At 40.7% G+C, this 139,770-nt stretch overlaps 13 protein-coding genes across 25 annotated transcripts; 7 read left to right on the top strand and 6 right to left on the bottom strand.

Annotated features, from left to right (window-relative positions):
* The first annotated feature begins 32,170 nt into the window (after positions 1–32,170).
* LOC133491949 (actin-binding protein WASF3-like) lies at positions 32,171–36,460 on the top strand. The gene is made up of 8 exons (XM_061803716.1): positions 32,171–32,303; positions 32,897–33,031; positions 33,135–33,288; positions 34,075–34,192; positions 34,736–34,920; positions 35,627–35,830; positions 35,934–36,223; positions 36,303–36,460. Exons 1-8 carry the CDS (start codon positions 32,171–32,173, stop codon positions 36,458–36,460), a joined length of 1,377 nt encoding a protein of 458 aa, XP_061659700.1.
* A 1,501-nt stretch (positions 36,461–37,961) lies between these two features.
* Positions 37,962–45,148, top strand: LOC133492139 (V-type proton ATPase catalytic subunit A-like). Its single transcript, XM_061804132.1, has 15 exons — positions 37,962–38,155; positions 38,631–38,728; positions 39,251–39,379; positions 39,539–39,753; positions 41,099–41,236; positions 41,336–41,487; positions 41,578–41,740; positions 41,824–41,932; positions 42,960–43,082; positions 43,163–43,277; positions 43,358–43,421; positions 43,492–43,695; positions 43,804–43,898; positions 43,976–44,147; positions 44,579–45,148. Exons 2-15 carry the CDS (start codon positions 38,647–38,649, stop codon positions 44,669–44,671), a joined length of 1,854 nt encoding a protein of 617 aa, XP_061660116.1. The 5' UTR covers positions 37,962–38,155; positions 38,631–38,646; the 3' UTR covers positions 44,672–45,148.
* Positions 45,149–47,758: 2,610 nt separating this feature from the next.
* On the top strand, positions 47,759–52,716 carry zdhhc23a (zinc finger DHHC-type palmitoyltransferase 23a). The gene is made up of 5 exons (XM_061803131.1): positions 47,759–47,895; positions 48,435–48,581; positions 48,866–49,459; positions 49,882–50,049; positions 52,346–52,716. The coding sequence occupies exons 2-5, from the start codon at positions 48,463–48,465 to the stop codon at positions 52,617–52,619; spliced, it is 1,155 nt and encodes a 384-aa protein (XP_061659115.1). The 5' UTR covers positions 47,759–47,895; positions 48,435–48,462; the 3' UTR covers positions 52,620–52,716.
* Positions 52,670–57,390, top strand: LOC133491681 (lipocalin-like). The gene is made up of 7 exons (XM_061803132.1): positions 52,670–52,780; positions 55,606–55,810; positions 55,910–56,049; positions 56,134–56,207; positions 56,926–57,039; positions 57,115–57,216; positions 57,287–57,390. Exons 1-7 carry the CDS (start codon positions 52,746–52,748, stop codon positions 57,304–57,306), a joined length of 690 nt encoding a protein of 229 aa, XP_061659116.1. The 5' UTR covers positions 52,670–52,745; the 3' UTR covers positions 57,307–57,390.
* Positions 57,277–70,143, bottom strand: LOC133491679 (zinc finger Y-chromosomal protein). Of its 8 annotated transcripts, none has more exons than XR_009792463.1 (8): positions 69,595–70,143; positions 66,339–66,435; positions 65,775–66,089; positions 64,288–64,437; positions 64,061–64,183; positions 62,585–62,728; positions 59,398–60,848; positions 57,277–57,338 (listed from the first exon to the last, which is right to left on the bottom strand). XR_009792463.1 is itself a non-coding variant. In XM_061803127.1 (8 exons), the coding sequence occupies exons 3-8, from the start codon at positions 66,087–66,089 to the stop codon at positions 59,530–59,532; spliced, it is 1,977 nt and encodes a 658-aa protein (XP_061659111.1). In that variant the 5' UTR covers positions 66,339–66,435; positions 69,595–70,143; the 3' UTR covers positions 57,409–59,529. The 8 variants fall into 8 exon arrangements, 7 of the variants coding, with proteins under 7 accessions (XP_061659111.1, XP_061659110.1, XP_061659112.1 ...); XM_061803127.1 differs by lacking the exon at positions 57,277–57,338 and having other exon boundaries at positions 57,409–60,848; positions 65,775–65,921; positions 65,996–66,089; XM_061803126.1 differs by lacking the exon at positions 57,277–57,338 and having other exon boundaries at positions 57,409–60,848; positions 65,775–65,921; positions 65,996–66,089; positions 69,641–70,143.
* A 1,926-nt stretch (positions 70,144–72,069) lies between these two features.
* Positions 72,070–73,199, bottom strand: sat1a.1 (spermidine/spermine N1-acetyltransferase 1a, duplicate 1). The gene is made up of 6 exons (XM_061803177.1): positions 72,972–73,199; positions 72,844–72,895; positions 72,688–72,771; positions 72,501–72,602; positions 72,345–72,385; positions 72,070–72,252 (listed from the first exon to the last, which is right to left on the bottom strand). Exons 1-6 carry the CDS (start codon positions 73,035–73,037, stop codon positions 72,085–72,087), a joined length of 513 nt encoding a protein of 170 aa, XP_061659161.1. The 5' UTR covers positions 73,038–73,199; the 3' UTR covers positions 72,070–72,084.
* A 1,082-nt stretch (positions 73,200–74,281) lies between these two features.
* On the bottom strand, positions 74,282–78,168 carry prdx4 (peroxiredoxin 4). The gene is made up of 7 exons (XM_061803631.1): positions 77,899–78,168; positions 76,335–76,452; positions 76,117–76,233; positions 75,092–75,214; positions 74,874–75,004; positions 74,706–74,740; positions 74,282–74,372 (listed from the first exon to the last, which is right to left on the bottom strand). The coding sequence occupies exons 1-7, from the start codon at positions 78,098–78,100 to the stop codon at positions 74,322–74,324; spliced, it is 777 nt and encodes a 258-aa protein (XP_061659615.1). The 5' UTR covers positions 78,101–78,168; the 3' UTR covers positions 74,282–74,321.
* A 511-nt stretch (positions 78,169–78,679) lies between these two features.
* Positions 78,680–86,107, bottom strand: LOC133491907 (pyruvate dehydrogenase E1 component subunit alpha, mitochondrial-like). 4 transcript variants are annotated; one of them, XR_009792513.1, is made up of 12 exons: positions 86,014–86,107; positions 85,709–85,780; positions 84,499–84,672; positions 84,273–84,399; positions 84,024–84,115; positions 82,237–82,329; positions 82,001–82,156; positions 81,303–81,374; positions 81,118–81,185; positions 80,155–80,263; positions 79,804–80,019; positions 78,680–78,834 (listed from the first exon to the last, which is right to left on the bottom strand). XR_009792513.1 is itself a non-coding variant. In XM_061803628.1 (11 exons), exons 1-11 carry the CDS (start codon positions 86,065–86,067, stop codon positions 79,855–79,857), a joined length of 1,182 nt encoding a protein of 393 aa, XP_061659612.1. In that variant the 5' UTR covers positions 86,068–86,107; the 3' UTR covers positions 79,581–79,854. The 4 variants fall into 4 exon arrangements, 3 of the variants coding, with proteins under 3 accessions (XP_061659612.1, XP_061659613.1, XP_061659614.1); XM_061803628.1 differs by lacking the exon at positions 78,680–78,834 and having other exon boundaries at positions 79,581–80,019; XM_061803629.1 differs by lacking the exon at positions 78,680–78,834 and having other exon boundaries at positions 79,581–80,016.
* Positions 86,108–86,698: 591 nt separating this feature from the next.
* Positions 86,699–91,586, bottom strand: LOC133492201 (pyruvate dehydrogenase E1 component subunit alpha, mitochondrial-like). The gene is made up of 11 exons (XM_061804258.1): positions 91,430–91,586; positions 90,029–90,097; positions 89,769–89,942; positions 89,563–89,689; positions 89,385–89,476; positions 89,117–89,209; positions 88,866–89,021; positions 88,353–88,424; positions 88,178–88,245; positions 87,164–87,272; positions 86,699–87,086 (listed from the first exon to the last, which is right to left on the bottom strand). The coding sequence occupies exons 1-11, from the start codon at positions 91,475–91,477 to the stop codon at positions 86,922–86,924; spliced, it is 1,173 nt and encodes a 390-aa protein (XP_061660242.1). The 5' UTR covers positions 91,478–91,586; the 3' UTR covers positions 86,699–86,921.
* A 719-nt stretch (positions 91,587–92,305) lies between these two features.
* map7d2a (MAP7 domain containing 2a) lies at positions 92,306–104,901 on the top strand. Its single transcript, XM_061804345.1, has 17 exons — positions 92,306–92,787; positions 94,838–94,927; positions 95,012–95,107; positions 95,192–95,269; positions 95,923–96,086; positions 96,241–96,337; positions 97,740–97,829; positions 98,674–98,780; positions 98,873–98,994; positions 99,107–99,366; positions 99,433–99,580; positions 99,658–99,814; positions 100,627–100,731; positions 100,804–100,854; positions 101,065–101,095; positions 102,465–103,023; positions 103,549–104,901. The coding sequence occupies exons 1-17, from the start codon at positions 92,751–92,753 to the stop codon at positions 103,805–103,807; spliced, it is 2,451 nt and encodes an 816-aa protein (XP_061660329.1). The 5' UTR covers positions 92,306–92,750; the 3' UTR covers positions 103,808–104,901.
* A 2,680-nt stretch (positions 104,902–107,581) lies between these two features.
* si:ch211-114c12.2 (uncharacterized protein LOC336578 homolog) lies at positions 107,582–117,091 on the top strand. 3 transcript variants are annotated; one of them, XM_061803825.1, is made up of 10 exons: positions 107,582–107,720; positions 108,528–108,582; positions 108,700–109,389; positions 109,703–110,362; positions 112,136–112,248; positions 112,873–112,975; positions 113,057–113,108; positions 114,133–114,201; positions 114,304–114,450; positions 116,691–117,091. In XM_061803825.1, exons 2-9 carry the CDS (start codon positions 108,542–108,544, stop codon positions 114,439–114,441), a joined length of 1,866 nt encoding a protein of 621 aa, XP_061659809.1. In that variant the 5' UTR covers positions 107,582–107,720; positions 108,528–108,541; the 3' UTR covers positions 114,442–114,450; positions 116,691–117,091. The 3 variants fall into 3 exon arrangements, with proteins under 3 accessions (XP_061659809.1, XP_061659807.1, XP_061659808.1); XM_061803823.1 differs by having other exon boundaries at positions 114,283–114,450; XM_061803824.1 differs by lacking the exon at positions 107,582–107,720 and adding an exon at positions 107,730–107,821 and having other exon boundaries at positions 114,283–114,450.
* A 5,442-nt stretch (positions 117,092–122,533) lies between these two features.
* Positions 122,534–131,103, bottom strand: lipia (lipase, member Ia). The gene is made up of 11 exons (XM_061803448.1): positions 130,984–131,103; positions 130,348–130,433; positions 127,697–128,067; positions 127,491–127,599; positions 126,958–127,059; positions 126,779–126,872; positions 126,541–126,704; positions 124,200–124,289; positions 123,639–123,747; positions 123,060–123,233; positions 122,534–122,967 (listed from the first exon to the last, which is right to left on the bottom strand). The coding sequence occupies exons 2-11, from the start codon at positions 130,421–130,423 to the stop codon at positions 122,883–122,885; spliced, it is 1,374 nt and encodes a 457-aa protein (XP_061659432.1). The 5' UTR covers positions 130,424–130,433; positions 130,984–131,103; the 3' UTR covers positions 122,534–122,882.
* A 1,800-nt stretch (positions 131,104–132,903) lies between these two features.
* On the top strand, positions 132,904–138,878 carry LOC133491890 (choline-phosphate cytidylyltransferase B-like). The gene is made up of 8 exons (XM_061803598.1): positions 132,904–133,059; positions 135,851–135,950; positions 136,637–136,753; positions 136,873–137,024; positions 137,099–137,177; positions 138,121–138,263; positions 138,346–138,534; positions 138,657–138,878. The coding sequence occupies exons 1-8, from the start codon at positions 132,982–132,984 to the stop codon at positions 138,855–138,857; spliced, it is 1,059 nt and encodes a 352-aa protein (XP_061659582.1). The 5' UTR covers positions 132,904–132,981; the 3' UTR covers positions 138,858–138,878.
* The last annotated feature ends 892 nt before the right edge of the window (positions 138,879–139,770 follow it).

Here is a 139,770-nt window from a genome sequence, read left to right as displayed (position 1 = left end):
TTCAAATCCCAAACATATTTGCCTAGTCCATCGAACTAATCGTAGGCAGCAATGGCATGCGGGGACGTTGATAACTGCTGAGAAACTAACAAGAATCAGATTTACGTATTTTTCCCATACAGTTTGCCATATTCGCCATTAAATTAGTAGCATGGCATGAAATACAGGATTTCTTTCTGACCTGATGTTTTCAGCTTTTAGATGGGTCGGTCGTCTTTAAGCCCATTTCAACTGGAAGTCCAGTTTGGAGAAATTTCCAAGTCAAATATATTTTCCATGTCTGACTTTTATTTGGAGCCAAATTTGAGAATGAATGCACTGCAGCAGGAATACCCTTGACTATGGAATTGCAGCTAGCTACGTTTCTGAAGAACAGCAGCAATGTGAGCCTGTGAGCTCTTCTGGAGCATATTGTTGACTCTGGGTGACCACCCAGAACTGGTCGTTAGCAGGGCACATAGAAACAAACAACCATTCGCACTCACATTCACACCAACGGGCAATTTAGAGTCTTCAATTAACCTACAGTACCATAGGTACTTTTGGGTTGTGGGAGGAAACCGGAATACCTGGAGCAAACCAGCCCAGCCACAGGGAGAGCATGCAATCTCCACACGGGCCAGGTCAGATTTGAACCTGGGGCCTCAGAATTGTGGAGCAGATGTGGTAACATCTAAAATAACTAAGTGCCCATATGTAGGAGCAAGGAAAACGTACAGTTCCGTTTGACCTGTTTGGTGTCTATATAAATATACACTGTATTAAATGTACATTTATGTAATTTGTTTAGAATAATTCCATACTGTACTGGGTGTTTTTAAACCAGGAAAAATGTGCTTCAAAATAATGGGCAAACACTTCAATGAATGACCCTCCCTCCAGTTCGTCTGTTAAATTGAGGTTCCACTGTACTTGGTTGTTTGATTTCACACTTGACAGTCGGCAAGCACTCTAAAGTCCAATCAATGAGTCCATGGCCAGAATTGTCCTTCCTTTGTCTGCCTACTTGCAATTGAATGGACGTGTTTGTGTGTGCTTTAACATGTCTTTTATTTGATTGAAGCTAAAAAAGTTAAGTAAGGCACGTTTACTCTCAAATTCCTCTGAAAGTGGCCTGACTGCTTTGATGGGTTTTAAAAACTACTGGCTTTCTACTGGCTCCAGCCTGGACCTTTGGTACCCTCATTCTCGCCTTCCACTGCCTAAAGCCTGGACCTCTGCTAGCATTAGCCTGATCTCCCACCTGCAACTGCTTGGACCTCTGCTATCGTCAGCCGAGTTTTCCATTCACTAAAACCTAGACCAGTCAGCGTAGCCCGGCTTTCCATTGGGTACAGCGTGGATTTCTGCTCGCCTCAGATTGGCCTTGCACTGTTACATATCCAGCACAATACAACGTGTTCAAGTGACAGGAACCAACTCTTCCTTTTTGGTCATTACCCAAGGAGTGGACCAATTTCCTTTTATTATATACGCAACCTCTGTAACAATTTGTCAAATGCACGACATTGTTATCAATGCTGTTAAAACTCACTTATTTTGGCCCGAGCAGCAACCGGTGCTATTATAATTAATATTGAAATAGCCAAACAAAGAGCTATAGAGATGGTATTAAATTACAAGTACTTGATTTTTTCTTCTTCAATCATCAGCTTTCATTGAAAGTCCTTATAGAAAAATACGGTTAAGTGATTTTTTTGTTTTGTTTGTTTGTTTGTAATTTTTTTAGAAATAGAACCCGCTTCTCTCTACGGAACAGAGAGAAATTAGTGACAGTGACCTTCTTGACCATTTTTTACTATGTGGACACACTTTTTGTGAGTGTTTCATTCAATAATCTTGAGCCCTTTGTTTTGTTGCATTGTTGTAGCATTGCTTTACATTCAACACTGAGAGTTGTCACTAAGATGTGGCATTTGCTATGACTTGTGTTTTTGTACCACACACATTTGATCTGGTACTCGGGTAAGGACAGATTTAGGAAAAACAGCTTTCAGCTTTGCTACCTCTGCGGCATGGAATAGCTCGGTAACTAAATTGAACATTTCTGAATACTTTTCTGTTCTATCCTGAGTGACTACCAGCTTGAGACCACTGAACAGTTTCTTTGTGTTAAATTTTAAATTGTTGTTTATTGTCATCTTGACACAGTACAATATAGCTGGTTGGCCAAAGTGCAGCAGCACATAAGTTTCAAGAAGCAACGTATTCAATGTTACATTATGTTTTTAATTGCTATGCATAATGGGATTTAAGTTAAACATTTGAGGTTTTTGCAGATGCTTCTCCTATCTATTTCTATTTACTGTTACCGACCGATGAGTCCAATTAAAGTACAGTTACTTAAGTTTAGGAGTTTCCACATTATTAAGCAAGTAACAGTTTTCATACATAACAGCAAATACAAAGGATTTTGCCACTAGTGAAAAGTGTACATTTTGGGAAAAACATTGCATTGTAAAATAATTTGTCTGTATTCATAAATTATACACTTTCGTTCACATAAATGTGTTTTTAAGTTTTTCTTGGGCAAATGCATTGTATAAAGACAGCATCTTGGAAAAAAAAAGGGGGAGTGAAACAGAATTGAAAACTTGTCACGGTTTCAGTCTTGTTTCATGTTTCCTGAGTTCCATGTTTGCCATGTCTCGTGTGTGTATTTTGTCTCCTCTTGAGTATTATGGCTGCACAATACTGTACATTGTTTGACCATCGTCATTGCGTTGTATCTGTGCGCAATTATCACCTTTCGGGGTCCTCTCCAAGGTTGGTGTACTGTAATATACAGTGGTTCAACTGCATACTTATCTCCTTGAATGATAACGATTAAACAGGTCCCAAAAATCAATGCACAGCTGTTGCATTTTTCTATTTTGCTTTCGAGCGAAACTACTACAGGCAAGATCACCGCACGTGCACTAAGTATGTATTCAGTGACGGTTGTTCCTTCATTCTGTTGTATTACAATACATTATTGTAAAAATGGATTTGTATGCTGAAATTTTGAGGGAAATAGCCAGTCAGCAACATGTAATATGATAAAATAAGAATAATAATAAACTAGGCAGCTTGGTGGAGCAGCTGGAAAGTGTTGGCCTCACAGTTCGGAGGTCCCGCCTGTGTGGAGTTTGCATGTTCTCCCCGTGGCTGCGTGGGTTTTCTCCGGGAACTCCTGTTTCCTCACACATTCCAAAAAAAAAAAAAAAGAAATATTAATTGGATACTCCAAATCGCCCCTAGGTGTGTTTGTGAGTGTGACTGTTGTCTTTCTCTATGTGCCCTGCGATTGGCTGGCAACCAGTTCAGGGTGTGCCCCGCCTCCTGCCCGTTGACAGCTGGGATAGGCTCCAGCGCTCGTGTGATCCTTGTGAGGATAAGCATCTAAGAAAATGAATGGATAGATAGTCCACTATGAAATTATTCAATCTTGGACTGATGAACATAGTTCAACATTTGAATTTTGAATGGTGAACTAAACTGTGAACTAGTTTGCATAGAAAATGAACTTTTCCCAACACTGATCATGTATTATTTTACATCGCAGTATATATTGGAGGTTCAAAAAAAATTATAATAATGGCAATTTAATTTTTTCCCAACATTGCGTAGCCCTGTGGAGTATGACTAAAATGTCGATCTACGTGGATGGCAGAGTATGCTCCATCTCGCAACTATGGGAGATGATTATGGCATCCTAAATTCGATACAGGCACAAAACTATCCATGGATTTGCAAGTTCAATTGATGACCCATGTTACGCATAAAGATGTTGGGTGAAGCAGAGTTTCTTCTATGTAAAAAATATTTCTATGAAACGCAAACCATTTTCAACTCTGTTAGAGTACGTTTGGAAAAAAAAATGTCATTGCGGTAGTTTCTTTCCATAAAATCTGGATTATTACAGCTAATATAATACGTGCTCTTGATTAGTGTTTCTCATAGTTTATCAATATTTAACTTAAAAGGCGCAGTGGACTTTAATAATCATGGTGATAGTCGTGTCAGAGGAAGAAAAGTACACTTTGTGGTCTTCCAAGGGCCAAATAGTGTTGCTGAGCTGAGTAATGAAGGTACAAAAGCACGGTTAAATCTTACCAACACTGTCCTGCCTGGTTTCCATTTTGTGAAATAATATTTCCAATCTGATAGTACATTACACTGTAAAATGAGTTGTTGTAAATTAATTACTTATATGAAACACTGTCAATTGTTCAAAAAAGGCTTGCCCGTTTAAAGTTCTTTTAAATAAATTTCTCAGGAGCGAGTTGTCGTGGAGCCTGGTACGTCTATGACAAGAATAAATGGGAGATAAATGCAAACCTGAGAGTCTAGCCCTCCTAATGAGCCCATTTACATATAAATGTGACCATGTTATGGGAACTAAGAGGCTCAAGCAGTCCATGACGTATTTTGACATTATCGCCCAAAAATACAATTAACTTCTTGTAACGTGCTATGTATTTGTTTCTCCAAAGCTACTTCCTCACTGGGATCAATGAAAAGTAAGTCAAGATTTGATGAATGCATTGCAGTCAAAATATTAAATGTTAAAAAATAAATAAAGAAAAGCCCACAGAACCATTCGAGGTGTAAATATCTTTGGATTATTTCAAATTCTCTTTTGATGTAAATCCATTTGTTCTGCCATAGATATGTCTCCAACTTTCCCTTTGACTCCATTCATATAAAAGCCTTGAAATGCTTTTCAAAGGGGTTGGTTACCCTGCGAAGGTCACCGGGCGATTACGTATGGCTGACTCACATTTTTCCAAATCATCAGACTTTTGGCCGAAAAATAACAGGTCAAACCAATGAATTTAATGAACTCTCCCGAACACAATGAAGGCTTCTTGCCATTTGAACCCCGGCAAAGGGATATGGGCAGGTCAGCAAGGCCTTTCAAGGGGTCTGTACACAAATGTGACAGAGTGGAGGCGCTTGAGTGTCCACGTTGACAAGTTGTTCAAAGTGCTGGGGATGGCAGTGATAGTGCCTTCATCCACACTGGCCCTTTTGTGTCCTTTGCTGCACCGTGAACAGTCCCCCAAGTACAAAAGCCCCAGGCGGCAAAGCGCCTTTTTGCGATGTTCTGTTTGCCTTATTTCTCTCCGCCGAATGTCATGCTGCAGGCCAACATGCAGGAGACTTTATTGTGGCCGAAACAAAAAGGAATTATGGCGCAGAACAACTTTTGATGGCGACTCGCCGCTCCTCCCTCCTTTTCACTTGACTTTCCTGATCCTCCCCTCCATCCCTCCCCTCATTCACTTTTTACTTTCCTTCATTGTCACTTTTCTCTCTCTTGCCATTTTTGGCACTCTGATGTTTCCACTGAACATTCTTCCACATGACAAAAGATCACAGGAACACAGGATGGGAGGACGTTTCATCTCGGGCTAAATTCCCACTAGTGTGCGCTCCCTCGTTGCAGCTGCAAGACCGTTTTGTGAGAACAAACATCTTTAAGCATACGGTAGTTGTGTGTTCACTTAATTGAGTCAATTGGAGGCTCATGGGAAACCACAGAGGGGGGTAAGAGTCGGGGAGGAGGGAGGTCAGAGAGCAGGGAGAGCACAGCAAAAACACTACAAGAAAAAAAGTCATGCAAACACTATTTAAAAATTGTCAGCGCTACATATTATTGGGCTTGACCTCAATGGAGTTTTCAACACAACAAAAGACAGTTAGGATTAAAAAACGGGGACTCCTAAAGGAAACCCCAACAACCAAAAATCGGACACATTTTAAGTTTATGGTTTTCTCATTAATGACCTCCTGCGGTTTGCACTATTTCCTCCCCATTCGTCTCACATTAGTTTCTTTTCAGAGGTCTTTTCAGTTCGGTTTCTTTTTTTTTTCAGGGTGAAACTATTTGACCGCCACCACAAACGTTGACTTCTGAAATGTAGACAAAAGTTTTTTTTTCTAACATTCTGAAAGTTTTAAAGACAGCCCGAACTGACTAAGAATAAGAAATGTCTTGATTCTTGTCGAACTGTTTCTTTGAACATAAAAAGAAAAACAAGACTACGAAAAAAATCCTATGCAAAAAAAAGTATTTGGTATAAGTAGTGCCCCCACTATTTTTTTTTTTTTTACCAAAATAGAAGACCTTAATTAATGTCGTTGCCGATTAAATATATCTGTCCTTCTATTTACTATTTTTACTATGTAAAAAATATATAAAAAGGTTACCTGTCTTTCCCTCTCCCTCTCGCTCTTCCTCTCTCTAGAGTTATGACAAAATGTACGCAAATTCAAACTATATTTCGGGGAACATGTGTGAGAGTCGGTGTGATGACGGGTCACCGCCCATCTCGCCGGGTCCCCCCTGTGCAGTATTCTGTGGATGCAATGTATTGGGGAAGCAACATGCGGCCGGGCGCTGCTGGGAGGTACTGTAGTTACTTTTTCACCATGACCATAGAAACTTATATACTGGCTCTCAGCTGGTCAACGTCTGGGACCAGGCAGTGTACGGCCTGAACTGGTCACCAGCCAATCGCAGGGCACATGTAAACAATATGCACACACATTCACACTAACAGGAAATTTAGAGTCTTCAATGAATGCATGTTCTTGGCATGTGGGAGGAAACCTGAGTACCGAGATAAAACTCATGCAGGCACGGGAAGAACATGCAAATGACACACAGGCGAGCTTGGATTTCCACCAGGGTCCTCAGAACTGCAGAGCAGACGTGGCAACTATTTGCCAACTGTGCCACCTAAAATTAAACTGATATCGAAAATTGAAATATCTGGCCAGGGGAGGGGATACATCAATTTACATGGGCCTTTACTTATGAGTTTAATTGATTTCATGACTACACGTAAAAAACATTCATCTCAAATCATCTTTGCATAATGGCATGAATGGAAATCCTATTAATCCGTTTCAGTCCCACATATCGCTTTGGGCAGTGTAACGAACAGAGAGACACACATACACAGAGAATTTTCACATGGAGCAATGGACCTTTCTGGCCTGTCAACCACTCATACAATAATAGTCAGTCAGATAGCCGCATTGTCTTAACCCCTGGCTTGACACGCCCCTCTCGCCATATTGTCCCACAAGCAATGCTGGTTGTCAGTAGCGTGGGCTTGGAAAAGTCAATGTCACGAAGAAAATGGTCCTCAGATGCACTTGGGGAACGCACAATTCTGATGAAAGATATCCTGCTCGGTTACAACGAGCCCCGTTGATTCATTTTCCAAAGCCTGAAACACAGTTGACGAAGTGTCTATGATGGATGAAGGCTTGCAGAAGAGCGAACGTACAACTAAATGTGGACAATAGCAACAAACACTAGGCTGTATGCTTGAAGGTAAGCGAGGGAGAAGTATCTTCTCTGAGTTTGATTGAATTATTATCAGTGCTTTATACATTGGAGGAGAACAACATTCACTTTGTTAGTGTATCACTGACCCGCTGAATGAAGCGTGTCATGTTTTATGCTGAAGAGTCGGGGTAGGGATGCGTAAATGTGCGATGTCATGCAAGAGAAATGTCTATTTGCTTGTTCGATTACGAGCCAAGTCAAATGAATACACCCACTGACTTATAAAGACTACAATGATATTACTCGTGATCTTTCTAAGTAAAAAGTACTCACCTTGCTTTACATGCGCAGTACAATTCCACAATTTTATGCTGTTGGATTTCAATATAGAAGTTTGTGAGGCGTCAAACTTTTTTGCATCGATCACCAACGTTTCGCCCTAACGCTGACATTGCGTCCTGCTCCGTCCAAAATATTAATTCCGTGTACATAATCTTGCGTGAAATAGTTGAGACCTCTCTGTAGAACTCTCTTGGACAAGTCTGACACATTTGGCAAAAAAAATACCCCAATATTATCTGGAATAGGCGATAAAGAATCGACTTCAAACATGTTCTGTTCAATCCCCATTCAGAAAGCTTGTGGGACATGGTTCAGGGGGCGGAGCTTAAAATCAGCACCGGAAAGGTCCACAGTAATAGGATAAAGAATACATACCAGTGCATCTTTTTATGGTCTTTCTAGATGTGCTGCATCACCATTTTTGTTCAAATATTTTTTTTCACATCCATTGCCGCACCATATACTCAGTGATTGACATCTTAAAATGACATTTTTCTTTCTTGGTCAATCAATTTGCCCCCCCCCCCCCCCAAACCCCCACCCCCCACCACCACACACACACACACACACAGAGTATGACTACCAGCATGAGTGCCACTCGGTGCAGTCACACACGTCACTTTCCACCACTGGTGACTCCACTGACTTGATTTTTTCTCCACAGCAACTCGGGACATGTTTGAGACTTTATGGTTAAGACTTGAGAATTCTTTGTGAGTTGAACATCCTGTTTGCAACTTTACGCCCCCGTGTGCTATTTGTTAGTTCATTTTGAATTTCGCATTGTGTTTGCACTCAGGTCACCGGTTGTGTAGTGCTACTGATGCCCGACTTTGGTTTGGGCAACATATCATTGATTCCAACTCAGTGATGGTCTTGATATGTTCACGATACCGTCTGCCTTTTGCCCTTTGTTAGCTGGAGTCGGCTCCAGCACTCCCGTGATCCCTGTGAGGATCAGCACCTTGGAAAACGGATGGACGAATTTGCATTTAGCTAGCAGACATTCAAACTAATCTCGTGGTTTTAAATACACCCCATACTGTTTGTTATCTTGCTTCCTATCTAGACTCGTAACTGTAAAAACCTGTAATTCGGATCACTCATAAGTGCAAAGAAAGGAAATTAAGGCTTTTATAATGGTCTATGACAGGGGTGGGCAAACTATGGCCCACGGGCCACATCTGGCCCGTTGGTCTTTTTAATCCGGCCCGCCGAAGATTTGTACAGAAGTAAGGTTTGATGTGAATGATTGCATTTATTTCATGTGACATGTAATGACAGGCATTTCAACACCAGGTGGCGCATTAGGCACAGTGTCTTGATTTTACGGAGCCCGAGCCATTTCCAGTTATCGCTCTTCTTCTACTGGTCAGATCAGAACTCATCTACAGCAATGTCAAAGAAAAGAAAAGTCGACAGTGAGTGCCGGGTGTTTAACAAAGAATGGACGCCTAAGTACTTTTTCACTGAAGTCCGGTCCAAGGCTGTATGTCTTATTTGCCAAGAAACCGTTGCAGTTTTAAAAGAGTGCAACATCACCCGTCACTTTACCACCAAGCATGGTAATTACGCCAGCAACTTTTCAACACAAGAACGTACGGCTACCGCTGACAGGTTGGTAGCTAGCTTGCAGGCTCAGCAAAACACATTTATTCGAGCAACTTCCATCCAAGAAGCAAGCACGAACACAAGTTATTTACTGGCATTCAAGCTAGCAAAAGCCAGCAAACCTTTCTCCGAAGGGGAGTTTCTTAAAGAGTGCATGGTAGAGACAGCAAGTATTTTATGTCCTGAGAGCAAGAACAAATTCAAAAAAATGATCTTATCACGCAGGTCAGTGACTCGCCGTACTGAAGTAATTGACAAACATTTAGCTAGCAAGCTAAACAAAAATGCGGAGTCATTTACATTATATTCTTTGGCACTGGGCGAAAGCCATGATATAAAGGACACCGCTCAGCTTTTAATTTTTGTCAGAGGCATTAATGAGAATTTTGAGATAACGGAGGAGTTTCTGGATATGGAATCCCTGAAAGGAAAAACACGTGGAGAGGATTTATTCAACAGCTTGTCAGCGATCATACAGAAGCACAAGTTACCGTGGAGTACGCTCGCCAACGTTACCACAGATGGATCACCAGATCTGACAGGAAAAAACGTTGGGATGCTCAAGAGAATTCAGGACAGGGTGAAAGAGGACAACCCTGAGCAGGAGGTAATTTTCCTCCACTGCATAATTCACCAAGAAGCACTGTGTAAATCCGTTTTGCAGCTTGACCACGTAGTGAAGCCGGTTGTGAAACTTGTTAACTTTATTCGAGCAAGGGGGACTTCACCATCGTCAGTTTATTCATTTTCTTTCTTGATCACACAGACTTACTTTACCATTCTAATGTCCGCTGGTTAAGTATGTCAACGTGCGTGGGAGCTCAAACGGGATATTATTTCATTTTTGGAGCTACTTGAGAATACTGACAATTTTCCTGAGCTGAATGACACAGATTGGCTTTGTGATTTAGCTTTTACTGTAGACATACTGACACACATGAACGAGCTGAATGTGAAGCTACAAGGGAAACACCAGTTTGTTCATGAAATGCAAGCAAACGTCAGAGCCTACAAAACCAAGCTGGTTTTATTTTCGAAGCAAATGTCACACAAGTCATTTGTTCATTTCTCGTGAAAAGAGGCCCCGCGACATGTGAAAAAATATGGGAAAACACTGGATGACCTGCATGAGGAATTCTGCCGTCGGTTTTGTGATTTTGGAAAAATTGGCAGGGCACTCCAGCTGGTGTCATGTCCCTTCTCACACGACCCGGAAACGGCGCCACATGAGTTGCAGTTGGAACCGATTGATCTCCAATGTGACATGGTGTTAAAGGACAAGTTCAACTCCCTGAAACTGGATGAGTTTTATGCTTCATTAAGTGCAGCCAAATTTCCAAACATCCAGAAGATGGCACAGAGGATGCTGATGTCATTTGGCTCTACATATGTGTGTGAACAGACTTTTAGTGTGATGAACATCGACAAAGCACCCCACAGATACCAGATCTTCAGTTCTGAGAATTGCCACAACAGAAATACCACCAGACTTCGATGCACTGGCTAAAATGGGGGAGTGTTGTTACACTGTTCTCATTAAAAGGTATGTTAAAACTTCAATGCTTTTTTTTCTGTTTATGTTTGATATGTACTGTTAACAAATGTAGTTTTTTTATACGTATTGTATCTTGTGCTGACCCGCCGCGTCTGTCAAATTTTAAAAGTCAATGTGGCCCCCAAGCCAAAAAGTTTGCCCACCCCTGGTCTATGAGATGTTCTCGTTAACACTGTATCAGAACTACAGTGGTTTAAAATGTTCTTACAACTTCCAAACTTGAGATGGGAATGGCCCAGTATTGTACAGTTACGGTGCAACCTCAACATATCGTGTTTACATTAGATGTTAGGGGTAATAACTGGGCATTGTAAAAGGTATGAGGTCAGAGTTCACCATTGATCCTCTCACCCCTGGCAGGTGCAGCTCACAGGAGTGAGGGGAAGCGGCCCCCTCATCTCTCCCACCTCTTCACGCTGCTCAGAGAGAGAAAGGGAGGAGTGTAAATGAGAGCACTCCAGAAAGCCATCACCTGCTCCCTCCACCCGAAAATCCCCACCGACTCGGCCAGACAGAGATATCCTAGCACCCCGGCCCCAAATTTCAGCAACTCCCGATTAATGAGTGGGACGAAGTGGAGAAAGAGACAGGCAGACGGACAGAAAGAAGGAGGGGGAGGGAGGGAGGGAGGGAGGGAGGGAGGGAGGGTGCGAAGGAAGGGTAGTTGAAATTTTTGTTAACCATTCGCATCCATGCCATGATTTTTTTGTTTTGTTGTTTTGAGTACATGGGCAGCAAAATGTACATTTGTCATGCCTACAGAGGTAAGTGAATTGGGCTGGAAGGAGCATTGAGTTTGTGCGCACAGAGGAGCCCAAGGGTGAGGTTGTGTATTGCTGGGTGCCCCTCCCAGCTTCTCCCAGATTCCTCCTCTATTGTGACTTTGAGTGAATGTATCCTCTCGCTAAGGGCACTGGAATGTGTCTCCTCAACTCATGTGATGGATGGGGCCTTGTTTTGCACTCCTCCGCCCCTCCCTCTGAATCCCTCTCTCTCCCCGAGCCTTTGACTCTTTCATCGCATCCTTTTATTCAGCGCCAATAAAAGTCAGCGATTCTTCATCGGCCGTTGTGCGGATCTGAGGGCGGCTGTTATTTTTCATCGGGAGTGTGTCACACATCACCATTCAGGCCCTCGGTCACACAAATTCACACACTGGCGCAGGGGCTGAAGCAGGTGGAGATACACCATCAATGAATTATTCAAACGAGACACCCTTAGAGTATTTTAAATTTCATTTAAATACTGGCTTAATGAGGTTTATGGTGATTTTTGCGCGATGACAGGGAACTACCAATATTTGATAGCGAAATAGTGGGGGGCATCAATAAAATGGAAGAAAAAAAACTGAAAAAAAGGCAGATTACATTTAAAAAAAATAAATGTATACAACATTAGAAATTATAGATAAACAATCCATCATAGCAATTTTCATTTCAAATGTTTGCAGTACAGTGAGTGTGTATCTGAAATGTTTCACACTTCATTTTCAAGGAGAACAAATACATTTTCCATCACGGTGGAAAGTAACAGAAAACTATTTAAAAAGCATTATTCACCATGTTATATAAGAAGCTCCAAACAGGAGTCAAATGAATCACCAGCTTCTGTGCTCAGCAATAATAACCCTAACCTCCCAGTGCTCATATTCACACGCAAATAAAACAGTTTACAGATGAAACACACACTTACATGGGCACATGCACACACATACACGGGCAGTATTTTTGCTAAGAGTTGAAAAATGCCAAATAAATATGCAAAATGTGTGATTATGACGAGTGGATAAAACCAATACTAATATTGACTTTTGCAGTATGACTGGTCTCTACAGAAAATAAAAATATTATGATCTGCATTTGAAGAGACTCAAGAACATTGATTTTATTTCTGGCTGTTGCGTGGTTCTTATGGGGCACTCCCGCGACCCTTGTGAGGATGAGTAGGGTTCCAGGGTGCTGGAGCCTATCTCAGCTAACTCTGGCCAAAAGGCAGACTACACCGTGAACTGGTCACCAGTCAGTCGTAGCGAACATATATTGTAGACACCGTCATTGAGTGGAAAGTGAACCCACGCTGCCTTGACCAAAGTCAGGGGAGTGTACCGCTACACTAAAAGCAACTCCCATCATCATTATCATCATTATAAAGAAACATAATAATTACTTTAGTGATTACTTTCCGCGGCACGGTGGTGCAGCTGGAGAACATCGGCCTCACAGTTCTGAGGACCAGGGTTCAATCCTGGCACCAGCTGTGTGGCGTTTCCATGTACACCCGTACCTGCGTGTTTTTTCTCCGGGCAGTCCGGTTTCCTCCCACATACCAAAAATGTGCAACATAAATTGAAGACTCTGAATTAGCCCTAGGTGTGATTGTAAGTATGAATTGTTGTTTGTCTCGATGTGCCCTGCGATTGGCTGGCAACCAGTTCAGGGTGTACCCTGCCTCCTCCCTGATGACCACTGGGATTGGCTTCAGCACTCCCGCGACCCTTGTGAGGATAAGCGGCTAAGGAAATGGCTGGATGGATATTGAACAGGATCAGAGAACATTAAGGGCACGTTTTTCTCTATAATAATAATAATAGTAGTAATAATAGTTTTTAAAAAGGTTAAACTAAACAATGAGATATCTACATTGTTCAAATTGCTTATATTTCAGATTTGTCTTTAGAGTCACATCCTTTTACCATAAAAGCAGAAGGTGGTCCATGTTGCTCAGACCTAACCAGTGCAAAAATGTGAATATTTCACAAACACTAATAAAAGTTGAAAACTCGTGTTATGTGAGGACGTAAGTATCTTAAAGAACATGCCTGATCTTAAGAGCATTTCTGGAGTCTACAATGCGATAGTCAAAATTAGCTTTGCCTTAAATGATACTGGAGGTTCAGAGGAGGATTGGTTACATGTTTTTAAATCTGTTGCATGTTTGTGTATGAGACAAAAATTGTAAATGTTTGAACCACTCTTCATGTAATAATCTGAAGCCCGGGAAAATGGCAAAAACATTAAAACAGAAGAGAAAAAGGGCAGTAATGAATTTAGAGGGAAATGGACATTAATGGTAATCACATTACTCATGTTCCATGTAACAAATTATTGGAAATTTGACAAGCACACCAAATTATCTCCTCATGCTGGCCAGGAGTGTGCTGAAGTCCTCTCTACCTGCTGAGGAAAGACAATTTCTGCTCATTTCACTATTTTTAACAATAGAACCAAGCCATTAAGACAAATTAATGTCATTATCAAGTCTCTATGAATATGACAAATACCAGCGTTTCGAGCAGCTTTAGAGCCTATTGACAATAATGAAATTCCCTGTACAGGTACTGAAAAGAAACACTCCAAGTAATTATTTTCTAGTAGCTTGTTTGTCTGCCATCCGTTCATTTGCTTTCATCTCAATTATCTGACTCTGCGAGCATGTGGAGGCGCATAGTGCTCTGCGGCCCACGGAGCGAGGGCCCTAATTGGGCAATTACCGTTCTGTTTCTGGGCTTTTAGCACCGGTGGAGAGTGGAGGGAGACTGCGGTGTGGAAAACCATGAGGACCTTGCATGCACAAAACCATACAAAAACAAAACCACCACAGCCCTATATGGTGGCGCTTGGGAGCAGCTTCTGACCGCCTCTAAAAATGGGGGGAGAGAAGCTACGGGACAAAACAAACTCTTCGCATTAAATGAGGAACAGTGAATTAGGTGTGTTGATGCAAACATGCCATTACGCATCTGCCTGTTCATCTCTCTGTGCATTCCATCAGCTTTACACAATAGTTCAGAGTACTGCCAGCTATAAATAACCAATGTTACTAAATATTGTTCAGTTTTAGGGGGTTTGGATGGTATGAGGTTTTGGTTTGTGGAGGGAAACTCGAAACCAGACCGAGAAACCTCCACGTGTTAGCAGTGATTCTGACTGTTAACAGCCATACTCAACTTCTGGGAGAGCGGAACCAAATAAAAAAGGCAAGAAATGAAATAAAGAAACTACTGTACAATGGCTTTCATAATAGCACAGGTCAAATCCCAACTTTTCAATTTTCAGTGCCTCAATGCAAGTGGATTCGAGAAACTAGTACAGAAAATAAATGTGGTCAAAATTTGACGTACTCTTCCATGCTTGCCATGCTTCAATCAGAACAAATAAACAAACAAACAAATAAATAAATAAATAGATAGATAAACAAATAAATAAATAAATGAAATAAAGAGTTATGATTCACTTGCTTGTATGTCATGAGAATATCTATGTTTCCGTAATCGTCTGCCTTTAGATTGGTGTTTTTTATTAATGAGCACTTTTAAATGTATATACAAGTATGCATTACACATAATCTAAATCCCCATGAATAAAACACATTTGATAAAATAAAATAATAATTTAATAACATTTACTTCCGTTATTTACAGCTGCAGCCATTTTGATTTACTGCACATGTGATTATATGCACAGTTATACAGTCAGCTATTGTAGTCCTGGTCAAACGGACAACGGGACTGTATATCCCCCTCCGCGCTAACCTCTGCAGAATGAGGTGTTTGATCACTGTGCCCAAAGCACTTCCCTGTTGTTCAGGGCAGACTGTGACAGCAGCAGATGAATTGAATAAACAAGTGCATAATTCAGTCGACATATTGTGGTAGATGATTGACAAGAGCTAGCCAGCTACAGTTAACTAGCAGCTAACTCACAAGTCAGCCAGTTTAGATTTACAGCACTGAGAGTGACGTGAAGGAGACAACAAGGGATCTTGGTTAAAGTAAGCCATTTGAAATTGAAAGGAAGTGGTTCTCAAAATGCTGCAGCTAAAATGCGCCAGTGTACAGGGATTGTGTGACAAAATCTGTGACCTTCAAAAATAATCTGTCACAAGGACCTAATCAGGGGCATATCCATAGTTTTGAAATAATCAGATTGTATTTTTCATTTGTCGGACGATTACGCGTCTATTTCAAAATAGCACAAGGAATAATGATTCAATTCTGATTTTCTGGTCATTCATGACTGTAATGTGAATACCAAAAGTGATTTGGCAAGCTAGTATATACTATACAAATGTATTTCCCCACCACTGTTTTCAAAAACAGGAGCAGATTCTCATTTTTAAAACAGGAACATGAAAGTTGGGATCCACTTTGCAACCTCCCCCTTCCCAGGCACCCTCTCACTAATTTTGATATTATCTCGGCGCTATGCAGTCTCCCCCACACTTTAACATTCTGTCACGCGCTCCCCGGATCATGTAGCCGCTGTTAATTAAACCCTCTTTGGGATCATTTCCTTACACAAGTGGCCTCAGTGCAGCACCCATTAGGCAGAAAGCTCTGTTATCTGAATTTCCAAATGTAGCTCAACATTTATTAAAGTGAAATTCATCCAGTAATTGCCCGCCTCGGTATGCCCCATGTCTCCCTCTTACTTCCAGGGCCACCTGCTCGGCGTCACTGACTATTTACCGGCATGACGCAGGGTAATTAGACCTCCGACCCAGTCCAATAAGAGCCAGGTAATTGCTTGAATAAAAAAAATTAACGGCAGCAACATGAGGATCATTATGCAAAAATACCCTGTAATGAAGCATTAGCCTTGATTCTATGCAGATTAAAATGAGCTACAGATAAAATAAAAATATATATATATCAGTGATTTGAACAGGTGTTTTATTGCACATCAATGAGAACAACTTGTTGATAAGTAGAGAAAAATACATATATATGTATAAATTTAAGTTTGTCAGTCATTAACAAAATTAAACGTGATTTTGTTAAAATGACAAACATTTTTCTAAGGGTTTTTCTTTTTTTGTTATTGACACTCCTCATAACTCACGCCATGGGCGGTCAGTGTTTCTTACTACGCTGTCCACAAATTCATGAATTAATACTTAGCTGTATTGACATGCTTGTGGAAAAAGTGAGCTATCTTGCACAATAAGAAATAGCAAATTCCTGTTCATGTTTAGATTTTGTATCACGCTCCTTGGTTCCATGAAACCTCTTTAGAACATATTAGCTCGCTAAAGGTACCAGTGGGTGTTTTTAAATTATGGCAATTTAGTTTTGTATGAGAGTACAATCTTCATCAAAAATGCAGGAAGTTGTAGCGCAAGAGTGTTTTCCATCTTTATAGCGACACCCCCTGGGCAAGAAAAGCAACTGCAGCGCCACAGTGAAATTCAACAGTTACTGTCGCACCTGTAGTAGACTTGAGGAAGTTCAAACAAATAAATAATAGGAATGATAAATCTCCTCCTTCCACTGAAATAGTGGCTCTAATTCAATGTGTGTTTTAGGTTTTGCTGTAACGCCAAATACACATGAACATAGATTGAGTATTTGAAATATGACGACACAACCCAATGAACGTGAGCTCATTAAAGAGTGTCCATTCACATTCTGCAGTGTTCATTTCATAAACTACTTTTTCTTTGGTTTTCATGTCATGTCATTATCCAAGTCGCTTATTCTCACTACGTTCTCATGATACAACAAAATAAGTTGGTTATACAGTCTACACACCCTTGTTCAAATGTCAGATTTTTGTGACATCAAAAAAAAAAAAAAAAAAGAGAGACTAAGACAAATCCATTTTCCATCCCGCTCATTATCACAAGGGTTGCGGGCATGCTGGATCCTAACCTAGCTGACTCTCATTTTCCCCCAAAAATTGATGAGCAGTGTTTTATTTACCGCAAACCTTTCTGTTGTTCAACTTTAGCTTCATTGGTCCGGAGCAAAATCTCCTAAACACATGATGTAGGAAACTGTGTTCTTGTTTGATGAACCAAAGGTTGAATTGTTTGGCCAGCACTACAAAAGGTATTAACTTTTTTTTTTTTAAGAAAAACATGCATATATACATACATACATACATTTTTTTAGCTGCTGATCCTCACAAGGGTCACTGGAGTGGTGGAGCCTATCCCAGCTTTCAACGTGCTGGAGGCAGGGTACACCCTGAACTGGTTGGCACCCAATCGCAGGGCACATGGAGATAGGCAACAGTCAAACTCACAATCACACCTTCGGGCAATTTTGAGTATCCAATTAATGTTGCACGTTTTAGGGATGTAGGAGGAACCCGGAGTGCCCGCAGAAAACACACACAGGGATGGGGAGAACATGCAGACTCCGCACAGGTGGGGACAGGATTGAACCGTGGAGAACTGTGAGGCCAACACTACACAGATGCACCACCGTGCCGCCCTGGTTGTTAATCAGCAAGGTATCCATTTTGCACATTGAAAAATTGACTTGATTGTATCATCAGATTGTCATTGCTCAATTCTTTTAATTCACTTCAAGTATTAGTTAAAAAAAAAACATGAAACGAAAGTCGATGAGGCGAGAGATTAAGTAAATGGGAGATAAATACAGAGTTTTTTTTCCTTTAATGTGTGTAACTGTTCAGGGAAAACCCATTCCAACATTCATTTTGTTTGGTTAAAAGGGCTGAATAGCAAGCTGGGCTGTGGCCTCAGTCATTCCAGACAAGCCCGGTCGATATTTACAGCATCACGGAGGATCTGACCCACCTCTCACTCCATTCATTCACTGTTACTAAATTACCCCCCGCCCCAAAACAAGGAACTGGTTGCTATGAAAAGACGGAAGGTTTTGTGGCTTGACTCAACTTTTTGGGGGGTTTGTGTGGGATGCCACAAGGAAGCAGCCTCCAATTAGCAAATGAGGAACATGGCCTTTATTGAATGCCCTTTTGGGAATCTTTTTCGTTCTGATCAGTCAAGCGAGCGATCGCCCACCTGCTACTTCTAAATTACGCTCTTTTTCAAATGTCTCTGAAAAAGCGTTTAAATGGGTTTTCAAACACGCACGACGATGTAAAGCACAGAGACGTTTTGGGGCTGATGGACTGTCACATTCCCACATTATGAAGTCCCCGCTCGCTAACACACAACAAAATCTCTCAACAAGGTCCGATGACAAAAACAAAGGCAAGTTGCAAAGAGTACCATTTCAAATGGCACGTCATAGCTATAGATTGGAGATTAAAAAAAAAAAAAAATGAAAGTCAAGCAAAGCTAGTCTAGTAATCAACAGATTTCAAGATGAATTTATCCAATGACATCGTGACAACGAGTGAGTGACCTGCGAGAGGAGCAGATGAGAGTGTGTAGTCTCAAATGGTTGTTTAAAGCACTCCACTGACACTTAAGTTAAAGCCTTGGGAGGAAAACAAAGATTTGAGCCTCTTTGTGTTGCATGGTATTAAACATATTTATCTTTTGCTGATCACCTGAGTGTGAAATCTTTGGAAGCACTCGTTCTAAAGGCCAACGAGTCTAGAGCTTTTAGCCTCATTTCCTTTTAAAACTGCTTACGGGAAAAAAGCATTTTGAAATTGAAGCAATTACGTATTTGCCTCAAAAAGAGCACGGAAAACAAGGTTCAGCTGTTTTTTTTTTTTTTTTTTTCAAACATACACTATTTTAAGACATCTAAAATGAGGTAACAATAGGCTCTTCATCCAAGCCTCTAAAGGAGATTTGGCTTTGATGACAGGCCGAGTCACACAATTCTATCCGACCCCCGTCGTACTGAGTGAAGGCCTACAAAGGGCCGTTCCTGAAAAGACATGCAGTTGTGGGAAATAATAGAAAAGCAAATGTTGAGAAATGAGAGCTTAGAAGGCTAACACATTTCATAGAATGTGTACGCAAAGTATTAAGTGCCATTCCCGGGAGAACGCAGGAAAACAAAAGGCAACCAGAGGAGGCTACGGAGTGAGGTCAAATTGTGTCAGGCTGAGTTACGTACAGATGAGTGCACCGTGGATGACCTGTGCAGCAAGTTTGGGCCCGCAATGGTGTGTTGAAAAAAGCCCGATTGCATTCGAGTTCCTTGATGTCATTCTATCTCCACTGGGCCATGTGCCGATAGTTGACAGCGTCCTGCTTTGACGACATTATTTTTCCTCAAAGCTGCCAATCAGTCAAAGCGTCCCTAAAATGTCAAAGTCTGTGAAAGGGCACATGTGTGATCCGGTAACAAATTAGGCTATTCATAAATTCGGAACAATGACGAGAATTTTAGCGGTCAGGTTGTCTCTGTTTAAGAGATCGTTTTTTTGTGCAAAAATTCACCGGGAACGTTGGTTGTAACAATAGATGGATTCACTTCATTCACAAATAAAAAAAAATTATAAAACAGGATACAATGAAATATGTTTGTAGCAAAATATGCTTATAACAGTTTTTACACAGATTCATCATCATTAAACATTTGGGGGGTGGGATTATGTCAACATACAGTATATTTTTAATATAGTATATTGAGTCAATAATACAATGAGCTGGACAAACTAAGCCCCCAAAAATAATATATGAAGACATTGTCAATTTATATAAAATGCACACTTTTGCCAGGTCCACTTGCACAATGAAACAAGATCCATATCTGCTTGGTTTTAAGTCTGCTCGTTATTACTATTATAGTCTAATTTTTGAGAACACTAGTAAAGGATTTTATTGTGTAGCTTTAGCTATCATAATACACAATCTAAATATGTATTGTATCTGTTTTACAAAGCCACAATTTTGGGCAATCATTTATTCTAAACGCCCCCAATGTGCATTTTGTGCGTAATTTAATTTAACACATTGCATGCATCGCCTTTACACAACAATACCAGATATAAGACATAATAATAAAATAGCTGGTACCTCGACTTGAAGGGGTTGCATAAAATTATTTTAATAGCTTGGTAGCCCCCTTGTGGCGTGCACGTGTTACTACATTACTACTGATCCAACTGGTGCTTACTGTGAATGGCATCAAGACAAAATCAATCGATGGCCTAATAGCTCCCATGTATCGGAATAATTTCAGTCTCTGAAAAAATAGGAATGCATTACGACGCTTTGTTTTCATCTATTGGTACAAATTCCCCCAAAGTGCTGCGATATATATCGCTTTATAGGACTCTGAGAAGAATTTTACTTTAAGTGTGTGTTTCTTTCGGGTTGTCGTATTCGGGGTCGCCACGGCACGTATATATATATATATATATATATATATGTGTGTGTGTGTGTTTGGCACAATTTTTACGCCGGAAGCCCTTCCTGACGCAACCCTTCTCAGTGGGATACGAACCCACAACCCCTGGTTTACCAATCCAGTGATCTAACCAATGAGCTACGGGGCCTCAGAAGAGATCACTGCTAATTTGTAATTTCATGGTAAGGGCTAATATAAGTAAAAATAAAAATGAAAAATGCATGCCTATGATACCCCAATCAGAATTACCCATTCATCATAAAAATGTACAAGAATATGAAAAAAAAGTCAGAGGTCTTATACAAGAGGGTATTAAAAAGTTTTGAGCCTATGTCAATTTTTCCATTCACTTTGTACAATGCTTCCCATCTAATGCGCATGAATGTGTGAACTGTTGAATGCTAATACTAATGTATGCAAGGTAATTTTGCTGGCTGTAATTGTTTAATCACGACAAATCACTGAAGTTGTCAAAACGGACAAAACTGAGTACAAAGCGGTGATAACCCCTGCTAAAAAATTTCTATAGGACATTTCTAAAGAATTTCTAAAGAACTATAGAACTTTAGGACCCAAGTCCTATAGAATTTCTATAGATATTCTATTGTTCTGTAGACATTCTACAGAAAATCTAGTTCTATAAAACAAATTGTTCTGTACAAATGCTATAGAATTCTATAGATTTCTATAGAATTTCTGGAGAATTTTTTTTCTCTACTCCTTTTTTCTAGTCCTGGAGCACAAAATAGGTTGAAAACCAATTGACTGGTGTTTATTTATGAGGAGTCGCTCTACAACTGTTGACAATTTCAAGTATTTTTCATTATTATTTTTACACTTTGGGTCTAAAATGGAAAAGACTGCAGCGTTAACAACTGGCCAGAAGATTGTCATTGATACCCTCCAGAGAATTTGACTATTATGCATTTTAACCGCATAACGTAATGAAGTTCTGTAGAAAATCTATATTTTTGGGGCGCGGGGGAGGGTGTGTGAGATGTGGAGGTCTCAGATCACTAATAGATTCAAGTGAGCTGACCAGAGGTCATCTGAAGCTGCAAACTAATTTTTTCTTCTTTATATCTCTATTAGCAGTGGAATAATTGAACTCGCGTGCCTCGTGAGAGTCACACTGACGGCGTTGCGGCCGTTTGTTTTTGGGGGGGCTCCACTTCTTTTACGAAAAGATATTGTCCTTTTTTTTTTTTTTCCAGGCAACCAACGCACACGATGAGATTCCTGGGCGCACACAGTCACACAGCTTTTAGACACTCATTAGCCCCTGCCAATACAATAAGTGTCACCTTCCATTACATGGTGCTGGCAAAGAAATCAGGATTGGAAAGCCACCAAATCTCCACACAAGGGGCGCCACAGTTTAATGGCCGGTATTGTCTTTCGGCCACAATATTGGATTGTTTTGGTTTGCTCCTTTACAGTACTTTTGCTTGAAATGGAAACACGTACGTACAACTAAATGTGTCAAAAATGAGGAGCGTGAAAGTTTTGTCTCCTACAGAAGCAAAAACGTTGACTATCTTATGAAGTGACACATTCCTTCATGTTAACGTTGGGAATTCTTTGGGAGCAGGCAGCTGTTTAAGGAGCCGCCACACCCCGCCCTATTCAAGCCCGTTGTCTCGCATATGGACAGCACATGCAGACTTGTTAAAAATCTTAATTAAGACTCCTAATTCTCCATGCTGTCGTCTGAGCAGAGCTGTGGCCTCACGTGAAATGCTGTCTTTGTCATTCTGCTGTTATGTTTTGTTTTGTTTTGTTTTTCTGATGGCTTAGCTATAACTTAGCAGGAGAGATTGTCTGAAAAAAGTCAAACCCAATGCCGTTAAAAGTAAAAAAAAATTTAAAAAGAATTAGCGAGATCACATTGAAAGTTTCAACACTTTTATTGCGTTTACATTTTAACACAAATTAACCAAAACTCACTATTCCTCTCTTAAATAAGACATGTTTACAATTATTCTCAACGTGGGGTAGAAATTTTGTTTATTTCTCCACCAAACGTGGTCATAATTTCAAGCATTTGAAGTGTTTCATCTGAAATATAAGCAATTTTTGGTTCCTCAACTCGAAATGAAATTCAAATCTTGAACAATTTCCAATGGTTGGCAGAACCCTATGTGCAACAAAACTATGTTTTTTTTCACTGACGTAACATTTTTTTGCTGAATTACCCACACACCACTGCGTGCAGCCATTTAACCTCCCTACCGAACGCGTACCAGTGTGGAAGTCTCCGGAATACTCTCGGTTACTGTTTGTGTCTTTGTGTTTCACGGGCGTCTCGGGACTCAAGTACACAAGAGAGGACTTGCTAACCATCAGAGAGCCTTCTTCTGACTTATCTTCTGACTTTTTTTTTTTTTTTTTTCAACAACTCTCGCCAATTCACTGAAGCTTTTCCCAGAGTTACTAGCCAGCGCGCTCTTCAAAGGCTCGCGATCCAGTACACAAGTCCGGCTGCGTAAGCGGGGACATCGTCTTACGCTTTCGACAAAAGAATTTGGACGTTCTGGGGCTCTGTGCTTCACGGAGACTTTGCTTTGCGGGCAATTGCCCAACGCTGCTATCCCGCTTCCCAGTCTCAACCTCCATTGTGCTGATGTGTCGCCGAGCTAAGCTAACAAGTTTAATCGATAATCTTTTCACAAGGCCAGCATTACAATCAATATCATTTTTTTGTTAGTCACTTGAAAGATTTGAGAATTTTGCGAAATACTGGATTTGTTTATTCTTTTGTCTTTCTCCCATTTAAACAAATAATAAACATTTCACTTTGCTTGTGGTGAACTAATGTACAAGTTTTACTTTGTGAAAAAAAATGGAATAAATGGAGTTTGCCTTGATATTAAAATAATAATATTCCACCCCCTTTCGTTTTGTGTGTTAGCATACCGGTAAGTGCTCCTCCTTCGTGATTTCTGTCACGTAGAGGAAAAGATCAAGGGCACAATACTGCGGCCTTTGTGACGCAGTCCTAGTCCCGTGATGTGTGTATGCCAGGTAGCCTAATAGTCATTCTGGGCTTGATGTGCTGTCGGTCGAGTCTTCAATAAATGCAGTTCGAAACATGATGTCGTCCACCTAGCTTATGTATGAGTAACGGAGCTCAGGGATCGAAAATGACCGTAGTTCAAGGCAGCCCAACGGGTGAGGTCACGTGAAAACAACCCATGGTGTCAATGACATTTTCTTATACTATGCATCAAGTCATATTAGTTAAAAACCCACATATTTTTTTTCTGTATTTCACAAAGACATATTCAATTACCGGCCTTGCAGACAGAAGTCCGCCCAACAATATCAGCCCTCAAATCCCCTATTAATCATTTCACTGAGAAGCTGCACTGCATCCCACTCCATAAAGAAAATAATAATAATAACATAAAGTGACAAGTGTTTGTCACTCTTGAGGTGATTTCTGGATGTAGCCCTGCTCCCTGTGAGGAGTGGCAAAGGGCATCTGGTCCTCTGCTCGCAACAGTGCACACCCCCAAGACAACTTGGGTTGAAAATGAGCGTGACGCGTGTTAAACAGGCGAAGCCCCCGCGACACTGAGATTTGACAAGATGATGGGTGTCGCCAATTAATATTGTCCCGGCAGAAGTTAAACGTCACTGTTGAGTCCACCGTCCAAATGTGCCTTTGGAGGTTTCCATCAAGGTGCGTGAACGAAAAGCTAGACATGAAAAGTGTTTTTTTTTTTTTTTTTTTACAAAACATGCATATTTTAGTCAGTCTGATGTTGAAAAAGAGGTTAAGTATTTGTTTAAAATTGATCAGCATCAGAAGAGAGAATGAATTCCCTCCACTGTGACTTAGCACTAAGTTGACCTCAGTCCTTCCTTCCTGACAAAAAGTGCCAATGACTGCGAGTTGGGCATCATGGCGAACATGCCAAGAAGGTGCCCCGCACTCCCCCTCTCCCACTTCATAACCATTTGGACCACAGGGAATGGGTTAATCACATTAGAGGCCCAGAAGAGAGATGGGAAGTAGACAGTACCGTGACAGCCGGGGTAGCACTGGCACGACTAATCCCGTTAGAGCGAGGAAAAAGGGGGACGCCATCGCGCCCACAAGGCTGAGAAAGAGAAAAACATTTTCCCAGGAATGAGTTCACCTGTATGGTAACTGGGAGAAGTTGGCCTGTTGATGCCTATTAGTTGAAACAATCACACTTGGCACATCCAAATGTTTTTTTTCTCTGCTTCATGCTGGGCACCGCTCTATCGTCTGCGCCTTGAAGAAAAACAAAACAAAACAAAACAAAACAAAAAAACAAAACAATTAGTGGCAGACAGCGGCAATGCGTGAGATCCTCTTTCATGGCACGGTAAAAGCAGCCCCTTTCAACTCTGTGCCATCAGCACCCCAAACAGTGAGGAGATGGGGAGGGGGCGCTGTAAGAAGGATAGGGCTTACTTCATCTGCCATTGTAAGTGCACCCGAGTTCAACCTTAATGTAAACCTTTGCAGGCGGGATATGAATAGGATGCTCTCTATAAAAATATATCCTGCTGGGTAATCCGGCAGATGGCCAGAGCGGCGGACACTACAAGCGCGGTTGGCCACTGCAGGGGTAACGGGGAATGTCCGATCAGCCGCCACTTTTCAGCCTGGGAGATACGGAATCAAGATTCCTAACTCCCTTTTGGCAAGGCGGGGAACCCGAGCCGTCACTTTGGATCCATCAAGTTTCTTCTTAATCTCGCTCCCCATTTTTTTCTCTCTCCCCATTTTTTTTTTTTTTTTTTTGCGTCGGCCCCCTTTGTTGTGAGGATTAAGCCAAGTGGTAAAACAGTGATTTAATGATCTTTCCATGGCTATGTGCGCCACTTAAACCATGAGACAAACAAGCCGAGGCATTCTTAGAGTCACCCCCACTTCGGGCGGCTCAGGAACTGTGAAGGCTTTTCATGCGGTATTAAGCTGCGCCTGCTTATTTTGCCCGCTGTTGTGTGATGTGTGCTGCGGCACTATGGGAAAATTCAAGGTTTTGTCTTTTGTTGAGGCCCATTGTAAACACGAGAAAAAGACAACAGTAGCTTAATTACATTATGATTGTGCCACAATGATGCGGTACAATTTAGTACGGATTTTAAATACAGTACTTGGAAGAGAAGTTTCAAACTGGCACTTTTCCTATGGAGCTCACAAAGGAACTCATTGACTAAGTAACACCAAATTATATCATAATTTGCTCTTCCTCTTTGTCAGTGGTTAACTTGAAGCCAATAATAACATAAAGTTGAAAGTCTTCAAAATGGTCTGGAGTGTGGAGTACCACATATACTGCCCAGCTACAACGTTGTGCACTTGCAATCCAAAACCCGAAATCAAATTCTGCCTCTACCGAGGTATTCAAACTCGTCTGTCAGAGCCCATGCTCATTGCCGTACATAGTGGTGTAAAACTGCACCAGTGAGAGCTGAATCTAACACTGTTTTTTTTTTTTGGATACATCATGTAACTACAGGCGGCACGAAAAAGCTGAAAAGCTTTGGCCTCACAATTCTGAGGTCCTGGGTTAAATCCTAGACCCGCCTGTGTGGTCTTTGCATCTTCTCCCCGTGCGTGCATGGGTTTTCTCTGGGCACTCTAAAATGCCCATAGGCGTTATTGTGAGTGCAGCTGTTTGTCTTGGTGTGCCCTGCGATTGGCTGGCAACCAGTTCAGGGTGTACCCCGCCTCCTGCCCGTTGAAAGCTGGGATAGGCTCCAGCACTCCCCGTGACACTTGTGAGGATAAGCACCTGAGAAAATGGATGGATGGATCATATAAATACAAGAAAGGAACAGCGCTCAATAGGTGCAGTACATTTCTACACCACTGTAAACTACATTTCAGCACAATAAATAAATACTTCTCTGACAGGGCAATCAAAACTAAGGTAACTTTTGTAACAGTGAATATATGACACATTTCCTGTCTTGATCATTCCTGGATATTGTTGGTCATAATGTTGCAGCTGGTCTCTGTATACTCTTTGTGAAGTTCATTTCGATTTTACCTCCAGTTTCTTAGCACGTGGATGTGATTTCAATGAAGCCTCATCTCCTTACAGGTCTCCCTGCTCACGTCTGGCCATCATAACCCAATAAGTCATTTTAGAATTTCTAAGAATCTCCTCATGTGCTCATAGTAGGATTTGTTCCAATACAATGAAATTAAATATTACCTTTAAACACCAATCACAAGAAATATTTGACAAGTCCTGAAATGCATTCAGGAAAAAGCCAATCTGCTCGTTTGCGTGTACTACCATAAATAGCCATCAGGTGGCACTAGCAGGTGTCACCGCTCATGAAGAAATTGAAACCAATGCTGTAAATTACAACTGTAGTTCTCGAACTTTTTACATCAACTATCACCCACAAAAAACATTTTGGGCTACAAGTATCACGAAAATATTTGACATTTATCCTTAGTAGGCCTATTTGGTCATAAAAAAAATTGGATGGAATTTTGTTTTTTCAGTATATTCAATATTATTTTAAACCACTGAAACATTATGCATAGTTTTAAGATTAGCACTGCACTTTAATATAGGAAAATAAAGAAAGTGCACTTAAATAATGATTCAATTAAAATGTATTACTCATAAATTAAATCAGCTTTGCTCATAGAGCACTGAAAAAGTATCTGAAAGTGTTGTAGATAAATAAAAAGGAAACAGGAATCTGAGGAAAATAAAAAGTGAACCTAAATAAATATAAAAATATAAATACAAAAAAGATAAAAGATTAAATGCTAATTTAATGTTCTTAAAAGTTAAATACGACTGAACTGTATTGTTTTTTTTTTTTTCATTGAATTAATCCACTGCATCATTTTGCGTAGTTTGAACATTTAAGTCAGTAACTGTTTTGCAATACCACAGAGAGAAAACGCGTGCCGGTTGTGGTAAAACACGTTGACAATTACTGCTCTAAAGTTTTTAAACCAAGCCATTATTTGGGGGACTAAAAGGGGAGGAAAATAGAGAAACATCTTTAAAACAAATCCAATGGAAGATGGAAAAGCAAAGTCACTAACTGATGATGGCAGAACTTTAGAAATGCAATCGATGGCACATCAATCAATGTGAGCAAGACAAAACACAAAAGCTGTACACGTGCTATTTGATCTTTGAGTGCAATAGGCGATAAGGATGATAACGGGCAGTACAGTACATGCTATATTGGGGTTAATACCGCTTATCTGAAGATTAATGCACCAGCAAATACACAGAAAACCACTAAGTGACATGCGCTCTTTCCGTGTCATGACACCAACAATAACAACAATGCCCAAGAAAATGAAAAAGTGGCCTTACAACTGTTTCAAATGCACTGAAATTCATGAGTAGTACTTGATTCCTTGAAATACAGTCGGTATCAGCTCACTACCAATATCTGGTATAGGTATTCTCCCATTCCCAGAAATAATGCTGTACAGAGTAAGATGTGTCTGAGTCCTGTTATGAAGTATAGACACAACATTTAAGTAATATTTTAACTGTAATAAAAATAGAGAGAAAGTAAGCTAAATAGAATAGAACTATTAAATTTACATTTTTCAAAAATTACCAATGGCCTAGGAGTATATACAACTTAATGTTGCTTTAGTGGGACTGTACTGTATTGCGTTCCGATGACAAGGACATGCGTAGCACACCACATTATTTCCAATTTTTCTGTGGTTCTCATATTTGATTAAAATTAATTTTCAAAATTGTACTGAGGATCAAATATTGGTCTCTTCAAATACGTGCAAATGAGATTGCTAACATTTTTAGCCGCGTGACTTTTCATTTGCGAATACAATAGTAAGTGACAAACATGTTTGTGTCCTTGTCAATAAAGCCTTGTTCATTAAACAATGAAAAAGGACACTTTGAATATTCCACTTATGGCACTGTGAAGTGACTCCTGCTGTTTCCTGCCTTATTTTGACGGCTTCTGCAAATATCAACATACTCAAGCTCAAAAAACCAGGCAAATCCAACCGAACATTCTCAATGTTGAGTTAAAATATGCGTTTATGGAATAGCAGCCTGCAGTTTGTTGGATTGAGAGTTTGACGGTGTGCTGTTTATAAAGATTTAAGCCTCCATATCTAGGTTACACTGCTGCCTCCTGCAATCCAGATGATGCCATCTGTGATAAAGGACCGCTATGTGTGTACGTGCGTGTGTGCATGCATGTATGTGTGATGCCTTCAAACCAAATAGTGAGTGTCTCCTTTCCCTGTTAATCCAGGTCAGATCCAGTGAGCTATGAACCGACAAGTAGGCCACAGTTTATGTTATTTCAAATAAGACCAAAGTGAGTGACAATGGAGTGGACCTGTTGACGTGGTTGCAGTAAGCACTAATGCATGAAAAATAAAATAGAATATTCGCTGTCTCACTGCGACAATTAAACAGGACCTCTGAAAAGAAAAACTAGAAGATTAGAAAACAAAAACTACATGTACATAATGCCTAGTGACGTACAGTGGTACCTTCCTTTCTCACATACAATGTTCATTTTTTCCCCAAAAACATTGTCAAGTCAATAGTGTACATTATACATAGGTATAAGAGAAAATGAAAAAGATTTTCACATTTTGTTTATGTATTTCACCTTGAGGTTATGAAATAGGAGTAGTCTACACTTTCATTCCAATGTGACAGGGGTACATATGACTCCATATATGTACAATTGTGCTCAAGAGTTTACATACCCAGGCAGAAATTGTAAAACATTTTTTTAAAATACAAGTGATAATTGAAAACTAACAAAATACAGCTAAAAGTTAATGTTTTGATATGGGCAAAAATCATATCTTGTAAAAACACACTGTGCATATGTTGATGGGTTTTCCAGAACTTTGAGGTCAACTTTGGGGATGCGTATTATACATGGGTGCACATTATACACAAGGAACTATGGTACAACATTACTAAAATACCTTTGTAGATTACTTCCCTCTTTGAAGTGTGTTTTCAAACTCACTAGGAGGAATTACAGTAGCTCATGTCTAAATAGTTTACTTTATTTAGACATGATATTCAATATTTCACACCACAATTTGTGAAACAGTGCAATGCACCAAGGAATGCATTTTCGAGTAGGTATTCATTGCTCACTACCAAAATGCCTGGTGGGATACATCGAGGGCATTATATGGGGAGTAACCTATATTCAGAAGAAATTCAGACAGCACAAATAAATGGCAAACTTTCTGCACAATAGAGTTCAGTGATTCTCAAAATGCGATATGAGTACCACCAGTGGTATGTGGGATAACTCTTGTGGTATGCAAAATCACTGCCAAACTGTTCAGTTGTGTGTAACATTTTCGTACATTTGCATTTTATATCGAACGGCTTGTTTTCAAATTTTTATTTAAGTACAAATATTATTTAGAATTGATGTGCAAGGGGCAGCATGGTGGAGCAGCTGGATTGCGTGAGCCTCACAGTTCTGGTGACCCGGGTTCAATCCCAGCCCTGCAGTGTGGAATTTGCATGTTCTCCCCGTGTCTATGTGGGTTTTCTCTGGGCACTCCAGTTTCCTCCCACATCCCAAAAAATATGCAACATTAATTGGACGCTCTAAATTGCCCCGAGGTGTGTTTGTGAGTGTGACTGTTGTCTTTCTCTATGTGCCCTGCGATTGGCTGGCAACCGGTTCAGGGTGTACACCGCCTCCTGCCCGTTGACAGCTGAGATAGGCTCCAGTACTCCCGTGACCCTTGTGAGGCTAAGCGGCTAAGAAAATGGATGGATGGATGGATGGATGGCCCATGATAAAGTGACAAAAATAAATAAATGCTTAATTGAGAGAGACGAGGATGAATGCAATTCTGATCATGCTGGACATGAATATTGTTGATTGAAACTAATGACTTCACTCATACTTGGTCGAAGGTATGAGGTCTTAATTAAGCCTGCGGGGGTAAAAAGCACATTGTATGTCCGAGGTCTGCTATGGTGCTGTGGGATTGGTTGATCCAGTAAATCTGCTGACTAAATCCCCTCATGTTTTGATTTAGATTCAGAGGTCATGTTGTCAGAGTGTATTCCTTCATGCACAAATGTCTGCAGTCGATACCTGGCACGTGACAGGAGAAAGGAATATTAATTAATTAATAGGTTTTTTTTTTTTTATTCGAATAAAGACAATGGAGTCCACTGCTCCGTGCGGCGCGTCAGCGGGACATTGAAAACCAACGTAGCCAACTGACAACAAGACAGAGGTACGTGTTTTTGTATGGTTGTGTAAATACGGATCTATACGCACCGATTTTAGCATTTCACTTTTTAATTATTATTTTTTTGTAATCGTTCCCAATTATACACCGTCGCTCAGAGCATGTTTTGTGGAGAGTATTGGAAATCATTACTTGTGGTATTTGTGAGCATTATGGTGATTTCCAAAAGTTTTTGCATAATGCAACACATGGTGGAGAACAAGGTAACGGAACACAAGTGGGTTGTTCTGGTTGCACGCCACGCAAGCAAGCAATTGTGGGTCCAAAGTATACCCTGCATCTCTCCTAAAATCAGCCAGGATGAGCTCCTCCACACCCGCGGTCCAAATGAGGAAAAATGGATTGACATACAACGAAATGGACATTATATTGAAAGAAGGAATGAATATAATACTATACTGTATAAGAGTGCATTTGAAATTTGAGTAGAATTGTGACCTCACCTGTACAATAGAGGTTATTCATTGCAGGAATATAATACATATACTGTACTGTAGGGGCAATAAATATAATTAGGTATTAATTAGATGCCACATTATTTGTGTCAGTAATTCTGAAAGTTTAGTATTGGTACTTTTATGTGTAATACATTTCAATTTTATTTGACTTTTGGGTATAATACATTTTTTAAATACTTTAAAAAATCTATATTTAAGTGGGGAATTAATGCTGTACATAATATTATAGTGACAATAATACTAAATGTTCTTTTTAGTAATAAAACCACATTTTTTTATGAACACTTTGTCGTACTATGCTACAGTATTTTAATATTCATGATGCTTGTCATTTGCAAGCTAAGAAAGGTTTTATATGGAACTTGGTGCAAAAAGTGCAAAAAGGACCACTGACTTACAGTATGTATTTTGATATCAAACTAATCAACTCCCTTGTAAATTACTGGACTCGTTTTTTTTTTTTTTACCACCAGTTTATCAGTTTTGGCATAGTCAGCTTTTTCTCTAGATATGATTTTGTTTCAGTGTTGGAGAGTAATTTTCTCAATGAAATGTAAGATCAAATGATCGGACACGGATGTCGAACTGTCTTCCAGCAGGTGCTGTGGATGAGATGTGAGAAGCGGGAATGCCCATGGTCAGGAGAACCATTGAGCCCCGGCACCTGTGCAAAACTGCAGTGCCCGACAGGATTGATAGCGAGCTGGAATGTGTGAACAACAACACCTTGTCTGCCATCATCCGTCAGCTCAGCAGTCTAAGTAAGATCATCTTTAATTTTCATCGACTGATGACCATGAAACAAAAAGACAACTGCTGCAAGTGACATGCAGGGAGAAAAATGAACAGACTATTTTTTGGAACCAAATTTTCTTATGGACATCTGGCCTGTAGTCACTGACACATACACACAGACACACGCTCAGTGTGTGTGATGAGATTTGGTGACATTCTGGGGGTTTACAGTTTACTGCCATGCTTGCACAAGCAGATAAGACAGAGAATGGATGGGTGAGAACACAAAGCCAGTCTAATAACATATACATAATACTCTCTACCATTCTTAATGTTTGCTTGGGAACGGACCACGTGGTGCTCCCGTAATCCAGAGAGATTAACTGGATTTACAAATGTAGACACACAATTGCTGAAGTGTCTGGTCAGCGTGAGCAATACAATCAATGGATATGAATATATGAATTACTGTATAGTCAGAGGAGCTAGTTTACAATAGTTTGTCGGTTGTTCTGCTCATATTCAATCTTAATCACTCTGTCGTGAGTTTCGTGTGTTTTAAATGTATTACTGTTTACATCTGATAACAGATATTGTACACAATGCATTGGGGTTGCAGGTAAACACGCAGAAAATATATTTGGTGATCTTTTCAATGAAGCCAACACCTTTTACGTGCGAGCAAATTCACTCCAAGATCGTATTGACCGCTTGGCCATCAAGGTCACTCAATTAGACTCCAATGTGGAAGAAGGTAAATTGTACCAATTAAAAAAAAAACAAAAACATGTTTTAAAAAAGTTTTCCGAATTGTTAGTATCACACCCACTCATCTTAAACATGTGTCTGTTTTGCAGTGTCCCTTCAGGCCATAAACCTGAGGAAAGCGTTTCAAAGCTCTAATATCCAGGACCAGCAGGTGCTGTCCAAAGGCAGCACTCCAAACTCGGTGACTAGCATGTACGACAGCAGCGACCGTCCTCCGCCTCTCAGCGATCTCACTGCTTACAGGTACTCCAGAAGCATGATGATGTAGTCCAGTGGTTCCCAGCCACTGTGGTGCAGCATATAAGCGTGCTGTGGGAGATGATCAAGTGTTCCTTGGGAATTTATCCATTTTCGCATAATTGATTTATCTACTACAAAGAATATATCTTTGTTCCTTTATTGTATCTATGCAGCAACCTAGAGTGACAGGTCGGAAAAATTAAATGCCATTCCACTAGGTGGCAAGAAGGTACATCCATCCAATTTCTCTACCGCTTATCCTCACTAGGGGTCACAGGCATGCTGGAGCCTATCCCGGCTATGTTCAGGTGAGAGGCGGGGTACACCCTGAACTGGTCGCCAGTCAATCGCAGGGCACACATAAGCAAACAATCATTCACACACTTATTGCGTAGCTACGGGCAATTTAGATTCTTCAATCAAGCTACCGCGCATGTTTTGGGGTTGTGTGAGGAAACCGGAGTACCCAGAGAAAACCCACGCAGGGATGATGAGGCTGATGTGCTAATCAGTCGGTCACTGTGCCGTGCACATAGTAGAACTTCAGAAAAGCTTTGTGTTCAATTCAAGAGGCACAGGTTTGTGAGCAAATTGCAATGAGATTAGCATTATTTCAAACAATATACTTTTTGGGACATTTTACTACCGCGGTATGTCACGCGATATTTTTTTTAAATGTCGATTATTGAGTTATTATTGTGTGCCTTTGTTCAATTAGATTGAGAAACACTGATCCAGGTTAACAAATCAACAATTAGGACAAACAGTTTCTTTCTTTGTTGCAAACAGAGAGGATGGCACTGAAGCTATGAGATTCTACTCAGACCCGTCGTACTTTTTTGACTTGTGGAAGGAGAAAATGCTGCAGGATACTGAGGACAAGAGGAAAGAAAGGAGGAGGCAGAGGGTGAGAGCATACATCATGAATTTTATTTCCCCTTTGCCTTTATTAATGTTATTTCTCATAACACGGACTTCCCAAACGGTCTGCTTTTAAACAGAATAATATGTTTTGGTTAACATTATCAGAGAGATATATATATTCATATGTATAATATTGTGGGTGTGCTTGCGTGGTTATGCCAACTTCCTCCTACATTACAAAAACATCCATATTATCTTAAATAAGGGTTCAAATGGCGTGTAGGTGTGAATGTACTGTAAGTGTTACTAGCTTTTCAGTATGTCTACACAAGGTGCCCTATCAGTGACTGACGACCTATCCATGGTGTGACTCGTCGTTCACCCAAAGTCAGGATAAAATGCATGCAATGTTCGCAATGGTGCTGCCTCTATGATGTAGCTTAATATTGTCACCAAAATATCAGACACATCTTTCAGAAAGATGCAACGGATATAACCCTAAGGAAATTTTCCGTGGTCACGGAACGAATTAAACTTGTGTGTCACACATGCATGTTTTTGCTTCATGAATTTATTATCTTTTCAGGAACAGAAGCGCTGTGTGGAAAGTAGCACCCTCCAGTGCCAGGTGAAGAAGTTGAGAAAGGCTCGAAACCGCAGACAAGAGTGGAGCATGATGGCGTTCGACAAAGATTTTCGACCAGAGCACTGCCACTCTCAAACTCTGCGGCGAGGAGCATCATCCGAGGGCTCACTCTCCCCAGAGGGCAGGTTTGTGTAATGGGAATGTGATGAAGGGGTCCGTCTTGTGAGGTCAAAATCCCTATTTGGTCATAATCTATCCATTTTCCGTACTGCTTAAACTCACTGGCGTCGCGAGCATGCTGGAGCCTTATCCCAACTGACTCTGGGCGAGAGGCAGGGTACACCCTGAACTGATTGCCAGCCGATCACAGGAACATAAACAACCGACCATTCACACTTACGGGCAACTTGAGATTCTTCAATTAACCTACCGTGCATGTTTTTGGGGATGTGGGAGGAAACCACAGTACCCTGAGAAAACTCACGCAGGCAGGGAGAGAATATGCAAACCACAGAGGTGAGGTCGGACTTAAACCCGCGTCCTCGGAAGTGTGAGGCAGATGTGCTCACCAGTCCCCCACCGTTACAATCGAAATGAGTCTCTAAAATAGAGGCAAAAGTGTTCAAATTAACATAGCCCAGTTAGTCCCCATTCATATAAACATAAGTAGGATTCTGTCACCATATTATTATTGCCACCACATTAGGTGCACTTACACAATGAGCTCCAACACAATCCGGCCATCACAGTTTTCATACTGTATTAATATTGTATTGAGTTTTCATTGACACTGTTTGGGCTTGGTTAACCTCGTGACCGGAAAAACCAAGTTCCAGATACGTACATAAAGCAGCTCCAAATCATGTTGTTGCTTTCTCTTTGTCCTTCTAGGCCTGAGGTTCCTGACTACCCTACCCCACCTGTGCCAGCCCTCGGTGCTTCCAACTATATCAAGTCGCACGGGAACGCGCAGCCCTCCCTGCCAGCAGAGCATGAATACCACAGTATTGACGTCAATAAGATAACAGCTAAGGGTGCAGAAGCTCGGGGTGCAGAGAAGATGAACAGTTCAATACACCCGCCAGCAGATTGCAAGTATGTTTGTGCAAAAATTTACCACTTTGTATTATCGCAGCTGATATTTAAAATAGATTTTTAAATATGTACATAATCCTTTTTGACTTTGTTTGTCAATCAGATGTGCCCACCCTCTACCTGGCAAAGGTCCACCTATGCCATCAACCCACACAACCTCCCCTTTTCCACTACCAGCAGCTCATAAGGGAGCGACTGTAAACGTTGGCCCAGGCTACCCAATTCCACCTGTGCCTCCTCTGGGACCTTCCATGTTACCTCCTCCAGGTCCACCTCCACCTCTGCCTCCTCCAGCTGCCCCATCACACATTTCAGGACTCTGTGGAAGCATCAGAGCAGAAATAAAACCAGTAAGAGATGCGAGGTGTGGTCTTCTATCTGCTAAACGCATGGGTGAGTTCTGATCTGCCTCAATGTTCATGAAATGTATGTGTGGTTATTGTAATTATAAAACTCTGCTTATGGTCATTAGGCATCCATCTTAAGAAAGTACAAGAGCAGCAAGAGCTGCAGAGCAAGCGTGACCCAATCGGGAATGACGTAGCCACCATCCTGTCACGGCGCATCGCAGTAGAGTACACTGACTCCGACGATGACTCAGAGCTGGATGACAAAGAGTGGTCAGATTGAATGCAGTGAGGCTTCATTGGACCATCTGTGCAACTAAAAATGTCCTTCAAATAATATGTAATGCATTAATAGTATAATAACATCATTACATGCACATGTTTGACCATGACAAGACCAACCTCAGTGGCAGAGGTAACAATGATTTTAATTTATAATGAGCACCACCAGTAGTAAAAAATAAATAAATAAATGCGCCAGTCATCTGACACATCCTGAATCCAGGCTAAACTTTTTAGTCCATTCTTAACAGCATCCCCATGCACCCCCTTTTCTTTTCTTCCTTCATGACACATACTCCAACTGACTACACCATGAAAGTCAATCAGTAAACTCAGTGTCACACACAGTTACGCTAAAATAAATACCCTGCGCTTTCTGGGACATGTCTGCAGGGGAGATCTGCAAAAGATTTGTCTTCAGTTTTTGTACTCAAAAAATATTTATTGTTGTATGTCTAACATATGATATATTTATTTGGTGTTAGGGTTAGTGGCAGTATCCCTACCTTTATCTGTTTTTTTTTTTTCAATGTGAAAACATTACAATAAATAAGTATTTTACCAAATGACATCAATAAATCTTGAGATAATCAGGATTAAGATTGCTATTTTTATATATATTATATATATATATGTGTTTTTTCATGTTTCATTTCCATGAAAATACAGTATATATGGCAGCACGGTGGATCAGCCGTGATTGTGAGTGCGGCTGTTTGTCTCGATGCACCCTGCGATTGTCTGGCACTCAGTTCAGGGTGTACTCTGCCTCCTGCCCGTTGACAGCTGGGATAGGCTTCAGCACTCCCACGACCCTTGTGAGGATAAGCGGCTATGAAAATTGATGTATATATAATGTATATATACATATATACAGCCATCCATTTTCTTAGAGAGAAAAGAGAAAAAAAAACCACTATATATATATTATCCTTGTGAGGATTAGCGGCTCAGATAATGGATGGATGGATAGATGGGTGGATATTAGTCGTAGTAGTAGCGGGCAGTCCGCAATGAACGTCACGGGAATGCCGAGCTATTTTTCTTAGGTGAAGTCATATAAATGAAAACAGAAATGGTATCCACCAAACATCATGTTTTGTTATAAGAGACAGGAGCAATCTGACCTCTTTTATCCTCACACTTGAGCAAAGTTCATTTGATGGTATAATCAACAGAATATAGAAAACATGCATACATACATACATACATACTATCATTCCATCCGTACATCAATAGTAAGACATTTTTCTCACGATGTAAAAACTGCCCAGTGTATAGCCACTATACGCAAAGGCATTAACTTGAGTGTAATACATGTACGGACAGTCAAATAAAGATGACACCTTTCCATGTTAACATATTTTATATATATATATATATTTTTTTTTTTTCATTATTAACTGTACAGTATTTGTGGTTAAGTTGAGGTGACGCTTTAAAATATGTCCAATAGATGTCAGTAGCGGGCCATGTAGAACTGCATCCAGCTACGAATCGGAATCTAGGGCGCGTACGCCGCCATGTTGGCTCCAATACATGACTTAGTCAAGGGCAACAAGGCTGCTGCCCGAGCCACAATGGCGACATTTTCTTCACGTTTATTCAGTCTGCTGGCAGGTGATTAGCACAGCTAAGCTTCTCTCTCTAGCCACTACTTGGGTGACAAAGCTGGATAGCTGTACATCCCTACGAGGTAGGACATTTACATTTGCATTAAGATGACTTTTGAATAACTCGATATTTCCCCTCTTGAGCCATTTTTCCCGAAAAAAAATGACGATTCAACGTGTTTGTGATGAGGGTGATGACGTTAGCATGTCGTTGCAAGCTAGTCACCTGACCTGTGCGTGTACACAGTTCAGTTTTCCTCCGACTGAACGATTTGATAACCAAACACTTGAACCAAACACTTGATTCGGACGTAACCAAATCCGATACAAATAAAATACTAATGTCAGTTATATTTCAGGCTAGAAAACGTTTTAGCTGGCTCATCTGTGTTGTTAGCTGGTGACCCTGTGCTGTCAGAGTCGGTCATTCATACTGCGGCATCGGGGGTCATGTCAGCCGGCCTGTTATTGACATTTGAGATGATGACGTCTCGACACTGTCTGAATAGTTTGACATGATGGGTGTATTAAGTATTTGTTTCTGGGTGGATCTTTCAGAAGACGAATCGTCAAGATGGATATCTCAAAACTTCCAAAGATCCAAGATGCGGAACGAGAAAGCCAGTTTGGATACGTCCACGGTGTTTCTGGACCAGGTCTGATTGCTTTACCTCATGGAACCAGAGTAAACATATGGGTGTCTCAAGCTACATGATTTATTTGGACGTTTTCTCCCGGTAATTAGTAATAGTTGCCAGAATTTTTCACCCTATTAAATTGATCTCTGTTCAGGAAGAACACAATACTTTTTTTAAAAATTTGATTTTAAAAGGCATATAAGGTTAAAAATGCCGAATGTCAGCAGCAATAATCACCCGGGATGAAAATTAGTCCGTCCCAACATTACATGACTGTAAATTGTCCATCAGTGTGAATGGGGGTTTGTCTTTACACGCACTGGAATTGGCTAGTTACCATTAGAAGGTCTACCTATCCAAACTGTCGACAAGTCATCTGGAATCGGCTCCAGTTTACCTGTGACGTTAATCAGGTCAAATTGTTACAGAGAATGAATTAATGGATGGAAAGAATGTTTTACATACACGATGGGAAGCCAATTCTCATACCCCATTGTTTTTATTTTCCATTAATAGTTGTTCTCTCCTCTTCTCTGGTAGTTGTGACAGCGACAGCGATGGCTGGAGCGGCCATGTACGAGCTGGTGCGCGTCGGCCACAGTGAGCTGGTGGGAGAGATTATCCGTTTAGAAGGAGACATGGCCACCATCCAGGTCTATGAGGAAACTTGTATCCTGTTTTACCCTAGTTAAGTCAAGCACTTATGAAGCCATGCTCAATAAATGATACAAAATCTGTTCACTTCAGATTTTTCACAGGTAATCTATCATTTGTATTCAAGGCCATCTGGTTTTGCATGGGTTTGTTTTCCTTGAGTTAGCACCACAGCTGGGGTGTCGGTGGGTGACCCAGTTCTTCGCACAGGTAAACCCCTCTCTGTAGAGTTGGGACCAGGAGTCATGGGGTCCATCTTTGATGGCATCCAGCGACCTCTAAAAGACATCAATGACATCACAAAAAGCATCTACATCCCAAGAGGAGTGAACATCGGCGCCTTGAACAGGGACCTCAAATGGGACTTTACACCTATCCAAAGTCTTCGGGTATGTTTTTAATGAGGATGTTGAAGCTCAGAGGATCTAAAAATGCCACTGTCATTAAAAAAAAAAGTCCTACTTAACAAAGTGAAATCATGACAAGACAAAAAGAGTTACTTTATGAGAGAAAAATCCTCCTAAATGAGAAATATTTTGGGGGTAAAATGAAAACCGTCTTAAATGACTTTGTGGGAGAGGCAGGTTAAATTCCCTGGTTGGAAAGCCAACCAGGCTAACAACTTTAAACTTTGTCAAACTTTTTTTTTTTTTTTTTGAAGACAACATTGTAGTTATGGTTTCCCTCAATTATGAGTTGTTATGACTATGACACAATATCAATTTGTAAATGTATAATCATATTGTTATTAACAGGATACACGGCAAATTGATGCATAGTTTGCACTATTGTTTTGAATGGGGGTTTCATAACAAAATGGCTCGCAGCATCTAACCGGTATTGGTACATGTGTCTTTAAAGACAATATCCAATGTTAGGAAGAAACATGAAGTAGACAGTATTTTATTTGCATTTTGGACGGCCACATAACAAGACACGCAAACGAGTATTCCACTGTGTCGCCGAATCAAGGGTTATCTTTTGTATTGATTTATTTATTACTTACACCAAGACAAGACAAAGCATTCACTTATTTTGAAAGTGCGGTAATTGAACTCCAGCTAGCTGACGCCAATTCATATTAATTGAGTTTATAGAGCAATTATGTACTGTATTGTGTTTTTACAATAGGCTAATACGTAACAATACTGATAGTTTTATATGTACCTGTGGCTAAAAATCCAAGTGTGGAGAGTCTCCGTGACCAAAATGCACAAGTCCAGTCGATGGAATGAATGGAACCAACAGCCACTTAGATATCCAGACTCCCTCCTTTATTTTTCAACCATTTCCACTCTTTGTATTATTTTAATACACCTACAGCAAACAAAGCAACTCTCTTTTGTAGTTGTGCCCTGTTATTTGTTGTTGAGTAAAAAGTAATCCAAAGCTTTATGTGGAGCCTCAAAACATCGTTTCCTGAAAAGAACACTAAGAACTGCAGTTTTTCCGCAGCAGCGAGTTGGTATTTGTGCAGTTCAAGCTGTACGCTGCCTGTTGATCCAAAGTTAGCTGAGTAGGCTCCAGCTAATTTTGACCCTAATGAGGAAAAGCGGTATAAGGAATGGATGGATTTAAAATTTTTAGGAATTTGTATAGTTATTCCCATTACTTATTAAAAAAAACAACTTTTTTAAATATTTTTTTAGAGGTGGGTTTTGTCATTGTTATTACCCACTGTAAGTTTTTTTTCCCTCCAGTTGCATACAACTAATTATTTGTCATCTCTTGAAGGTTGGCAGTCACATTACAGGTGGGGACATCTATGGTGTGGTGTTTGAGAACTCCCTAATAAAGCACAAACTGATGCTTCCACCTCGTAGCAGAGGCACCGTCACCTACGTGGCACCACCAGGAAACTACGACGTTTCTGTGAGTCTTTGTCGTCCCCCCCCCGCCCCCCTCCAAAAAAAAAGGTTTTTATTTTGTCGTTTCTTTTTCATGAGAAATAAATGACTGTTTTGTATTCAGGATGTGGTTTTGGAGCTGGACTTTGAAGGCATCAAGGAGAAATTTACCATGGTGCAGGTGTGGCCTGTACGACAGGTCCGGCCAGTCACTGAGAAATTGCCTGCGAATCATCCTCTGCTCACCGGTCAGAGAGTCCTGGATGCACTTTTTCCGTGAGGGTTTCTAGATGTCACGCAAACACTTTTCTTTGGTGCAAAAAAAAAAAAAAAAAACTAGCACTGATTAATCTGTTTACTTTGCAGCTGTGTGCAGGGTGGCACCACAGCTATACCAGGTGCCTTTGGCTGTGGAAAGACTGTAATCTCCCAGTCATTGTCCAAATACTCCAACAGTGATGTCATCATCTATGTTGGGTGCGGCGAGCGCGGGAATGAGATGTCAGAAGTGTTGCGAGATTTCCCTGAGGTGGGCGAAAGAACTTGGATTGAATGTAAAACTGCAAATTGTCATCACGTGATCAAAGATTTCGTACTGTGCCGGCCCAACAGCTCACAATGGAAGTTGGCGGCAAGGTCGAGAGCATCATGAAGAGAACGGCACTTGTTGCAAACACATCCAACATGCCTGTGGCTGCCAGAGAGGCTTCAATCTATACAGGTACTAAAAAAAAAAAAACGGCATCATGTACGTCCACAATGGTTACCCACAATTTCCACCCATGTTTTTCTTTCTTACCATCGTAACAACAAAAACTACAGAACCAATTCCTTCAAGACTTGTGTAATGCACATTATTGCAACCTTCGTGACCGGGCGCCGACCCAATCCCCCACATGCTACCTGATCTTGTAAGCTATGCAGGGTCGGTCCTGGTTAAAATAGGAGGACAAGTGGTTTTGAAAGTAAATTAATGGATGATTGACAGCACCATGTTAAGCAGGTAAATTACCGTAATTTCTGGCCTCCAGAGCGCACCTGATTATAAGCCTCACCCAGCACATTTGTAAAGGAAATACCATTTGGTACATACATAAGCCGCACCTGTGTAAAAGCCGTAGGTGCCCACATTGAAACTTGAGGTATTTACAAAGACGGTACACAGACAGAGTTTACAAACTTTTAATACCTTAGCCTAACATAGCAACAACACGGTAGCACAAACAAAGCTGGTTAAAAAAATAAATAAAAAACTGCCACGGCAACTACACAGTAGCACAGCACTAACAGGGCTGGTTAAAAAAATACCGGTAAAAATCACTGAGACACGTCAGTAACACAGCAGCAACCCGCTAGCACAGCGCTAATGCTAGCCCAGCGCTAACAGGGTCGGTTAAAATAAATAAAAAAACATACCAGGAAAAGTCACTTCCTCGGCACATATATTCCACCGGTCTCACTCTTCCATTTTCCCCTCGAGTGCACCCTTGCGGCTGTTAGGAAAAAATGCACAAATTAGCCACATCACCGCATAAGCCGCAGGGTTGAAAGCGTGTGAAAAAAGTCGCGGCATATAGGCCGGAAATTACGGTATTTAAATCCACTTATACTGCCTCTAGTGCAGATCTACCTGTAAAGCTGACATGGCATTTCAAAACAGCAAATAAAAGACTTATCCTTGGAGTAGATGAACAACCCATTTAACTACGTAAGGAAATACTGGCTTTATTTCATTTTCACTTCGGCAGGGATCACACTGTCCGAATACTTCCGAGATATGGGTTACAACGTGAGCATGATGGCCGACTCAACATCGCGATGGGCCGAAGCTCTGAGAGAAATCTCCGGGCGATTGGCCGAAATGCCCGCCGGTGAGTTGACGGTGTACGTCGGGGACTTGATTGAGAGCCAGTGTATCATTTTGAGGACCACGGCTTCCTATTGTGTGCAGACAGTGGGTACCCGGCCTACTTGGGCGCTAGGCTGGCCTCCTTCTACGAGCGAGCGGGACGCGTGAAGTGTCTGGGGAATCCCGAGAGAGAAGGCAGTGTCAGCATAGTAGGAGCGTAAGATGCCTTTCAGATTAACAAAATGGGAAATAAATCATTTATTCATGACGCATTGATTCTTGGGTTAACTTTTCTAGTGTGTCTCCCCCTGGTGGAGACTTCTCAGACCCCGTCACATCAGCAACATTGGGCATTGTTCAGGCAAGTGATGGCTAGTAGGACAATATGCTCTCCTTGCATTAGTGTGTCAACTTCTTTTTCATCCTCTCAGGTGTTCTGGGGGCTGGACAAGAAGTTGGCTCAGAGAAAACACTTCCCGTCTGTGAACTGGCTGATTAGCTACAGCAAGTACACTCGGGCGCTGGATGAATACTACGATAAACACTTCCCCGAGTTTGTACCGCTTCGTACAAAAGCCAAGGAGATTCTCCAAGAGGAGGAGGATCTGGCTGAGATTGTGCAGCTTGTGGGAAAGGTGAGGAGGAGGTTTTGAAATGCACAATATTTTGTGAACTAATTTTTGAAATGCGAGACACCCCACACTTGCATGCCATCCCCCATCCCGGTTGTATTTTGTCCTCAGGCTTCTCTTGCAGAGACTGATAAGATCACGCTGGAAGTCGCAAAACTCATTAAAGATGACTTCCTGCAGCAGAACGGTTACACACCTTACGACAGGTGATGTCAAAAGCATCGCACACATAACCAACATTTTGCAAACCTCATCTCATACCTGTCCCCGCCTCCGCCGACAGGTTCTGCCCCTTCTACAAAACAGTCGGGATCCTCTCAAACATGATCGCCTTTTACGACATGTCGCGGCACGCCGTCGAGTCCACGGCTCAGAGCGACAACAAAATCACCTGGGCCATGATCAGAGAGCACCTGGGTGAAATCTTGTACAAGATCAGTTCTATGAAGTTTAAGGTACGTCTTTGGCCACGTCAACACAAAAAAAAGTGTAACGTTTCATGAATATAAATATTATTGGACCATCTTTGTTTCTTCGGTGTTTTGTTCATTTCAATGCCTGGTATATGATATTAACCGACAAATACAGTGATTTTTTTTTTTTGTTTTTACCGTTTATATTTAAATGTGATGTTCAGGAGTAAGACCAGGAATTGTTCTAGAGGTACAAGTCTTATTTTCTGCAATTCGCCAAAAACCTGATTGGCTAGAGTTAGTGCTACCTGTTGCTTTTGGTATGCATTTTCATGGGCAAGATTTTTTTGAAATGGGGGATATTTATTTTGTTGGTTTGTTTAAAAGATAACACATTTCCAGACATCGCTGAATCTCTTCTCACCCCCACCCCTTTTTTTTCTGCTATTGTTTAACTATAATGGATACATCAGGACCCAGTCAAGGATGGAGAAGCTAAGATAAAAGCAGAGTTTGCCCAGCTGCTGGAGGACATGCAAAATGCGTTCCGGACTCTGGAGGAATGAGTTCTTAAAATCTGAAGCTTTTCCATCTCAATTTCCCTACCCCATATTTGGTGGTGCAGTGTAGTGCAAATTAAATGGTTCTATATCTGAATGTCAAGTGAACTCCTTTGTGTTTACTCTCCTGTGTAAGCATTCCATCATGTGCACACATTTTACATTTCATTCCGTTGATTTACATTTACTGTAAAAAATCTCCAGTCAGTATATATTTATTTAAATGTCACAACTTTGCAGTTAAAACAATGTGGTGCTACTGCAAAGACAGGGAATCTACTGGGAACATGTACAGTACGTGAATAAAGGGACATTGTGTTGTTTGATGGGACGGCAAACAATCTTCCAGCGCTTAATCTCCAAAATCTGATGATGTGATTTTGTGGACTGTACGTGATATTACGTGTAAATTGTGAATGAATGAGTTGTAACGAAACATGTCTACGCGAAGTGTTATCATGAAATAAAAATAATTATGCAGTACATTCTGTTAGTTATGTTTAATTTTTGTCTCACTTCACATTTGAAAACACATGGGATGCAAAAGTTGAATTAAAAAGTTGTCATTTATGACTACTTTTAATCGAAGTGGGGGGGGGGGGGTGAGTCTGCTGAACTGCAACAAGACTGTAGGTGGCACAAAAACACTAACTGAATGCTCGGTTAATGCATACATTGGCAATTACTGAGTGGGAACTAAAGCCATAATGACTGTGAGGAAGTTTGGCGAGTGAACCACAACAGCAGGGAAGTCCAAACCTCTTTCGGAGTGGAAACTTTCTACAGCTAATATGTTTTTTGTTGACATATGCCAGGCAGTTAAAGAGTTGAGAAATGTCTGTCTTGTAAAATTGACACAGCACAAAGTTGTTAACTGTAATACATTTGAAGGATTAAAAACAAAATTCCCAAATACAAATTTCCGTAGGGTTCAGCTGCAAAAATATACCCGCTTAAAGCCTCTAATGGAATATACTGTATCCCGCCGGGTTGTCACAGGGCAACGATTGGCATATTATACCAGGCAATACCAGCTCGCATGCAAACCATGTTACTTGTAGCACAAGTTCTTATATTGTATAGTGGGACAGGGGTTACTCGGGATGGACGCCCACGTACTTCACTGTTTTTGACACACCTCACCCCAAAATAAAGAAAAACTAATGTTGAAGTCTCTACAATTCAGTAGCCTGCTACATAGCTTTGTCTTTTCCCATTTTCAGCAATAATCTTCAAAACCTTTCATGAAACTATTTTAGCAGATTAATTTTTCATACAAAGTGGCTTCTTGTATTATGAAATATTCAATACATTTGTATTTTTGACTTGAAAAATGAACAGCTATCCTTCAACTTTCTAACTTTTCTATTACTAGGACTTCATGACCTGAAACGAAGGCCCATTGTGGACCAAGTGTCAAAACCCAGAAATGATCCAAATCGTCAAAGCTTTCACAAGCTCTGACCAACACCACCACCACACACACACACGTACGCACACACACACACACTGCTTGCAAATCCTCCATCTTTCTGGTCCACTCGTCACAAGCTCACTCGTTCAAATTGCGGCAGTAATTCCTCTAAAATAGATTACAGCGCGGCCTGTGTATCTCCAGTTCCGGGCTCCATCAAGACTAATGGAGGCACAAAGCCACAGGAGCAAGAGCAGCAGATTTGCACTGCATTGATTGAGTCCATCCAGACTCACACTCATGGACATTAAAAGGGTTTCAGTGACCTCATAAGGCTCGGGCCTTTATCTCGTAAAGCACATGGTCCTTTTTAGATGATGTTCTGATATTCAGTGATAAATTGAAAGAAAAATTTGGGTGTGTCCTGATTTACACTTCATTGCATTTGCTGTGCTGACATCACCTAAATGGAAGTTACCGTCCATAGTAGGGTGACAGTTAAAATAAACACACAAACTAGCAAATAAATAAAAAACAGAAATAAAATGAAGAAACATGAACCAATATATACATAAATAAACAGTGCTACAAGTCTTTACTGTCAAATGCTCCCAAAACTGGTCGCTGCTCGTTTTCTTGTGTACTGCATTGCTAGGAGTAGACCGCCACTCATCCATTCTCTATAGTGCTTATCCTCATAAGGATTGCAGGTAAGACGGAGCCTATTCCACTGTACCTTGGGGGAGACGTCAGGAATACCATGGATTGGTTGTCAGCTAGTCACATACACTACGGACACGCATTCACGCATGCAAGCATGAGTAGAACATGTAGACTCCACACACTTTAATTTACTTTGTGCTTTAATGTAGTTTGGGTTCACAGCGGTTAACTTTGATTTCTACACTTGAGGATGTTACAATATTTTTAATCTCACTGGACATCAGAACTGTGAGCAGCTCCACCGCACCGCCCTTTGCTGTGCATGTGTATTCTAATAAAGACGTTGCTATATCGTATAATAACACATGACCTTTTGCAACATTGCCCATAGACGATTCAATTTAAGGCTTTAATGTATTGTAAGTTTGGATCCAGAGGATGAAATACATGTTAATGTGAGATTGTAAAGATTGGGAGAAGTAAAAGATCCCGGACATGCAATAGCTCAGGTTATTGTTGTGACACTGATTACACAGAATGGAATGCACAGACACTCCTAACTTCAGTCCAACAAGTGGACCAGGCTCACACACACACGGTCTTCCAGAGTTTTCTATGAGCAAGTGGCAAGGTCAGGTTGCTTGTGTTGGGGAGGAAATGTGATCCCGGAGGGTGGAGCTGTCCTGTGGATCATCACTCCACTCTATGTCCATCTACTAACTGCCTGTCATGTGGCTAATAGTTTGCAGCTTTGTCCTGAAGTCGGGTCAGTGTGGATCCACAAGGGCTGCTGAGCGCCTCAGCACGAATCCGCCAATCAAAGTGAGTTTTTAATACAGGCGTCTGAAATGCCAAGTACGACAAAAGTAGGTTAAATATTCTCAAGAATAACTTCTTGACACTCATGTGAGGAAGCAAGGGCAACACTTGATGGGATATCGGATTTCCACTATGGGAATGCTGGAAATGACAATCATCTCACAGCTTTGACACGGAGGCACCACAGCAGAGGGGTGACTTCTTCTTTGATTTTTTTTCTACTAGCACTTTTCTTCTTCTTCTTCATCCACTCACGCAAGGAGCTGTAGCCGACAGATGCTTTTGCACATTTTTTCCTCAGGAGGGCATTTGATTTCGCGTTTGGAGACAAGAGGTAAGATTGAAAGTGAATATATTTGTCCCAGTTTGGGCAAATAGGAATAAAGGAATTGTCAATATGTAGGTAATGTTTAGACGTTGAATGTAAAGCTGGGGAAAAAATACTTACCTGTATGTGGCGCGCAAACCTGATTTGATCATAAATACACTCAGTGAGTAATTTGTCAGCTTTCTAATTGTATCAAACCTTCTGCCTATACGAAGATAAAAATGCTTATTTTGACTATCACATTGAGAGATACCAATATTTTAACATTTAAATACTTCTAGCGAGTGTATGATTGAGGGTGACCTTTGAATAATACAAAATACTATGCAAAAATAACATACATTAAGCGGCCAATATCTCAAAGGACTTTATTAGCCCAGATAGTTTGTCCCTCTGGAGACAGTGGCCTTGTTTCGGCAAATTACATTGAAAGCACCAAAGGATAATTTTAAGTACATATATATTTTTAGACACCCCGTGGGATCCAGGTAATTATCCTGCAATGTATCAATGAACTCATGCCCATCATATTGTTTGTCCTAAAGTGATACACTTGGCGGTTGTTTGTCCACGATGAAATGGGAGAAGCTGAAACCTCCAGAACCAGATGATCCAATGTGTTGCTGCGAATGCGACGTATTCCAGTTCGGGTGCGGTTGTGACTGTGAGGACCTGGACGAAGCATTTAACAGGTATGGAGGAGATGCATTTTGCAGGGTGTCTAAGAGTGTGCACATTTGCATGCCTAAACTTCACGTCGCGGCAGTGTAATGTCTGCCCACTGACCTTTATGGATGGCCACTACTACATTTTATCCATTGACACTTCTACTCATCATTCACCTGTCCCGAATCTATACATTTGTCCACCTGTTATCCGACCCCATCCATCATCCATCTGGATATCTCTGTTTGTCTGGGTTTTTTTTTTTTGGTCAGCCTGTCTGTTTGCTCATCTATTTTTCTACATCTCTTAGATGGCTGAGAGACAAGGCCCCAAAGAGTGGATGTCATTCACTTCTACTGAGGGCCTTGATTGACAACTTGGAAATCTCCCTGGTTCCTGCATTGGTCCTGCTGCCTCTCCTGATGAGGGTGGCGGCGCTGCACTACCTGCTGGGCATCATGATCTTGACAGCGCTTCCCGGCTTGGTGCTCTGGCTCTACTACGCCACCCACAAGAGGAAGAGACGCACACTATTCTTCCTCACGTTGGCTCTCTACTCTCTCGCCTACATGTACTACCTCTTCATCGCTGAGATTGTACCTCGAGGAGATGTGAGTCGCATGCAGCTATGCACTGTGACCGCGGGGGTGATTTTTACTATTGTCTCTCTGGTTCGGACTAAGAGGGGTCCAGGATTCGTTAGTACTACACGTGAGGAGGACACTGAGGATTCGCCACATCTCACTGGGTCTGTTCAGTCAGAGGAAACCTCTGATTTCCCAGTATCAAGACCAAGTGGAAAATGGAGCAAGTGTCCTGTGTGCAAAATTGCACGACCACCCCGGGCGGGACATTGTAGAACATGTGGAGCTTGTGTCCAACGCCTGGACCACCACTGTGTCTGGTGTGTGTCTTTCGAGTCGACTTACAACAGATCACTGACTTCATAAACTGATATTCCTACAAATCTTCTCAGGTCCACAATGTTCACATTTTCAAGCCTACTTTATCAAATGTAGTAAATTAAACTATCCAATCAACTTAATTCTGTTTTACAATAATACAGGGATCGGAAATGCTCCAGAAATTATTTGAAGAACATTGTTTTTCACCATTTAACAAGTCAAGTCAGTCAAATGTCACGAAAGAAATAAATTGTAATTTTAAACTGACCAATTATATGTCAGAAATAACAGCTTACAATCCATTGCTAAAATCTACAATGTTTTCATTACTTTTGAATATTCTTAGAATTCCCACAAAGTTTTGATATATCACGCGGGGGTGGTAACGCAAGGTGTCAATGTTGTGTGTACTATGTTGTAGGATAAACAGTTGTGTAGGACAGGGTAACCACCGCAGCTTCCTGTTGACGCTGTGTGTGTTCCTGCTGACGTCTGTGTATGGGATTGCTTTGGTGCTGCACAGCTTGTGTCCTCAGCAGTATCAAGTCGGCGCACTCTTCTACTGCCCTGGTGTCTACAGTCAGTCCAGGTATGAACACTGGCTACCGAAGTACAAGTAAAATCGACATTTTGGGAATGCGGAGCTACATTGTTAGTTTCCACCTTAACACATTCTGGCTCCAGGATACAGTCTTGGCACTTGCAAATGTTATAATATGGTGCTGCCTCGAGATATGAGTGTCTTTATTTACAAGTTGTTTTTTTTGTTTTTTTTTTTTTCAAGATAAGAGGCTTTGGTGGCTCATTTTTTACAGTCTTGAGATCCATCCATCCATCCATTTCTTAGCCGCTTATCCTCACAAGGGTCGCGGGAGTGCTGAAGTCTATCCCAGCTGTCAACGGGCAGTAGGCGGGGTACACCCTTAACTGGTTGCCAGCCAATCACAGGGCAAATCGAGACAAACACTGTCACAATTACACCTTGGGGCAATTTAGAGTGTCCAATTAATGCTGCATGTTTTTGGAATGTGGGAGGAAACCGGAGTGCCAGGAGAAAACCCACGCTGGCACGGGGAAAACATGCAAACTCCACACAGGCGGGTCCGGGATTGAACCCGGGACCTCAGAACTGACGCCAACACTTTACCAGCTGATCCACCGTGACACCCGAGTCTCGAGATAAAAGCAAAGTCTCAACAAGCTATTCAAACTCCTAACACGGGTGTAGAAAACAATGACGCAACCAATATTAAAATTCACAGTCGTTTCCTTGCAGTGCAATGACATTATTGGTTGGTGGCATCAATGCATGCCAGCCAATAAGATGGTTTCCCAACCGCCAACAGAATCCACAGAATAAGAACAAGGACTCCCATTTTCTGTGTTTGCAGGTTATGTGGGGAGAAAATGTTATTACGGTTATATATAAAGCAGTACTGTTGGATGCAATTCCCGAAGTCCACAATGCTCTCTACAGCCTTTGGCTTGTTCAGCTCCAGGTTGTGACAATAGCACCACAGCTCCACCCTCTCCACTTCCTGTATATGCAGACTTGTCACAGTCTTTGGTGAGGCCAATGACTGTGATGTCACCTGCAAACTTCAGCAGTTTGACAGCCAGGTGCGTTGAGGTGCAGTGGTTACTGTAGAGAGAGAAGCGGAGCGGAGCGAGGACACAACCTTGTGGCGCTCCGGTGCTGATGGTTCGTGTCGACGAGGTGGCCTCCCTCAGCCTCACCTGCTGTGCCCTACTTGTGAGAAAGCAGTAAATCCACTGGCAGATGGCAAGAAAGACGCTAAGCTGAAGAAGCTTGGAGGAAAGGAGTTTGAGGATGATGATGATGATGTTGAACACAGACCCAAAGTCCACGAACAGGATCCTCAGATAGGTCCACGTGCAGTCTATGATGAAGCGCAATCCCATGTTGATTGCATCATCTGAGGACCCATTTGCTCGGTAGGCAAACTGCAGGGGGCCTGTGACGCTCCAGCGCGGGGCATTCAAAAGACTCCATGACAACAGATGTCAAAGGGACGGGGCTGTAGTCATTCAGACGAGAGATCGAGTTTTGTTAGGACCGGGATGATGGGAGAGTCTTTGAAGCAGGATGGAACTCATCAACAATTTTCTAAGAGAGGTTACTTGGAATTGAAGATGACACTTTCTGTACAGTATGTGCAAAATAAATACAGGTGGTGGGATCCTGGGGGGTAAGTCACAAACAATTTTACATGCTTCATGTAACCGTTAATATTTTGCATCAAATAACTGGCCAATTCATTATAATTAAAATGGATTATTAAGAGAAAGTTAAAATAAGAACTCCATTAATATTAAAACAACTTTTACATATGTGCATGAAAATAAATGTCGGAAAAATCCAGGACTATATGAAGGTCCCGGCCCATCTGTTCTGTTTAAAAATTTAATCTGAACTTTACATAAGACCACCGTAAAACAATCAGGCTTATGTTTGCACAGTGATCATATATAGCACAGGAGTCAAACTCAAGGTCCAGGGTCCAGATATGGCCCGCCGCATGATTTTATGTGGCCCGCGAAGGCAAATCATGTACATCAACTTCCATGATTTTTTTTTTTGGTTCAAATTTGCACCAAAATCTCAAACTGTCGTGTCATAAAGGATAGCATTGAGATATTACAAGCATTTTTACATTACCAAACAACAACAATTGAAAAAAAAAAATATTACCCTTGATTTCTGTTTCCAAAACTAGTTCATAAATGTCATTTGTATGTGACCCGTGACAAAAATGAGTTTGTCACTCCTGATATAGTGATGTACTAAACCCCATTCTAGCCTTCAATTAATTTTTAACTGCAGCCCGTTGTTTCTCATGTCCCTTCTCTGTCGATGTGTTTAGTTCAGCGCTCTGCTTCACCTGCGCCTGGTACAGCGTCATAGTGACGGGGGGCCTGCTGTATCTACTGGTGGCACAGGTGGTCAACATCAGCTTCAACGTGACAGAGCGGGAGGCTCAGCTGGCCTTGAGGAACAAAACGGGCCAGAGACGCATGTGGGGTCTCGCCGTTGCCACGGGAACATATTCGCGAGGCTTCTACCAGAACTGGGTTGACTTCCTCACTATGGCCGATGCCTCTTTGTGTCCTCGATCCCGCCCCCCTGACTTGGTCTAGTTTCACATCCTTGGCTACAACACAACATTGCCATTGTAGAGTTTGTGCATTTAAAAAAAAAAAAAAGGAAATGGTACTTCTGTTTTTTGTAATTAAATATTGAATATCTCAATATTGAAACAAAACATGGCTATCACAAGACTCTTGACTGGAACATTACTGTATGTATAAACCTCGATTTAACATCTTCATCATATAGACATCCGCCATGACTGTTTTTACAGTCATGCGGTAATTACACACCTTGAATTATTAATATGTTAATGATGGTCTGAACATTGTGAGGTTGATATTTAATGTGCTCTTTGTCCCTTTTATAATGCATATGGTACGGGTGGAGGAAACTGTTTAAATCGATACATTGCCTTCATGTAAAGTCCAAGTCAATGCACTCGTTTTTTTTTTCTGCCCCTCTATTAATCCCTTTGTTTTATCACCATGTGGATGAATGTATGATTTTTTTTTTCAAGTTAGTTATTGTTTGCTGACTCCATATGAGAGAGGATAAACTTTAAGGACAGCTCCATGTATGATGTAGTGTTCTATCCTTCATTAAAAAAAAACAAACTGTTAAATGAATACCTCTGACAGTATTGTTTCATACATAATTTGCTTTGGAATTACATATTTTGCAGTTATACAGTAGACAGATGATAACAATAAGAAGACAAATGAATTGTAGATAATCAGATGATCAAGGGGAGTATTATTTGCACTGTTATTGCTTGAACCCTTTTTGTTTGTATTTTGCTGTACCCAACAAAATGAAGTGGCGATGGGATTATTTCACTCAGTTATGTAGATTTTTTTTTTTTTAACTCAAAGAAGTGACGCATCAAAGCATGCCGTAGCAATCTCCATGCATCGTGTACATATGACACCGAGTGCCTGAGTGTATAGAGTTGAGATGACATTAAAGCAATCTGAATGGATGATTAGTAAGTGCCTTGATTTGATGCCACAACATTAATGCTTTTATGTTTATGAGTTCTTTTAAATCTTGTAGAAAAAAAGAGTCCCCCCCCCAAAAAAAAAAATGCTTGTATTAAGATTCGCTGTCCCACCAATGCAGACATTTTGTACCTGGACCTGTATGTGATTTTATCAGTGCGTCCATTTCCAGGTACTGAGCCACACGTACTAAAGCCATTACCGGTTTTATGTTTACTGAACTCACAATGAATTTTGAACTACAAAGTGGAGTGTGCTTGTGAAAATATATGTACCACAAAGGCTTTTAACCCTACAAGCCAGTGACAGCTACCACAATAAAATCCCCAAAACATGAGAAAAAAACTTGCTTGAATTGTCTTTTTAAAGGAGGAGTCAAAACCAAAACAGGACTTTTGGACAATGCTAAAAGGACTTTGTATTCACAAAAGATCTGGCTGACTATATTGACAAAATATTTCATTTCATCTATACTTATGTAAAATCACTCGAAAAAAAAAACTGACACAAATATGAATTTTCTTAAAAATCAATTTTTACAAGAATGTACTGCATTGCAAAACAACCAAGAATGCATTCACTCCAATGTACTCGGAACCTGAACCCACTTTGTGCACACAGGCTGTTGCGACGTGTCTGCCAAATGGAAACATGAATGATGTCTGAGTTGCCAAATGCAGTTTTCATCTCAAACATATGAAGGCTCATACAGTAGAAAGTGTGTCCAGATGGTTTGGTCCTGGAAGCTCCTCGCAAAACCTGGCACTCTTGTATGAAAATGAACTTTTGCCGAAAAACTGTTATTTGACGCCAGAATGAGCACATTCTCAGTAACGTTTATCGGGCAGAAATGATTTTACATTCCCCCAAAATATGAGCTCCTCAAACTACTTCATTAGCTTTCATTCAATGAACTCATTCAACTACAACCTTGTTACAGGACACTTTAAATTACTTGGTCAACACTCATTTTCCCCTCAAATACTATATGTGGTCCATGATGGCTATGCAAAAAAATGATCTTTGTCTTTTTTTTGGAGCAGGATAATCTTTGTCAACATCCTGTTGTTCCTTTTCCGCCCTTAACTACCTGAAGTCGGGACGGCTAAAGCTTTAGAACGGTCCGAAAAACCTGCTGAATCGACATTTTGTGGATGTTCAGTTTCAGCGCAGCCCTCAAGATTTCCTTGGCTTTTGCAAGAAAGCCTGCTCTACGAGTTTTGTTATTTTATATGATGATAGCAGCAGAACATCAGCTGTGTTTTTTTTTTTTTTTTTTTGGAACATATACGGTTTGGAGAAACTTGCCATGCATAGTGTAAATAGCGCAGTGTCACAGACCTGGTGCTGAGCTCCAGCTGGGAACAGAAAAAAAACGTCCTGTAACGTGATCATTTTGCAATGCTCTAAGTCAGTTGGTGAGCCACAGGCAAGGGATGGATACATGCCTACAAAAACTGCAAAAGCATAAGGTGTCAAATACTTATGGCCTCAATGACATAAAATTTTGAAATAAGTGTAATGACTTTTGGAACGCCCTGTACTCAGACTCGGGTTGTGTACTGTTTGGGGAGTCAAGCTGCATTGTTTTAAAGTCGACGCCGGAAATGGGTGTGATTCCAGGTTGAATGGTGTGGCAAAAACATTACCGGAGTACCACATAAAAACACAGTACCGGTACGCAATCCAATCCACCACATGACATTCATTTTGTCATGCGTCAAGCAGTTTGTGTTGAAACTGCTGACAGCTCAATTTTATTCTGTACTCCCATGCAGTGGAACAAACCAGAGGGGAGCCAATGTTTTGTTCTCTTTTTTTATTTTTTAGGGAAACTAAGGGGATTCTGAGGTATCCAAGGCAATGTGTGTCATGTGAACCCTAATCTGTCATTCTTTCCTGTCACTATCGTGCAAATTTTGCTCAATTCGAACCCTGATAGTGTGAAAATTGTGGTTGCATGAACATGTTTGGACTCATCCCAGATACCATTTTGTGGAATAGCAAGTGTGCGTGTGTGTGTCTGTGCTTGCAGGGGAGAGAAAGTGAGCCCTTCACTATATAAAGACAGGCACAGCTTTACCGGGAGACATTCTCGTCTTTGTGCTCTTCACTCTCCATCATCACCCGACCCCCATCCGGCTACTATGGTCTTACTGGTGACCGTGTTGGTGGCCGCGCTGGCCGCCTTCGGGGCATCCGCAGAAGTCATTCCCCAAGCTGACTTCAATGTCCACGGGGTAAGATGTCACGACTGGGTGTAAAGACAATTGTTGTCTTGTTTTTTGGTTTTTTTTATGTCAACAGCTCCATTCAGGATGTTTTGCATGTTCCCACAGATGGCAGGGAAGTGGTACCTGGTCGGTTTTGCCTCTAACGGCCAATGGTTTGTCCAACACCGGGCCTCCATGAAAATGGGCACAGCCATGCTCAACCCAACTGCAGATGGTGACCTGGATATTTCATATGCAAGTTTAAAGTGAGCAAGACAGAGTACTGGATTTGTATTGAAATGGGGAAAGGGTGGCATTGCTAACCATGTGTTTGTTGTTTTTCGGTGCAGATCTGACGGGACATGTTGGAGACTGAACAACCTGGCCAAGAAGACAGACATGCCGGGAAAGTTCACATACACAAGTGAGTTTCATAACGTACAGCACATTTCAGACAAAGTTACATAACTGTCAAACAGCAAGACTGCAAAAAGACATTTAGATTTAGAATTTCTGGGTTTTTGTTTTGCCCTGAAACAGTGACCCCTGGAATTACAATGATGGGTTGAAACATGGTACTGGTAGTGATGAATTTGTCTGACACTATTGAAAACCAGTTATATTTGAAGCTGCTTGTTTACACAGAGAGGTTTATTTTCAATTTTTTTCCACAATGCTACAGCGTGAGCTATCACAAAGTTTGCATTTTTTAAGTAATAATGATAACATTCAATTCACATTTATTTGATGGTGAATTTATACTGTGGGCTAAGATGAGTTTTGTATGAGCCAGGAGCCCATATAAAAAAAGGCTGGCCTCGGCACAGGGTTTCAGTATCGTGCGGTTTTTTTTAGCACCTACTTGGGGGCTTTGACAAATTGAAGGGAATTTGAGCAATTTCAAATAGCAATCAGCGTGAGCGCAAAACTTTGAGGCCTCTGCTAGAAAATAAAAAAAAATTATAAACAGTTTCTGGAAAAACAACTGGGGTTGGCGGCACTTGAAATTCTGATGTGCTCTGACTACCATTTCACATTTGAATATGATTGGTTGATTCTAAAGAGCTGCATCCCAGTGATGAGGGTGCTTACACTTGTGCAACGACATCACCTCACTCCCTCTATGTATACCCGCACATCAGGTTGGGGCAATGAGAACGACATGCGCATGGTTGACGTGAAATATGACCAGTACGCCCTGACTCACACCTTAAGGACAGACGGGGATCATCCCACAATTGTAAACAAGCTATACGGTAATAACCTCGATTGTCGCATTAAAAACTTGAGTGGTAAACCGAATTGAGGACTAACCTCATGTGGATCCGCAGGTCGCGGCGTGGATCTCAGCCCAGATCTGCTGGAGAAGTTCAGGCAGTTCTCCCTGGAAACTGGGATCCCAGCTGAAAATATTGTGTTCCTCCCCAAAAATGGTATTATCAAGATCAATATGAATGATTCATGTTTACACATTCTACATCATCACTATTTTACCTCATTTAGGGGAGTGCCCAGCTGCATAGCTTCCTGCCACCCTCAGCTTAACCCAACAATGCTGTCAAAATGAGTGGAAACTTAATGAATGTGTGCTAATAAAAGTCAAAGAGTTAAAATACTTTTTTTATTACCTTTTTTTTTTTTAACAAATACAACATACAACCAGGATGACAGCTCACTTTCATCAAGTGTTTACAACTACACGCTTTATACAGATTTGTATACAAAAGAATAATTTACGCCCCATAGAAGTCTAGTTACACATAACTATACAACTTGTAAATGAAATAAATATATTTAGAAAAAAAAAAAAAAAACAATCACAGCGTGAAAAAAAGGAAATGTGTCAAAAGTACACCACAAGCACCTGTCTTCTGAAGTTTCTTCTAAAAACATTTACATTTTTTTCCCTTCTGGTAAGAGCAAAGTGTGTTGGCGGGGGAAAAAAAGAAGGCTTGACAATTTGCCTAATTCTAGTCTAACGTGCCAGTTAAAAAGGTTTTTCCAGAGACAACTTGACAGAAAACTGATTTTTTTAAGAGATAATTATGGGTCAGAACATTTAAAAAATTTCAATTATAGGGATTTCTCTCCGTGGTACATGTAAAATACTGATTATGATTACTGCTTTAGGCATTTTCTGATCCACGACGACGAGCTGGAATTTTTAGAATTTGTTTACTTGACCATGAACATACAATTTTGTGTCCTTAACTCAAATTGTTTGTTCCTCATCTGTGTGCTAAATACACAAGTAGCCTTGTGTATATGTCAGTGAATACAACACAGTGTGTTCCACAGGTGGAGGATTCAGCATCATGAAACAAAAAAAAAATAAAAAGGCTTTAGGTCAAAACGCACATAGTTGCCATTCACCTTCACCCATGTGTCAAGTGGTAAGACAAATGTTCCTAAACCACACTGGTCTGTTAAGTACACCGGGAGTCCGAGACGTGTCTGCATTTTGTTTTTGATACATGAAATGAGGACCTTTGTGATTGCTGCTGCAAAAATGAAAAACAACTGTATCAAAAACAGACATTTGCACTATCTGCCATGCAAAACTTCCCAACTCCCGAGCATGGAACATGCAGGTAAAAGTGCAAGTCTACAGAGAGTTTGGCCGCGCCCCAAGAGCATTGTCATTATGTACATGTGTACTGTATACATGTGAATTGACATGAGGTTGTTAAAATACAGTGAACCCCCGCTATATTGCTGTTCATTTCACGCACCCCTTCCCACCAACTAATTTGCAGATTTTGAAGTTATCGTTTCGGCCGTTTACAGTATACAGGTAAGGCCAAATTCGGGGTCCCGTGACTTCAGTGTGGTACAGTACTACATGGGCTGCACTGACCTCGACTGGATGTTGATGCAGTGTAATTAAGAAGCAGAGAAGGTCCCCTTTAAGCTGTAATAAGTTATGTCTTCCAAGAAGCAGGGAGAATATATGCCTGTGAGTATTTTTGTACAGGCTGTTTGTGTATGTTATAAAGTTTACAATTATCACAACATCTATACTAATTTCTGTTGGCCAGTGTATGGTGTCTTGCAGTAGACGTGAGCATTATACTAGCAGAAATCATCAGTTTGGGTGATAATTTCTGTGTTTATGTGTCAGTTTTACAGTACACAAACTGGAAGTGACAAAAACACCCTGGAACAAGAATGTGCTGCCTTATTTGGAGAACAGTGCGAGCAAGACTTTTTTTTGTTTCCACAAAGTGATCTTATACAATAGTTAGTGGTAGGCAAGTGAAGCCTTGTGAAGTACTGAAACTTTCCTAACAATTATGCTGGAAGATTCATAGCGTCGAGGCTTCAGTGATTGAAGCGTCAAACGTCATCAGTCGCACGACACGGGCGCCTTGATACGAGGTCCGACCCAACGCTTCAAATCACCTCGCTTAAAGAAGTGGGACACAAGCTCCAAAACGTCAGTATCATTTACCCATCACTAACGACAGGCTCCCATTTTTTGACAGTGAGAACAAATGCTTGGGAGTTTAAAAAAAAAAAAAAATATATATATATGTGTATGCATTCAAGTCTGATGAAAGAACAGCCCTTCAAATTAAAACATTTTATATGGTCTCTACGTCACAAATTTTTACCTCTCACGGGTGGGTCTGGATTGTATCCGTGAAAAACGGGGGTTCACTGTAAACAACAGGACAGGCTGAGTGCAGCAGCCGCTCCACACGGTTTCACGTGGGCACATCGTGCTGAGGGTTTGATGGTCCATCTCATCCCTCTGTCTTGACCACGTCTTTGTGGTGGCGCAGGATATGCTGGTTCTTCTCCGACGGTCTCCGGAACCCTTTGGAACAGATCTCGCAGCGGTGCGGGTAGTCTTTTGTGTGGATAGAAATCACGTGCCGCTTGAATCCTGAAGCGTCGCCTGTGCTGTAGTCGCAGTACTGGCACTGGTAAATTCGGCGCTCTTTTTGTCCTTTGCCAATAACCACAGTCACACTGCTCGCTAAACTGGCTGCACTCACTCGAGTGGGCGGGCCAGATGTGGTGGAAGCGCTAGGAGAAGACTTTTTAGGAGACGCCACTGGAGAAGGCGGCTCCGTCTTCTTGACCTCGATTTTTACGGGAGAGGCCTGCTGCTGCTGCTGCTGCTCCTTTGTGTGTACAGACAAGATATGGCGACTGAGGACAAAAGGGTCAGCGTTTTTAAAGTTGCAGTGTCGGCACTGGTGGAGTTTCTTGGTGCGATGGGCCATCGAGTGCTTCTTGAGTTCGGATGGCCGGTGGAAGCCTTTGCCGCACACTGCACATTTGTGCGGGTAGTCCTTGGTGTGTACGGATATGATGTGGCGTTTCAGGTCACTGGAATTGGAACTTTTGTGGTCACAGTGGGCACAATGGTGGGTCTTGTTCTCCTCGTGTGTCAGTCCATGCTGGTTTAACTCCTCCTCCTCTGCAAATGTCTGGAAACAGCGCTCGCACTTGTACGGCATCTCCTTACTATGCTTTGTCTTGATGTGAGTTTTGAGGTTAGACGAGTCAGCTGACTTGTACTCGCAGTACATGCAGGAGTACGGCTTCTCGCCTGTGTGCGTGCGCATGTGTTTCTTCAACTCAGATGGGTGACGGAAACCTTTCCCGCATTCCACACAGATGTGCGGAAAGCTTTTACTGTGAACGGCCAACAAATGTCGGTTGAGCAGTCCTTGCTCAGCAGTTTCATACTCACAGAACTTGCATTTGTGCGTCTTGGCGGGCTGTGGGGGGGTCTGCTGTGTCTTGGACTCCCGATGGTGATGCTGCAGTCTGTGGGAGAACAGCGCCGCCTGCTGGTGGAAGTCTTTCCCACACATTTCACACTCAAAGGGAGCCTTGCTGCTCAGGGCGTGCACCTCCATATGGTTGTGGAGGCTGGCTTTCTTGTTAGTAGTAAAGTCACAGTCTGTGCATTGATACTTTTTTCGGGTCAGAACCTCCTGGTGATGATTCTTTGTGTGCCGCTTCAGGAAACCTCGCGATTTGAACTTTTTGCCACAAAGCATGCAGGGATATACCGTCAGAGGTTGACCATAGGGACCAATGATGATAGCTGGGAAGAAGGAATAAGAACATCAATTTATTGTTTTCTCCAGTGACAGTGAAGACATTGTGTAAAAAAATAACCCTACATTGTCATCAACACCTACAGTTAGTGTTGAAAGGGTCATTACTAAAAATTTGGTCCTTCTTTCACATTACGAGCTTCTATCAGTGGTTTTCAACTATGTATCCCAGGAGGCGCATTTTTCTTTTGTTGCAAAGTCACAACTCCATACATTTTTTGAGCCACTTATCACAAGGGTCGAGAGCCTATCCCAGCTGTATTTTTAAAAAGCTATGTTATATTTTTAAATTCAATTTCAAATGAGTCACCAGCATAGTTTCCTGAGAGTGAGTTGCACAGCATTTTTTTACGGAATAACTAAAGTGAGTAACATTTCCTGTCACTCAGCTAATATAATCCACGTGGGAACTTCATACGCTGCTGTATTGCAAAAAAAAAAAAAAGAAAAAAATAATACACCCAATGTGAATGTAATTTTTTTTACTAGCTGTACCACCCAAAATACGTCTGTGACCGACGTTCGAGTCCTTACCTACAAGTTGAGAATCAAATGATTAAATCATATTCATGACACCACCAGGAGTGCCCTTCAGAAAAAAAAAAGCTGAGGAACACTACTGTTCTTTATTTGAACTAAGGCAGTGATTCCCAGCCACTCTAAACATCAAATGGTAGACTACGGCGCTAGCTCACCAGCAACCAGAAGGATGCGCATGTACACTTGAAATTGTGACTTTACACACGCAATGTCATAACCATGGCCCCCTCCATGGGTGACAAAATGCAGTGTTTCCTTTTCTTTTTTTTTTATTACAATAAATACTTCACAGATTTAAGTAAACATCTTCCATCAATCCATTTTCTGATCCGCATATCCGTGTGAGGGAGTGCCGGAGCCTATCCCAGCTATCTGTGGGCAGGAGGCAGGACCCACCCTGAGAGAAAAAAACGGAGTGCCCAGAGAGCACCGAAGCAGACATGGGGAGAACATGCAACCTCAACACAGGCTGGACCTGAACCCTTGTCCTTAGTACTGAGAGGCAGGCCCTCTAATCAGTCGGCATCGTCCAATCCTTTAAGTAAACCGCATTTGATAAAGAAGATGCACATTTATGTAAAGGAAGTTAGAAAGTTAGTTCCATTTTAAATTCTGCTCAATTAAGTTTAGGAACCACTATACGAATGGAAAAATTATCTGAAAAATCAAGGTGCAGTGGATTCTACTTTGTAGTTTTGAAGATCTCGCATTCTTCAAATCAAGCTGTGAAATTGCCAGCATGATAATCAGCACCCCCAATGGGGACAAGGTTCAGTGTGAAAAATGGCAGAATGTGGCCACTAATTTGGAAGTCAATGTCTGACTTCAATTTCTTCTTCCTCTTTTCCTTTCGGCTTGTCCCCTTCAGGGGTCGCCACAGCACGTCACCTTTTTCCATGTATGATGTCTGTCTTCAACATTACCTACAATAGCTCTGTGGTGCTCATTAGTTAAAATATGAGGATGGCTTGTCTAGGATAATATACTTGGCACTCCTGATATCCAGACTCTGATAAATAAAAGAGAAGCGATGGGCACAGAATAAATTTTATGGGGCCTCTGAACCTTTGTAATGCAGATGACCCAACTGAACTAAACTAAAACCACACTGAAATTGTGCAATTAGAATTTTAGCCTCTCATGATATGTTCCGAGTGTGACAATTTGCCTTGGTGCATGGTACCTGTTTGGACTTGTCGTGGTTCGGACCGCCGCTTGGTCTTGTTGCGCTGTCGGCCTATTTCATCAACACCGTCTGATTCGTCAATGTGCAGGAGCGCGCTTGCTGCTCCATTCCGGTTTTCACAGCTCTCACTATCCTCCACATCTATGAGTATAAAATATATACATGAATGATAATAATAATGCATTAGACTTATAGAGCGCTTTCTAGATACTTAAATAAGGTTTACAATTTCACGCATTATTCATTCACAGGTCCAGTGATTCCCAACCATTGTGCTGGGGGAAACCATTGTGCCGTGAGTACTCTTCGGGTGTTAACTTAATTGTTCAAGAAATTATTTCCAAGAAATAATGTACAGTATCTTTATTCATCTACTTATGCCAGCCATGCATAATTACCAACAGAAAAAATAAATGTCGTTCTATTAGATGGCAGGAAGTAAATACAGTAAATACAGTAATTAATTAATGTGTTTTGTGAAATTTTTGTGTGTGGGTATGCTGTAAAAAAAAAAAAAATCAATTGTATATGTACTTTGGCTCCATAAAGGTTGGAAATCACTCCAATACTCAGTCACACCTGTTGGTGGTACAATACTAGTGTAGTCACTGCTGCCCTGGAGCAGGCTGAGGGAAGATTCTCTGCCTATGGCCCCTCCAACCACCACGAACCATCCATCCAACCTCTTTTATTCATAGGCAATGTAAATTAAGTGTCTTGCCAAAAGACAAAATGACCACATGTGTTCGGATATGAACTGGTGACTCCTCATTTTCAGAGAAAGGGCAGAGACTCTGCGCCACGCTGCCAACAAGCCGTATCAAGGTTGTAACAAGACTGTATCAGTCCAACCAAAGTGTATAGTGTTGTTGATTCATGCACAGGGAGAACATGCAAACTCCAAACAGGCAGGGACAGGATTTGAACCCCGGTCCTCAGAACTGTGAGGCCAACGCTCTAGCCAGTTGGTCCACCAAAATATAATCAATTATTCATAAATAGGCACATATTTAACATAAAACTATCATGGCATACAACCTAACAAAAATGTCACAGCAATTATATACAGCACACTAAAATGATGAACTCGTCTAAATTTGAGTGAAATCTGTACATCATTTAATCGAAGAAAAAGCCGTTACTCCGTTGTACGAATGGCAGTCAGTGGACAGTTTTTATTTTTAATTACACCTTTGGCCATCTAGTGGAAGAACATGTATTTAATTGTTCTGCCCACCACTATCTGCCAGTGATGCACAATAAAAATAAGATATTTGGGGTGAATAATAGGTTTTTGACCAATTAAGTGAAACTGGATAATTCTGAGCACCGCACTTAATGTTTCACACAGTAGCCTTAAACAGGTTGCAATAGAAAATCAAAGAATATTGCATTCATCCACCACCAGAATTGGAGAGTGAGGTTCCCCAGGCTGGCAAGCTTACCCCAACTCCGTTGCTCTAAGTCACTCACCATGGTTTCCTTGGTGATGAGAATCGCCGACAGACATATAAACCATCTTTTCTCGAAGTGTTTGGCCCGACTCTGACAATGCCACGTTTTCCATATCCCCATCGCTGATGTCTACTGATTCTCCTGGAGGACAAAAAAAAAAAGGTTTTTGCATTCTCTTTTTTGTTTTGCATTTGGGGAAGACCACCGCTTTGTTTGTAGGCTCATGTTTTAACACACACACTTACCCATGTCATCCTCCCCAGAGTCAGCCTTGAATATGTACACCTTTATCACCTCCTGTCCGTCCTCGTCCTTTTCCACTTCCTGGTCCTCCACTGCTCCCTCCACAGTTACCTCCGTCCCATCCTCAGACACCATTTTACCAGCGTCATCCACTAGTGAGAGTAACAATGCGGACAAATTTCAGTATAGAAGCTACTGCAGAGGAGCTGGTGACATTTGACTTCTCAGCGCTCCTAAACGTTCATTTATGTTTAATAAATTACATTACAAACATTTACAGTTGAAGCCAGACGTTTACATACACTGTGCAAAAAGACATTCCATTTTTTGTCTCACTGTCTGAAGTTGAAGCTGACTGAACCTCTCCTTGCATATGATTGGTTGAACAGATAAACGTGACCTTCAAGCAGCTGGAAATTGCACCCAAGGATGAGCCAGACTTGTGGAGCTCCACAATTTTCTCTGATTTTCTGTCCGATTTCTTTTGATTTTCCCATGATTGTAAACAAAGTTGTAGGTGTGGCCTTAAATACATTCACTCGTGTGCCGTTAATTAACTAATGTTGCCAGTTAACCTATCAGGAGCTTATAAGTCCATGACCTCATCATCTGGGGTTCCCTGTGTTCTTTAAAGACATACTATTTTTTTTGTGTGTGAACTTTTCACCTCGAGATAAAAATACAAAATGATTTACGAAATTCTTTCCATCATTGGTGATCCTGGCTGACCTGAAACAAGAGGTTTAGTCTGACTTGACTTTAGACAGTGAGACAAAAAAAAAAAAAAAAAGTGTTTTTGCAGCGTGTATATAAACTTCTGGCTTCAACTGTATGTTCCCAGGCTTCCTCTCACAATCCAAATGCATGCATGTTAAAGTCAATGAAGACTAAATTGTACAGTGATAAAACGGTAAGTGTGGTAGGATGCTTGTCTGAATGTTCCCCACAATTATCTGGCAATTAGTCCTCAGTGTACGCCGCCTGCAAAAGTTAGTTGTGATAGCCTCTTATTCCTTTCATACCCCGAAGGAAGAAAAACACTTGATAAAATGGATGGATGGCTAAATCAACATATAATAGTTTTGATATAAGAGGGACACGTTCAGCCCATTGTGTGATATCTGGAGGGATAAGATCAAAATGTGAATCTTTGGAAGACGCAGCAAAGATTTTCATTGTTTTCTGGCCTCATTTTCCCCTGATTATCCAAAAGCCGCACAAAAATGAATCTTGTATAGATAAGTCAAGCAACTAAATTTAGCTATTTTTTTATGTTTTATAAAATAGAAGTGATAACACTGTTGGAACCAAAATGTTTCCAGACAATATGGCTTCCATTTTCAAATCAATCAATTCCATACTTCACATACTTGCATAGAAACCCTGTGTTTTATCTTTTTTGAAGAAGAAGAAGAAACTTTTTATCTTAATATAATGACATTTTAATGAACATTGAGCAAGAGCAGAACTGCAGAAAGAGGGGACTCACAGGATATCATTAGATAATCGCCACAGCTATCTTGGTCATCGTCCTGCTGCTCAGGGTCAAGGCCATCTTCGGGGATGTCACCCATGGCAACGCCTTCCTCCTCACCATCCAAGGCCATCACGCAAGTTTCTACAGCGACATCTTCATCTTCATCGCAGTGCACATACTCAGATACCACATCCTCAACAGCATCCTGGATGACTAGCTCGTCTGGAGCAAACCTGTGCACCGCCATGCCTTCACCCTCGCCCTCTGACACCAACACAGTCTCTTGAAGTTCCACAACAAACTCCTGCCCGCCAGCACCACCCTCATCTGGAAGAGGCAGGATTACCCAGTTAGCCAGATAAGCATGCGCAATTTTGTTTATCGGAAAGAAATATCAAAAAGTTTGAATGCCTCACTGTCATGCATGCATCAATATCAACTCTTATGTCAGTTAAAACTTATCTGGCTAAACTAAGAATCCTGCTTCTTCAAATACCCCCAAACTCTCTACCGAATTCCAACAACTTTCAGTCTAGTCTAGTGCAAACAAGTATTAACACAATCATGGTTCATTACCCGATCCGTGTAATATTATTTTAGGCTCTTCAGAAGGTATCGAAAGCCTGGTGACTTCCTCATCCATTGTCCTCGTACTGCATTTGTTACAGGGGAGCTGAAAACAAATGATAAAAGAAGTTTAGGTCATCCACACTGTGGGTAATTGCAATTTTAGAAAGGATGGGGGTTTAGCTGTATACCATTAGTAGGAACCCTTTGACCAACTTTACCTGTTTCAATATGATGAATGAAAAATGTATAAATCCAAATGTAATTGTCATGTTGTCTGAACCTTTTGAAGAAATTATGGCCCGCAGATAATGAACTCCCTAACTTTCTTGTAATTGTACGTCGAGGAACATTGTCCTTAAATTGTTTGATTATTTTCTCACACACTTGTTCACAAAGAGGTGAACCTCACCCCATATTTTCTTGTGAATGACTGAGCAATTCAGAGAAGCTCCTTATTACACCCAATCACGGCACCCTCCTGTTCTCAATACCCTGTTGAACTGTGGGATGTTCTAAACAAGTGTTTGAGGAGCATTCCTCAACTTTCTCAGTCTTTTTTGCCACCTGTCCCAGCTTATTTTTGCCTCCTGTTGCAGCAATTACTACACTTCAATTCAATTTTATTGATATAGTACAAAATCACAAAAGAGGCTGTCTTTCCATGTAAGAACGCACTAGGCAACAGAGGAAAGGGGTAAAACTCCCTCTTGGGAAGAAACCTCACGCAGACCCAAGACTCACAGTAGGGCGGGCAACTGCCACGACCAGTTGTGTTAGAGCAGGGGTGCCCAGACTTTTTAACCCCAAGATCTACTTTTCAAGCATCCACCCTCTCACGATTTACGTTGGGGGGGGGGCACGCGCAAATCACTGAAAACAAAAGAGACTGTAAATAGAAGGCCAGCTTGCTAGAAGGCGCCTTTATGTGCGTGCGATCGACATATCTGCCAAACCTGAGTCAAGCGACGAGATGGATGATAGGCTGATGTCTTTTCTTCTTTTTGGTACGACATCAAGCCATCAAGTAATTGACCAAAAATGCCTTGATGATCGACTGGTTGATCGCAATTGACACATTTAACAGTGTTACTTTGTTGACTTCAAGCAGTAGTACACTTTGTAAATGCTCTTGTATTCGATGGCAGGAAGTACATAAGATAAACTGGCTTTTGAATTCAAATACTATATACTTTACACAATGGCGATGTAGAGTAAAAGTCTTTTGTGCACCCGATCAATGACTTTACTGATCAAATTGGTGAATTATGACATTAAAGCCGATCAGCATAAAATATTAACAGCCAATACCTATCAGATCAGTGTACAGTACAATTATTACAGGATGTATTACTGTTGTCCACTTAGGGTTGCCATCCATCCATTATCTGAGCCGCTTATGCTCAGTGCTGGAACCTATCCACGGTACACCCTCGACTGGTTACCAGCCAATCACAGGGAACACAGAAAAACAACCAGTCGCACTCACAATCACATCTAAGGGCAATTTAGACTCTCCAATGAATGCACGTTTTTGGGATGTAGGAAGACACCGGAATGCTTGGAGACAACCCACGGGGAGAACAGGAAAACTTCACACAGGAGGGGCCGGGAATTGAATCCCATACCTCAGAACTGTGAACCAGACGCTCCAACCAGCCGTCCACCAGGCTGCCCCATCCTCACATTGCACACAATAATGTGACTATGGGTGTGTGGTGGGACCTGGAATGGTAGTGTAGCGTTGGCACTTGTGAACTCAGGTCATCAGACTTAAATTTCTAACTGCTAGCCAGTTTGCCTGTTTACTGCTGAGTGCCTGGGCATCAGTTGTGATCATAGCAGCTTGTGTATAAATGTCCTTATTACATGTTTAAGTTTAGTCCTGTTTATTTAATAAATGATAGGAAATGCGTCATTGGTTGTACAATACATCCAAACTCAAACAAACATCAAAACCTTGTTAGTGATCATAGATGTGCTGCTGTGGTCCATTAGTCAGTTAGACCCACTCCAGTATATCATCTTCCCTGTTAGGTGAAGTAGTGGTGAGTCTGAAGTAAAAATTATTCTTGCAAAAATTTGAGGCAGACTTTGCTTGGACCATTTAATGTCTGAATTTTTTTTAATATGTGGAAGGGGTATAAATGTTTTTATACAGAGTTTCAATGTCACACATCACCTATGGGAGTATGTCTAACAAAATCCCAATGATAAAGGGGGTCCACTGTATTAGTCACAATGTATTCCTTTAGTTTTTCTGTGTGTTTGGGTGGGTGACAACATAACTGCATAACACAAAATTTCAGAATGAGTTTTTTTATACATCACACTTGGATTCACGATGGTCTCCGTCGATCTAAAAGCCTCATAAAGGGAAATAGCACCACCTTCCTGCGGTACTACACAACGTTTTACTCTGTCACACTTCATCACGCACATGGAGATGCAGAGGAGTCAACAGTGATGAGGGATGCTGGGGTACCATTTCATTTTCAGTGCCCCATCCCCCCCAACTGCAGGTGAAAAAGAGAGCGACGGCATTGATGCTACACAACATTGTAACACAAATTACCCCAGAGATGTCTGCCAGCACATCGATTCCACCAACGGGAGCGAAACAACCGTTGCAGACCCAACACGTTAACAGCCAAGTTAAATAAAGAATAGCAGAGTATTCATCCATCAGAGATGCAACGATGTACGTTGTACATGAAGCAACTCTTAAGTACAGGCTGACGCAAAGACGGCGGGAACTATATAGGAGTAAAATAATAAATAATAGAAAGTCCACAGGTCGTGAACAGCTTTAGGAACTGGGTACACACTCACGCACGTACACACACACTTGTCATCACGCTAGCATCCGCCATTTTGTTAGCTTCGTGTACAACGAATGGTAATTTGATTAAAGTTTGTAGAGTAAAAAATGGAAATGAGCGCTATTTACGGCACCAGCTTTGAGGGGAAATTGTACATGTAAGTGCTGAAACAATACACGCGTAGCGCAAGTCAGCAAAGCAGAAGTAAATCCGCTCCTTTTACGAACTAGCTAGTTAGCGCGTCAGCTAACAGGATAGGCCTGAATTCCCGTTACAAATTGTGGCCTTTCTTTGGGCCTGGGCCTAAGAAGAAAAGGCCACACTGCTTCTTTTTGCGGCCTTTCAGTAAGAATTAATAAATACATTAAAACACCACATGCACGAAAATAATACATAAAATTAAAAAATAAATAAATAGACAATGCATACGAGCATATGCACACCTCGCACGGCAAGCAGCAGCCTTACGAGCAACAAGGAGCCCCGTACCAGATGCAGTTGGGATGGCCTCCGTCCACTCCTCGCCTTCCCAGGGCCGCTTGATCCCCCCCACCCTCCTTACCCCAGTGTCGGGTTAGATTCAATCGGGAATTTGGTGTTATTTGGGCGGGCCGTGGAGCAGCAGAGAAGGAGGGGTCGGGGGACGTGTGTGGAGCTCGACTCAAAGCAAGGCTGAGCGTCTGGAGCCTGATCTTGTCATGCTAGTAGCCGCCCGCTCCTCCGAGCTCCGAGGCCGCCGTCAGCGCGACACGTCACAGCCCCAGAGCTGCAGGAAAATGCGGAAGGGTTTGTGGTGGAAAGCACGCGGGCAGGTAGTAGACGAAAACAGGCCACAAACACGAGACAACCACACATTTGTGGACGTTATTCTATTTTGCGAAGATCTCCGGCGAAGGTGGGAAGGCTCAGTGTTGCACACATATCGTAGAATTAGAGGAGGAGGCGCTGGCGAGTAGACTCAAAACATTTTGTGGCACTAAACCAAATGTAACGTTTCCACTGGATTGACATGGATTTGAGGTTAAATTGCTCCCAAGTAGGGGAGAAACAAACATTGCAACACCACTTTTTTTTTTTTTTTTTTTTTACATCTTTCTGGAGCCAAGCCACATATTTTTGATTGGAATTAGTGGCTCTCAAAGTTGTTACATTCAATAAAACTTAAACACTGTTTTCTAAGTACCAATGTAATGACCACCATTAAAATACAGCAGAGAATGCCCAAACGTGTTCCACAAAAATTCAAGGCAGGTTATAAGTCTATTTCTAAAAATCATAGGTGGGTATTTCTTAAGGGCCATTGCTACAACTGTCACCACTGATAGTCGCAGTAACTTGGCAACTCAAGAAACAAAAATTTTGCATGCTTTCATCATAAAACATGAAAGTCTTCAAAATATCTCCGACTCCTGGTGACCTGGCTCGTCTCTAAGGGACGTCACGGTGATGTCGCCGTTTTGTTCTTTGTAGTCTTGAGGCCACAATTTCAATTTTAACACCCTAAATCTACTCATACACCCCCCCCCCCATCTCACTGGATAGGGTTCAGGCTTTGGAAGCTTCCCCCTTTTCCTTTAGATGTGCCTTCAAATACATCCACAAGTGTCTAATAAACTCAGATTTTGTCAATAAACCTATCAGAAGATATCGGAGACATGACAATATATCAGTATTCCCATATTGTTTAAAGGCATAGTAATCTTACTCTATGTGAACTGACTGTGACTTTGAAGAAACTAAGGAAAAATTGTGCAGAAAAAAGCTGTTGGAATAATTGTAAATCTAGTTGTCATACATTTGCCGTGCTATAAAGGAAGTGCTTTGCTGCAATGACGAAGTGCGTTGCTATTGAGCTTTATTCAGCAATTCAACGGGAAACAGATCTGCGCTCAAAAGAGGAAGTTGCAAAAGACCAGACTGATGGAAGGCACCTGGAGGATAACTTTGAAATGACCTTTGCCATACTTACTCATTCTAAAATGCTTACCAATGTTACTTTTCATTTCCTTGCCTGACATATAACACAATAAATCAAGAAAATAACACTTCTGTCCTTCCCCCTTTTGGGGATGTTGTAATTTTGAATGCAAATACAAGAGTTGGGAGAACTGCTTCAGAGCGTGGTGCAGTTCTCTTCTGTTCTCCTTGCATGCAAGCAAACTGGTAAAGAGTGTCTCCTCCTTATTTTTAAGTGGTTGTAACTAAATGTCACCATAATGAACCTGATAAAAGCCTTCTCTCATTATTCTGGCATTTAGCAAATAGAAATTATTTTGGTAATCCTAGTTTTCCTAAAACAGCAAAAGGTTTTTGAAATTTCATAGTCAGTAAATATATTTCTAGGATAATGAAAACATTCTCGCTATGAGCTCATTTTGGAATCAATATTCAAATGAGAATATTGCATGACTACTATGAAGTAAACACTTTTGTTGAATTTCTTGTCGAATATTTTATTAAAGCTATATGAATACAAATTTAAACCATGAAAACATTGGAAATCGCTCCAATTCAACAGTACACACAAATAAATCAGAAAAGCAGTTAAGAATTGAAGCGCAGTACATTTGAATATTTTTTCCCATGCATCACGAGATCTACATTTTAATTGCAGCATATTACTGTGACAGTCTTGGAATATAGTTAAATAGGTTATGCTATATTTCAGCAAACCCAGTCATATTTCACTCCCCTGTTATATTATGTGTCAAATTTACCCATTTAAAATTTCAACAAAGCATTTTTTTTAATTTATAAAGTGTAAAACTAATATAAAGTACATTGTATGTTTCTTTTCCACTATGATTTCAATCATTTTTGCTGTCTCAAGGAAACAAACATAGCAGGAGTGTTAACATAGCAGAATTGTGGATACATACATAGTTTTGCCAGGGCTGCCTGTAGAAAGCAGAAGTGAATGAACAGAAAACATTTTATTTGGTGGTCATTTTCAACAGCTTCTCCTTCTCAATGGAAAACAGGCGCCAGCCTTCCTCGGAGGAAAGGTCAGCTGCCCCCCTTCTCTTGTAGAACTCAATAGACTTTGTGTTGTTTTCTGCCACAATGAAGTGCATGCTACTGCATCGAGTTCTCACTGCCGTCTGTGGCAAGAAGTACACCAGACATGAAGACCACCCCCCCAAAAGGTACACACAGTGTTCAATACATTTGTAAACAAAAAGATTGGTTTTACCTCACTCAACACCTTCAAAATCTCCGACCCGATGCCAAACCCTGGCCAAGGATTAAAACCATTTCATGTCAGCACGATAATGAACAGACATTGCGTCTTTAAACTTTACACAACCTTTTCTGTAAATGATTAAGAGCCATAATCAACAATCTTTACCCCGAAACTCTGGCATGACGAAGAAGTCCTCCAAGTAGAGAAGCTTTCCAATCCAAGGGTCATAAGTGAAGTAATACATGGCAAACCCAATGACAGCATGCCCTAAGAAATGAGATGTAGATTAACTTAAATGTCAGAATTCAAGATATTGAACAGTCCATCTCACTAAATGTGTTTTTTGTTTTACCATCAGGTGCTCTCTTTTCTTTTGGCACCTCAGCAACCAGGCAGTGGTAGAATGGATGATCTCCAAAACCGTCTTCAAGTAGCTCTAGAGGGATAATGTTGACTTTGTCATTGTTTGAATTTCATAGTTTGAGTAATATTCACACAGAACAATGACCTTTCTCAGTGAGGATGACCTGGTCTTCCATCTCTTCAAATTTTGCAAGTTCCTGCATGGCAAAAAGAACGACATACAATATTTTCCGAGCACAACTATCAGCAAACAAAGCGTTGTAATGACCTTACCTTTATGAGTCGCAGGATATCAGATACATCGTCCGGTTGGGCTGTCCGTAATATAAAATTGGCCATTTTCTTTTTTTCCCCTTTTTGCCTTTGCTCACTATCCCTCTGAATGTAAATAAGTGCAAAATCTGTTTCTTCATCCGCACCTAAGGAGTTGACCCCCCCGATGAATTAGAACAAGCAGCATAGACCGAATGGCTTTTGGCTCTGCTTGCGTCACATACTTCACAACCTCTATTTGTAGCCCTAAGGAATGGGGGGGAAAAAAAAACAACATTCCATATATGGTAAAACACCAGTCACTTCCTTGTTATAGACGGGCCTTATCTGTGGGAGCTGGAACAACACTGTACATCCAAGTCTCACTTAAGTTAAACAATGAGACTCGCAAAATACGTTTAAAATGTTCAGCTTTTTCAAAGTTTTTAGTTCAAAGACTATTCCATTGATAGTCAGCAAAAGTTAAGGAATTAATGATTTACCTCTCCTAAATTTCAGTCACATGTCTTCAGCAACCAAGAAATGTACAGTTTTGTTTTGTTTTCCAGATTGACAATGACCCAGATGACCCTAAGCAGACAATAGACCATGTTTACACTAATCATACACTCATAATGGGCAAAATCTACTTATCAATCAAATGTATTTCTAATATTGTCTCACATTATAACCAAACAGTGGAGATAAAAGCCCACACCCAGCGAAACTTGACAATTTACCAAAAAAAAAAGGTCTTTACAGTACTGTACTTAGTTTTTGAGCCCCATCCAGTGTTGAAAAAGTGGTAACTGTTTTGATTAGCTGTATAACTTTTTTAAAAATTGATTCTTATAAAGTAGAATCATTTTGACTTTGGCCGACAGAAATATGTTAATAGAGAAGGGTTGACTGGATAAGAGATTTAAACACAAGGGTTGCGGGAAGTGCTGGAGCCTATCCCAGCTGTCAACGGGCCGGAGGCGGGGTACACCCTGAACTGGTTGCCAGCCAATCGCAGGGCGCATAGAGACAAACAGCCGCACTCACAATCACACCTAGGGGCAATTTAGAGTGTCCAATTAATGTTCCAGGATTTTGGGATGTGATAGGAAACCGGAGTGCCCGGAGAAAACCCACGCAGACAAGTGGGAAAACATGTAAACTCCACACAGGTGGGGCCGGGATCAAACCCGGGTCCTCAGAACTGTGAGGCCAGCGCTTTACCAGCTGCGTCACCGTGCCAGCAGAATTAAACATTTTATTAAATTTTTTTCAAATGTATTCAATTTAGTAGATCAAAATACCAGAAAAGAGTTGACCAGACACGAGGGTTAATAAAACATTTTATTTGAATTTCAAAAAGGTCTTCAATCAGTTTAGTTTATCAAAATACTTCAGCTTGCCGGAAGGGTCAGGAATGATCTGTGGAAAAGAATAAGTCCAATTACGGTACAGTAAATAATTTTGGTGTAATATTATATATACAAATGCTGATAGGCAAAGGCTAATAATGTTGGCCAATAATTACAACTAATTATACAAAACACATTTCAATGAAATTATGGCCGAGGTGAGAGGGAGATTAATGCACATTAAATTCAGGTGCAGAATCAAAAGTGGATTCAACGTTCCTTAATTTCTAAGTTAATATTGCATGGATCTTACTGACAGTATTCAGAAATACATAATTATGTAGAAAAGGTGTTCATCCAAATTAGATCTGTTATTATTATTATCATCATCAGTTATACTCACTGTGTCACTGCCTGGTTTCCATCCAGCTGGACACACTAAAAACAAAAAGTAATGAAATTCCAATTAGTACTTGTGGATAACATCTTGCTAGATCAGATAATCTGGAGATTCAATACTAAAACTCAATGTATTGTCTTTTCATCTGGGGTTTTTGTGAGATGATCGTACCTTCTCCGTGTTTGTCGGTGTACTGAAAGGCTTGAACCAGCCGAAGTGTCTCATCCACGGATCGTCCAACCGGGAGATCGTTCATGGTGATCTGCCTCAGGACGCCTTTGTCATCGATAATGAAAAGTCCCCTAAAGAGACATGAACAGCAAAACATGCGGTATGACAGCTGAGTTGCGTGACAGGTAGAAACACCAAAAGTGGTTTTTCTGCTCTACCTCAGTGTGTGGCCCTGATCCTCCAGGTAGACTCCATAGTCTTTAGAAATCTGGTGAGTGAGGTCTGACAAAAGAGGGATTTTCATTGGTCCGAGTCCTCCCTGCTTCCTGGCTGTATTGATCCTGCCAAAGGAAGTTGATTGAGACCACACTTATTGTAATTTGCAGATATCTACGTCGAGCTCAAAAACTTAAAATAAATAAATTAAAAAAAAAATCATATTGGATTCAGATTTAACATTTTTAAGATGGTTATCTTAACACAAAAAAATTAACACTTGAACAAGGCATATATAGCAATTTAGATGACTGACAGGCAACAAATTAATTACAAATTTGTCCATGTAGCTTAAACTTAAAAGTCAATGGAAAAAACAATACTTTGCAGAATAAATCTTGGATCGTTGAGTATATGATTTTAATTTGCAGTATTTAAATTTAACCTTGCAAAAAACAAAAAGATAAAAAAATATTAAATAATATTCTAAATGAATACAAATGTATAGTGATATTAATGGAATTAAAATACCAAATGTTTGTAAGGACTATTGAACGTGCCCAAATGTGATAAATGTCCTCCAAAAAGTTCCGAAAAATAGCTGGCAAAATTTCCAAACCTTCAAAACGTAGGTAACGTCACATCCCGAACCAGAGGGTGAAGGGATGCAGATGAGTTAAATTTGATTCCTCGTGGAACTTCACCCTATTCAATTTCTATCAATTTCCACCAAAAATAACTTTATTTTTCATTGCATGTAGCTGAAACATGCAACAATCAGGAAGTGTACTAAACTAAAACTCATTTTTCTTTTCTTTTTGAGCAGTAAATTCATTTGCATCAATTGTTTGTTGACAAAAAAAAAAAAAACATCCATTATGCCTCAAAATTTGCCTTAAAAAAATTACGCCTCACAAAAAAACTGAACATAAGCATGAATTGAAATTTCAGATCATGCATGAACAACTCTACATTAGTGTTTTGTTTTTTCAGAGGTTGGGGGCATGAGGAGTTCATGTCAGATTACCAGGCCAGGTGGGTGAACTGAGAGTCCACCGAGCAGGCAACCACCTCAGCGTTAATGGCCTGAAACTCGTGCACACGATCACTGAAGGCAATGATCTCAGTTGGGCAGACAAACGTGCTGGAGGGACGGGCACAATAAAAGACAAATGTACGGGCGTTTTATTTCACATCGGCATTCAAGAAGTCATTAAAATGGGACGTTTAGTTGAGGCCACTCACAAGTCAAGAGGATAGAAGAAAAAGACGAGGTATTTGCCTCTGTAGTCTGACAGCTTCAAATCCTTGAATTCACCATTGATTACAGCTGTTCCTTCCCAATATGGTGCAGGCTTTGAGACTGCAAGTTATGAACATCATTATCAAACAAACGTATATGCACAAAAACAAAACTTCAAACCAATAACAACTCGTGTCATAGTAACACTCCAATTAGGAAAAAGTCGTGATACTAAAGTAGCAGCTGTGGTTGAAATCAGTTTGTATACAGTGTTCATGCTGTTGTTTTGTTGATGCCGTATGGCGTTCTCAGACTATTCAGTAGGACTAATCACTTTCAAAATTGCATTCCATTAAGAATAGTCATGTTTGAAAACTGTGCTCTGGCATGTTAGTGAGAGGACAAAGACTCATGGGGAGTGAGTAATGAAGAGAGGCCACACTCAAATCTTGGTAGCAGTTTTATGACTGCAAACAGATGACTAGATGCGACAAGAAAATTTGAACCACTATTTTGCTCGCCTAAAGGCAAAAGCTGGACTACAGTTATTTCTTTTCAAAGTCAACTTGTAATGAGTAACACCATGCACGCTACAATCACATCTATGATCTCAGCGCCCTCATCACTTTTTTGTATTAACAATGGAAGTGTGAGAGGTGCTATGATGTATTATTCATATGTGCAGTTTGGCTGTAAAATAAAGGAAGTACCGTAATCTCTTTTGTATAATGAGGATAATATGGAGGACTGCCAGTGATTAAATGAGAATTTAGGAAGATTTTAACATAGTTGAGTTCAGCTTTGCATGGTAATACCCGGCTAAAATGCAGAGGGGTTGCATTAGGAAGGGCATCCGCCGTAAAAACTGTGCCAAACAAATATGTGTTCATCTGAGATGACACGCTGTGGCGACCCCTAACGGGACAAGCCGAAAGGAAAAGAAGATGTGCAGTTTGTGTCGTACACATTGCACAACTTGTATAGAGTATGTCTATTTAGAGTTGCATTTATTTTGTTTGATTTCTGCAGAAAACTGTAAATGAGAATCTATTCACAGTGCCTGATAGTTTTTATATTTTATATTTATGATACTTTTATGCATCGGAATACATTTGGTCTAGATAGCCAGTATTTACGTGAAAGTGTGGAAAAACAACAAAAAAAAAACAGTATCGGAGTATGTAGCATTATCCGGAGAAGGAAAGAGGCACCTGCGTGCTCTGTGTAAAAAAAAAAAAAAAAAAAAAGGACAAGTTCCAGATGTTCCGGTTTAGACTAACCCATACTTCATGTTTGCGGGCGGGTGAGATAAACAATATCGAACGATGACGTGTCCTACAAACGCAACTCGTATTGAAAAATCAGGCCTGATGTCTACGTGCACAACGCTCAAGAAAGGAAATCATAAATCCCGTAAAACTTGGCTGCAGCGAGGCTGGCGAACACGTTTTCTGTTGTCCTGGTAGCAGCAGCGTGGTAACGCGATAGGATGAAGCGATGCGATGCACGATTTACGAAAATGGTTAATAGGTGGTTATTGCACGCTTGTTGACTCAGTAAACTCACTTTTGGCCTGGCTGAGGTGCAGGGAATGATCCGACACGGGTACACGCGAAGCCTCCCCAGGATAGACGTGTCCTCCCGCGTAGTTGTGACACTGAGCGTTCTTTACCTGCGAGCCTTCTTGCGTGGACGACAGCGGAACGAAAACCAGCAAAAGAGCACAAATGAGCTCCTTCTGCATGAGGTGGTGAACGAAAATCTCCATCACGCACTTGGTCTGGGCGCGCGTGTCTGTTGTGATAAGGCTCTTCTTCGCTCTTTTTGCGCCCTTGTTATTTCTTTTCTGCCACCGTCTGGAGAAATTAGGTACATGTGTGGGGTTTTGGGGATGTTTTTTTTTTCTTCCTTGGGAGTCGGAGCCCATTCTCTTATTATTTTGTGAAATGTTACACATTTTATGTGACTGTTTTTGCGCCAAAACCATGTCTAAAATAAAAAAAAAAATCCTGCTTTGCTACCATCTTCTGGCATCTTGGTGCTACTACTACATTGACGTGATGGAAGGAGAAAAAAAAAGGGTGGGTCAATTAAACAAGTGGGTGTCAAATAATCCCAAATTTTGATATTCTCAACAGGGTTTGGGCACTACCCTATGCCCAATTTGGTATATGCATAACCCACTTCCCGTAGATATATGCTCGTGAGTGCAGCATGCATGGGAAGTCCATTGACCAGTTTTCTGGGTTTGGTCACGTGATGTTTCACATCAAGGGACATTAAAAATATAGACAAAATCAGTCAAAGGATTATCACAATTTTGTCTCTGGTAAACATAGATTTAACATCTTATTATGTGGCGGCACGTTGGCGCAGCTGGAAAGCGTTGGCCTCACAGTTCTCAGGGCCCAGGTTTGATCCCGGACTCGCCTGTGTGGAGTTTGCATGTTCTCCCTGTCCCTGCGTGGGTATTCTCCGGGCACTCCGGTTTCCTCCCACATCCTAAAAACATGCAACATTAATTGGACACTCTAAATTGCCCATAAATGTGATTGTGAGTGCGACTGTTGTCTGTCTCCGTGTGCCCTGCGATTGGCTGGCAACCAGTTCAGGATGTACCCTGCCTACTGCCTGTTGACAGCTGGGATAAGCTCCAGCACTCCCGTGACCCTCGTGAGGATAAGTGGCAAAGAAAATGGGTGGATGGATCTTATTATGTTGTAGTTTGCTGTGGTGCACATAAGCACTGCATTGTCATCAAATATGCTCATAAAAAGTTCCGGATGTTCAGCATCTGGGTGAAATTTCACGATGAACCTAAAATGCACTCCCCCGTGGGCTCGCTCGTCAGACTCTGAGTCATTCTGCCCGAAGAACCATCCAAATATTCAACATTATTTACAGCCGCAATTTCAAATCTGTGCGTAAGTATTCCTCCGCCTTCCTGATCAACTGATACTGCTATTGGTTTATCAGATGAGGATAAATCCGAGAAATCAGCGCCTGCCATAATGGTGTCCCATGTAATCGAGCCTTTGTTGCGGCACGGTACACTTCACATCCGCGCACGTAGGTCACGTGACTTGCGAAAATGGCAATTATCGAGAAAAATCTTCTCAAAACACTTTTAAATGAGAGAGGATTTAACATCACATTATCAAGATAGAGGACATATTACATAACCTATTGGATAGATTTTTACTCTGAACCACCGGAATTTTCCTTTAAATGTACATGTCCATCTGTTTAATGTTTTGCTTTGACCATGAAGCCTTTGAGGTCTTCAACCTATTTGAACAGCAACAGAACAAGATATGGTATTTAAACCACGTATATCTCGAAAATATAACACAGATGGCTCTCTGTTTTGCTAGTTGCAACTTATTTTTTGTATATTAATTGAATTTTAATGTAGTCAGACATAATTATGATTATTATTCTTTTTACTTATGCAAGTCACATGCAGTTAACCTTTTGTGGGTCCCAGACAGGTCCATTTGGCATCTTTTTCAAATGACACTTTTAGCTGACAGACTTCATCTTAGTCCAGGGGTTAACGCCTCGCACTTCTTGAGGTGGATTATTGCAGTAAATGTAGTTGCATAGTTCCTTCACTGGTGGTTCAGGGCTTCGAATGGCAAATTGGGCAGCTTCTTCAACATCTTTTTTGCTTTTCTCATCAATCTGCTGCAAGAGATGGGGTACAAGAATAGCAAAAAAAAAAAAAAAAAGGAAAAGAGTACATTATTTCCAAAGGTTCCTTGTTAATGGCTCCTTGGATGTGCTCCACTCTAGTATTAAAGACAGTTCTGTACTAGTTACCTTCAGTTCCTCTGTTGTGGCCATATTGTTGCTGATGATGTAACCCTCAAGTTTTGCAATGGGGTCTCTGTTTCTGCGGACCTTATCAACCTCATCCACTGAGCGATACCTGAGCGATAAGGACACATATTAATACATACTATACTGCACACAAGATTTTTTTGACACGACACCATCAAAAGAGAGACCAAGATTACTTTTACGTCCCCTCCCCACCCCACCTCCACCACAAATAACTTTCACACCATGTGGAATTATGGATAAAAAGTCCAACTTTGGTGTCATAGGACTAGAACACGTTCCTCTACATGCAATTGTGAGACTTCAAGTATCCGTGCCTTTTTGTGAGATGAGGCTTCCATCTTGTACCCCATCCCATAACCCAGACATACGACAAAGATTTTTCATCACATATACTAAACAGCCAGTACTTGCCAGAAATTTCAGTAACTACTTCAGATTTGTTGGCGGCCACTGGGCAGCCACCCTGACAGTTCTCTTTTTTGTCTTTTCATAAATGTTGGAGGAATTCAAGTTCTTGGTCATGACTGTTGACTGTCTACTGTCCCTTGGAGTATTTTATGTCTTGGAAATTCTTTTGTATAGTTTCTGACTGATACCTTTGATCAATGTGTTCTCTATGATGCTATGGAAACTTTCTGTGGACTATGGCATGTGCTGGAAGATCTGACAGCAATATGGAAAAAGCCGACTAGGACACCTGTCCTTTATTTGTTGTCTATCCGAGGCATGTTAAATGGTTACACTGACATTCACACCTATAGTATGGACAATTCCGTCTTTAATTAATGTAATGTGTGTTTTTAGAAGCCACAAAGATTGTACAAACTCCGTACAGAAAGGGCCCGAGTTGAGATTCAAAGCCAAGACTTTTTGACTGTGAGGCACACATGTTCACCAGAATGATATTGTATTTGGAATATTATTTATTAAGACTTTTACCTATCCTCAGTATCGCCCAGAAAGTGTCCAAAATAGCGATAGGTTTGAAGCTCCATAATGATTGGGCCCTGCGATATAAAGAGATAAAAGATGACATTATTTGACATACCGTTTTAAAATATACTGTACACTGTAATTAAAATATGCATAGTTGCAAAAAGGAGCGGGAAAAAATGACTTCTCACTTTTCCAGATCGACAGTAATCAGAAGCAAATCTGGTTGCCTCCCGAACGCAGAGGATGTCCATCCCATCCACCTGGAGACACATCCTTTATCATTTGACAAATAGTACAACATATGCAGTGCTTACAGTCATTTGAAAGTAAGTAGTTATTTTATGTAACTACTGTAGTTAAAGAATTCGGGGTCACAATGCATGATACGACTTCTAAGTTAATTTTTAAAATATATCTTGACTGGTGACCAGTTGAGGGTGTAGTCTGGCTTTCACGCAATGTTAGCTGGGATCCTTGTGAGGATAAGCGGCTTAGGCAATGGACATATTAATAGACACCACCACCAAAACACTAGGTTATATCTGATAATGAATGTAATAGACCTAGTTAATATTTTAATACAAGGCTAAAAAGCATGACTGAGATTATAGCAGGTATAATATGACATTGGGTTCGTATCCCACTGGGGCCTCCACTCCCTGAGAAGGGTTGCGTCAGGAAGGGCATCCGGCGTAAAAATTGTGCCAAACGTATATATGCGTTCATCTGAGATGACACGCTGTGGCGACCCCGAAAGGGACAAGCCGAAAGAAACACACACACACACACTGCGGTAGAGCAAAAACATGTGAATAAATGATGGCTGTGCGTCTTCCCCATCATGTGGCTTCATTTAAAAATTTCGAGAGAGGTTATCGTACTTTACCCTGAGTCCAGGAATGACTTGCCCTCTCTTGTAGAAGTCGGTATTTACAGTACAACGATCCACCGAAGTACCTTTTGCGTATTTATTATTTTCACAGACGAAAATGATGGGCAAATTCCAAAGAGCTGCCATATTCATGCTCTCAGCAACCTGCCCCTGTCAAAAGTTACATGTCAAGACGACATCTGGTTTAAGAACCTTGACATAGTAACAAGATTGTTGTGTAGTGTCTGTACCTGGTTGGCTGCACCATCACCATAGACACAAACACACAACTCATCTTTCTTCTGGTACTTGCATGCGAGCGCCAGACCGGCACCCAGAGAAACCTGAGGAAAGCCTTATGTTATTTTGGCCAGGCTATCTCACGAAAGAAACACCCCTACTGCTCATAGACAGTGGACAGGACAAGATGACTGCACTGTATTAAGGAGAGGATGACCGCGGCCACATATTCAGAGATTTTTGGGGAACAACATCTTTCCCTCAGTCAGAGCATTGAAGATGGGTCGTGGCTGGGTCTTTCAACATGACAATGACCCGAAGCACACAGCCGGGAAAACCAAGGAGTGGCACCGCAAGAAGCATATCAAGGTTCTGGTGTGGCCGAGCCAGTCTCCAGACCTAAACTCAATAGAAAATCATTGGAAGGAGCTGAAACTTTGTGTTTCTCAGCGAAAGCCCAGAAACCTGTCTGATCTAGAGAAAACCTGTGTGGAGGAGTGTCTGATAACATGGTGGACAACTACAGGAAACATTTTACCTCTGTAATTCCAAACAAAGGCTACTGTACCAAATATTATCACTGCTTTTCTCAGGTGTTCTGGTTCAGGTGTTTGTCCTGTCCCATATGCAGAAAAACACCCCCAAAGCATGAAGCGACCACCCCCGTGCTTCACAATAAGGATGGCATTCTTTGAATGAAATAATCATTCGTCTTCCTCCAAACACGGTTAGTGGAATTATGACCAAAAAGTTCAATTTTCCACAAAAACTTCTCCCATTACTCCTCTGTATCATCCAAATGGTCATTGGCAAACTCAAGACAGGCCTTGACATGTGCTGATTTAAGCAGAAGAACCTTCCGTGCCACGCGTGATTTCAAACCATGACGACTTAGTGCATTACCAACAGTCACCTTGGAAACGGTGTTTCCAGCTCTTTTCAGGTCATTGACCAAGTCCTGTCGTGTAGTCTTGGGCAGATTCCTCACCTTTCTAAGGATCATTGAGACCCCACGAGGTGATAGCTTGCATGGGGCTCCACTCTGACTGAGATTGACCGCCATGTTTAGCTTCTTCCACTTTCTAATTACTGCTCCAACAGTGGACCTTTTTTCACCAAGCTGCTTGGTAATTTCTTTGTAGCCCTTTCCAGCCATGTGGAGTTGTACAATTTTGTGTCTGTTGTCTTTGGACAGCTCTTGGTCTTGGCCATGTTACAAGTTTGAGTCTTAGTGATTGTATGGAGTGGACACGTGTCTTTATGCTGCTAACTCTCACACAGGTGCATCTGATTCAGGATGATACATGGAGTGGAGCTGGACTTTTAAAGGCGGACTAACAGGTCTTTGAGGGTCAGAATTCTAGCTGATTCACAGGTGTTCAAATACTTATTTGCAGCTGTATCACACAAATAAATCGTTAAAAAATTATACATTGTGATTTCTGGATTTTCCTTTTTAGATTATCTCTCTCGCAGCGGACATGCACCTACGATGAAAATTCCAGATCCCTCCATGATTTCTAAGTGGGAGAACTTGCAATATAGCAGGGTGTTCAAATACTTATTTTCTTCACTGTAGTTTTAAGTTACATCAGGTAGCACTACTGGTTCTGAAGGCCATGGGCAGATTCAATTGGCACGGCAATGCATACAGGCTGAAATCTGATTGGACAAAAAACAAATCTTACCATCCATATGCAAAGGTTATGAAGTTAAAAAAAACAGACAATATACAGTAACACAATTTTACTGAAGAAATATAATTTAGGTTGTAAATTTAGGTCATATACAATCTCACCTGAGATCCAACAACACCGTGACCTCCGTATAAGGTTTTTGTGAACATGTGCATGGATCCCCCTCTGCCTTTTGACATCCCCGCCCTTCGGCCTAAAAAAAAGTGACAACTAATTTGAATAGACCGGAACCTCTGAAGTTGAACAACTTGGAATTCACCCAAAATTATTTGTAAATCTATGCCTCAAAAGATAAAAGTTGAACTTTAAACATCCTGTGTGATGTCAAATACGATGTCAGAATATGTTACCTGCGAGCTCAGCCAAAATTGCCCTTAGACAGCCGCCCCTGGTGAATATGAAGCCATGAGAACGATACCCAGTTATGAGGCAATCAGATGACTTAACAGCTGCATCAATACCAACTGCACATGCTTCCTGTCAGAAGGAAACAACAAGAGAGTTATTTGTTCTCTCTCTAAAGTTAGGAACCACTCTTCTAGAATTGAGACTGTTCATAAATCATGTTTACGGTACCTGGCCAACATACAAGTGGCAAGGACCTCTGATGATGTTCCGGTCAAACAGTTGTTTTGTCTTCAGCTCTAAGCACCTAATTGTCTGCATGGTGAAGTAGTACTGCAGAGCCTCATGGCGAGTCAGCAGCACGTGAGTGGACGGTGCCTCATTCAATAAATGGGTGGCAGTTTTCTACAGGAAAAAAATAGAATATCCTGAGCATGGAGCACATTTATTGAATATGAGGTGGTCCGGTTCTACGGGGTAGTGTTTGTACAGGTGATAATAACGCCAATATTTTGTCACACAAGTTATACCAAATAGTTTTAAATGTTACATCTAAATGCTAACTTTATATCTAAATGTTAAATGTAAATGTTGAAATTTGTGTCTAAATGTTAGACAAGTATATAATACCGTATTAAGTATTGACCTAACATGCAAATCCAGACTGCCAATAACTGACAAAATATTTCATTCAACCCAAAACATTTAGATGTTATATTTATACTTCAACTTTAAGCTTTTCATTCACAGTACACTTTATTTACATATACATAGTTAATATTTTGGCGGCACGGTGTCACAGGTGGAAAGCGTTGGCCTCACAATTCTGAGGTCCACGGCTCAATCCCGCCCCCACCTGTGTGGAGTTTGCATGTTGTCCCCGTGCCTCCGTAGGTTTCCTCCCACATCCCAAAAACATGCAACATTAATTGGAGATTTTAAATTCCCCCTAGGTGTGTTTGTGAGCGTGACTGTTGTCTGTCTCCGTGTGCCCTGTGATTGGCTGACAACCAGTTCAGGGTGTACCCTGCCTCCTATCCGTTGACAGCTGGGATAGGCTCCAGCACTCCCGCGACACTTGTGAGGATAAGCGGCAAAGAAAATGCACAGATGGGTAATGTTTAGCTAAATATTTTATATACAGAAATATATTTAACATGTAGACATACCAATATTTAAATTTGCACTTGAGATTGAGCTATACATTCAGCATTTTAACATTTACATATGTTCTGCATTAAAAATTGTGATATTTATTTAGCATTTATATTCAACATTTTGATGTTACATTTGTTTGGGTTTGACTATTGCACTTAACTATTGTTGTCAATATGCTGAAAAGTAACTCAAAAATTTGCACCCATTTTTTTAAACAGTTTGAAACTAAATGTGACAAAATACTGCTGCTATTTACAGAGTGAGCGGCTTTGCAAACAGCTACCCTATATGCTTCCACCTTTATTTGAATGGCTGCCTTGGTTGTGAAGAATGCCGACCTGAGTGCTGCTACTCCCTGCAAAAAAAGCCATCACATATTTTACACATGAAATCGTAAAACCCGTAGAGATGTATTGTTTATCTAGAAATATGTAGTTGAAGTGTATAACTACGCTACATTGTAGATGCTTTTCTTTTTTTTTTTTTATTGAGGGACACAAGAGGTCCAGAATATTGCAAACACCCATTACTATCTGCTAATCTTCCAAAATAAAGCAGAATTCATGCTAGAAAATGACAAAAGCATACCTTCATGGTGGTAGATGTTTCCTGTGTTAATATCCTGGTGAAAAACAAAGCCATCACACCGTCTGCTTCATGACCCTGTGCTTATTCCATTCTGATCTAAATTGTGTGGTTCAGGTCCCCTAATTCACTGAAACAACAAGTCAACCAACCAGTTCTAATGATGACAACCTATAGTCAACATTCATCGCAATTATCCAGGCAACCCTGACTTCTATTCAAACACTTTACTCAACATACAGTATCTTGAAAATAAAAAACTAAGAACAAAAACACGGGATTTCAAATGGTTTATTACACAATGTTCATAAAAGCCCAAATTTCCTTGCAATGTAACAGTTACCAGTGGGAGATGAACATTTTAAGATGCTTCAAAACTTGTGTGAATTATCTAAACTTTTTTGTCCGCAAAAGACTCATCACATTATGGAGAAACGACAAACAAGATGTTGTCAGGTACTTGGTTTTAAAGGTGACATAGGAGTGTGACACTTGGATAACATCATTTTTTAAATAACACACCTTGTAGGCAATCGAAATGAAACAATGGGCGACATCTGTTTTACACTGCTGCCATGTGTGGACCAAGGATGATCAACGGTATTCATCCAGAGTACTTAATTGAGAGCCCATTAGAATATTTTATATGAGGTGATCAAATATGTATAAATAATCATGGCACAAGAACTGAATATTACTCTTGAGAGGACGTTTATTGCCGGGAAGCTGTTCTAAACATTAGTGCGCAATATGAGTGCGCAATATATGGTAAATTAATGTATAAGACAGCAGTCACATCTTCTGCAAGTTGGTGATTGGTTTGAGATGTGACTTTCATAACTATACATAACAGCGTTTTCTTTGGGGCCGTAGAGTAGATTTATATGAAGAGAGGAGTTGGTGAAAATGATTTAACTAACAGACTTGAGCTTGGTCCATGGGTTGGTGCCACGCACCTCCAGCGGTGGATCGTTGTGAAAGATGTGGTTGCACAGATCGTCTAGAGGCGGTTCCGGATCAGTGGTGGCAAATTGGGCAGCGTCTTCAATTTCCTTCCGTACTTCGACGTCAATCTCCTACAAATAAAACACAAGAGTTCACTTGTGAATCCTAACACCGCAAATGGCTCAACAAGCCATCTTTTTGTTTCTACCTTGAGCTCCTCCACACTGGCCATGTTATTGCTGAGCATGCGGTCCTTCAGCAAGGAGATGGGGTCGCTCTTACTGCGCACTTCCTGAATCTCTTCACGTGTGCGATAGCTGTGAGGGCAAAGATTTGTACAAGGATGTCATGAGGGTGTACTAGGACATTTTATTTCAGTGAAAACTAAAGAAAAAAAATGCATCTCTCACAGAAAAACTTAATTTTTAACATAAATCGTACTTAAATAATTTGTCCTTTGATAACCACTTCTACAGAATAAATCACTTATTGATGAATCACAAGATTACCACTAAACATACATGTACAGTGAAAATTTGCAATTTCACAATATCCCGTTTGTAATTTTTTTAGGAGGAACCTAACATCCATTATTAGCAGAAAAATTCAGGCTATTCAGCTTTTGGTCTCAAGCCAAATTAGAGTACTACTTTGACGCCATCTAGTGGAATCTTGCAGTTGAATTTTAGGTATACTGTAATTTATTGAGTGCTTTTTCGGTTGTGTTTGAGATGTCCCATTTTGTTGGTGCTCCTTAAAATCCCCTTGCAAAGAGTCACTCTGCTCTGCAGCTAATAGCTCATGCAAGTCTACTTTGCTTTTAGGATTTGCCAGTATTCCCCAACACTTGTTGCATAAACGCTAAAATGTGATTAACGATTTAATAAAAGTTGTGTAAAGTTCTAAGGACATATTTTCCCATGTGTGAGCTCATGTCACTTTTTCCAATCGTGTTATGTACACTATTGCTAGCTATTGAGACGCCTCATTTGAAAGTTGTGTTGAATAATTTAACAAATTAATAGTCATTTATGTGACATTGGTTCATGATTGTGTACATGTAATAAGCAGTTTTAATTGTTTGATCGTTGCCATTTTAATTGCTTTGCTTCTAAATGACGGGCATCTATTTGCAATTACAGCCCTCTTTTGGGGATGCGTCAATTAGTCAGGGATTTTCACTATTCAGACAGGGCTCGTCTTTATCCGGATGTTTGATTACCTGACACCAGGATCACTCATACTGTGACCGTGATAGCGGTACGTCTGAAGTTCCATCAGAACAGGCCCCTAAAATATATAAATAAAAGACGACAATGAAGTCGACTGTTTTAAAAAAAAAAAAAAAAAAAAAAAAAAGAATACTGGTGTTATATCATTTTACGTGTTAAACATACTTTCCCAGTTCGGCACATATCAGCTGCAAACCGAGTTGCTTCCCTAACACACAGGACATCCATCCCGTCCACCTGAAATCCAAAAGATTGCGGATGAAATAGATGAATTTGAAGTTACTGGGTATCAGCACATGCTTCACTCTTAACTTATTTAAATAAACAGACAACATCCTGCAAAACTTTGCCTTTTACCGGGAAGACACATATTTCCACAACTGTGCACACTTTCACGCTGCGACACAATCAGACAATATAGGTGGGTGACTGTCAGCGTGTTGTGCCCTGCGACTGCGACTATTGCTTTCAACACAACATAATACAATATACACAAAGACTCTTCACCAAATGGTGGTGAATCAAATTTTTTTTAGTCGGTCACTTTTTACGATCCGCCTTTTATCAGTCATCACCAATTTTGACATTAGCCATAACTGACAGCTTTGACTAACACTGCAGACAATGACATGATTTCTTTGTGATAATGTTGTGAATAGAGATGAGGGAGAGTTATACCCTGAGACCAGGGATGTAGTCTCCTCTCTTGTAGTAGTCCGTGCTGGCTGCTGCTCGCTCCACTGACGTGCCCATGCCATACCTGTTGTTCTCACAAATAAAGATGAGAGGGAGCTTCCAGAGTGCAGCCATGTTATACGTCTCAAAGATTTGACCCTGTAAAGCACAAAATATGTTTCAGAAAAAAGAAAAAAAAAAACCTCACTGCAATTTGTGTGAGAAAAATTGGAGGAAAATCAAATACAACTCACCTGATTGGCAGCACCATCACCATAAAGACAAACGCATAATTGTTGATTGCCAAGATAGTTGCAGGCCAGAGCCACGCCAGCACCCAATGGAACCTGAGAAGTCAGACACACAAGTACAAACCTCCAAAAAGATGCTTTGTACAAAGAACACAAAAAAACACAAGGATAATTTAGTCTTCTTATGTCACATCAAAATAATTAATGCACTTACATCCGAAACATTGCGAAAATGTGTTTCAAGCATAGAGTCCACATTTTAGACATTTACCTGTGCTCCAACAATGCCATTTCCACCATAGAAATGTTTACAGTACATGTGCATGGAACCTCCCTTGCCCTTTGCAATACCACCTCTTCGTCCTGTATATAAAACTCATATTAATACACTTCAACTTCAACATATGAACATCTCAATGCTGAAAATCATATTTGACTGAGGAGCTCACCTGTGAGCTCAGCCATGATTTCCTTTACAGTGCCTCCCCTCGTGAAAGTGTAGCCGTGGGCACGGTAGGCCGTAATCAGGTGGTCGGACAAATTAATACCTGCTTCAATACCAACAGCACAGGCTTCCTGGGAAGGGAAACATAAAGCTGAAGTCCAAGTGAAGGTGTTCAAAAATACACAAATAGAGATTTAGGAGAGCGATTACCTGGCCGTCATACAAGTGACAGAAACCTCTGATAATCTTCTGCTTGTACAGCTGATCGGCCTTCAGCTCCATTCGCCTCATTGTCTGCATGGTGCGATAGTACTGCAGACCCTCATCACGAGTCATCACCACTTCAGTGGCCGGGCCCTCATCCAGTTTGTGGAGGTCGCATTTCTATGTCGAAACAACAACAGGCCCATTACGATTCTAAAGTGCCACAGGCATTGACCATCTCAGTATTGTTTGAAAGGTTAACTAACCTTTATTTCAAAGGAAGCCTGAGTTGTGAAGTCAGCGTACGCCCTAACAGACACGACCACTGCTGCACCCTGAGAGCAGATAATGTTCAACATGCGTTTTAAAGTAATTCTTCTGTAAAATAACAGACCAGGAAGAGGGAAACCAAACAGAAATAGATCGGTGTTTCTTGAACATTGACGAACTCAACTTAGCACTTTAAGTACTACTATTAAGACCTCCGTTAAAAATATAGCAATCCATAAACCAATGAGTTCATCAAAAGTGAGACAGAGGTTTTACTCCTAAAAATTATTAACATTACTGTAAGCTGCTGTAGCATTATATAGTTTGAATATAACACTGCTGTTAAAAAAAGTTAAATACAACTAACTATTGTGATGCAATGAATCTTTCCCATGCCACTACTAGAGGGATACCATATACAACTTGTAGCCATTTACGAATCACTGTATGCTCATCAGGTGGCATGGTAAAAATTTTGAATGTCTGCCCCACAAGTTCTGAGGACCAGGGTTCTTTTAAACATTTCTGGAACACTGCAACATAAATTTCAGATCTGGATGAATTTCTATCAGCTCCCGATACATTTTTTCAAGTTATACTAGTAAGCAAAGGGTAGAGGTTTCAAGCAAAGCGTTGGAGTTTCCTGGAAAAAGTAGAGTTTAAAAAATTAGTTTCAATACAGCTTGAGGACCCCAAATTATGGTTTCAAGGTAGGGTTGGGCTTCAAAATATGGTTTTAAACAAGGGTTGAATTTTAAAATTATGGTTTCTGATCCAGGGGTTTAAAGGTTAGGAGCAGAGTTGCACGTACTGAACAAGTAGAGACCTTAAGAGGTGGTGGGTTTGAACAGGCTTTTTTGAAAACCGAATCGGGGTACCACCATTAGGGCGACTTTGTATACTTCAATGGTCTCTAACATTAAGTTCCATCGTGATATTGCATGTCAATGACATGCTAATACGAATCAAAATATTTATTATATGTTCTGGACAAGATAGAAACGAGGTATCTGCTCATTCTTGTACAAGCAACTCCTCATGTTTTCTGATATTGATTGAATGTTTGTGTATATTTTTCATAAACATTCTTGAGACACCGTTCAGTTAGATGTCGATTCTACTGTCTATGGGAGGAGTATGCATGCGTAAAACGTGTAGTCGAAAACAATATAATAAACGTATGCATGTTTAAACTGCAGGGCGGACAATATTATGAGACCAAAACAATTTGGCTTCAGAATTTTGTGCAGTCAGCTGAACGCTACTGTTTAGCCTTACAAGGTCAGGAAATCCCTTAGAGTCATTTCGAGTATTTATTATCAATATGTGGGTTTGAGATCATTGTCGAATCTTGCATTTCAACCCTCCCGATACGACAACAGTCTACCTGTACTCACATTCTTTTGAGCACACGTCCTCACCACATTAGAAAAAATTGACAGCATCTTTCCTACGCTAACGTGCTACGGCCCAATTTAGCAAGCTAGTTACGTCCTTCTGAGAGCCGATCTACTTCCGCTTCCTTTACGTTCTTCTTCTTCTTCTCCTCGTAGGCCGTCACATTGGAAGTTCTGCTGCCCCCTCAGTTTGAAATGTTTGTATTTATTCATTAGCTCAATCAAAAAGTCACTCATATACAGCTTTGTAGGAAATACTGGGAATATGAAAAATGCTTTTTAGAAGGCCAATTCAAATTTCTAAATTAGAAATAATCGTAACTGTTTCTCATTCATTCGTTCATTCGTTTTCCTAGCCGCTTATCCTCACAAGGGTCGCTGGTGTGCTGGAGCCTATCTCAGCTCAACCGGCAGAAGGCAGGGGCCTTGTTCAGAACTTGTTCTACAATTTTTAGCAGGGGACCCTGAACCGCCAGCCAGTCACAGGGCACAAAAACAACCATTTGCACTCACAATCGCACCTAGGGGCAATTTAGAGTGTCCAATTCATGCATGTTTTTGGGAAACTAGAGTGCCCGGAGAAAACCCTCACAGACACGGGGAGAAGATGTAAACTGAGGCAAGGATTTAACCCAGGTCCTCAGAACTGTGAGGCCAAGACGCTACAGCAGCGCCACTGTGCAGCCTTTAATTATTTCTCATGTAATATTCAAATTTTTAGTTATACAGTAATCATCAAAATGAAAAAAAAATAAATGATGAAATATTTCCCTGTGTAATCTGTTCAATAGTTGCATATATACAATAACACATATGATCTATAGAAAAATCTACTCTATGATATAGAGCAGACCTCCCGGAGACAGAAGGCAGTAGGGCGACTGCATGGAGACTTGCCACTATTGTTCAGTAAACGCTTTAAGGCTGTGTTTTTCTGTTTTTATATCTCTAAAGTATCTTCTATCAATTGACTGCTGTCGTTAGAGCAGCTACAAGTACCTTAGGCAAATTCCTTGTGTTTTTTTTTTAAATATTTTGCGAATAAAGAAGAGCGATTCTCATTCCCAATTGGCTGTCCTCGTGCGTCATGCAGTCAGTGCACGCTTCACTGAGCGCATTGGCTTGTAAATCAAACCTCAGCATCTCTCCTCCAAATCCACGCAGGACTCCTGGTTCCTAGTCCTCTCCATGACCTTCATCGAGACTGCTTAGCTGCATGCATTTTTTTTTTAATCCTCGGGAGGTTTGCTCATGAAAGCGGACACCTAAACTGCATAGCGGCGTCACTGCGGCTTGTTGGGAGCCTTGCTCAGTTGCGACGATGGCCAACATAACGCCAACCGACACCGTAGGAGCAGGTAAATGCTTACAGCGGGTTTATTTGACGTTTTTTTTTAGTCTTTAATCAATGCTCCGTGAATAACAATATATTTTTTAAGATGTGCGGTGTGCTCGATGCAAACAATACGTGTGCACGGTGGTCGTGAAGATTTCGCAGCACTGCCACGCTTTATTTGTTTGCAAACATATCCACATGATTTGTAAATTAAAATCTGCGTCTTGGTGGTTCCTGTAATTTGTTTAGTTGTGGTTGGGTGTGGGCTTGTTGGATATATTTTTATTACAAAACGTTTTTTACGTTGTTATTGTAATGACGTCATAGAGACGTCGAAGAGCTTTAAAAGGTCTTCAGTACATTGACGTGGCACAGTGCAGCCCCTCTAGAGATTAGACTTGTTTTTACGAGCATCACCCCAAGGCAGCGATGAAGATGTTGATGATGATGCTAAGAGTTCAAGTCATTGTTAGGCTCTCCACACCCTGAAAGAAGACAATCGCCAGGTCAGTAATCACATTTGGTCCAGTGCAGGGAACAGCTCCGTTTCCATGTCACGGTTCATTGCTCATTAGAAACAAATTTGCTGGAAGTCAAGCTCTTTTACTGTGCATACCAATTTACCAAATGCATCAGATAACAATGTACCAAGTTAATCTCTATCTATCTATCTATCTATCTATCTATCTATCTATCTATCTATCTATCTATCTATCTATCTATCTATCTATCTATCTATCTATCTATCTATCTATCTATCTATCTATCTATCTATCTATCTATCTATCTATCTATCTATCTATCTATCTATCTATCTATCTATCTATCTACACATATATATATATCCATCCATCCATTTTCTTAGCTGCTTATCCTCACAAGGGTCGCAGGGAGTGCTGGAGCCCATTCCAGCTGTCAACGGGCAGGTGGCGGGGTTCACCCTGAACTGCACCGGTCGCCAGCCAATTGCAGGGCACATCGAGACAAACAGTCGCACTCACAATCACACCCAGGGTCAATTTAGAGTGTCCAATTAATGTTGCATGTTTTTGAGATAAAGGAGGAAACCGGAGTGCCCTGAGAAAACCCACGCAGGCACAGGGAGAACATGCAAACTCCACAAAGGCAGGTCAGGGATTGAACCTGGGGCCTCAGAACTGTGAGGCCAACGCGTTACCAGCTGATCCACCGTACTGATACATACGTACATTTTCCAAGCCGCTTATCCTCACCTGGACTTTATCCCAGCTATTTTCGGGTAGGAGGTGGAGTAGACCCTGAACTGGTTGCCAGCCAATCGCAGGGCACGTAGAAACAAACACCATACATTTTATATATTTTGTTTGTTATATGTATGGCTGCATGGTTAATGACCTGTTAGAGGGTTTGCCTCACAGTTCTGAGGACCAGGGTTTAAATCCCAGAGCCATGTGTGTAGTTTGCATGTTCTCCCCATACTTGCGTGGGTTTTCTCCTGGCACTCTGATTTCCTCCCACATCCCACAAACATGCAATATTAATTGGACACTCTGAATTGCGCCTAGGTGTGATTGTAGGTGTGGGTGTTTGTCTCGAGTTGCCCTGCGATTGGCTGGCAACCAGTTCAGCATGAACCTCAGCTGACAGCTGGGATAGGTTCCAGCACTCTCGCGACCCTTGTAAGTATAAGCGGCTAAGAAAATGGATGGCTGGAGGGTGGCGACCAGTTCATGGTGTACCCCACCTCTCGACTGAAGGTAGCTGGTATAGGCTCCAACATGCCCCAACTCTAGTGAGTATACATGGCACAGAAAATGGATGGAGATTAAAAAGTTAGAAATTGAAATTAGTCTAGCATTACTGACAGATTTCTAAGGTTGTTTCAGTGTTAAAAATAAGTACACAAACCACACAGAAAATAAATGTTGAAGACTGCCAAAAATGACACCGTAAACAAAAATCACCCACCAGGGTCTGGAAGAGTTTTGACTTTTGTTACAAAACATAGATTGTAGACTACAGGTGTCGAAGCTGCACTGAAATTAGCTTGATGTATATTTTCATCAACATAGTACTTGCTTTCTGCATTACAGTTGTAAAGATGGCGCCTCCAACTGTCCCGCAAGCTGACAAGGGAACTGGAACAAACAGTCACAACTCCCCTGTCAGAACTAAAAAAACAAGTGAGCAACCCAAATCAACACTGCAGCTGTTGAGTGAAAAGTACAGTAAATATCCCATCCCTCCCTCCCTGTTGGTGATTATAGCTCCAGCCAACACAGACAAGAAGCTTCTCTTAAATGGACTTGCGTCACCATCACACTTGGTGGCAAACATTAGCACCAACCATGTCGGCAAACCAAGTAAATGTCACCCTTAAGTGTCACATTTTTCATTCCTCTGTAATTAGCCTGCATTGATTTTCCTTTGATGTCTCTATCTATCAGTTGTGGAGGGTGTCTTGAAGACAGATGACAGGATGCGTTTAGCCAAAGAGAGACGGGAGGAAAGGGAAAAAAGCCTTGGTAAGTGAGAGTTTATGAAAAATCACAACATTTAAACTATTCTGTATTGTTTCAGTTGATCTGAAATGCCTTTGGGTTTCCGATTGTGACATTTTCCTGACCCTGTGCTGCTTCCGTGCACTGTATGTCTGTCTTATTTTTAAACTTGCAAATTAGTACTGAGAAATTGCAATCAATGTAGACCTTGCTCTCCATCGTGAGATGCTTTCTCTGGTATCAAGGAGGTTTGCTTACCTGTTGGACCGCTACTGGAATATTCCATTATGCTGGCTGCTGATGATCAGCTATTGGCTGGTGACCAACGCTAGTTAATAATCCACTCACATGTGCCATAGAATGAGCGGGGTGTCTGGGTGGCATCCTCGGTTGTGTTACAGAAAGAGCACATAAAATGTTGAATGATGGAAATAGGACAGGTTTTCAGCAAATAGTTGCTACATCTTACACATTTTTTCGGGAGTTGGTGAGTTTTCAAATGGTGTCAAAACGGGGATTTACTTTACTATAGTGGTTGTGGTTTTTGCGGTTTTCATCAAGAACTCCTGAAAATTTGCTGAGAAGCAAAGGCCACCTGTCACCTAGTTTAGGAAGCCTTTCCACCCTTTATGTATTCTTTTTCAAACAAGTAACACATTTGGACTTGACTATTTTAGCGGCACGGGAACAGCTGATCAAGGAAAAGGAGCGCCGATCCCAGCGGCAGTACGAGCGCACAGTGGAGGAGCGTTGGAAGCGACTGGAGGAGCAGAAGCACAAGGAGGAACTGCGCAGAGCTGCGGTGGAAGAGAAGCGAAGACTGCATCTTGAGGAGGAAAAGGTCGAACGAATCCAGTCTTTAACCCTAAAATACACATGCATTCATGATTTCAACCTGCCAGGGGTCTACTTGACCCCAAAGCCAGGTTACCAATTTGAACAATAGGATGAAAAAAAAAAACGATGACAAAATAACTCCAATTTGATGCATTCAGGAACGCCTGGAGGCCCTGATGAAACGCTCTCTGGAGCGTAGCCTCAACATGGAGACCAGACAAAAACGCTGGAGCAAAGGCTTCCCTGTTGGAGCAGGTGAGAATGTATTACTCTTCACAGTTGTGGGAATAACATTTATCTTAAACAGGAGAAAAGCGGTGGTTTGAAACAGCAGCAGCTGTTGCATTCAAAATGTGTCATTCAATCAAATCAGAATCAAAACAAGTGGAGTATAAAAACATCTGGACTAGAATCTCTGCCAAGGTCCAAATATCCTCATGTCCATCTGATAGTATTAATTTCTTATCATTATGAGGCGGATTTTACCGTTCCACTCCAGTCCTTTTGGGGTAGGAATTGATAATTGATCATGTAGACTTAAAAGGAAATGAACTACGGATCTTAGGTGTGCACAGTGATTTTAAGTAAAGTCATAATAAAATTCAAAGGGGAATGGAATTATGATAGCTGTATTGTAATCTACTTTTGACATCATTAATAACCCTGCATTTTGATAACCAATACTGTGAACTCAAAGTTAAAATACAATTCACAAGCCAAAGCAAAAGAACATGAGTATAGACAACAGTAGTGTTTACTTAAGCACATACTGTATTCTGTATGAAAAAAAAGTTCATAGTTTAGCAAAAAAATCTAAAATGTCACAAGTTTATGTACCCTCTGCCATCTAGTGGAAGCACAATCAATTGTTCTTCTTGTCACTATACGCCATTCTGTTGCTACTTAAAGAAATGAATTTTGGAGCAAATAAATCATTTCCATGGCAAGTCAGTGAAATTGAATACTAGGAGAATAAGTATAAACAGTTGAGATCAAGAGCCTTATGCAATCTAGAGATTTTTCTTTTTTTTTTGTATTAGCACATATGTTTAAATATTTGATTTTATAATTGAGCTCAGAGAAGCAATGCTATGCAGTTTATGTAGAAAGCGTGGTGGACCACCTCCTCACAATAGTTTTTTCTCATGTTTGTTTTGTTCAGAAGAAAAAAAAAAGCTCCCAGGGTTATTATCTTTGTAAAGGCATAATTTTTCATACAGCGCAAACTGTGTATTAGATCACATTAAATGGAATTTGACTTGTACCCAACGTGTCTGGTAGTTTTAAGAGCTGTAGAATGTTAGTGAGAGCATTCCTCTTGGTCTGATCATTGTCGACAGCTTGGCTTGTTAGAGGAAGGATGCATGAATAGAAATGAGCGTTCCCCAATTCCCTCAGAAAAGATGTTGTGACATATCTGCAATGGCATCTTTCTGGGACCAAAATATCCAAAGTTTCATACAAAACAAAGTGCACCACTGTGCACACACAGGCTGATACAGCTTGAAATTATATCGTATCTTTTGTACAAAATGTTTTGCCATGTTGCCCAAAGTGTCCTTGCAGGTATTTAAAGTCACATCTGGGTATTGAAGCCTGGCTAAGCCCCAAATGAAATGTAAATAATGCTCTGCTCTGCTCCACCCGCTGACTTTAGGTGACACTGAGAATCCACTGCTCTCTGTCTCTGCTGCCTCCACCCTTTCCCATGGCCTTGCCTCCCCTCTTCCTGCTGTCAGCGAATCTGGTAATGTTTGGCTCTCCCCAGGCCCCTTTACTCCCAAATGCAAAGTATATCCCTGTGAGAGTATTATTTTATGCCCAAATTCATTTGCCTTTGAGTGGGATTTGAATGCACCACAAACAAAGCCAAACCACTGTTCTGTCCGCATGTTGTGTGTTTTTCGTGTGGTATCAAACCTACGTGAATGGAATTTTAAAAATACTTTTAGCCATTAGGCACAGACTGAGATTCAGTGCAACTGTAGAAAAATCTGCCTTTGTAAAGATTGAAATGAATAAGGTGTTTTTGATGCAGTTCTTATATGGCGTAAAATTGATTTGCACATGACCTAGAACATAAATGCACATACAAAAAGAGACATAGTCGCCCAATTACCATGGCTGCACTTTTTAGAGATTACACTTCACAGATGGTGACAGATGGAACGAGAGGTCATGTAGGACAGCAAGAAAACAGTTTGTAGTTTTGTTGTACTGGGTGTGCTACGGATGGTGGTGCAGTGTGAGTTTCCATGTAATTCACGTATCAGTGATACTGGACAATATTTTGTACAATGTTGGTTTCGCGTACATGTGTTTGAATTAAGCTGCATTCTGCAAGTCCCAACTATGACGGCAGGGTGGCTCGGTCATCCTACTCAACTTAATTGTACAAAAATCTGTCAAATTTAACATGGAACCTGCATGAATTTATAACAATATCACAATGTCTGGTGACTTAGCTTCTGTAAGCGGCTGATTCTGTAAGCTTCACACTTTGCGAACAAGCCTCCGGTCCCTGCTGCTCCTGAACTGATACCCATCTGCTAACATTTGACTTTATAACCATCCTATTTGTCGTCATGCAGCGCCCTGCAGTCCTCGCAGGTCACCTTTGTGGAGCTCACGGAGCGCCGCTGACTCCCTCAGAAGTGGACTCCTTGAAGGCTCTCAGTCCACTCCCAACACCCCCAAGGTTAGGCAGGACACAGGCTGATGTTGACCAACCTCCACATGTAACCTCTGTGGGATCAAACAAGTTAGAGGTCCACTCTTTGTTATTAACAGAAAAAGCGTTTCCAAAATGAGAGAAGAACTGCCTCTCCAGGTGGTGCACTTACGCACGCAAACAGAAGATCTAATTCTCCTGCAAATGTCACCAAACAGCTGACATCATCGACAACCTCCAAGTGAGCTTATTTGTCTGGTGATAAAATGCCAAGAGATATAAAAACCCAAGTGTTAGTTCGTGGAAATCTACGTTTATTTTTCCATGTGTTTGTCAAATGTGTATGACGGCAGGCTGGCTTCTAAGACGCACATCCAGTCTCCCAACAACATCCATGAGTACCATCACTCTCCCACTAGACCTCAATCATCCAATAATAAGAAAGCACACACCAAAGGTGACGCAGTGGGAAACAACAGCCATATCCACAATGCAGCTGACGTATGTCAAGCCAAATCATTGGAAGTCATCAAAGGTGATGCATCTGAAAATAAAGAGGACTCTTTTAGGAAGGAAACAGAGCATATCACTCAAAATGGAGAGAGGAAAAGAGGTAGGTGTCTTCATAACATGAACAAACATCATTTGGTTACTTACCCTTTACACATTTGCCCAACAGAATCATCGCCATGCACAGTCACGGGGAAGGTAGCAGCCGGGATAACCAATGCAGAGGATGCTAGCAGGATGCTAGCGGAGCGTAGACGTCAGGCTCGGGCGCAGAAAGAACTAGAGGACAAAAAAAGAGAGCAAGAGGAAGAAAAAAGGTTTTTGTTTTTTTTATTCAAGGCAGCATGGATTGACTTTAAAGGTAAATAAAGTTCATGATGTGCCCAACTGTTAGGCTCAAGGAAGATCAGCTGACCAGACAGGACGCACAAGAGCAATGGCGGCAGGAGGTCAAGGAGTCTGGGAAAAAAGACACAGATTCAAACACAGGAATGGAAAAAGAACAGAAACAACAACAGGATGCGCAGGAGAAGGAGCGAATGGGCAGAGAGGTGAGAGATCATTGTACGTTAAGGGGGCTGGTGGAACAACTGTTTAGATTGTTAACTTCACAGTTTCGAGGACTGGGTTTCAAATCCTGGTCCAAGCTGTTCGGAGTTCACATGTTCCCCCTGTGCCTGGATGGGTTTTCTTCAAGCCCTCCAGTTTCCTCCCACATTCCAAAGACATACATTAATTGGAGACCCTAAATTGCACCAAGGTGTGATTGTGGCTCTGACTGTCTGGCAACCAGTTCAGGATGTGCCCCGCCTCCTGACCAATGATAGCTGGAATGGGCTCCAGCACTCCCGTGACCCTTGTGAGGATAAACAACTCAGGAAATGGATGGATGGATGTACATGCTGGATGGCTGCTGTTCAAATGAACATTAATCATACCAACGTTTGATTTTATTCAAAATTTTTTTTTTTTTAGTAATGTAAATAGTCTTATAATGCAGACTTGATTGCGTCTGTCTTTGTTAATAAGTTTGCAGACACTTTGCCTGACTGTCATGTAAAAATCTCAACAGCTTGCTTGCAGACACGTTTTCTAACTTTTATTTCAGACTTGATGGGTGGGGAGGCACTCCAAATGACCAAATATTTAAATACAAGCAATTGAAATTTTCATTTAATACTTTTTTTTTTTTTTTGGTTCAGAAGAGCCCCTTGGATGAGTCGTAGCATAAGGCCGTGTTGCGTGGGAGATTTCTTCTGAATGAGATAATCATCAAAATGATTTTTTCAATACAAATTTGTCACTAGGCCCATTATGCATAGTTTGCTCTGTCCTAAAACTTTTTGCTCCATATCTTTTAAAGAGAGAAAAGGCTAAAGTCCAAGCAAATGAAGAAATACAGCGTCAGCAACAAGACCGAGAACATCAGACACAACATATAGATGAGGAAAGGCAGCTGAGAAAGAAGGTTATTGCAAACAAACACTTTTTTCCCCGTTTATTTTGAAAAGCTCAATAACACGTTGATGGCTTTTTGCAGAGAATTGACGAGATCATGAAGAGAACGAGGAAAGGGGAGGCTGATGTGAAGGTACTGTAAGGGACTTCCTCGTACAGTCACCCCGCTGCCTTCACACATCTGCTGATGTCACAATGTTATTTTTCTTGTTCCCCCCAACTTTAATTTATTTAACTTTCTGTTGATTGTGTATTTATTAAACTCTGTGATGGTACTTTGGTTTTGCGTCCTATTTGTCAAAAATGTTGATTTCATCGTCATTTTTCTGCACTGAATCTGAAGGACGAGCAGGTGGAGACCAGGTTACCACCAGGTTAGTAGCCTACTGTACTGTATTTGATTTAGTTGCCGTGCAAATAATTTTGTCTGCTTCTCCTGCATATGCCACCTCTTTCGTACGCCATGCAACTGCACGCATGGCAGATATTGTTATGAGCTGGCGCTTTTAAAAAAACAAATAATCTTTTTTCCACGGTGAGAAGGATTATCAACCAGTGGGTTGGTGCATGAGCCAAGAAAAAAAATGAATGTATTGCAATTTTTTAAAACATTTTAATCATTCAAAATTGAAGGATGCATGAATCTGACAAAATGCAAAAATGGATTTGGTGAATGTCTACAAAGGTCAGCAGTTTGGTGCCAATCCAAATCAGGTATGTTTGACCAAGGTGGAAGTTCCATCCTGTGCATGACTTAATTTTCCTGTTTATTTTTTAATCCGTCAAATGCATCCTTTGGCTAAGATTCACTGGCTAAACTTTGTTGTCTACATAATGAGCTATGGCACTTTTATAATATTAGTACACACATTTAAATCCTATGGCGAGAAGAGGCATAATGGGCTACTGTATATCCTGGAATATGTAATTTCGTGGAACACGGCACCGTAAGGGCTGGCAGTAAAATAATGTGCGCTTGAAATGATCTATAGTTATTTCACAGCTCTGAAGAGACATTACAAGTGTGTTTTCAGTAAAACATGTTTTCAAAACTTGACACTACTGAGAAAAGACACCGTGCCATAGTTTAGGTAGTCTTTTGTGAATGCAGACTTAAAAATGGTGAAAAATCAAGCCATTGACTCTGCTCCCAAATGTGTTAGGTGTCTGCTGAATGTAACCATGCCTCTAAAAAATGCATTCTACTTCGCCGAGAAACTTTCTCATGCTCAGGCATCCCTACAAGTGTGAGCACCAAAATATATATAAGTTTAAAAACCTTTACTGACTGAAAGGTAGCCATCTTATCGTTACAGAGCTTCCCATCCTAATAGGGGCTAGCTAACAGTCCACTCGGGAACTGTCAGGAGGCGGACGGGCGGCAGGCTTGTCACCTTGCAGTAGGAATTCAAATAACAAATACTGTAATTTGTTGCCTCCAGATGCATGTTTGCGGTGCAGGCATAGCTAGCCAGCTAACTGTATGGCGCAGTGGTATAAATGACCTAATAATTTATGGAGTGCTTCTAGAGGGTATTCAAAGGCACCTAAATAGTATTAACTTATTATGATACTGTATAACCACTTATGTCAACAAAGGCCGTAAGGTTTTTACATTTACAGTACATCATTGGGTCCTGTTTTCCCCTTGCTAAATGAAAATGCAAATGGTGAAAAATGTTTCCCTGTGCAAATCCGTTCAAATTAAGGGAAGCCCATTGTGATGTTTGTTATTCTCCACAGGGGGGGTAAAGACTGATGAAAGCAAAGCTCAGGAAGATTTTGAAGGGAGTAAAGAGCAGGTCACAAGCAAGGGCGACGGGTGCAAGAAGAAGCAAGCTGCACAGACGGACTCTAAGAAGCGTGTTGAAAAAAATACTCAACAAGAGATACCAGATCACAGTGTTCCAGATGAAATGCTGCACAGCAGAAAATTGATAGACATGGACAAAAACAGCAAGAAAGGTGAGGATGATCCCCAACTACACGACAAGGGAATGCAGGTGAATGCAAATAATCCAAGTATCAATTTTAAAGACACGGACCCATTTAAAGATGAAAAAACAACCAATAACACAGGTAAAAGGGTTAAGCAAAATGAGCTAAATGGAGCAGTGAGGAGAGCAGAATGTGTCCCAATGAGAGATGTGACCGTAAGTAAAGCGAAGGTGGTGTCCTTGTCTGGGGGAACTGAAGAACGTGTGACACCCCTGCCTTTGGGAATGCGACCACTACCTACCATTCATCTGATGCCCCAGGAGGTGAAGTGGTCCTGTGATGTATTGCAGTCCATGGACATCAGGTAAGCCACAGTGGCCGAAATAAAATGAAACCTTTAGATCAGACCTAATTGTGTTTGTTAATACACTCATTCGTCCAGTTCGTGTTCCCATGGCATTGAATCAATCTTAGCTGGATTGGATCTGAGTCGGCTTTATTAGGTCATATAGTTCAGATAGGGAGACAGCTGCAGCCTGAGAGTTGGTGCAGATACCTATCCTTAGGTGGTTGGTGGTACTTACCTCTTGTGCCTCATTGAGGCGTGTCCCAACCAAGAATAGTCCTCTCATGAGATTCAAAACAACTGTTAAGGTTTTTTTTTGTTTTCTTTTTTGCATTGCAGTAAAATGATTCCATTCATGATTGGGGCTTGCAAACTTTCTGCACCAACACTCAAACGTGAGCTGTCCCATCTAAAACACTACGTCCATTAACTAATGAAGGCTGGTCAGATGAGAGTCGAAACATTTTCCAAGACAACCAGAACAGTACAGTTCCATCAATTCAATGCCCTGGGAATCAAACCATTTTTGCGCTTATATTCCAGTCCATCTTCGAAGGAGGAATTGATTTCCATCCCAGAATTCTCACCAGTTAAGGAAATACAGGAATGTGGCATAAGCAACACCCGGGCCCTTCAGGACCTGCTGGACCTGACAGGCAGCGTATCATGCTCCAAAAGGACCTCGGAAGGCAACATCGGCGACTGCAACAAAAACCTGATCCAGGGGATCGTCAGCCCCATTTCAGACGCCAAGCTCAACGGGATATCACTTCCCTCCTCAAATCAACTTAATATCCATTAGTCCATTGGTGATATTTTTTCTCCCTCACACATACTAGACCTTAGATCATAAGTAAACATCTATATCAATACATTAATAGGAAGAGAGCGATATAAACTAATACCTCCAGTAAAACTTTACCTTGCAGTATTACAACATTCTAATCACAGGTAGTCGGGGTGGGGCTGCGATTGACTGGCAACAAATCTAGCGTGTATTATGCCTTTAGCCTGAACCCAACAGGGATAGGCCTTGTCGACAAAATAAGTAGTAGGGATGGGCTTTTGGCTAAAATTTCTTCGATTTCATGGTGAGAATAAACATTCAATGGAATGCTTATTTATTTAACTCCCATAGTAAGCCAGTCCTATACTTTACATAACATTGCTGTTATAGCAGCTGTTTTTATGATGATGAAGATACCAAAAGTTTATTTGTTGTAAACTAGAAAAAAATGGATTTGGAATTAAATTGATTAAGATTAAAAATGATCTTACTTCAACAAAGAATTTGACTTTTAGTGAATAATTTTGACCTTGCTTGTTAATGTTAAAGGTATTTTGATGCATTGATTTGTTACATAGTCATTATACTTTGATAAACCTAGTTTAGAAAAACAATACTGAAACGTACAAAGCAGGAATTTGTCACTTTAAAAATACTTGCACCACCACTTTTTTTTTTTTTTTTTGGGTCTAAATGTAGAGCCTGTATTGAAATGCCTTATGGAGAAACTATGACACCATGACTCTTGTTTTTGTTCTTTGACTCATTGTAGTTTTTTCCCATACTGTAAAGTCAGACCATTATCCCAGAATCTTGTCCAAAACAACGTTGCATAATAGTAGCTTTCTTGAAAATGCATTTGTCTCCAATTCACATTGTCCTCTCAAGGGCTTTTTAAATTGTCTCTCTTAAATTGTCTCTTATCAGACATTTTAATTTGTCTCTTATAGATCAGACATTTTAATTTGAGGATTTGCTGGATATTATGGATTGATAAAGACAGTTGTTCAAAATTTGATGGATATTTTTTTTATTGAATTTAAGGAAAAATATTTTATTTGCACACAAATTTAATTTGAGCTCTAATACAAATAAATACATGATCTTGTTCAAAGCAAATGTATTTTGTCTCTGTGGAGATGTGCATGATTAGCATGGTAAAAGAAATGTTCAGAAACAATAAAATGTTATGTGGTCAAGAGTGTTGTTTTTATTATTCATAAATGAAGTATTTGAGTCACAGGATCTTATGTACATTTGTTATAGTATAGTTATATATGGACGTAGAGTAATAGAGGCTTGAAGCAAATCAAAGATGGAGGATTTGGACAAAGTTGCTAACTTACAAAGTTGTCCTGGGTTCCTGCATGGCTTTACTCCATCTTTCTCCCAAACATGTTAGGTTAACGGAAGTCTCATTCATTCATATGAAATTAAACAGTTTATCTACAGTGTATGCGTCCTGTGATTAATTAGCGACCACTCCAGGGTTTACCCAACCTCAGCCAGCAGAGGCTTCCGCGTAAACCTTATGAAGACAATAACTAGATAAAATGAACGGTATCTGTCTAAATCAGACCTCACTGGCAGGTGTCTATTTTGGTATTGTTGGATCTCAGTGCGGTTTTTGATACGGTAGATCATAATATACTGTTGAACAGGTTGGAAGCATGGGTAGGACGCAATGAAACAGTCCTTAAATGGTTTAGGTCCTACCCACAGGAAAAGAGTTACTTTGTAACCATTGGAAGTGCTCAATCACAACAAATGGCAATGAGCAATGGGGTCCCTCAAGGGTCAGTTGTTGGACCCCTTCTATTTAGCCAAAGCTACCCTAACATTAAATTCTTCAAGACTTTAATTTTGACCATCATAGCAATGCAGTTGACACACAGTTATACTTAGCAATGTCTCCAGATGACTACAGTTCGATTGAGGCGTCGTGTCACTGTCTAATGCAGACAAATAACTGGTTGAGCCAAAATTTTCTTCTACTAAACCACAACAAAACTAAGATAATTGTTTTTGGCAATGAAGAAAAGAGGATTGCTGTTAGTAAATACCAGGCGTTCTGCTAGATTCTGATCTGACTTTCAAGATCAACGTCATATCAAATTTCTAAAAGTGGCTTTTACCATCTGAAGAACAAATCCAGAGTGAAGGCTTGCATGTGCAGAGCAGACTAGGAGAAGCGCACCCATGCTTTTTTTCAAGTAGACTAGACTTTCGTTATGGTCTTCTGACTGGACTCCTCAAAAAGACCATTAAACAGATGCAGATCATTCAGAATGGTGTAACTTGGTTTCTGACCAGAACAAAGAGGTTAGAACACATAACTCAAACGCTAACATTTTTACACTAGCTTCCGGTCAGATTTAGAATAGATTTTAAAGTTCTGGTACTGGTCTATAAAACACTAAATGGTTTCGGTCCTGAATACAGAAATTCAGAAATGCCAATGAAAAGAAATGCTAATGTGATACAAACCCTGTAGGGATCTGAGATGGACAGACCCGTGTTAAACAGTTGAGCGCAGAGTCCAAAGCAAACATGAAGAATCATTTATGCAGCATACAAATGGAATAAGTTGCCAACAGAGGGGATGTTACCCCCAAGTGTGAATGATTTTAAATCCAGGTTAAAAACTTCTTTTTCCCCCCATCTTTAAATGATACTTCTTGCTCTGTATGCTGTTTGAATTCTACTTTAAATGCTTTTAATCCTGTAAAGCATGTTGAGTTACCTTGTGTACGAAATGAGCTCTACATATAAATGTGCTTTGCTTTGCTAAATATATTACAGTTCATAACAGGTAACGCCTAATTACTGTGCTTTCCCACGCAATTGCAGATTTAGAAATGTAAAACACAGACAGGTAGAACAGGTCATACTGCAGTTTCACTAAGCGTTTTGATCACACGGCTTTTTAAGTTTGTTCAGACCACCAATGGTAGATGAATGGGTGATTTATAACTATACATTCTATTGTACTGTGTAGCATTTTGAGTTTTAAAATAAATGTAATTCTAAGGATGAAGCCACACTTCATCCATTTTCTGCACCCTTTGTCCTCCAATGTGAGCTGGAGCCTTGCCCATGATTTCCCTTTTGTCAGCGTACACCCTGGACTGGTCACCGACCAATCATAAGGCACATAGAGACAAATAACCATTCCATTTTGGTGTGTCAGAATTCACAAAGCTTTGGGAACACATTGTTTTAATTGTGCAGAAACCTGCGGTATCGTTAAAAAAAAAAAAAAGACCAGTTGTTAGGCTTTTAGGCTGTTTTATTTTTTCTCCTTTTGCCTAATTGGGTATGGTAAATAGTTCAAAGAAAAACATTTTTACTTTTGTAATTAAGTACGTTTTTAAGTCAGCTGTGTTTTACTTATAAACTGTGATCTGTAAACATTCTTACTTGTACTTGGGTACAAAGTAAGAAGTCTTTCCATCTCTTCTAATCAGTAGCCCATACTCCACTGTGCTGATGAAGCTAACAAAGTACGCACTGTACTGTACATAAAGTTATGAATTCAAAACAAATCTACTTGTTTCCATATTTGTGTCATTGTCAATAGTTTTAGTTGAATGTAGTTTTGTTAACATTATAATTATTTGAATCAGTGAGCTATTTTATCATTTGTATAATTTTACATTAAAACTGTATTTGTCATATTTTATTTGGGTCCCGCACGAGTGTCACACTTTTCTGTAAAGAGATCACGTCTTCATCAAGGGGTTAAGTACTTCAACCAATATTATTGGCTCATAGAGAGTCACGTGATCCGTAGGCAGTATCCGGTCAGGCTTCGTCATAGGCTAAAGGCGACTCTCTAAATTTGGGATTGATTTCAAGCTTGTCGACGTGAAGGAGCAGTTCAATTGTTGGCAATCTATAGAGGTAAATCGTTGACGACAGCACTTTGGTAAGTACACCTAAACCCCTGATGATGTACACAGTCGCTCTCATTTAAGTACAATTAATAGCAACATATCCATATCGTTGTCCAGACGTCGAATAATAGCAGTAAGTGGATGCCATTTTGTAGTAACCTCGCCTAGCTTCTGTTAGCTTAGCAACGAGACAAGATTACAACGCGCACGAGCCTTTCCTCGTGTGTGTGTCCGTCACACAAACGGATTTAAACACGCTTTTCACAATTTATGTACACACAGAAAGAAGTGGTTTTACTCTATAAAACCTATGTTTGTCTTGTATTTTAGTGCGGGCTGTGAAGTGAGTTAGGCCACCGTCGAGCGTACCAAGTTTGATGGGTTCTATGACTAATAATAAAAATGAAATATATTTATACTAAGAAACGCCCCTCCATTCCATTTTCCAAGCCGCGTATCCTCACAAGGGTTGCGGCAGCGCTGGGGCCAATCCCATCTAATCAAAATGTTGTTTTTGTTTTCAGTTGCCAAAATATTCACATCATGAATCACTGTCTCTTATCTTCCACTAGTTGTATAAATGTAATCTTATGTGATTGAAACTTACAGTTGAGCTAGTCATTTGCTTCGACTAATAATTGAATGAAACATAACTACTGTATACAGATTTACTTGCTTTCTGAACCTCCTTGTACCACTTATCTTCACAATGGTCAAACTAGTGTTTTTCTTGTTAATGCCTTATTTACATGTCATTTTGGATTTGTGGGCATAATTAGGTCTCACCATAATATATTGGTGATTCTTGTAATTTGTTTTTATCACTTTGTGTACTGTAGATACATGACAAAAGATGGTCAGACCTCAATTTGGACCTCCGCGTGTAAAGCCCAGGTATTGCACATTATATATTATTGCACTCAGACTTCCAAGTGTTATTAGTCAGTGTTGCATATTATGATATGAATTAACCTCCCACCCCACTTCACCCCCCTCTCCTCCCCCATACAGCAGATCTTATGGAGATGGTCATGGCAGTGGGCAGAGAGAGGAAAATTACTCTCCTAACTCCAAAACAAGAAGAGACCCCCATGGCCACCCGGGAAAGCCCAGTGTTAACTGGAGAGAGTCGAGGGGTCGAGGTCGACCCCCACCTGACAGAAGAGTTCCACTGATAGAAGACAGAGAGCCACGTTTTAATAATTGGAGGGCACACAATCAGGATTCATATCGATCCTTTCCTCCCAAAATAGAACCACCTCACAGCCAGAGGAGGCCCCCTTCTTCTAGACCAAACCGCTCTCCTCATGCCCACCACCAGTCATCATCCCGCAGTCCTGCACGGGGGTCCCCGGGTCATAGGGGGCCTCCTCCCTTTGGTCACTCCTCAGCTCACAGGTCACCCTCCCCAAGACATTTCCGTGGCCATCCTGGTGAAAAGAGACCTGGCCCCGCACCAGCCTTTCACGGTTCTTTCAGGGATGGAAAAAGACAGCCCGGTTTCTCCCACCAGGAACAGAGGTACAGAGGTCCGCGTGTGGATGTCAATTCAAGAGAGAGGCCCTTTGTGGACTCTGGTCACAGCAAGAAGCGATGGAACGACACTGGAGGATTCTCTCACCCACACAACGGCAAACATGGGCCTCCTGGGCCTCAGCGGAGCCCGAGAGAGATGCATGGGAGAGGCTCGTGTCCAGAGAGGTACAGGATGGAGGCAACTCTGCCAGCTGGTTGAAATGATTAAAAGAAAGCTGACCCTGATGCAGACCTCTGTTGGCTCATAATGCTGTATTCCAAGCCCCCTTTAAATGATTAGTGGGTGTTGATAAGATCTGTTGTATATGTGCTTTCACAGCATTTTGAAGAGGTTCCATAATTGGTCTATATTTTATCTTTGAAAACGATGCCTCCTTCCAGTTTGATTTTATCGTGGCTTAGAGAGCTCTTGCCACCCATTTAACATGGCAGGAGGATCTGTTATTGTAACGATTTCTTCTGTCTGATGGGTACGCAGGTGGTCATCTGAGCAAGACTCCAGAAGGCAACGTGGTCCCATGGAGAGGCAGGGCGGCAGACTCCACAGCATGGAGAGTGCAAAAGATGTCCCTCGTTTGCCCCTTTTCAGACCCCCACCTTGGAAAGGAGGCCCGCAACCATCATCGTCCTTCCACAGGAGTCCCCAGGTCCGGGAACTGACAGGCCCCCGCAAGAGGAGACTATCAGATGCCAGCATGCCATCATCCAGTTTGGCACCGGATCACAGTGCCCCTAAATATCCCAGGAGAGAGAGAATTTCACTTCTCAGTATTCCCAGACCATTTGGTGGAAGACCCTTATCACTTAGGGATAAAAGTTTTATATTTAAAGGTAGACAAATAAGGGTTGAGTCTCCCATGAGACTCAGAATTCCTCCACGCTTTAGACCCAGGTTGCCCCTTGGTGACATACCCCCTCGAGCACCTCACAGCTCTGTTCTTGCTATCAGGAAGAAACGCTTCCAGTCTAATCCGGTTCTCCTGAAAAGGGTGAAACCAAAAGACACAAGAGCTCAAGAGTCCCCCAGCAGAGATGAGGATGAGGATGATGATGATGATGATAAAGCAAGCAGGTCCCTGCAAGAGACTAATACCAGAAAAGAACAGGTGGAGTCTCGTCGCTCCTTGAATGCACACAGGTACGGTATTTTCCTTCTTGCACTCTTCGCAGGGGCTTGATGATGATTGGGAGGTCAAGAAAGAATGTTTTGATCATGACCACATGAAAAATGAAGAAGACATGATGCACGAAATTCTGCGACAGATTCTCCCCTCCCCTCCTTGCTATCCGTGTTCTGCATATTCCATAACGACATGGTGGTTTATTCTGCTGTACCGTCAAAGCAAACAGCATTTGAGGTGTGACACAAAATGTCTGTGCTCCTGAACCACACTGTCCTGTTCTGGTTTCTTGAGCGTGAAAGGAGTTGCAAAAGGTTCTTTGGCCTCTCACCTCACACAGACTTTGGGAAGAGAAATTAAAGTTGAAAGTCACCAAACAAGGCTCATTAAAGAAAATTCTCAAGAATAGGAATCTAATGTGAACATTGATGCTTTGTTTTGTGCTGAGATGGAAGACTGAAAACTGGGGATTTCTTTTTCCAGTGAAGAGGAGTTTGTGACTAATATTAAATATCACGTGATGCTGGATTCTTCGCTCATCTCTCATTGTGGTGGAAGAATTTTGACTTCAACGCCATGCATTGATTAAAATCTACTCTTAGCCAATTCGCAAAAAATAAGAAGTGGAAGAGGAAAATCACGTTTTGTTTGCTGAACGACTTGATATTTGAAGAAGGGGCACTTTAAGTGGAGAAGGAATGGGAGACCCTGTTACTACTACAAATTGAAGGAATGAAGGTCTGTTTCTCAACCGCCATGATTGTAAGAGTAACTTGTACATCAGGCACTTGCCAGATCCACGCTGGAGGTCATTATAATTTTCTGTGCAGACAAGATGCCAATATAAACATTTGAAAACAAAAGGCTGCTGCTTGAATGTAAATCCCCAACGGTCCAGTGATGCGGGTGTTTTACTTGTGACAATGACACTTCGTGTTCAAAGCGCTGTCACCAAGAAGAGACAAAGATCAAGATAACAAGAATGAATGGGTTTTACCAAGCATCCCCAAACTAAAAACTACATGTATAGCTGAAGACTGAGAATGCGGTAATGTCCGTGTAGTTGAAAGCGCTGTTTGCAGTGTCATTATATCACCTTAATGCCTTTACAATGTGTGATTAGGCCGGATATGGTACAATGCATGTGTACTACCTCTGAAAGTACCCAAACCCGCCCTTTTGCGTCAGTGCTGGTACGCACATCCAAGCCCAGGAAGGCAAACGGAAAAGATGGTCTCAACCAGTCCTTTGTTCGTTATACCTGCTTAGTGATGGAAGAGGACTCTAATCACCCTTTCACTGCTCAGCCCATCGAATCCCATTGCCAAGCAGAAGAGTGTGGGATCGTCTCTTTAAACCCCCAGCACACCTGGAAGTTGGATCCCCCTTTCGAAACTTACAGAAGCCTTCACGACTCCTCTTGCCTTTTCCATTCAGCTTGTACAATAGATCATGCGGCATCAGACCAAGGCCTTAACATATTTTTGAGGAGCAGCACGGCGAAGTAAATTGCGGATTGAAGATGCGTTGAGGCAATATTTTATGACGTCCTACCGACCCGGCAGCTTTAATGATGACTGGGTAACTGAAGAGAGCTCAGGTTGATTGCGGGTGCAAATATAGGAGTAAAGAAGCATGGACATTCCATGGTTTTGTAAGTACCACTGTGTGACACCTGGCCTTACATGCTAATTTTCTTCCTGCAAAGATGCTGTTCTTTACTGATTTTGCACAATGACAGGTCATCCTTTTTCTGAAAATTACGTTACGGTTGTTTTATCTCTCTTCAGATCATCCCCCATCGAGAAACGGGACCTTGTCGTTTTGTCTCACTGGGCAGCCGGCCAAAGCACGTCCAAGGACGACTCTCCTACGAAAGACCGGAGCCCAAAATCAAAAACGGGTAACTCTCATTTAGCCTTTACCACCGATCTGATTGCTATCAGCCAATGATTAGCATTTTAGGCTGATTGGCTTTATCGTAATTCACATCGATCAGCTTCAGAAAACATTTACTCCGCGTTGCTGTCGTTTACAGCTTATTTGAATCCCGAAGCTAGTTTTTCCAGTCTTTTGCTGTTTCCTTTGTCGTCAATCAGTAAGCTTTGTCAAATCAAATGCTCAAATATACTCTTAATAGGATGCAGCCAACAAAATTAAACAAACATGCCGACGTTCTATTGAATAATGCTCTAAAGGTTTTGGTGCATTTGAAGTAATTTAATTACAATAAATTTCGGCAAGTTGGCACCCATTATTTGTCACGTTGTAATGTTGGTTTGACGTAACCTGATTAGAATATAATACATGATCTAACTTGAGTATATTTTCAAAGATAGTCTTATACAGTAAATGAACAAGTAATTTAAATAAATCGATCTGTTGTTGAATTACTTAGATGGGTGATGGGCACTAAAAATCCTGATCACGTGAAGTCTATTCCCGATCTTTCTCTATTAGGTCACCTTGAGATAAAATGGGCTGCATGCTTTCTGTTCGCCAATTAAAACTTAACATTTCTCTTCAGACCTCAGTCCACACACGTCTCTGAACAGCCGACCGGCAAAAGCTGAATCAAAGTCTCATCCACCTGAAAGAAAACGAGGATATTTGGAAAGAAGAACATTCAGGTGAATACCTTAATTTATCGTTCTGTTATTAAAAAAGCCAGAAAGTATCTTGTTACTGAGGTCGAGGGATTTGTTTTTCAGGCCAGTTGATTTAATGCCAGATAGGCCCTTCAGACGACCTGGACCCTTGCAGGTGAGTGAGAATCTTCCATGAAAAGAACTGCTCAGAACCAGTGCTACTCTTCCATTATTTTAAAGGTCCACTGTCATGAAATGCATGCTTTTTAGTACGTTATTAATGAAAGACGACAGCCAGTATAGACCCATCTGTTTTTTTTTTCACCAAAAAACATGATTTTGACGTACATGGCTTTTTGTAACTCCCGCCATGAAAATCCTCTCGAGGGATTGATTTTCGAGAAGAAGCAGGAAGTGACGTACAGGGCAGTAGCGTACTCAGGCGAGCGCGTATGTTTCTATTAGTTTTACCTAAAGGACGAGAGCTTCGTGGGTTCCAAATGACAGGTAGTTGTGTGTATACAGTTACTAAAAAAAAATTATAGTTGGGGGGACGTAATCTGTAAATCTGGGGTGCTAAATGTGTCTATGTGCTCCCCGGCCAAAGCTGTCATCGGCAGATGTGGTGCCGCCTGGGTGGCTCGTTGCAGCGCCAGGCTGCGGTGGATCGGATAGGGAGGAGCTTTGGCCGCGGTGTAGTTGTCGCTCTCGGGCAGGGCTGTTTATCGCCGCCGCTGAGATGGCTCGAGTGGGGAGGTGTTTTGGCTATGATCTGCATATCGTCTAAATATGGCCCGAAACGATAGGGTAATATTGCCCTGTTCACTTCACTCAGTTGTGAGATGTTCTCTTCTTTGAAAAGAGCTTCCGTGTCAGATGGGGCGTGTTCGACTCCCATCGTAGGTGGCACAGCGTGTTTTTTAACGGCTAATGTCCCAGTGTGACGTCATGGACAGAAGATGCAACCAATATGACGACCACTTGGATGCCGAATGAGACTTCCGCAACTTTGCGCTTGGATGACACACTCTCCACTCATATTTATTTTTTCGTATAGACATTGAAGTGGATAATGTTATGTATTTTTCATTACAATATCTATTTTAGAATGTTTATAGGGATGACACTTGACCTTTAAACTCTTTTACTTGTGAAAATATCCAGCATGTACTGATTGTTTTTCCTGTGATGTTTGACAGAGACCAAGGTTTCCGGGTGCAAGGAGGCCTGGTCCTGAGCCATCTGCAAATTTTCGAAGGCCGCTCATGGTAAGTCAATATTCTTAAAAATAAATCATATTGTTCTCCTTAGTAGTGTGTTTTTTTTTTTTTTTTTTTTTTGCTAACCAGCATTGTTCTTCTTATAACAAGGAGAACCTGGTGCCACGTCCCTTTCCAAACCAGAAGCCAGTGTTCACAAAAAGTCACAGTATCATGTCTAAGTACCGCAATATGAGAGTTATGCGACAGCGTGCTCCTTACAATCGAGGACCTCAACACCGCTGGTGACTGCCTCAGGTATGCATGTCATGACCAGCAGTGCTACTCGTCTTTTACAATTAATCAACGTAAACTCCTTTTAATCAGTCATTAAATGCTCAACAATATTGGCACCCATTAAGTTCAAGTCGTTATTTTTTGATATATTTAATTTTTTGCTTATGAATTTTTTTTTCTCATTTTCCCCTCTGTGATATAGATCCCGTTGAGTATGAAATAAAGAATAAATGACTGCAAATCTAGCCAGTTTTAAAAAGGTTAAAAGCCAAAACAGAATAAAAATGCTACATATAAAACCTCAATTGGGAAAAAAATAGAACTTCATTTTTATACAGGTGGAATATTAAATTTTCCCAAACTGAACTAATTTTCATCATGTAGTTGTAATTCAGAATAGCCAGGAAAAGCTCACTGCACATGCTTTGTCTTTATATGAATGAGCAGGGATGTCATTTACGGAGGGTGTAAGTATGACAATCTCAGATGCCGCTTGTATGCGATGGAAGTCTTGTTTTTGACTACTTAAATTTGTTTTTAGTCAAGTTTATTTTTTTTAATAGTCCCATTGACTGCAGAATAGATGACTGACCTCCATCTTAATGATTGACGGGACATTTACAATGAAGTCTCCATGTCACACGGCTTTTCGAAATAAATGCATTGTTCGTGTATACACCTGATGGAATTGCTCAACTGTTTACATGTGGTGCATGTAAACAGTTAAGCAAAGCCCATTTAGAATGACAAGTCTCCATGTAAACCCGGCTACGGTGTAGTTGGTCCGCTGAAGAGAGCCCTTCACCTGTAATGTATACAGTCCCCTCTAAATGTATTGGAACGGCAAAGTCAAGTCGAGTTTTTTTTTTTTTTTTTTTTCTTTTGTAACTACATTTTGTTTGAAACAAAAGTTCCTCTGTCCTGAGTTGTTTAGCACATCTAGATGTAAATACCTTGAAATAAAAGGTGAAATTCTGAACTTTTGTCTCATTTATCTTTTGATACTCAGTATATATATATATATATAACAAAAGAATTGACTTTTTCATAATATTTTTGGAGGGGACTGTACATTGACATTCGCTGTAGTCAACTACTGGCAGAACGAGTGACTGAGGTTCTGCCAAATAACGTTCCCGTATTAGTTAACTACATACCAACATGCACAAGAACTCTGAAGCATTGTTTTAAACAATGCTGATGTGGTGGAGCAAGCTGTTAAGCTCCTTAACTAGTTAGCGTGTTAGCTCGCATGGTTTCTTGTTAGCTCATGGGCACTACACAGTGAGCAAGGCTGTGGAGTGTTTGAGCAAACACCGGCAACGGTGCACCAATCACCCTGGCGTTACATGAGACCGCTAGTGGCTAATGACAGCTTACCACCACAATGAAAAAATATTGGTGGAAAAAAAATATCAAATGATTTGAGGTAGTAATTATCACAAGCCCAATATAAACTTTCATCTATGGAGAGATGAAACAAAAATAAAGCTTTTCAGCAATGCAGAGAAACAGTACATTTCCAGATCGTGCAATTGAAGCATTTTAAGGGGGGGGGGGGGGGGGACCCTAGCAACAGCCAAGCATGGTGGAGGATCCTTATTGCTGTTGGGCTGCACCTCATGCTGTAGACTGGTAGTATCACTAATATAATTAAAAGGGAAAATTAACAGATTTTAGTGGGAAATGTCTTCCCAGTTGAAGAAAACTTGGTTTAAGCTCATGGGTCTTTCAGTGAGACAAGGAACCAAAGCACATAGGAATTGTTGAAAAGGAGAGAGGGGGTTTAGGGGGAGCCTTTGAAAATTGCCCAGCAATAAATTCTGATCTCAATCCAATTGGAGATCTTTGTGGGGGAGCTGAACTCTGCCATTCTGGGACAATAACCCTAAAAATGTGCATGGAGCATGCAAGAAATTATAAGGGGAGAGAAAATACCACCTAAGAAGTGAAAAGAAAATTATAGGTGGATAAAAGATATTAAGTTCTCGTGTATGCTCAAGGGTGTGCAACCAAATAATCAGGGGTGCCAATGCTGTTGACCCAGTTTTTTTTCCTTTGAAATTACAATATCAAAATTTGAAAAAAAGAACAAAATGTAAACTTTTTGACTTCCATTTAAACGATCCTGTTTATGTATTTCTGGAGATATACATGATATGCAAAAAATGAGAGCAGGTTAATGGTGAGCACAACTGCAAATGTACTTCTCTAAGAATTGTTTGAAAAGGCAGTGAATAAAACACTTGTTTTTTATGCAGGCCCTGGTACTGGAGACACTGGAAAAAGTCGCCAATGAAGTTGTACTGGCAATGAGCGTCACTTATTTAAGTCTTGTAGAATAGTGTTTTTTTTCCTGTAAGATTTTGTCATCTCAATTATTGCAGTAAAAATAAAATGTTAATGATTATATCGGTGTATTTTTTTTTTTTTTTGGTTATTGTTCTATATAACATGTCTTGTTTTGAGATATTAGGGTTGTCCCAGAACACTAGAGCTTTTCACAAAACGTTTTCCCTCTTGTTTATTTCCAGAACATTTACCATGACACAATGTTATGTATTACAACTAACTCAGAGTATTTGGTGTATTCCATCTTTAGCATTGAAGATTACCTTATTCTATTAATTCACCTTTTTTGAGCTTTTGAATAAAAGATGGCCTAGCACCAAATCAGGTCTGTGATGTGATTACTTGGAAATTTGCCATACCATTTTCTGACGGAATGTCCCCCTCTCCCCTCCCCCCAATGACATTATCCATACTAGTCCTGATACAATGTATATCTCTGTAGATGCCTACCAAGCCACATGATGATCAGTTACATCCATTTGTCGTACAGCTCAGTTTTATGAAAGGGATTTCCCCCCCCCACTTTTTGTTACTAGTGGAAAAACATTTAAGTGAATGCATGAAATCCAGAGGTCAGTTACATACACATCTCCTTTTATGTAACCCTATCCCGACTCGCCATTCTTAAAAGCACTTGCCCTTCACTTGGAGGCACCCTTCACTCTGGCCTAGTGATATTCCCGGGCTGGGTGGCGTTCCTGTGCTAAACATAACCCTCGATGCTGCGCCCCTCATCTAAACACTGAGCAGGCTACAATGGCTGGTGTTGAGTTACCACAGATTCTGCTGTATCTCACTGGGGAAGATTGCTAAACACGGTAAGTGTGTGCACTGAGTTTGAACAGTAATCCGGTCGGTAGGCGTAATGTTTACCAGTGAATGATATGTCGTCGATTCCTGCACATATTGAACATTAGTGGTTATCTTAATGTTACTGCACTGCTGTGAACATGAAAACTACGAAATATTAGTTCTGTAAATGCTGTACGCATGTACAGTGTAGACTTTATCATGCTTTGTTACATTCAAAATGAATTTGTGAATTTATTTTTTTTTTTGTCCACACTTTCATTCCTTGCATTTCTGTCCCTCTGCTTACTATATGCAGTCCAGAGTACTCATACCCCATAAAACCTACAATGACTATTTTGTGAGCCGCAAGACAATTTATACAATGTGCTGTAACATAAAACTATCTTAACCCAGAAGTATAAAACTGTCTCCCCTCCCTCCCACACTCCCCCCAAAAAGTGTTTCCAGTATACTTGTTTCACAAATAGACTGTTTTTCTCAAATACAAATGTTTTCTGAATGTGCTGTGCGGTTGTAAAGCACTGCAACCTACAACCAGAACAAGCATTGCTCAGCATAATGATCTTTATAAAGATTTGTGATATAGCTCTTCACCTTTTTTTTTTTTTTTTACTAGATTGTAGATATATGCTACCTGTTGTTGCTGTTGCCTTGGCTGGTGTACTGTACATAGGATAAGATATGACTAATGTATAGTTTAAGAATGCATGCATGGCTCCTTCGGCCTTTGGAATATATTTAACCCACAGCTCAGAACCTTGTCTACTCTGGTCTCATTTTAAACTATTGAAAAGTTCTGAGTAATTTTAAAATGTGCTAAGAAAATCATTTGAAAAATCAACTTATACACTTTATAATTATTTTTTTGTGGGGCAATATGTACACATGAATATTGATAGTAGTAATTAACCTCTCATCTGTTGGTGGTCTTTGCTTCCTAGACCAGAGGCCTGGACCCTGGAGGTTCTTATTTTGTTCTTGGAATAAATACAATACTGCAGTATTTTCTGTTTTCTTGAAATGGAATATATCTTAACTGTTGTTTCAAAACCCTGCAATGTGCCTTTCAGGTGGACACTGTTGATGGAAAGAAAAAAGAATTGGAGTGTGAATTATTCCACGGCACAAGAAAACTTGCAGGAAACAAGTCACAATGGCGCTGCTTCTCTTCCTGTAAGTTTACTTATTTATACAGACCATGGAAATTTTTTAGTTCCATAATTCTTCTCAAAAAGTTAAACTTTCAAATATTATATATTCAGGCCCCATGATTTCTTGTATTTATATTTTGTATTTTTTTCATAATTTGAGCTTCCACCTCATAAAACCTACAAAATGCTGAATTCCAAAATGTAGAATATTGAAATAATCATTTACTTCTCAGTTTTTGGAAAAAGAAAATTTACGGTCACATTAAATCAATCAAAATATTACTTTCAAAACAGATTGTTAATCAATACTTGGTTGGGAATCACTTTGCGAAATCACTGTTGTTTGCTCAGGCTCAGAAATGGCTTGACCCTATCAACCCGATAGGCCGTCTCTCAGAGGCGTTTGAATGTGGTGGTTTTTCAAACTGTGACTCCCGCCCCATTCCATTGTTTCTTGATCTACGCTTGATTCTTGTACCTTCTTTGTTTGATAATCCCATAGCCCACAGTCATCTCTTTTGCTAGTGCATCTTCTGCCACATTTTGTCCTTCCACGAGACTTTCCCTTGCTATGCTTTGGCACAGCATCCTGTGAACAGCCACTCTCCTTAGCTATGAACTTTTGTGGCTTACCCTGAGAGGGTATCAGTGATGGTCTTCTGGCCAGTTGTCAACTCTGCAGTGTTCCTCGTATTGAACCCAACTGAGACAATGGACCTTTGACTCGTGATATTAAGATCCGCCCCCCTTAGCTACATTTGCCATGTTCCACAAGCTTCCAAAATGGCGACTGAACAGAACAGGTTTGATGTCGATTCTCTAATGCCTATTCCAGATAATATTGCGGTGTGTTTTTTGCCAAATGCGTCAAAGTTGTCCAAGAGGGTTCTACAGAGAGATCTCAACTATTTCACGCAAGGATATGTACATGGAATTAAGATTTTGGACGGAGCAGGACGCAATGTCAGAGTTACAGTAAAATGTTGGCGATCGATGCAAAAAAAAAAAAAAAGTTTGACGCCTCACAAACGTCGAATTGAAATCCAACAGGATAAAATAGTGGAATCATACTGCACATGTAAAGCAGGGTGAGTACTTTTTACTTGGAAAGATGAGTAATATAATTGTAGTCTTTATAAGTGAGTTAGGTCTGAGTTTCTACATTTGAACAATGGTGATTAGTCACCAGATGAAAATTTTGACTTGGCTCGTAATGGAACCCAGTGCTCCGATTTAAGGGTCCGACGTGATACAAATAGCCAAACAGACATTTCTCTTGCATGACATGGCGCATTTATGCATCACTAACCCAACACTTCGACATAAAACATGACACACTTCATTCAGCAGGTGAGTGATAAACGAACAAAGTGAAAGTTGTTCTCGCGCAATGTATAAAGCACTGATAATAATTCAATCAAACTCAGAGAAGATACTTCTGCCTCACTTACCTTCGAACATACAGCCTTGCGTTTGTTGATATTGTTCACATTTAGTTGTACGTTCGCTCTTCCGCAAGCCTTCATCCATCGTAGACACTTCGTCAACTGTGTTTTAGGCTATGGAAAATGTATCAACCTTGCCCCTTGTAACCTAGCAGGATGTCTTTCATCAGAATTGCACGTTCCCCAAGTGCAAGAAGACCATTTTCTTCGTAACATTAACTTTTCAAAGCGCACACTACTGACCACCAGCATTGCTTTGTGGGACCATACGATGAGAGGGGCGTGTCAAGCCAGGGGTTAAGACAATGCGGCTATCTGATTGGCTATTATTGTACGATTGATTGACAGGTCGGATAGGTCCATTGAACCAAACTGAAGTGATTTAATGATACCTTGAGAAAGAAACATTTCAAACATTTATGGCCTGCAAAATTGGGGCTGGTCTCTTCACAGTTTTCAGATTTTTTTCAATTTATTTTTTGAATTCCTTATTTTGTGAGGTTTATAACCTGGAAGCCCAAATTATGCAAAAACTAAAAAAAAAAAAAAATACTTGAAATAGTTGTGAGTCCTCTATCTATTTGAAATTAATCATGGAAATAAACCTTTTCATGGTATTCAAATTTTGGGGAGATTTGGAAATGGTCCGTGTGTGTATACTGTACATGGCTACTTGTAATTTATTATTTATTATTAATGTTATTTTTTTTTTTCATTATTCTTCTCAGGCAGATGAACACAAGCATGTTGTCCCACCATCATCTTCATCCCTCTCTCCGTTGCTTCCCAAAGCGCTCTCTGCTGTTCTCCATGCCAGGCAGACCCCCCCAGACTTCGACTCTGCACCCCGAACCAACAGAGGTCCAGCGGAACACTCATCACCCAAACTGGAACAGCTGCAGTCTGAGCTGAGAGAATTGAGGGAGCAATTTGAACAGATGAAGACTCAACACAAGTAAGGCCTTTCTGCACACTTCTCCTAAACCATTATGGCATGGTTTTCATACACTATTGTAATTTTGAGTTCATTGTGAGTGTGTGTGTGTGTGTGTGTGTGTGTGTGTGTGTTAGCAAAGAAATTAAACTGCTAATGAATGAGCTGGATGAGGAGAAGAGAATCCGTCTGAGCTTACAGGTAAAGAAACAAAACACTTTTTTAAAAATGTATTTGTTCATATGGGGGCATTTATGGTTTCATAATTATTTTTTTTAGATGGAGCTACAACGTATGAAGAAGCACATGTCAAAGTGACAGAAATTACTAACAAAAATGCAGTTTCTTTCTATGGTTGTCGTTAGTTTTGGTGTAAAACACATTGCGCCATACTGAGCGCTGTCGGCAACATTTTGTCCCGTTTATGTATATATGTAAATCAATAAAAGGTGAACAGCTGTCTGTATAATGCAGTGCAGTTCTACACTCCTGCAAACTACTTAAAAATATAATTTTTTTTGTACTCATACCTTTCAGATTATGCCTGCCAATTACCTTTGTAAAGCCAATACAGTATTTTAATAGAACTATTGTACTAGATTGTAATATTTACCTAATGTTGAAGTCAAAACAATTTTCTTAATAAATAGAAAACCACCTTTAGGTGATCAAATTTTCTGGACTGTTGTAACATATACCTAATACTGTATTCTTAACAGTTATACAGTTTCCAGGAATAAATGAGCCCGTGTCACTTTTAAGTGCATGAAACAGTATTTTTATTTTCTTCTACTTTTGCATTTTAGTTGACTTAAAGTCTTCCATGATATTTATTGTCCATATGTAATGTCTTACTATGTCTGATGAAACGGGGGACAATTATACATGCACAAAAGAGTGATTTTTTTTTTTTTTTTTTAATCATATACTCCAGCAAGGTGGTATGGTGGTTCAGCTGGAAAAACGTTGGTCTCACAGTTCTGAGGACCGGGTTTGATCCCGCCCCCGCCTGTGTGGAGTTTGCATGTTTTCCCCATGTCTGCGTGGGTTCTCTCCAGGCACTCCGCTTTCCTCCCACATCCCAAAAATATGCATTAATTGGAGACTCTAAATTGTCTCAACGTGTGATTGTAAGTGCGACTGTTTGGCTCTATGTGCTCTGGGATTGGCTGGAAACCAGTACAGGGTGTACCCCGCCTCCTGCCCGTTGGCAGCTGGGATAGGCTCCATCACTCCCATCGACCCTCGTGAGGATAAGCGGCAAAGAAAATGTATGGATGGATTATCCAGTAGTTCATATGTTATGTTTTTTTCCTTTCCAAGCATGAGCAAAGATTGCTGTGAAAAGAGTTGTTGGTTGGCATTCATTAAAGACAGAATATTGTAAAATGATTTTTTTTTATTATCAATAATCCAGCACAAACTCATCTACAAAAATAAATAATATATAATTTTATCTGGTCAGTTAAAATACATACATCCAGTTGTACAGCATTGTAACAGAAGGAAGTTGTAGATGAGACATTACCTGTATTTACATTTACTTTATGGACACAAACAATACTGTTATACAAGAGATATCATTGTAAGCGTTTTTTGGCTGATTGAGAACTTAATTTTCAGTGCCATCAGCTAATAAATTCAAATCTCTCAGAAAAGACAGAGAGTACAGTCGATGCAACACATTGTGTATGACCTGGAGAGGCTCACGGGTAAATCTCAGAGTAAATGGCACAAGTTTTGTCCTGTGATTTCGCCTCAAAAGTTGGACTCTTGGCAGGGAAGTGGGGTGAAAGAGACCTCCTTGCTTTCCTCGAGGACCAGGTCATAGCGACACAGAGGCCTGGGTGGCACGGGTGAACAAACACGTGGAGTGTAAGTCAATTGTAAGTTAAGAATGGAAAGATATTTAAACTGATAAACAAGTAGCTATACCTGTCGTGACGTTCCAGATGTGTGAGACGGATCCGAAGAACCCGCAGTTTGTATTTGGGCTTGAAAACATTCCCAGTGGAGAACATGAGGGACATCTTGTTCACTGACTGCAGGTCAGTATCAAACTGGGCAAACAACTTTGTCTCTGTGAACTTCTTGAACTGCGCAGCGTTTCTGATAAAGAATGTAAAACAGACACAGAAATGTGTAAAAATGAATGTGCAAATGATCCATAATCACACGATTAAAGCAGTTATTCCTAACCACTTTGCCATTACAGCTCATAAAGTGTGCTACAGGAAGTGATCAGATAACACTTAATGTGAAAATTGTTAGCAACAAATAGGGTACATCTTTTACATCTACTTCATCTATATTTGTGAACGGTAAATAGTCACAAACAAACCATTTAAACACTCTTCCACCAGCGAGCCGAAGGTACTTAATCTGTATATCTCCTTTCTTTATTTTGTAAAGCTTTTTTTGTTTGGTGTGTTTCCCTAACATTTGTTGATAATTTAGAATCTAGCTTTGCTTAGTACATATGGGGAAAGAGTACATTGCGAAGTGAAGACTTACTGGTCAATCTTTGCCACAGCCTCCGTACCATTCCCATGAAGTTTAGCAGTGATTTTGCCCCAGTGCTCATCCTCATTCCAGACCACCACGTCCAGTCTGTAATTTGCCACTGACAAATAACATTCACACTCATGCTTAATTTAAAATGACACTTCTTCGATTAGTTTTCCATTGGTGATTATTATGATGTGATGACATCAACAAAAGTAACAGTATTCTGTATAAAAAGTATTTTATGTGGAAATTTAACCAACAACACATTCAAGCAAAGTGTTTTTCATGTTTACACTGAAATATCCATCTGTTAAACTCGAAAATAATAATCTTACCACAAACACCAACTCTCTTTTAATTACATTTTTTTCTATGAATGATCAATTGCCAGTCTTATGCAAGATTCCCATTTACGTACAGTACTTTACATATTTTTCCATTCAATTATTCTTGTCAAACTTTGATTTATCGGTTTCAAATATAGTTCACTTCACAATAGTGCTTTTAATAATTTTTTGGGACGGCGTATCTTTTTTTAAAATACATTTACTCCCTCATCATACTTACTGCAGAATGGAGCCTTTTCATTTGTAAAGAAGAAAGTTTTGGATTGGCCTAGCTTCAACAAAATGGGTCTCCACTTGTCGATATTATAACCTGGATTGGAGAGAAACATCAATGATTAGCCTCTAACTTTTAGTAACAACATTAATCATAAATACTGTACAATACTGATTCACACATTTCCATGAATCATAATATCTATGGTCAAGATCAGGGGTGCCTAGGGGTGGGGGGGTGGTTTGGGTGTTGTGTTTTTTTTTTTTATTAGAACGACCAATAATGAAATAGAATGACCAATCCACAAAGATCTACCGACTGCAAAAATGCAAAACACATTTTAAAGTATATTGACGATTCTTTGTGTGTAAATGTATGTTTGTGTGCCTTGCATAACCGCATGAGCCAATATTGCACAACACAACATAATGAACCATAAACATTTTTTGTAACTATCTGAGTTCATCTTGATGATCACTAAACACCATCCGAATGAAAATGCACACCATGTCTGTGGATTCATCCAACTGCACTGAGAAACACAATCTCCGATGTCCTTCCACACATCAGCCATGGCTTCACAGCACCGTGTAACTGTACTCCTTTACGGCAGCAGAGATTTTATTGAAGATAATCTTTCATCCTTATTTTTGAAAGATCAGAACAACAAGTCACCTATGCCTCTTTTACCATCTCTCCGTCTCCGAAGGACTTCTTGTTATTAACGATGATGTGACGAACCCGGAACTATGCTTCGGTGACTGCTGGGCGGCCAATTGGGATTTTAGTTCGTTCACTTTTGTCATTCTCAGCTTGCTTTTCGGCAAAATGTCGGTGTCGTATTTTCCATGAACAGTTCCGCTCCACATTTCACTACACTGGCAGATGAGGCAAACGCATTTCGAAAATGATATCGTGAAAAAAAAAGTCCACCTCACATTCCGAATGAAAGTGATATGTTTTTGTCTTCTTTACTCCAGCATCCAGTCTCATATTTGATAAATTTCTTAAGCGAGGGCTTAAAATGGGGGGAACTCGCCGACTAGCGTGTTTTCCTCTACTGTTGTCGTTTGCACATGCGCAGTGAGCTAAATGTCAGAAAAAAGGGCTGATGTCTTTTTTTTTTTCTCGCGGCACCCCGTCACGATCACCCAAACCTGCCTCGCGATCGACACATTGGGTACCCCTGGTCAATACCTTGTTCAGTGCTGTTTTCCATAGGCTTTATACCGTAGTTACAAAGCCACTAATTTCACACTTCCAACATTACATATTCATTCGACACTTCACAAATTAGAAGTTAAAGGGGAAATCCAGTGGTTTGCATTGACAATGTATCCAATAGGTCATGTAATATGTACTCTATCTTGACAATGTGATGTTAAATCCTCTCTCATTTAATAGTTTTTTGAGAAGATTTTTATCGACAATTATGAATTTTCAGGGGTGCTTTCATTTTTGCAAGGCACATGACCGACATGGGCGTATGTGACTTGTTACGTGCCGTTCCAAACGCTCGATTACATGGGAGCCGTCAGGGCGCTCCCCGCCGAGCCATAAGCTAGCTCGGCCGAGGAGCGAGCTCGCGGCTCCGCTGCTCGGCAGCATTATTTATAGCCACAGGTTCAAATCTGTATGGAAGTATTCTTCCATCTTCCCGATCAACTGATACTGCTAGTTCTTCATCAGATGAGGATAAATCCGAGAAATCAGCGCTGGGTATAAATGGTGTCCCATGTAATCGAGCCTTTGTTGTGGCACGTAACACGTCACATACGCACACATAGGTCATGTGACTCGTGAAAATGTCAGCGCCCCTGAAAATTTGTAATTGTCGATAAAAATCTTCTCAAAACACCTTTAAATGAGAGAGGATTTAACATCACATGGTCAAAATAGGGTACATGTTACATGACCTATTGGATACATTGTTAATGCAAACCAGTGGATTTCCCCTTTAACACTATTCAGTATATGTTTATAGTATTGTGGTTAAAGTTTGCAGTGAATTAAAACTGCACTGCATCGCAGCGAGGGTTGTTCCCCAAGTTATGGTTATTCTGTTAAGATACACGAAAATGCCCAAGATATTCAAAACATCTCAGTAAGATGCAGTACAGTTTTAAATCACGGCAATCTCTTCAAATATAAAAATAGACATGAGCTTAACCTCATAATTGTCTATGGCAATCAAAAAGGATCAAATTTATTTTTGGAAATGGAGAATTGATTAATACAGGATTACAGTAAATCTCACGAGATTGTTCAGGTGTCCTTAATAGTAATAATATATATATATATATATATATATATATATATATATATATATATATATTAATGTATGTACCAAACACAGGGCATCCGACGTCACCAAATTGCTCACAACTTGTGCACATGCCATCCCGGAAGTCCTTGTAGGAGGCGCATGGGAAGGCCCTGCTGGTGCAAGTGTGATTCAGCGACTCACAGTAGAGGTGCACAGATCTCTGGTGGTCACATTTAAAGTAAGACATCCTACACAAGAGATAGAAACTCGGCTGTTATTAAAATATGTTTTACCAAAATCATAACTGGTTTAAATGAAGGTACCTGAGAAGATGGTTTTAGGGCAGCCAGGCTGATCTGTTCCTCCATTGGCGTAAAAATCAATGTGACCAAGTGCTTCTCTGTAGCCCAGGGCTGGAAAATGACAAGCAGGTTAAAGCATTCTACAAGATTTATTTTAGGAGACCAATTGTTTTTTTTTTTTTTTTTTTTTTTTTACCATCTATATCTGTGTGCAAAGCGTCCACAAACTGTGCATCTGTGGGATCCAGGCGGTTCTCCGGGGTAGCGCCAGTGAACTCGGGCCCGGCAGGATCCAGAGCTGTAATAATACACAAAATGTCAACAACTCTAGCTTGCTTTGTATGATTCTTGCTTTGGCTGCAATGAATTTGGTGGTCAAATCCCCAACAAACCCGTCATTTCAGGGGCAGCACAAGGTGCTAAAGTACCATGTGACCAAAGGGTACCATGTGACCTGATGGGGTCCACCTTGTATCTCCAGTTCAAGTGCCTTTGTGTTTGCTCTGTTCAATATTGTGGTGAGTTTTGGATTAACGGTCCTTTTTACCCATAGTTGGTTACTTAAGTCTGTGTGTCATGAGTTCTCTTGGTCAACGCCATGTTGTTTGACAGATTCTACTCTGGTGATTTCTATATTGAAACGTTCATCATAATCAAAATTATCTTAATTGTACTAGTTGAAGTTCAGATGTTCAAAAATCCGAATGGGAGTGATTGAAAGTATTTTACCTGTAATTCTTCCAACAGTGCCATTCAGATTAGCGCCCACAAAACCTGATATGTGAGCACCAAGGCTGACTCCGATCATGTGGATATCACTCAGAGAGGCACCGTGCTCCTGTAATGACCATCGATGAGACCCCCCAAAGTTGTCTTTGATATATCACAGTACAATTCGTGTACTTTATAAATCATGCATGAACTCCACATGGTACCTTCATCCGTTTAAGGAACACAGTGAGGTTTTCTGCGGCCTTGTGCGTGTTCTCAACGGCTTTGAAATAATTCACATTAGCAGCTCCGTGGTTCCAGTCTACCAATATGACATTGATGTCTTTTCTGGCCAGAAGCAGGTCTGTGATCCGGTGAGCCCACACGGGGGGAGTGCCCGTGGGCCGATACCCGTGGATGATGAAGGTAGTAGGTCGAGACAGGTTGAAGTGAGGGTCGGCCGAGAGGTTGGTGTGAGACAGAAGCGAGCCGCATTGTATTGTGTCTCTGGTGAACAGCAGCAACCTTATCCTGAGGCTGGTGCCGATGATCGCATGAGCCAATTCTAAATCTGTCAAGTCGGCACATTCCTTAGCTTGAGGAGAAAAGAAGACAATCGTGAGGAAAAGATGGACTTAGAGGTAGAGGGCATGATACATTCACTGAACACAAAATTAGGTCCAGCTTCAGACTAGTTTCTAAACTGCTCATCATATCATAGACAACAAAAATAATTTGTTTCGTTATAAACCTTTTAAGTGTTAGCCACAGCAATGTATATCAACAAAACTGCCCTAATTTCTTTCCATTTGGGCAATACACATACCTGACTCTTTACTACTAATCAGATATTTAGTCTTGTCCATTTATCACAAATTTACAAGAAATCTCCATTTAGAATTTTGTCAGAAATTAAGCACTAAGATTGCTCCAGTGAAAATTACATGGATTTTATCATAATCCCAGTGCATAACTTTTTGTTGTGTGTGTGTGTTGTGTTGTGTGTGGGTTTTGTTTGAGGTGGTATTTATTACATAGCCACATGCAAATAATCCACAACTGTCACAATAACAGCTCTTAGGTTAATTCAATAGTCTCTGACCTTCCTAATCAAAGCAAGAATAATTTTTTTTTTGAGCAGAGCGGGATCATGGGAGTTTGTGTCATTACTGGTAATCACAACTACAGAGGAATCAGATGAGAGTCGTCATGTGGACAAGTGGCATGCACATGACGCTAACATAGTGTTTATCATAACCACAACATTTGAACATCAATACATTTAGGCTGCCTCAAGACATGCTATGTTATGCGAAGATGAGAACAAACTCACTATAGTTTCTTTTTATAATAGTTTAATAAGAGGGTAGTATGGGTTATCCTTTCTTCTTTAACTTGGGTTTTCAAAAGAAAATGACAAAGCACACCTAAATAGCACTAATGTAACTGTAACTGGTTACTACATAATAGGAAATTAAATACTGTACTATTATTGCCATTCCTGGAATCAAACCATATGCGCAAACGGATGTGTCAACACATAAGTCTGTTTCCCTTTTGAAATGGATTTCACAGCCGCCGTCGAGTTCTGTTGCACAATCACACTTTCTTTCTAGCAATTCTTCATCCATTAATTTCATTTCACTGTTTATTTTGTAGTGAGGAAAATCTAATGCGACCTGGTGTCCATGAAGTGAATCGTTCAAATGATTTGCAACCGATTTGATTCCCTTTCCCTGATTATGCTGAGCCTGAGCCTCACTTATGCTGTCAAATGTTATTGAATCACATGTTGTGTTCGTTTAGGGCCCTAATGAGTTACAAAAAAAGCCACCAAAGAAAGGAAAATTTCAGTTGTGACAGAATTCAGATGATATGCAATATAATACAGAGATGAACTAGACACCTACTGTATATTTATTCGGAATGTACCGATACCACATTTTTTCACACTGACTCCGATTTGAGTACTCACCGATACCCAGTACTTGATTGTGCCATTATATTCTGCGATTGCCAAATGGTCCACCCAGGTTGAGTACATCAACCATTTTACAGAGAATAGTTTGGGGTTGGCTAAAAGTATCAGTTGGCTGTGTTTACGTATAGGTTTCTCCACACGGCTGTCATAGCATCTTCCCCACCTACCCAGTGAAGTGGTATCAGTGTTTTAGTATCAGGGCATTCTTTGAATCATCAGCACCAATGTTAGTATCGGTATGAAGCATCCCTAATATTAAGACATTAAAATAAAAAAAAAGGAACATAAGTGCAGAAAGTGACTGTGTAAAATGAAATAAATGACCAAAGTAAACCAATTATAAAACATATTTAAAATATAATAATGTTATGTTATTCTGTTAGATGGATAAAAAACTGGCATGGTTATGATAATCATCAGCATTACGAGGAATATGATGGGAATGATACAAAAAACACTGAGAGACATCCGTTATAGTAATAGAAAAATTATTACCATTAAACACACAATTATAAAACTAATATGAATACATTATAATACAAATGTTCTTATCTTTATATCGACAGTATGTGTGACGCAGATGGTAAGGATGGTAAAAATGTGGATCAATCCAGTTCTCTGATACATTTTGAAATACCAGGCCCACTCAGTGTGGATTGCACAGCACTCATGACAATACCTGATGTATTGCAATACTGTTGCAATACATCTGAAGTCATCTGGAGCGGGGACAGATGAGAGAGGTTTTTTTCCCGCAAACCTTATTTTTGTGTCTGTGATGCTTTCACTTCCTTGTATGTTCTCTGACCCTCTTTTCCCATGGAGTACTGTATTCTTACTTCAGCTGTCAAAATATGTGGACACACACTGTACAAAAACTATACTTGGCCTTACCTTTGCATATAATAACAGTTATTGCCAGGAGAAGTGACAGGTTCTGCCACAGGGACATGCTTGAGACCAGCCACATGCAAATTAATCTAGAGTTTAAAACAGGATTTGGAGTTAAGTCAGCTGTTTCATTGCAAATTACATCACAAACAATCTAAACATGAACACATGCCGAGCATATCTTCCAGCCTCACTTCACGCAGCATCATGGCTAAGAGATTTCAGGTTTTTCAAGTGTGTATATATATTTTTTTAACTACTACACTACTCTTTTTTTTTGTGCGTGTGTGTCTTTTCTTTTATCATCTTGTACAGTATTCTTCCTCATAAAACAGTAGTGCAGTTTCAAAGTTGTAAACATTCCTTTTCTGGCAGCAGGCCAGTTTATAGTTACTCATCCACTGACCCTCCTATGTCAGCACACAGGTTATGCATGAACAACATTTTTTGTTTCAGTTGTCAGTGTCATAGATCCTCTATTTTTTCATTTTACTTTTTTAAGCAGTGATCTCGTGATTTTAATTAAGTCATGATCAGAAGAAACCAATCTCCGACTTGCTTCTTGACACAAGCATTACTCGTTAGTGTAAAAGACTGGAATAAAGTGTACAATTGATGAATCAACTTAATTAGTCTTACCTTAGTTAGGCAAGTAGTCCCTGCCCTACTGTGTCCAAGATTGAAAATCTCGAAGAGGCTATCCTGTGTTTGTATCCCTACATGTTGAGCCACTCTTCACTTCAGGAAGTCAGAAAAGTGAGAGACACACGTCCCGCCTGCTCTCTCTCTCTCTCTCTCTCTCTCTCTCTCTCTCTCTCTCTCTCTCTCTCTCTCTCAACAGGACGGCCACACCCCTCGCTGCAGGTCATTCTTGCAGGTGAAACATTCTTTTCAACTTACTCTTGGTATGCGTACCGTGCATCCATTGGCCCGGTTATCAGTCAAATAGCATGAGCGTGGTTTTGCACTGGAATAAATGCGCTCAGAAATTGTGAGGGAGATTGACCAGCCGAAATGCTTAAGTAAAACATTATTTGAGAGGGGGAAAAAAAATGTTTGATTTATACATATGTCATAACATATTATAGCAATCCCTCGAGACCATGTTTTGCTAATTGTAATTGACCTAAAAGAGGAAATGTTTGAGAAAGTGAGAAATCTTTCTGCATCTTCCTATATAGTGTGTATAGATATTTCATACATACTAAATATTACAGAGCATGTTTGTAGTATGTATGCTTCTTATCTATATAAACTAAACTAAATTAACACTTCATTTAAAATGTTGCTGAAGATAACTTTTATTTCTTTAATTTTCCACTTCCGTCCTTATTTTGTTGGCCTTATATCCCTGCTATACCCAGCAGGAGGGAGTGGATTACCGTAAAATTGGTAGTCAGCCAAGGTATGAATAAGGGACATGCAAACTGGTGTCAAACTCTAGGCCTGGGGGGCAGATCTGCCCTGTCACATAGTTTTATGTGGGCCGCGATGACAAATCATGTGTGGCAACGTCCATGATTTTTGTTGAAATATGTACAAAAGCGGCGGCACGGTGGGCTCAGCTGGAAAGTGTTAGTCGCACAGTACTGAAGTCGCGGGTTCAATCCCGGACCCGCCTGTGTGGAGTTTGCATGTTCTCCCCGTGCCTGCTTGAGTTTTCTCCGGGCACTCCGATTTCCTCCCACATCCCAAAAACATGCAACATTACTTGGCCACTAAATTGCCCCGAGGTGTAATTGTGAGTGCCGCTGTTTGTCGCGATGTGCACGGCAATTGGCAGAGTGTACCCCGCCTCCTACCCGTTGATAGCTGGGACAGGCTCCAGCACTCCCCGTGACCCTTATGAGGATAACCGGCTAAGAAAATGGATGGATAGATGTACAAAAGCTTCAAATTGTCATATCATAAATGATAATATTGAGATATTGCAAGCATTTTATGTTACCAAACGTCAACAATCATTGGAAAAAAAACATTACCCTTAATTTCTGATTCCAAAACTAGTTCATAAATTTAATGTGTAAATATGACGAAGCGATTAAAGAGTTTTAAGGTTTCAGTCATAACGGCCCTCTGCTGTATACCATAACCACCGTGTTGCCCGTGACAAAAATGAGATTCAGATTGACCTTTTCAAACACACCAGCAGTTGTGGTAAAAATATGCATCCCCAAAAACAACACTTCTGAACTTCATGCTAATATCAGCATGAGAAAACTAGTTTTCTGTATGCAAAGTTATAGTACCATGAGTAGTTTTGTACATCGTATTCATGCCTTGTTATGCTTTTGTTGTCTTCAGTTGATTGAAGCAAAGCATAATTGCTTGTTTACACTTTACAAAAGATGCAACCTGTGAAATATCAACAACTAATGCCAAAACACGTCACTAAGTCCAATCGTACTTAAAACAGTAATCATTTAACATTCAGTCTTCCTCTGGCTGTATGAAGATAAGGCAAGTCAATTGGAGCCTATTGATGACAAGGACACTCCACATTGGAGTGGCTTGAACTTTGCTCTCTACATTGTATCGTCATCAGTGTCCAGTGGGGACCAGGCAATGGCAAGCATACTTCTAAGCAGATAGAGGTTTCCGCATTGTACCGAGGTTGCCAGTCGACTCTTTGAAAGGATGGCAGGAAAGAGACGGAACAGAGGCGGGAACAACCAGCAAAAGGCCCCGCGAGGACGGAGTGGAGCCTCAGGCAGGGTAAATCATCTCCTATGGCTCTTGAATGCATGTTTTGTTAGCCACTCATATAATCACAACAGCAAACTGTCAGTCAGTCAGTTCAAAAATGACATAAATGTACGCTAATCTTTTTTGTTCATCTTTTGTGACATAGAAATTAGTTTTCATTTCCACTCTAATTTGAGACAAAGCTAATAAAATGGGTGGTACATTGTGGCATGACTCATTTGAAACCCGGAATAGATTCAGCACTCATTTATTTGCTGAGTTCATGTTGCCCAATAACAAACATGAAAAAAGATTACTTTTTTTTTCTCATCCTATTGTACTGTGTGTATGTAAGTGTGTGACCCAAATACATGATCATTTAAAGTGGTGACAATATTTCCCTGATAAAAGTTCGTTATTTAATTTTTTTTTATTTCTGTTGTATTCCTGAAAAATTATAGGGCTGGCACAACTATGCTGTCCAGTATTTAAAGATTAAGAGGGCAAAAATGGGAGAAATTTGTGCTTAAAAAAAATGAGGATTTTTTTTTTTTGGATGTATGTCAATTGATTAGTTTAACAGACCACAAGCAGTTTTGTACGTTTAGATTTGAGATGGAATTAGAGTTCATAGAATAGCTAACGACACAGTAGATAAAGATGTGTATACTTCTATACAAACCCGGCAGCACAAAGTCCATAACCTGACCCTCAGTGATTGCTTGGATTATTCACCACCATGTCTAAACAAGCATGCATATAAAATTACAAAAGTGTTGTTGTTTTTTTTCCCCTCATTGGTGTGCTAATTGACTATAGTTTACTCTGCGAGTTATCTGTGTTGTATGCAACTTGCTAACCTTTTTAAAGCCCAACTGGTTTCTCGAAGGAAACCGTTAAAAGCACGGCTGCTTGTCCAGACATGTCCGCTGTGATTTGCCCACGCTAAACTCTTTTGATGAGAGTTTCACAACCTTGTTAAGCAAAGGCACATGTCTTATATACTGTGTATATATATATATAAGACAACAATAAGTATGGGATTACCTTGATTAAACCTACAAATTGAAATCTGGGCCAGATGAGTTGAAAACATACTGTATCTGAAAAATTCGCAGGAAGCCACAGTTCATTCGGTTGTTTGAATGGCAACAAGTGGATACACAACTGTACCTTTTGCCATCTAATGGAACCATAAAATCGTTCCACCCATCACTATACATCAATGGCATAGATAGATGAACAAAGGTATTGTATATTAATACAGTGAAGAAAATAAGTATTTGAACACCCTGCCATATTGTAGTATTTGAACACCCGAGAAAACCAAATTTAATATTTGGTAGAGTAGTCTTTGTTTGCAATTACAGAGGTCAAACGTTTCCTGTAGTTGTTCACCAGGTTTGCACACACTACAGGAGGGATTTTGGCCCCCTCCTCCTCACAGATCTTCCCTCGATCAGACAGGTTTCTGGGCTGTCACTGATAAATACGGCATTTCATCTCCCTCCAAAGATTTTCTATCGGGTTTAGGTCTGGAGACTGGCCAGAATCTTGGTATGCTTCTTACGGAGCTACTCATTGGTTTTCCTGGCTGTGTGCTTCAGGTCTATGTCATGTTGAAAGACCCAGCCACGACCCATCTTCAATGCTCTGACTGACGGAAAGAGGTTGCTCCCCAAAATCTCACAATACATGGTCGCGGTCATCCTGTCCTTAATACAGTGCAGTCGTCCTCTCCCATGTGCAGGAAACCCCCCCGCCCCCAAAGCATGATTATACCACACCCATGCCTCACAGTAGGGATAGGGTTCTTGGGATGGAACTCATCATTTGTCTTCTTCCCAACAAGGTTAGTGGAATTATGACCAAAAGTTCCATTTTGGTCTCATGTGACCACAAAACTTTCTCCCATGACTCCTCTGTATCATCCAAATGGTCATTGACAAACTTAAGATGGGGCTTGACATGTGCTGGTTTAAGCAGGGGAACCTTCCGTGCCATACATGATTTCAAGCCAAGATGTTTTAGGTTATTGCCAACAGTCACCTTGGAAATGGTGGTACCAGCTCTTTTCAGGTCATTGAGCAAGTCCTGTCGTGTAATCCTGGGCGGATTCCTCACCATTCTAAGGATCATTGAGACCCCACGAGATGATATCTTGCATGGGGCTCCACTCCGATTGAGATTGAGTGTCGTGTTTTGCTTCTTCCATTTTCTAATGATTGCTCCAACAGCGGACCTTTTTTCACCAAACTGCTCGCAATTTCTCTATAGCTCTTTGCAGCCGTGTGGAGATGTACAATTTTGTCTCTGGTGTCTTTGGACAGCTCTTTGGTCTTGACCATGTTACAAGTTTGAGTTTTACTGATTGTATGGAGTGGACAGGTGTCTTTATGCAGCTAACGACCCCACACAGATGTATGTGATTCGGGATAGTACATGGAGTGGAGGTGAACTTTTAAAGGCGGACTAACAGGTCTTTGAGGGTCAGAATTCTTGCTGATAGACAGATGTTAAAAATACTTGTTTGCAACTGTATCACACAAATAAATCGTTAAAAAATTATACATTGTGATTTCTGGATTTTCCTTTTTAGATTATCTCTCTCTCACAGTGGACATGCACAATAAAAACTTCAGACCCCTCCATGATTTCTAAGTGGGAGAATTTGCAATATAGCAGCGTGTTCAAAAGCTAACTTTATTCACTGAAGGTGATAAACCATACTCTTCGGGCAAATGAGGTGAAATTAGATAATTTCTTGCAACACCGTTGATGATCTTTCACAGTTTGTTGTTGTGTACTATCAACTTTCCAGGCTCTACGGCAGCCGGCTGCTTTTGCCAAATCCACTGGTTGTGAATCAGAGGTCACTCATGAAAAGTTGACCGTAGCCCAGGCGAAGAGGGGCACACCAGGTTCCCAGTGATTTTCTATTGAATAAATGCTGTCTGTAGATTGTTGTTTGATGACATTTTATTTATTTTTTGTACAGTGTACACTAAAATAAGCTTTCTTTTAAAAAATAAAAAAGGACCATTCAACATTTTATTGAAAGAACAGGAATAAAACCACTTTTGTCCATCCTCACGCAAAAAGCAAACAGCACTCTATACTGGTCGTCTGACAATCACAGGCACATGAAGACAATGAAAAGAATTAACACGTAGATTCACGTCATCACTCAGTGACAACTGGAACCCATGCTGACTCATACATACAGTACCCATACAGATACAGTTGGGTTTAAAAAACGTCCTACAATCCAATTGGAAGGATGGATGAAGCATTTTAATCGCCTAATTTATGCACACTTGGAACATTGTACATTCAATACAATATTGTACATTCCGTAGAACCTATAATATATATATATATATATATATATATATATATATATATATATATATATATATATATATCAAAAGTATTTATCATAAAAATGCAAGTTTGTTCTTGAACTGAATGGCTGGAGAATTCATATATTTTCTTTCAAACATGATGTAATTTTACAACAGGGTTTCAACTTGTAGTCATTGTACGCTTTGCTTACGATAAGATATTATCAACAAAAATATCATTCCTCCTTTTTCTTCTCTTGTAGCTCATAGACCGGTGAGGGTGTATGCCGATGGCATATTTGATCTTTTTCATTCTGGACACGCCCGAGCGCTGATGCAGGCCAAAAATGTGTTTCCCAACACGTACCTGATAGTTGGAGGTAGACGAGGAATCTTTCTCAGCATGCTTATTTAATAAATGGCTGTAGCTTTGTAGGAACTGTACAATATGAAGAGAATAACCACAGAATTGATCTCCGTTGAATGTGTTTGTGGTAAGTGTGCAGTGACGAGCTGACCCACAAATTTAAGGGCTACACTGTGATGACTGAGGACGAGCGCTATGAAGCCCTAAGGCACTGCCGCTATGTTGACGAGGTGGTGCGGGGCGCCCCCTGGACCCTCGACCCGGAGTTCCTGACGAAACACAAGGTCAGAGTTTGCGCAGTCATTAACCAAGCAGCTTCTTGGATGGCAGTTTTATCACTATTGTGTGACATTAACAGATTGATTTTGTGGCCCATGACGACATCCCTTACACCTCTGCTGGATCAGAGGATGTTTATAAGCACATCAAGACAGCAGGTGAGGAGGTTCCATAGTATCACAGTACAGTTCTGCCCTGAGATACAGTAAGAGTGACCCGACTTGAGTTTTTCAATCTCTTGAATCCCACTTCTCGTTCAAGTTTTATGAACCAAGCACAAAACTAAGAGAATTACACTTTGTCTATTTAAAACAAACACAGAGCTTTGCCTTAGGGAAGTATGTGGTGCTTAATATTAACACACATTGCAAAAGGCCATAGACAGGCTAATAGCATTGGTGTTGTGGTGTTATAACAACAGATATTTGAACACAAACAGTGGAGTGACACAGACAAAAAAAAAAAAAAAAATCAAAGAAAATACAATACTCCAGAGGTGGGACCAAGTCATTGTTTTGCAAGTCCCAATTAAGTCTCGAGTCTTTTCCCTCAAGTCCCTCATCCAGTCCTAAGTCAAATCTTAAATCGAGACATGGAACTTCTAAGTCAAGCTGCAAGTCTTACAATTTGAGTTACTAGTCCTTTCAAGTCCTTGTACTAACAATTTGAAATATCAATTTTCTGTGCCACTTATTCTCACAAGGGTCACAGGTGTACCAAAGCCCATCCCAGCTATCTCTTGGCAAGAGGCGATGTACACCCTGAACTGATCGCCAGTCGCAGGGCACTTTAAAACAAACAGTCACACCTGCGGCCAATTTAGTGTCTTCAATTAACCGACCATGTATGGTTTTGGGGCATGGAAGGACACCGGCGTACCTGGAGAAAACCCCCACAAGCACAGGGCGAACATGCAGACTCCACAGCAGAGGCCCAGTTTGAACTCAGGTCCTCAGAGCTGTGACTCAAATGTCCTAACCAATCATCCACTGTGCTGCCAAAATAAAGATATATTTAATTAATATGTACAGTATATGTTATATGCTGCATGTGTATATTTAGGCATTCAGGCTGAAAGTGTGTCACGTGTAATTGTGGCAGGAATGTTTGTGGCCACCCAGAGAACAGAGGGCATCTCGACCTCCGACCTGATCACTCGCATTGTGCGTGACTACGACATCTACGTACGACGCAACCTGCAGAGGGGCTACACGGCCCGAGAGCTTAATGTCGGATTCATTAATGTGAGCCGAAATGATTTCGATGATTGAACTTTTTCGAGGGCTGAACAGAAACGAACCAGGTGGGTTTTTTTTTTCATGACAGGAGAAGAAATACCGCCTTCAGAACCAGGTGGACAAGATGAAAGAGACGGTCCGTACAGTGGAGGAAAAGTCCAAACACTTTGTTTACAGAGTGGAGGAGAAGAGCCAGGATCTCATCCACAAGTGGGAAGAGAAGTCGCGGGAATTCATTGGCAACTTTCTGGAACTTTTTGGACCAGATGGAGCTTGGGCATGTTTACTTTTACATGAATCCACATACAAATGTTATTTTGAAAAAAGATTTTTTTTTTTTTTTGCTGCAGTTGATATAGATGACATTGTCACCTCTCTGCTGTTTGTGTCCTCGTGTAGCACGCTATTCAGGAGCGGAGTGGGCGAATGTTCCAGGCCCTGTCGCCTTACTCATCCCCTCGCGGCTCCCCCAGCAGCAGTCCCACCAGAGTGCCCTCACGCTCTCCTGACTCCTCCCCGGCCTCCTCCACAGCCTCCACCAGCACCACTCCGCCCTCCACGTCACCTCCGGCTTCTCCGTCTGCTCACCGTAGCACCTGAAAAGGGAACACTCTCCTCACGCATGACTACCTCTGCATAATGTATGATCAGCACTATTGATCTTTACGTAGGATCTTTCTATCTAGTGTGATTCAAAATATGAGATGTACTATTGATTCAACTGAAAAAATATAGGAAATAATTTATGACAGGTTTATTTAAATGTAAGCACTATACATTTCCATGCATGGTGGTGTCTTCTCCGTTAAAAGGTAAAGCAAAAAAAAAAAAAAAATGGCATTTTAATTTCTACTTATGCTGCATATTTATATCCATTAATAAACATGACCAAAATGGACTGCACAGATTAATTTAACTATTTAGCCTTTATGTTGGAGTATTAACCATTTTATCTTTATGTTGGAGTATAAACCATTTTGAGAGCAAGATAAATGTCCATGGACATGGCTCAAACGGAATCACTCAACAGGGTAACATGTAAATACAATTTTAGTTCTGGGTCAGGAAAGGCATCCGGCATAAAAACTGTGCCAAACAAGTTTGAGCGTTCATCTGAGATGACACTCCCAACGACCCCCAACGGGACAAGCCGTAAGAAAGTTGGTTGGTGAAACAGAATCAACATAACTTGAAAAGTGTGCTACAAGCAATGCTTGCCGAATGAAACCTTTTGCTCAGTAAAATAGCTATGCGAAACATATGAATGGATAACCCGTTTTCAAATACGAAGCCAAAGAAAATAGTTTGTCCGACTATTGTTGTTTTTATTTGTGTTTGGTAGCTAAAACTTACTGGAAAAAATCAGGTTATTCAAAGTTAAGACAATTTGCAATCTTGGAACTGATTTTCAGCAAGAAATTTTAGACACGATTTGCTTTGAATAAATTAATGAGAGACAGTTGTCCATCTTGACTATCCAATTCAGTGAATTTTAATTTCACGAATACCAAAC

This window comes from Syngnathoides biaculeatus, chromosome 18, assembly GCF_019802595.1.
Source record: "Syngnathoides biaculeatus isolate LvHL_M chromosome 18, ASM1980259v1, whole genome shotgun sequence".
NCBI lineage: Eukaryota > Metazoa > Chordata > Actinopteri > Syngnathiformes > Syngnathidae > Syngnathoides > Syngnathoides biaculeatus.
The sequence above is the reverse complement of the archived record's forward strand: the minus strand, read 5'-3'. Positions and strand labels throughout refer to the sequence as shown.

Excerpts from the sequence above, each read along its gene's own strand:
- LOC133491949 (XM_061803716.1), top strand. The coding sequence starts at position 32,171 with ATGCCCATGGTCAGGAGAACCATTGAGCCCCGGCACCTGTGCAAAACT. Across the intron at positions 32,304-32,896 it reads CCGTCAGCTCAGCAGTCTAA|GTAAACACGCAGAAAATATA; the intron begins GTAAGATCATCT and ends TTGGGGTTGCAG. Across the intron at positions 34,193-34,735 it reads AAGAAAGGAGGAGGCAGAGG|GAACAGAAGCGCTGTGTGGA; the intron begins GTGAGAGCATAC and ends TTATCTTTTCAG.
- LOC133492139 (XM_061804132.1), top strand. The coding sequence starts at position 38,647 with ATGGATATCTCAAAACTTCCAAAGATCCAAGATGCGGAACGAGAAAGC. Across the intron at positions 41,933-42,959 it reads AGAGGCTTCAATCTATACAG|GGATCACACTGTCCGAATAC; the intron begins GTACTAAAAAAA and ends TCACTTCGGCAG. Across the intron at positions 43,278-43,357 it reads AGTGTCAGCATAGTAGGAGC|TGTGTCTCCCCCTGGTGGAG; the intron begins GTAAGATGCCTT and ends TAACTTTTCTAG.
- zdhhc23a (XM_061803131.1), top strand. The coding sequence starts at position 48,463 with ATGAAATGGGAGAAGCTGAAACCTCCAGAACCAGATGATCCAATGTGT. Across the intron at positions 49,460-49,881 it reads CTGGACCACCACTGTGTCTG|GATAAACAGTTGTGTAGGAC; the intron begins GTGTGTGTCTTT and ends ACTATGTTGTAG. Across the intron at positions 50,050-52,345 it reads GGTGTCTACAGTCAGTCCAG|TTCAGCGCTCTGCTTCACCT; the intron begins GTATGAACACTG and ends CGATGTGTTTAG.
- LOC133491681 (XM_061803132.1), top strand. The coding sequence starts at position 52,746 with ATGGCTATCACAAGACTCTTGACTGGAACATTACT. Across the intron at positions 56,208-56,925 it reads GGGAAAGTTCACATACACAA|GTTGGGGCAATGAGAACGAC; the intron begins GTGAGTTTCATA and ends CCCGCACATCAG. Across the intron at positions 57,217-57,286 it reads TGTGTTCCTCCCCAAAAATG|GGGAGTGCCCAGCTGCATAG; the intron begins GTATTATCAAGA and ends TACCTCATTTAG.
- LOC133491679 (XM_061803123.1), bottom strand. The coding sequence starts at position 66,405 with ATGGATGAGGAAGTCACCAGGCTTTCGATACCTTCTGAAGAGCCTAAA. Across the intron at positions 64,184-64,287 it reads CTCTGGGGAGGATGACATGG|GAGAATCAGTAGACATCAGC; the intron begins GTAAGTGTGTGT and ends TTTGTCCTCCAG. Across the intron at positions 60,849-62,584 it reads ACCACGACAAGTCCAAACAG|CTATCATCATTGGTCCCTAT; the intron begins GTACCATGCACC and ends CCTTCTTCCCAG.
- sat1a.1 (XM_061803177.1), bottom strand. The coding sequence starts at position 73,037 with ATGGCCAATTTTATATTACGGACAGCCCAACCGGACGATGTATCTGAT. Across the intron at positions 72,772-72,843 it reads GGTCATCCTCACTGAGAAAG|AGCTACTTGAAGACGGTTTT; the intron begins GTCATTGTTCTG and ends TTATCCCTCTAG. Across the intron at positions 72,253-72,344 it reads TTTTGAAGGTGTTGAGTGAG|ACGGCAGTGAGAACTCGATG; the intron begins GTAAAACCAATC and ends TTCTTGCCACAG.
- prdx4 (XM_061803631.1), bottom strand. The coding sequence starts at position 78,100 with ATGGAGATTTTCGTTCACCACCTCATGCAGAAGGAGCTCATTTGTGCT. Across the intron at positions 76,453-77,898 it reads GCACCTCAGCCAGGCCAAAA|TCTCAAAGCCTGCACCATAT; the intron begins GTGAGTTTACTG and ends CATAACTTGCAG. Across the intron at positions 75,215-76,116 it reads CAGTTCACCCACCTGGCCTG|GATCAATACAGCCAGGAAGC; the intron begins GTAATCTGACAT and ends TTCCTTTGGCAG.
- LOC133491907 (XM_061803628.1), bottom strand. The coding sequence starts at position 86,067 with ATGGCTTTGTTTTTCACCAGGATATTAACACAGGAAACATCTACCACC. Across the intron at positions 81,186-81,302 it reads ATTACTGTCGATCTGGAAAA|GGCCCAATCATTATGGAGCT; the intron begins GTGAGAAGTCAT and ends TTTATATCGCAG. Across the intron at positions 80,020-80,154 it reads CCACAACAGAGGAACTGAAG|CAGATTGATGAGAAAAGCAA; the intron begins GTAACTAGTACA and ends CATCTCTTGCAG.
- LOC133492201 (XM_061804258.1), bottom strand. The coding sequence starts at position 91,477 with ATGCTGTCAATTTTTTCTAATGTGGTGAGGACGTGTGCTCAAAAGAAT. Across the intron at positions 89,690-89,768 it reads GTCACTTGTATGACGGCCAG|GAAGCCTGTGCTGTTGGTAT; the intron begins GTAATCGCTCTC and ends TTCCCTTCCCAG. Across the intron at positions 88,246-88,352 it reads ATATGTGCCGAACTGGGAAA|GGGCCTGTTCTGATGGAACT; the intron begins GTATGTTTAACA and ends TATATATTTTAG.
- map7d2a (XM_061804345.1), top strand. The coding sequence starts at position 92,751 with ATGGCCAACATAACGCCAACCGACACCGTAGGAGCAG. Across the intron at positions 95,108-95,191 it reads CAACCATGTCGGCAAACCAA|TTGTGGAGGGTGTCTTGAAG; the intron begins GTAAATGTCACC and ends TCTATCTATCAG. Across the intron at positions 99,815-100,626 it reads AGGAGCGAATGGGCAGAGAG|AGAGAAAAGGCTAAAGTCCA; the intron begins GTGAGAGATCAT and ends TATCTTTTAAAG.
- si:ch211-114c12.2 (XM_061803823.1), top strand. The coding sequence starts at position 108,542 with ATGGTCAGACCTCAATTTGGACCTCCGCGTGTAAAGCCCAG. Across the intron at positions 109,390-109,702 it reads AGAGGCTCGTGTCCAGAGAG|GTGGTCATCTGAGCAAGACT; the intron begins GTACAGGATGGA and ends ATGGGTACGCAG. Across the intron at positions 110,363-112,135 it reads CGCTCCTTGAATGCACACAG|ATCATCCCCCATCGAGAAAC; the intron begins GTACGGTATTTT and ends ATCTCTCTTCAG.
- lipia (XM_061803448.1), bottom strand. The coding sequence starts at position 130,423 with ATGTGGCTGGTCTCAAGCATGTCCCTGTGGCAGAACCTGTCACTTCTC. Across the intron at positions 123,234-123,638 it reads GCTGTGGCAAAGATTGACCA|AAACGCTGCGCAGTTCAAGA; the intron begins GTAAGTCTTCAC and ends ATTCTTTATCAG. Across the intron at positions 122,968-123,059 it reads CATCTGGAACGTCACGACAG|GCCTCTGTGTCGCTATGACC; the intron begins GTATAGCTACTT and ends CGTGCCACCCAG.
- LOC133491890 (XM_061803598.1), top strand. The coding sequence starts at position 132,982 with ATGGCAGGAAAGAGACGGAACAGAGGCGGGAACAACCAGCAAAAGGCC. Across the intron at positions 137,025-137,098 it reads AGTTCCTGACGAAACACAAG|ATTGATTTTGTGGCCCATGA; the intron begins GTCAGAGTTTGC and ends TGACATTAACAG. Across the intron at positions 138,264-138,345 it reads TTAATGTCGGATTCATTAAT|GAGAAGAAATACCGCCTTCA; the intron begins GTGAGCCGAAAT and ends TTTTCATGACAG.